This window comes from Megascapheus bottae, chromosome 7, assembly GCF_031878675.1.
Source record: "Megascapheus bottae isolate mThoBot1 chromosome 7, mThoBot2.hap1, whole genome shotgun sequence".
NCBI classification, from domain to species: Eukaryota; Metazoa; Chordata; class Mammalia; order Rodentia; family Geomyidae; genus Megascapheus; species Megascapheus bottae.
This window is the reverse complement of record NC_143515.1, coordinates 77,537,595-77,679,165: the sequence shown is the minus strand read 5'-3', so window position 1 is coordinate 77,679,165 and position 141,571 is coordinate 77,537,595. Positions and strand designations below refer to the sequence as shown.

General features: G+C 49.8%; 2 protein-coding genes across 2 annotated transcripts; one reads left to right on the top strand and one right to left on the bottom strand.

Moving 5' to 3' along the window:
• The first annotated feature begins 32,682 nt into the window (after positions 1–32,682).
• On the top strand, positions 32,683–89,723 carry Greb1 (growth regulating estrogen receptor binding 1). The gene is made up of 32 exons (XM_090336217.1): positions 32,683–32,839; positions 40,411–40,530; positions 41,232–41,408; positions 46,168–46,350; positions 47,381–47,518; positions 50,277–50,405; positions 53,706–53,819; positions 54,214–54,357; positions 56,008–56,190; positions 56,813–57,163; positions 58,599–58,727; positions 59,797–59,925; positions 60,867–61,064; positions 61,806–61,986; positions 63,033–63,228; positions 64,958–65,094; positions 67,085–67,424; positions 68,828–68,943; positions 69,285–69,484; positions 70,675–70,784; positions 72,045–72,569; positions 74,630–74,732; positions 76,655–76,813; positions 77,745–77,887; positions 79,547–79,708; positions 81,394–81,598; positions 82,339–82,513; positions 83,589–83,807; positions 84,111–84,246; positions 85,715–85,915; positions 87,126–87,264; positions 87,833–89,723. Exons 1-32 carry the CDS (start codon positions 32,683–32,685, stop codon positions 87,994–87,996), a joined length of 5,763 nt encoding a protein of 1,920 aa, XP_090192343.1. The 3' UTR covers positions 87,997–89,723.
• Positions 89,724–95,453: 5,730 nt separating this feature from the next.
• Positions 95,454–103,094, bottom strand: Ntsr2 (neurotensin receptor 2). Its single transcript, XM_090337591.1, is given in 5 exon segments — positions 95,454–95,826; positions 95,829–95,980; positions 97,066–97,156; positions 98,883–99,150; positions 102,537–103,094. Coding segments are annotated over 5 exon segments (1,119 nt in total). The 3' UTR covers positions 95,454–95,776.
• Between the last annotated feature and the right edge of the window lie 38,477 nt (positions 103,095–141,571).

Here is a 141,571-nt window from a genome sequence, read left to right as displayed (position 1 = left end):
AATTTATTTTATGTCAGTTCTGAGGTTTGAACTCAGGGCCTGGGTGCTGTCCTTGAGCTTTTTTTGTTCAAGGCTAGTGCTCTACCACTTGAGCTCCACTTTTTTGGTGGTGTATTAGAGGTAAGAGTCTCACAGAGATTCTTGTCCAAGCTAGCTTCAAACTCTCATCCCCAGATCTTAGCCTCTTGAGTAGCTAGGATTACAGGAGTGAGTCAGCTGGTCCTAGCCATTAATGTTCTATATTCTCTCTCTCTCCCTCTCTTTCTCCCTCTCTCTCTCCCTCCCCTCCATCCAGTCCTAGGCTTGAGCTCAGGGCCTGAGCACTGTCCTTGGGTTTTCTCAAGGCTAGAGCTCTACCACTTGAGCCACAGCACCACTTCTGGCTTTATCTGTGTATGTGGTACTGAGGAATGGAACCCAGGGCTTCATGCATGCTAGGCAAGCACTTACCACTAAGCCACACTATCAGTCTTGCGAACTTATGCTTGAGACTGGTACATTGGAGGAGCTCTGTGACCTTCGGTTCTGAAGAGCACTTGTGAGGAGAGAATGAGATTTAGGAGACATTTTATGCAGCTTCATTAGTTTTATATGTTTGACTTAAAAGTATCAGTTCAGATTTATAGACAAAGATAGTCAGGTCAAAGTGACCTTCCTACAGCAGCCAGCGCTGCGAGAGCGAAGGCACCCATGGTGGGGGCAGGGAGTGACAGGTCCTTGTACACTGCCTGTTGAGCATAGAGGACACTGACACAAGTCTCAGTTCCTGAGTCACCAGGGAAAACCTAAAGCAATACGCCCCACTGGATCTGATGGTTTTCCTTTGTGGAGTCACAAACCTGCAGTGGAAAGTTCCAGACAGCCCTCAGGGTCATCCAGTCTCCCAAGTTCTCCATTTTCCCTCTTTTTACTGGTTCTAGGGGTCCATTAGGGCCCTGGGGCTGATAGTGGCATTGGAGGGGGTGTCTCTTACCTGGCCTCTGGGTAGGAGGAGGGAGGCCTCTGTCACCCTGGTGAGGGAGGATGGTGGCCTCAGGGAGGAGGGGACATGGCACTTCAATTATCTCTGTGCAGTGCTCAAGGTCTAGCCACACGCTGGACTCTGTACTTTGGGTGCCAGCAGGGTGCTGGGGTCATGGAGACCTCTTCAATTCCTCTCTAACGTCACTCCTTTCACAAAGTCTCCTCTGACCTCTTTAGATGATAGAATTTGCTTCCTTTCCTGAGCTTCGGTACCTGGTAGGGAGTTTATTCTAGGACTCTCCAGGAACTGACATGAACAGGAACACCCCATTTCCTGATCATGTTGGGTCATTAACTGTTAAATCAAACAGAAAACCGAAAGAGCGAAGCACTGTTGGTGCACACCTGTGATCCTAGCTACTCAGGAGGCTGAGATCTGAGGAGTGTGGTTCGAAGTCAGCCAGGTAGGAAAGTTTCAGAGACTTATTGCCAGAAGCAGAGCTGTGGTACTACTCAAGGGGTAGAGTGCTAGCTTTAAGTCTGTCTGATCAGGAGACTGGATCAGGGGCATGGAGTTGGATCTGCTTAATTAAAAGGAAATAGAAGGTGTTCCTGAAGTCCAGGGATGGGATGGATCTGATTTCCACTGAGGACCTCAAGTCTGCAGATGCTGTGGTAGCTTGCTTGTGTAATTCTCGTTTGATTCTTGGAACAATACTTTGGACAGTTCTTGCCAAGTGAGCCATTTTTGTATAAGGGAAAAGAGATGAAAAGTTAGTTTGCCAAGTTAATTTCTGCATTGTTGCATGTGGAATTCACCAACCAGGAGACATGAATTCCAAAGCCAGCCTCTTTCCTGCGCTGGCCCACCACAGAGAGCCACCGTCTTAGCACATCCTGTTTCTGTCGTTACTTGTAGGTGAGGTGGCCTCCAGTGTTGGAGCTTGATTGCTTGGTTTGGGGGTGGGGTGGACAGGAACAGGACACAGGGCGACTCCTTAGGAGGAAAGATCTGGAATGCATCTTCAGAGATGTCACTGGGCTGGCAGGAAGGCCTTGGGAAAGCACATGCTGGCTAGGGTCTGTGAGATCCTGTGCTGCTTCCTTTGTGACAGCCCGAGCCACCTCTCTGCTCTAAGTCCTTTGCTCCCTCCTCCTTGTTAATGCCATGCATCAGGTATTGATTCGGCAGTGGTGTTTTCCCCTAATAGACTGTTTTCCCTCATGAGACTGCCTCTGAAATTGTCTAGCCTTAGCCCCCATGCTTAGCACATAGTAAGTACACAGTTATTTGTGCCTATCTGTCCTTCTGTTCATTGATCTATCCATGTGTTCATCTTTACATCTAGACATCTATTATTTATGCATACGTTCATATATGTGTGCACGTTCCCTCCATGCACTTATCCATCTATCCATGCATATGTGCCACTCCCATGCACATATCCATGCAATGCGTGTATCCACCCATCCATCCACTCAGTCCTCATTAGATGGTCTGTGGACAGTGGAGTGACCAGTGCTGAGGTAACAGATTGAATCTGGTACATTCCATGCTCTCAAGGGGCCATGAGAGGAAATGTTACAAGTAGACGGGAGAATGAATGAAGAGTCCAAGACTCTCCAAGAAGAGAACTGTTTTATCTTCCCCCCTCTCTTAGCTGGGATAGCAGTGAATGAGATAACCTCTTACCCCATCCCATTTCCACCCTGTCCCCTCCCAGAGATGTCCTGGCCCCATCTGATTCCTTGTCTGCTAGAAGCCCTGTGTGATGTGGGGACTTGGGTGTGGAGGGGAGGACAGGGGGCACTGACCTGCTGGCTCAAAGGTGGTCACATCCCTGTCCCCTCCTGTGTCTCTCGGGAGGAATGTGGCCTGGAAGAACTAACCAGATGTTTGTGGGCCAAGTGATTATACATCAGCCGTCTCTCTGGGGATTGGGGCCAACAGCACCTCTCTGAGGACGAAGGCTGAGTGCCCTGACTTTATGCTGATGTAGCCTGGGAGGGTTTTATGGAACCCTGGAGACAGAGCAAGTCTCACCTCCTCTGGGCTTTGTGAGAGAGAGGTCTTCGTGGAACTGGCATGGGAGGCCAGTTTAGCCATGCTGGATGGATGGCATAGTGCACAAGCTTTGCACAACCCAGGACCAGCTCATGGAAGCACAGTGGTTTTGTTTCCAGTGGAATCTGAGCATTGGAATTGAGACTGTGTAGCTGGCCTGTTTTCTGTGACAGAATGGGAACAGATTCTGTGTCTTCGCCTGATCTTTAGAGCTAGAGGTCACACTTTCTACTGGGAATCTTGTCTGAAATGAACTCAGTTGCTTCTCCCTATTCCAGTGTCACCTGAATGCTTTCACACTGGCCTCTAGAACGTGGGCATCTGTCCCTGCTGCTTGCTCCTCTTCTCTGTCTCTTCTCATGATGACTGTGCTGGGGCCTTGTAAGGCTGCCAAGATCCCTCCATGGGATACAAACTCCCCACATCCCCACGGTGCCTCCAACAGCCAAGTCATCTGGGGGGCTTCATCCCTTCCATGTGTCCTGTGAGGACCTTGGAGATAAATCACATTCTCTTACACACACACACACACACACACACACACACACACACACACACACACACACAATTTCCAGCTTTGTAGATGCCAAGAATCCAGCAGATGGGGACTTTATTCCTTTATCCCACCTTTAACCCTGCTGAGGTTAAGGGGTGAGGGCCCGTGGTCCTGCTAATGCTCCCTGCCCCCAGGGTGGACCTGGGGCTGTGCACAGGGGGAAGTCACCCCAATTTCCCCAGCCAGTGCTTGCACTGGTGGCGGCAGCCGTTCTTCCTGCAGGCTGAGGCAGGGGGCAGGGGTACAGGGAAGGCACAAGACTGGCAGGATTGCTTTGTGGAAGCACTTTTGCCCGGACTATTCTACCACCACCTGTTGGATCAAGGCCTGGCTGTATTTCTAGAAGTTGTGGGCAGGGGCCTCAGGGCCTGAGGGTGTTGCTGGGCCACACACAGCAACACAACACGCTGTGTTACAGCTTCCCCTAGCCGCTGGTGGTTTGTTGCATTGTAGCAGCACAACTTGTCTTTATGTGGTGTGGTGTTTGCCCATGTGTCTGTTCCTCCCCCCCTTCTCCCTCTCCTTCCCCCAATCCCTCTCTCCCTCCTTCTCTCTCTCTCTTTTTTTTCTCTCTCTTCTTTCTCCTCCCCCCTCCCGGTCTTAGTGCTTGAACTCAAGGCCTGGGCACTATTATTTTGTTTAAGGCTAGAGCTCTACCACTTGAGCCTCACTTCTAGGTTTTTTGGTAGTTTGAGAAGAGTCTCCCAGTCTTTCTGGCACCAGCTGGCTTTGAACCACAGATCTCATCTTCCTGATTATAAGTGTGAGCCACTGGCATGTGGCTTCCTCTCCCTCTCTCTCTCTCTCTCTCTCTCTCTCTCTCTCTCTCTCTCTCTCTCTCTCTCTCTCTCTTTTAAGTAAGGATGCCAGTCAGACCGATTTAGGAGCCTGCCGTCTACGCTGTGAGCTCATTCTGATCAATGGCTTTGCTTCCATGCAAGGTGGCATCCTGTGGTCCTGGGTGTTAGATGAATTTTGGGGAACATACTTCAACCATCATGATTCAAATGGTTTTCCAGACTGCCTGACTGTGACAGCAGAGGCCCTGGGGGTGACGCATGCAGACAGTTGGGGCGCCCTGTTCAGGTGGCTGGTGTGGTGTTCTCTTCCCAGGTGCTTGACATACCTCCAGATAGTTCGTCTATGATTGATTTTTTTTTTTTTGTCAGTCCTGGGCTTGGACTCAGGGCCTGAGCACTGTCCTTGGGTTCTTTTTCTCAAAGTTAGAGCTCTGCCACTTGAGTCAGCACCATTTTTGGCTTTTTTCTATATATATGATGCCGAGGAATCGAACCCGGGTCTTCCTGCATGTTAGGCAAGCACTCTACCACCAGGCCAAACTCCTGGCCTCTGTGATTGATTTTTACCTAACCAGAAGCTTGGTATCTGGGAAAAACTCTTGGGCACTTTTGTGACATGCCTGTTGTCTTCGATCCCTGGACTTGCCCTGCCTCCCTCCCTGCGCTGGCCTTAGGGCCTCCCCATGCTTTGCTGGCCTTTGGCAACCCAGTAGCCTGACGGAAGGGTGGTAACTGCATGGCTCATGGTGTTGATGGAGCTGCTTTCAGCTTGGCCTTCTGCGTCCTGTGCCCTCACAGTGACCAGTGGAGCTGAGCCCGCTGTCCAGGGCATGAAGTATTATCCCTCCTCGTCTCCCTGGCCCCTTGGCTATAGCCTCCTGTCTTCTCCTGTCATTCTGGGTCTGCCACCTTGAAGCCCGCTGGCCTTCACTCACCCTTGGCTTTCAGGACTGTCCCCCTGTCCCTTCCTGTGAGCTCAGGGCAAACCTGGGCGATAATGTGACTCCACAAACTGACCTTGGCCAGTCCATTACTTCTAGAACAATCCCCTCTATGACACTCTTTTCAGGGGACGAGGGAGCGAGGCGCAGATGCGTGTGAGTACCGGTGCATGCTCAGTGCACTGTGGACCGTGAGTCCTGATTCTTCGGCCATCCCCGCAGTGCTGCTCTGCCCTCCAGGTTCCCACAGCAACTGTCACTCATATTTGTTATCAAATCAAGGCAATGTGTGTCTGTGGGATGGCCAAGAACCCTTCAGTATGAATTAGCATATTGATTAGCTCATTCTTTAAAAAGTCTATTCGTTGTCCTAAGAAATTTTCATATGAACAGAAAGTTATGGCATGAGTTATGAGTTTGTTCAATGAGTGAGTAACTTTTTCCAAAACCTTGTCATTATATTTTCAGTTATATTTTTTCTCCCACTTGCTTCTCATTTTGGAAATACCCAAAAGGTCATGGCTGTCTGTAAATCTTACAAATAAGATGTCATAGCATTTGGAAACTGCTATTTTAAGAGAAAATTCCTTGACATTTGTACTTTGTGAATTGTTTCCATGGATGTTGGTAGGGCAGGTATGCTGAAATTTGATATCAATCAAACCTTTGATTATACTGTCTTTTTTTTTTAACCTATATGTCCAGCCTTGGCTTCTTTTCTTTTTTTTTTTTTTTTTGGCCCCCTTCTCTTTCTGGCCCCGCTCGCTCCGGCCACCACTGGGTTGGGCTCTGCTTGCTTGCTTTCGGTCTCTGTCGCTGTTGCAGTCTCGTCTCTGGCACTTCCGGTTTGGTCGAGTCTCGTCTCTGCCACTTCCGGCTTGGTTGTGTATGTGGGATACCGAGGAATCGAACCCGGGTCCTTGTGCATGCTAGGCAAGCACTTTAACCGCTAGGCCAAACTCCCGGGCCCTTCTTTTCTTTTCTTTTCTTTTCTTCTTTTTTCTGCCAGTGGGGCTTGAACTCAGGGCCTGAGCACTGTTCTTGGGCTTTTCCTCAAGGCAAGCACTCTACCACTTGAGCCACAGCACTGCTTCCAGCTTTTCTATGTATGTGGTACTGAGGAATCGAACCTGAGTCTTCGTGCATGCTAGGCAAACACTCTTTCACTAGGCCAAATTCTTGGCCAGCCTCAGTTTCTTTATCTTTAGAAAGTATAGTAGCCAGTTTATGCCCTTGCTTATTGAAGGCTGCAGTTAAGTACTTGGTATTTTATAGTTGCTGAATGCAAGGTGACTTCATGTAGCTGTGGCCGTCATCTAGGGATATCTTGTTTCAGGTCTGCCTCACTCCAGTCCAGACTTTGGAGCTTCTTGTTTTGAATATGCAAATATAATTTATTTATTTCTCTTCTTCTTCCTTTTTTTGCTGTAGGTCCTGGGGCTTGAATTCAGGGTCTGGGCACTATCCTTGAGCTTTTGTGTGCAAAGCTTGCCCTCATTTGAGTCACATTTCTACTTCCAGCTTTTTGGTAGTTAATTGGAGATAAGAGTCTCACGAGCCAGGCACAGTGGCTTATACCTGTAATCCTAGCTACTCAGGAGGCTGAGATCTGAGGATTGTGGTTCAAAGCCAGCCCGGGCATAAAAGTCTGTGAGACTCTTATCTCCAGTTAACCACCAGAAAGCCAGGAATGGCACTGTAGCTCAAAGCCTTGAGAAGAACATAGTTATGCTTCATTAAAGATGACTTTAGCTGGCCTGGTCATGTGACTTTCTCTTTTTGTTCCCAGTAGAAGCACACACTGCTCTTCTCTTTGGAGCTTCTTACTGCTTATTTATTAATTTATTTATAATAATTATGCCAGTCCTGAGGCTGATCTCAGAGCCTGGGTGCTGGCCCTTAACTTTTCACTCAAGACTAACACTCTAAGACTTAAAACATACCTCTTCTTCTGGCTTTTTCAGGTGTTAATTAGAGATAAAAAGTCTCCTGGATGATCCTGCCCATCTGATTTTAAGCAGTGATACTGAAATCTTAGCCCTGTGTGTAGCTAAGATTACAAACAGGAAACACCAGTGTCCTAATTTGTGTCTAACTTTAATATTCAAATTTTTTCAAAATGCTATAATTCCTAAATGGAGGAACCTACACTGAAATCCAAAAAGCTATTGTTCTTACTTAGTCTCCAAGAAAAGTGAATTTCATTCTTTGCTCAAATATAAAAGTATCTGCCCTTCATACTTCTCTATGTTATACTTGTGTTAAGTGTTTTTCCTATATATACTTTTATTATAATATACTAGAGACCTCTTTCTTTCTTTTTATTTTTTATTTTTTTTGCCAGTCCTGACCTCAGGGCCTTGAACTCAGGGCCTGGGCACTGTCCTTGGGCTTTCTCAAGTTAGTATCCTACAACTTGAGCCACAGCACCACTTTCGGCTTTTTTCTACGTAGTACCGAAGAATCGAACCCCGGTCTTTGTGCATGCTAGGCAAGTACTCTACACTAGGCCAAAACTTCTGGCCTGAGACTTATTTCTAAAATAAAGGATAGGTAATGAGCCAAAATAGTTTAATCAATTCACATCCTCTTAAAACATAAAATTTATGTGTTCTTTTGTAAGTAAGATAGTTTGTGTTATCTCTCTACTGGGATGTTAATCAATTGTGGAAACAACAACAAAAAGAATATGTGTGCTCTGGATTTTTTCCTCCTCCTCCTCCTCCTTCTCCTCCTCCTCTTCTTTTTTTTTTTTTTCTTTTGGTGCCAGTCCTGGGGTTTGATTTCAGGTCCCTGAGCTTTTTTGCTCAAGACTAGCACTCTACTATTTGAACCACAGCTCAACTTCTGGCGGTTTTGGTAAATTGGCAATAAGTGTCTCACGGACTTCCTATGTAGGCTAACTTTGAACTGTGATCATCAGAGCCCAGCCTCTCGAGTTAGGATTACAGATGTGAGTTACCAGTGCCCAGATATGTGCCCTTAATTTTTTTTCTTAGTCGTGGGGCTTGAACTCTGGGCCTGGGAGCCGTCCCTGAACTCTTCAGCTCAAGGCTAGCCGACTAGGACTTTAGTGCCTGGGCTGGCTTTGAACTGTGATCCTCAGCTCTCAGCCTCCTGAGTAGTTGTGAGCCACTGGGGCCTTCTTTTTGAAGAAGAAATTATTTGTGTCTTTTGAAGAGTTGGAAAGATTCTTTGCCATAAACTCATCTGCATCACAGCGTAATCAGAGCCAGGATTCTTTTTCAGCTTTAAGAACATCCATTTTATCATCTCGTTCAGTCATTCTCATGGTTAATGTGGATGTGTAAGTAAGTTTACTGGGACATTTGCTTAAAAACTGTGTAAAATGTCACCTTTGCCAGGCACCGATGACTCATGCCTCTCATCCTAACTATTCAGGAGGACCTGAGGATCATGGTTCCAAGCCAGCGTGGGGAAGGAAAGTCTGTGAGGCTCTTATTTCCAATTAATTACCAAAAAGCCAGAAATGGAGCTGTGGCTCAGCCTTGAGGGGAAAAAAAAAAAGCTCAGGGACATTACTCAGGCCCTAAGTCAGAGCCTTAGGACGAGCACAAACAAAACAAAACAAGTGATTTATGCTGTGGGTTGACATGTTTGTGAGTTGCCACCACACTGAAGGTGTGGCCTCGGAGGAATCTCTGTGTGTGGCACTGAAAGACTCAGCTTGGTCCTCCACTGCCTTAGGCAGGCCCCCTGCTGAGGTCATTTGTGGTGTTTTCTGATATAACACACTTTATGTCTGATTGTCTCTGCCCTTTATAGTCCCCATGTAACATTGCGTACAGTAAGTCTCTAAGTATGCTTGGAGAAAAGCCAGAGCAACCTCAGACGGCCTTGATGGCTTCCTTTGTTCCATCTGTGGGGCTCACAGTTGGGGGGCTCTGGATGCTGTACCCCATGCAGAATGACATCTGCTCTGGGGTGGGGGCCCAGCTTCTTGCTGACACATAGTGCATCTCTTTTTTCCCAGTAGAATTGTTGTATTGCATCATTAAGTATCACAACACCATCTAGGATGGTGTTTGTGAAGATGGGTTAACTTAGATCTTATTCACCAGCCTGTTGAACTGTTCCTTTGTCAGAAACACAGATACCGTCAGAATTTTTTCTGATATCCTTGTTTTTAAATGTTGTTGCTTGTTGAATCAAAGCAGCTGAATATCATTTCCTTCAAGGATTAATTCATCTTTCTTGAGGTGCTGAACAAGCAGCACCTGGCCTCATCTGACCTCTTCTGATGTATTTCTCACCCAAGAAGGTTTGGATTTCAGGTAGAGACCATTCTCCTACATAACAGTGTTGATGGGGAAGTGAAGCCCAGATGAGTGCCCTTGATTGTGTTCTGTTCACAACTGCAGATAGTGCCAACTGAGGCCAGTTACTTTCTCTGGCCCTAGAGCTTTCTCTCTCTCCCAATTATCTCATGTGAGGACCAAGCCTGGTATCTTGGAGGATCTGTTCCCTTAGACAATGTCATACTCACAGGCTGTAAATGTCCCCCCCCCGCCCCCCGCCCCGCAAAAAGCGGGTTAAAGGCCCTGGGATATTTTTGCACTTGCCTCTTGGTACCATGTCCTGTCTGCACATCCTCTTCTCCACAGAAGGTCAGCATGACCTTGTCTGGGGCGGATTTGGCCTTGGTCTGTTTTGGTCTTATCATTGCTTTTTGTGCTGTGCTTTCCAAAATTCATCAGTCATCTGCTCGTTCACTGCCAAATGCGTGCTGCCCTGGGCCACCGTGGCCTGCGCTTCTGCTCTGTCCGCCCCCACCTTTTTGCCAGAGGATGGCAAAGTGCCCAGCTAAAAACCCCCTCACCTTCCCAGAGCCCACCCACCCTCCCTCCCTCCCTCCCTCCTTCCCTCCCTTCCTTGCCCAGGCTGGCTTTGAACTTCGATCCTCAGCCCTCAGCCTCCTGAGTAGCCAGGATCACAAGCGTGGGCAACTGAGCCTGGCTCCTGAGGCCCTCTGGCATGAAGGTGGCCATGAGGTGATATTCAGGCCAGCGCGTTAACAGTCACCAGAGCCCATGAGATGGAGAAAAGCTTGCTTTTCCGCTCTGAAGACCCTGTTCCTTCAGGTCTAGAATTGGACTGCAGCCTCTGCCTCCCAGGGGCCGAAGGGTCCTGGTTTCTGGAAGTCACTTTTGGCTTCTGGCTAACCAGAAGGACTGGCCCTGTGGACTAAGCCACTGAGGGTGGACTCCTGGCTGGGTAGACGCTTCCTTTCCTGAACTTCCCCCAACACGATTCAGTTTACACCTGTTTCCTGTTGGTCACAGGTGTCCAGGGCCCACCCCCATTCTGGAGTGTGTCTCATTTCTTTTTTTTTTTTATATATGTTTTATTTTATTTATTTATTGCCAGTCCTGGGCTTAAGCTCAGGGCCTGAGCACTGTTCTTGGACTTTCTCAAGGCTAGAGCTCTACCACTTGAGCCTCAGTACCACTTCTGGCTTTTTTCTATGTATGTGGTACCAAGGAATCGAACCCGGGTCTTCATGCATGCTAGGCAAGCACTTTAACCACTAGGCCAAACTCCCGGCCCTGTGTCTCATTTCTTGATGACACGTTCTGTTGATTCCCTTGGGCCTTCTTTGGCTGAGACCAGGGGGCTGTGCTCAGACAGAATTCTGCATCTTCCGGGGCTGAGGTCAGCTGCCAGGCCCCCATGAGGGTTTCCACACCTGGACAGCCCATCCCCTGGGTTGTTTGATGGGATGGATTCCAGTGCTTGGGCATACCTTTCGGCCCTGTTTTACCCACTTCTCCAGACTTTCCTTATTCTGTACCCATCTTTCTTCTCACTCTCCTTCTGCTTCAACTCTCTTCTCTTTATTCTTGTTATTTTTTGGCATTACTGTACTTGAACTCAGGGCTCTGTTACTAACTAGGGTAATTGCTTTACTCTTTTTTGTTGTTGTTGGTGGTGGTGGTGGGGCTTGAACTGGACCTGGGCACTGTCCCTGAGCTCTTCAACTCACAGCTATTGCCCTATCCCTTGAGCCACAGTGCCACTTCTGGTTTTCTAGTAGTTAACTGGAGATAAGAGTCTCATGAACTTTAGTGCCTGAGCTGGCTTTGAACTGTGATCCTCAGATTTCATCCTCCTGAGTAGCTAGGATTGCAGGAGTGAGCCTGGCTAAATGCTTTACTCTTTGAGCTATACCTTTGGTTCAAAAACGATGCTCCCTCCTTTTTTTGTTTCTTTAAGGCAAAGTCTTTCTAGGTCACTTGGATTGGCCTCAAATCATGATCTTCCAGTGTGTGCCTCTGGAATGCTGGGATTTCGAGCATGCACTACAGTGCTGGGCTAGCATCCTTTCTTTCCCATGCTCTGATCTCTCCAATTAGTACTCTACTGTAAGACTTTCCACTGTGTGAATCACATGCCCTTCTGAGCTCAGCTTGGCCCTTTATTCAGGTGGTTCCATTCCCCTGTGGTAAGTGTTGGGTACCCTGCATGGAGGAGGATCAGATCTTGGCAAAGTTTTGTGGTAGATGTCTCCTCTGATGTGTTAGTTTAGGCTGGGTATGGTGGTGTATACATGTAATCTCAGCTATTTGGGAGTCAGAGGCCAAAGAGGAGGATAAGGAGTTGGAGACGAGCCCAAGCAAGATCCTATCTCAACACACGCACACACACATACACACACACACACACACAAGAAACAAAATAAAAATACAACAAAAAAGGGCTGTGTAAATAACAAATGCTGGAGGGCCCGTGGGGAAAAAGGAGCCCCATTATTACAGTGTTGGATGGTGGTTTTGAGGTTCCTTAAAAGCTAAACCTACAACTTCCCTACCACCCAGCCATACCAGTCTTGGTATCTACGTAGAACATCAAAGTCAGGATATGGTAGTCTCTACACATCCATGTTCATAATAGTCAAGTCATGCAAGGAGCCCAGATGCTCTACAAAGACGAGTGGATCAAAAAACCATGGTTCATATACACAATGGAATTTCACTGATCCGTTAGAAAGAGTGATACTGTGTGCATTTGTAGAGAACTCAATGGACCTGGAACAAATCATGTTAAGTAAGCTAGTGCATTTTTTCTCTTGTATGTGGAATTTAGATCTAAAATAGAATTGGACATGATAACCTAGGAGGGCTCAACCATTTACACACAAACTGAGTAAAGGGGGGATAGGTGTTGGGGAGGGATCCAGAGGCATAGCTTGCAGGATGACTAAGTACCATTTATCAAAATGAATACCAGGAAGTGGAGACATGTCTCTTTTGATGGGGGGGAAATGAAAAAGTGGCAACAGGAAGGGAGAGAGGAAAGGGGAGCAATGCAGCCATGTTTTCAATATCCACGATATAAAACATGAGCTGTGTAACTCGAGGGTAGGGATGGGAGGGAGCAGTGGGGGAGAATAAAGGAAGGGGGTGACCTTGCCCAAGAAACCTATACTCATAACCCTTTTCTACAACTACTTAATTTTTAAAGAAGGAGTGACTGCGAGTTTGCCTCAAGTGATGGAGTAGCTCTTGCCTAGAAAATGTGAAGGCCATGAATTCAGTATCTAGGAGTGAATTTCTTAAAAGAAAAGGAGCCAGCTTAGCTTGTTTTTATTAAGAAGATCCACCAGGGCTTGGTTTTATGAGGATTAATGATTAATATATCCCTAGGTGTTTTGTTTTGCTTTGTTTTTGGTCAGTACTGGTACTTGAACCTTGTCAGCTTTTCACTCAAGGCACTCTACCACTCGAGCAACAGCTTTTTGGTAGTTAATTGAAGATAACAATCTCAGGGACATTCTTGCCTAGACTTGCTTTGAACCTCTCCCCTCAGATCTTAGCCTCCTGACTAGTTAAAATTACAGGCATGAGCCACTGCTGTTCAGCTCCTTTTCTGAAGGCTTATTTCTCTTCTATATTGGCCATCAAGTTCTATAGAATATTAGAATCAGGTTTTTTTTTCAGGCTGTAGAATGAAATTCAAATCAGTTCAACCCGAACAAATCTCTCGGGAAAAGGGACCCTGAGGTCAGAGGGGACACATAGAGGAGACTGGGAAAGGTTTCTGAATTCATGTATTTGCTGCTGTGTGTGAAGAAGACTAAGGCCCAGCAGTCACAAACTAGAGGGATAGCGACATGGCTTTTCCAGGACATTTTTTCATTGCCTTCAAATTCACGTGCATGAAAGGTTGAAATTGGCAAAAATCTCTTCCCGATTTGTCCACAAAAGGCAAGAATTTGTAAAGGGCACAGAGCCTACTAAAAATAAACATGATTATTTGTTTGATTAAATATCTTATTCTTCGTTTTACATTTGTTTGTTTTTAGTGCTGGTACTGGGGCTTGAACTCAGAGCCTCTTGTTTAGCTTTCTTAGTCAGCAACTATACCTTTGAAAAATAAACTGTAATCGGCTACTGTTGAGCCATGAAAACTATTGACTCACAGGACTAAGGAGCATTATGAATGAACTTCAGCAGCAGAGTAGTATGCAAAATGGCCAGTTACAGAAACATTATGCAGTGAGAGTCTGCCCATACAAAGCTGAGAAATGGAAAACTGTGCAATATATGACTTAGATTTTAAACTGAAAATAAGTTAAATTAGCCATCAGCAGCAGGCTGTAACCCTAGTTACTCAGGAGGCTAAAATACAGAGAATTGAAATTTGAGGCTAGCCTGAGAGGGAAAGTCTCCAAGATTCCTTCTCCAGAGTAGTCAGTAAAAAAGCAGGATTGGAATTGTGACTCCACTGTCAGAGCCAAGCAAGCTCAAGGCTTGAGTTCAAACCCTCGTCACAGCGAGACGAGCTCCATTTCCAGCGCAACTAGAATAGAAGCTGAGTTTTAGCAAGGGGAATTGTCTGTAGAGAAGAGTTTGACGAAAAGGAAGATCTGTGCTAAACGATGTTAAATTTAGTTAAAAACTGTCAGTGATGTGGAAATTTTTGTACAACATATGAAGAAAAGCGAGGGAAGAGAAGGATGAACAGCTGGACTCTGGCTAGGTGGGCAGGTGCAGGTGTTCTGGAAGACGATAACAGTCTTGCTGCTAGTCTGCAGGTAGGGACGGGACACTTCTGTGATGGGCTGGTCTTTGTGACATAGGCACAAACATTTTTGGGTGTCCACTTCAGCTTAATATATACTGTGTGTGTGTGTGTGTGTGTGTGTGTGTGTGTGTGTGTGTGTGTGTGTGAGAGAGAGGGGGGGGGAGGGAGAGAATTGGGATTAGAAGGGCTTGTGTGCTGTCCCTTAGCTTTTACACTCAAAGCTGGTGCTCTGTGACTTAAGCTGAACCTCTAATTAGAAACATGAATGTCATAGACTGTCCTTCTGAGGGCAAGCTTCAGATGATCCTCAAGTCTCACCTCTCGACGAGCTAGGATGATAGGCTTACCTATGGAAGCTTTTTTGGGGGGGGGGATGGGAAACCCTGCATGCAATGCTTTCTTTCCATTTCAGCCTCTGGCTGAGGAGTTAGGTGGGTTGGGTTGGTGGGGTTTGGGAAGGATAGGCAGAGCCCCTGGCTGCTTTGGAACTCTCCAGCTGTGGTGGCATACCTGCAACTCTGGAGGGGTGCCCACTCTGTGCCTCTGGGGGAACATTTGCCTCTCCACAGACCCCTGCAGTGGGCCAGATAAGCTGTAAGTTGTGAGATTGGTGCTGCAGCCTGGACCACTGACTTCCCGGCTGGACAGTGGCCTAGGAGGGTGGTAACTCTAGCACCCTGGCCCTCCATTGCTCCTTAAGCATTCTGCTGGAAATGGACTTTGTTTTTGGTAGAATTTAATGATAGTCATTTCCCCCAAATTTATAAAATTAGAAAATAAGACAGAAGCCAAAAGAAAGGAGAAAGAAACACACTACAGATTAGGAAGAAGGAAAAATTACCCACAATTCTCTTTTCCAAAACATCTATTTTTTTTAAACGCATTCCCCCCGCCCCTGCTTTGTGTTAAATACCTTATAAGCTGGCCCTGGCCTAGTGGCACATAACTGCAATCCTAGCTACTCAGGAGGCTGAGATCTGAGGGTCACAATTTGAAGCCAGCCAGCTAGATCAGACACAGCTGTTGAGACTCTTACCTTCAATCAACCACGGAAAACCTGAAGTAGACGTGTGGGTTAGGTGGTAGAGTACCAACCTTGAGTGAAAATGCTAAGCAAGAAAGGGAAGCAACAAGGTCAAGTCCCAGTATTGCTGTACAAAATCCCAGCAGCAATCACATGACAATTCAATTGCTCACCAAAGGCCCCATCTCCATGCACTTTCTCTGCTTTCTGTTATGTCACACCTTCCATCTGCTGATTGAGATGCATAGAAACTCACCTTGCTAATGAGTTTCTGTCATCACAAGAGTCATGTGGAGAGTGTCCACATTTTTCCTGGAAAGTTTTCCCCTTTCTGAGTTTGTCGATAATGCTCTCATGGAACATTTTTATATAGTAGGGAAGGTGGCTTTTTAGGTGCTCTTATGAGTGTGTATGTATTGGGGAGGGGTGAGAGGTTGTCTCCCTCACAGCCCCCGCCACCCAAGTTAAATTAGAAAATCAGTGATGTCTAGGAAGAGCTGGGCTCATTCTTGCTTCTGAATGAAGGGCAGAGTTCATAATGTTTTTCCTTTGAGCAAAAGCCATCAAGGTTATTCTTTTTCTAGGCCCTTAGTGTTTGCGTTTTTTGGTTTATTTATTTATTTATTTTTAAAGATTGACCATAGACTGCAGTGTAAATCAAGTGAGGGCACGGTGACCCTGAGCCCCTGGAAACCTCCCTGGTTGCTGCAGCTGCTGGTGAGGCCCCGCTGGCTGCAGCCGGCCCTCTGCTCATCCCAGCCATGCAGCGGGGAGCGGCTGGCGGTGGGACACGTGTTGGGGTGTGTTTGGGTGCAGCTTTTCTCACCCAAGAGCGTGTGCATCTGCACTAGCAGGTTTGGTGTCTGTCACCAGAGTTCCAGGACGAGTGCTATTTAGGTCCTCCTTGGGTTGAGAAAACGGACTGGGAAATGAAGTAAGTCATCCACTGAAGAGAAATATTGGAGTGAATGCCTTAAGGAAGATAGGAATGAAGCTAATGGTAGGCAAAGACCAAGGAAGAGAGACTAATAGGAGCTGGAAGAGTCCTCAAAGTAAAGAGAGGTGGTGAGCCTTCCAATGGTCTATTTCCCCCTAAAAACCCAACAACTAAACAAAAAAAAAACTTGTTTATTTTTATGTCCAGTTTTTATTTTTGTGCCATCCAAAATTTTAAGTTGTTATCATAAAGGTGATTACAGAGTTAATTTTTTTGTGTATGTGTCAGATCTGGGCTGGAACTCAGGGCCTGGGTGTTTGTCCCTGAGTTTTTTTCCACTCAAGGATAGCACTCCACCACTTGAGCCACAGCTCCATGTCCTGCTTTTTGGTGGTTAGTTGGAGATAAACGTCCAGGAATACTCGGGTTCCATTCCTCAGCACCACATACATAGGAAAAGGGCAGAAGTGGTGCTGTGGCTCAAGTGCTAGAGTGCTAGCCCTAAGGAAAGCCCAAGGACAGTGTTCAGACCCTGAGTTCAAGCCCCAGGAATGGCAAAAAAAAAAAAAAAGTCTCATGGTTTTTCCTCCCCCAACTGGCTTTGAACTGCAATCTTCAGATGCTAGCTTCCTAGACAGCCAGAACTACCTACCCGTGTGAGCCATCAGCGCCACCCAAGCTACTCCAGAGATTAGAATCTGAGGGTCATGGTTTGAAGCCAGGCCCAGCAGAAAAGTCCATTAGACACTTATCTCCAATTAACCCCCCAAAAAGCCTGAAGTGGACCTGCAACACATGGTAGAGTGGTGGCCTTGAGCAGAAAATGATGGCACACAGGCCCTGAATTCAAGCCCCTCCCCCCCCACACAGGAAAAAAGGAAAGAAAGATGTCAGAATAAGTATAATGTCAGAATAGTATAACTTCAGCAGGAAGGGCACTGATGGCTGTTATGTTACGGTTCAGTGGAAGACAAAGGGAGCTCAGGCGTCTGTGGAAAGTTCTAATAGCCCTTGTGAGACTAGACATGCATGCATTTTGAAAAATTCGTTGGGCTGGGAATGTGGCTTAGTGGTAGAGTGCTTGCCTAGTATGCATGAAGCCCTGGGTTGCATTCCTTAGTACTGCATAAACAGAAAAAGCTGGAAATAGCACTATGGTGCAAGAGGTAGAGTGCCAGCCTTGAGCAAAAGAAGCTCAGGACGGTTGAGTTCAAGCCTCAGGACTGGCACAAAGAAAAGTATCTATCTGGCAAAACAAAGGGCTTTCAGTTCAGCAAGTCAGATTATGCGACAGTGCATCTTGAGCAATGCCACTCTTTCCACCCTTTCTTCCCCATCGTTCCCAGTCTCATCCCTACCCGAACGACGTGTTCCATTTTTACCTATACATATTGACTACGATGACTGTAGACTGTGCTGCCTGGACTGGCTTTGAACCACAGTCCTCTGATCTGAGCCTCCTGCGTAGCTAGGATTACAGGTGTGAGCCCCCGGTGCTGTTGAGCTAAAATCACTATGGATGCTGATATGGCAGGTGGGTGGCTGTCCCTCAACTGTCCTGGGTGTCTTCACGGGCCTGGTGACCCGCCTCACCTCCTAGGCCCCCTCCTCCACCTCTGAGAGCCGTCAGGTCAGTAAAGGGCTGGGTGGGCAGCAATCTGCAAGTCTCTTTAAAGTTGGTAGCTAGGACTTTTTCTGACATCTTTTGTTGGCAATCCTGATTTTTTTTTTAAAAATTTGTCTGATTTCTTGGTCTTTTTCTGGATATTCTTTTTGTGTTTCTTTCCTTCTTGAAGTGTCAGGGAGCCTTGGATTTTCCTATGTGTTTAGGAATGAGGCTGAGAAGATTCACTGAAGCTGTGACACCCCCTCCTCCCCTCCCCCTCCCCCACAGCTTGATGACTGGCAGGTGTTGCTTTTGTGGGGCTCAGGACAGAATAGCAGGTATTCTGGACCAGACTAGTTCCCAGGGGCTGATGTGACTGGTACAGAATCTGGACGTGCCTGAGGGTGGAGCTCACCCCTGGCCTGTGGTTCCCGGTGGAGATGGGGGGTGGTTGGGGGAGGTTGGGACAGGTGCTCTGCAGATGTTTTTGCAGAGTCCTCCTGTTTTCAGTCCTGTGGTGTGGCCAGGCAGCTCCCCTGGTCAGTAGCAGACAGTCTGGATTTTAATAATCTGAGAGAGGGCGAGGGCTCAGCCAGGTGTGGGGGGCACGTGTGTAACCCCAGTCCTGGGGAGGCTGGGGTAGGAAGATCCATGGGCACAGGCCACCCTGGGCAACTGTCTCTAAACAAAACCAAGGGGCTGGGAGTTTGGCCTAGTGGTAGAGTGCTTGCCACAAAAGCCTGGGTTTGATTCCTTGGTACCACATACGTAGAAAAAAGCTGGAAGTAGTTCTGCGACTCAAGTGGTAGAGCTCTAGCCTTGAGAAAGCCCAAGGACAGTGCTCAGGCCCTGAGTTCAAGCCAGGACTGGCAAAAACAAAAACAAACAAACAAAAGAAACAAACTAAGATGGTTGAGATGATTGAGAATTTTTTTTTTTTCATTCAACAGCATTTTGGAAATTTCTCTAAAGGATAACGAATTCTCCCCTCACCCATACTGGAGCTTGAACTTGGGGCATGCTGTTCTTGCTTAGCTTTCTTGATCACTGGTAGTGCTCTAACACTTGAGTCACATTTCCACTTTAGGGTTTTTGCTAGTTAATTGAAGATAGCAGTCTCACAGATCCGTCTGCCTACGCTCATTTTAAACCTTGATCCTCATATCTCAGCCTCCTGAGTAGCTAGGATTATAGCATGAGCCACTGTTGTCTGGCAGAAAACAAATTTTAAAACTGAAATGGGAGAAAATAAAACAAAAAGGAGAAAGACTTGATTTTTTATCACCATGAAGAAATTTTATAGTAGCCAGGCACCAGTGGCTCATACTTATAATCTTAGCTACTCAGGAGGCTAAGATCTGAGGATCAAGGTTCAAAGCCAGCCTGGGCAGAACAGTCCCCATGGGACTCATCTCCAATTAGCCACTCAAAACCCAGAAGTGGTGCTTTGGCTCAAGTGGTAGAGCACTAGCTTTGAGCACAAAGGAGCTGAAGGATAGCACCCAGGCCCTGAGTTCAAGCTCCACAACTGACTAAAAAAATTATATTCGTTCCATTCCCATATTTGTGTTACCTTCTCCCTTAAACCTGCAAGCTGGATTTTGCCTGGTCTGGGTGTCTTCAAAGAGGTCAAGAACAGGACTTGAACTTGGTATCTGATGTTATTGCTCATTGGCTGGCTCTCTGCCACCGAGCCATACCTCCAACCCCTGGCTGAGCTCTTTGCTCAGTGAGCCATTTTTCCTCTCTGGGAACAATAAGCACTTGCAGATGAACTCTTCCCTGCAATTAGTATTGATAGTTGCCAGGGGTGTTGCCAGGGGGGGCATGGAGGCACCTGAGAATGAAGGACGGAAATACTGGCACTGAGTTTGGAGTTGCACGGGAAAGGGGCCAGCACAGGGGGTGCCTGCGCAGTTGTGGGGGAGGGGCAGGGCTGTGGGCGGGGAGGGGGGACGGGGAGGGCTTAGGCCCCGTGCTCTTCCCACATCACAAAGCACCTCCAGTTCAAAGCCCCTGTGAGGCAGATCTGAGAAAGGCAAGGTTCTAGTTTGCTAATTTTCTCATGGTAATGGCAAGGTACTTTAGCTTAAAGGATTAGTGAAATGTAGCAAAGATGAAAGAAGCGTTAAAAAAACCAAAACTTCATGAACTCTTCTGTTTAGTGGCATTTTCTCTTTCTTGTTAATGCATTTTATTTATTTATTTACAGACCGAAAGCTTAATAATAATACCTGTTTCTATGACTGTCTCATGTGCACAAAACATTGTGTGTGTGTGTGTGTGTGTGTGTGTGTGTGTGTGTATACACGAGCTCTAAGCACCTGTGCGCGGAAGTCATTAACTCCTTATAGCAATCCTAAGAGAAACTTTTATCCTATTTTTTTCAGATTGGGTAAAGGGAGTTACATAATGCTTAACATCTCTCTCTCTCTCTCTGTCTGTCTCTGTCTCTGTCTCTCTCTCTCTCTGTCTCGCGCGCGTGCGCGCGTACACACATACACACACACACACACACACACACACACAGAAAAATTAGTGTATAGCTACGGCTGTAATAAATTTAAACTCTCCGGGTGGACGTCCGAGTGTATCCCTGTCGCTCACGTTCACGCCTGTGGGTACTGAGGAGGGTGGAGAGTCTTGCTGGGCTCTGAGTGACAGAAGGTGGCTGGCTCTGCACAGCCTGTCCCTCCTGACATGACTTGCCAGCTGGGTCCTAGGACTCCTGGAGCCTCTGTCGTGCAGAGCCACTAGGGGGCGTTCTTCTGTGCTCCATGGGAAGCCTTGGGATGGGCGGGTTGTCCCCAGCATTTTAGGGGAGGACCGAGAAGGAAAGCGTCTCCCACATGGGCTGTTCCTTCCTCTTCCTTCCTTGTAGAGTTTGGTGTTTTGGGACATGTCATCTAGAAACAGCTGGGAACTCGGAGAATAACCCAAGTCATGTCACTAAGGTGGATGACACCAAAGTCCCTGGGTCCTGCTCCAGTCACCCTAGGGGGGGGAAGCAAAGCCGATAGCAAGGAGACAGGAACGAAAATTAAATCCATCTGGTGCCATTGGATTTTTTTTTTCCCTATATGACAGGAGTCCTGGGTTTATAGGAAGGCGACCACCACTACAGGGATGCACAGAAAGTTCTAGAGAAGAGCTTCTGGCTTGTTTTTCCCTCAAAGACATTCACAGTAATAGAAATAAAATTTTTTAAATGAAAGAGTTTAAAATATGCCCCCTGAGATTCTCCAGGGAGTTCTGAGTTGGGGTGGGTGTAGGGGCTCAGGAGGTGGGGGGAGTGGCGGGGTCGTGGAGACAGGTCCTGTGCACAGTACCTGGAGTTCCCCGGAGGCTGGCTTCCTAACGGCTGCCCACCTCCCTGGCACAGCAGCGGTGCCCTTGGTTCCTGCACATGAATATGTGCTTTTATGCTCCAAGTACAGGAAGTTTCATGAAAGAGGATCTAGTGAGCTGCTGGGGTTGCATTGTCATGAACCTGCCGAGAGCAGGCTGACCCAGTGGCTTCAGTTCTAAGAAGATGTTAAAGTGTGCCATTTGCCAAATGACCCAGCCAGAGCCCGGGCACTCGGAGCTCAGCTTGAAACAGCGATTGCCCTTTTCCTTTTTCTTTTTGTGGGGAGTGGCTGGAGCTCTGGATGCAGAGACCTTTCTGTGGCCGCCCTGGCGGCTGCTCCCTCCAGGGTTGGGCCCAGGAGCTACGGTGTCAGGTTGACCTGGGCCCAGCAGAGCAGTGGGGTGTAGCCAGCACCCCACAGGACCTCCTCTGACTGCAGATCAAAGGTGCAGCTGGAGGAAGTGGGGGCTGCTGAGCACCCTTCCCCCAGTGGTGGATTTGTGGCTCCTTGATGTGAGCGGCGGCCTGTAAGGGATGGCGTGTTGGACTTTGGCAATGGACACGTGCTTTGAAAACGGGAGAGCTTTGGCATCTGGATGATAAGGAAGACTGCGTTGGCTGGATGAGCTGAGTAGCCACAAAACATTGCCTTTACTAAGGTATGGTGAGCAGGGACCAGGGGAGTCCTTGTAAGGAATCACGTCCTTCTCTCTCGAGTGTGAAGTGATATCTTAAGAGGTTGGCATGAGTGTGGCACCAGAAGTCCAAGAGCTGCAGGCTGCTTGGAGCCGGGATAGGCTAAGGAGACAGAAGGCGCTGTTTGCGCCCTGCCTGACTGCCCGGGAGACCAGTGGTTTGATTTCCTGTGCAGGCCCTTGCTCTTCTTCAGCTCTCCCTGGGGCTGGAGTCCAGAAAGCAAACTCTCTCTTGCTGTGTGGTTCTGTGGAGAGCACTCAGGCCTTCTCCAAAGAACCTCAGTGAGTCTGTGAACAGAACAGATGTCTGGGCAGAGACTGCAGGCTAGAGGCCTGCAAGGTTGGTTGCTCGCCCTCCTACCAGCCCCCAGACAGCACCTGTGGGGTTTATGAGTTCCTGTAGAACAAATCAGAGACATCTACATTGGAATGCCCCGTTTCCTGCCAGGAGGGCTGTCAAAGAGTTTATAGGAGACTGCCCCAGTTTAATGTGTTTAGTGACATATCATATATGTGGAAGGACACTGCTGGTGTGGTACCGGAGTCTGCTGGCGGTGACGGACGGTGAAAGCATGGCCCCCAGAGGCCATCGCTTCCCTCAGTTCTGCTGTCCAGAATTTGAGAGCCACTGGAAATAAGGTCGTCCTATTCTGTGCTGGCCGAAGAATTGTTCCTGGAAGAATTTGGCTGGCGGTTAGTCATTGGGAGATTACAAGAGGAGGAAGCTGCGGTCTGTGGTGGTGTTTTGGGGAGACTTTGGGCGAGCCCATGTCCCCAGGGCTGGTAAGGAGGGTACCTGTCCTGTGTACCCAAGGCTCTGGAAGGCTCAGGTGCATAGGGTTTCTGGGCAGAGGCCATGTTGCGGGAGCTCAGGTTGGAGGGCCTGAGGTAGTCCCAAGAAAGGACAGCGAGAAGGCCAGCGTGGACAGAGTTCAGAATGTAGCATCTTTCTTCCTCCTCGTGGGGCAAGGATGAGGGGGGCTGTGTATAAGCCGAGGGTAGGGGGGGCTTCCAGGGGGCCCACAATACCTGGCTTGTCTGAGTCAGCTCAGGTCTCCGTCCTGCTGTTCCTCTGATTTCTGTATTGCAGAAGGAAGTTCACCATGACCCAACATTTCTAAAGCCAGAAGCAGCTACGCTCCTTCACTTAAGCTCCTCCTCCTCTCCTACCTCCCTCTCCTCCCCTCTTTCCTCTGCCCCCTCTTTCTTCTTCTATTTTTCCTTCTCTTCCCTTTCTATTTCCCTCCTCCTCCTATTTGCCCCCTCCTCCCCGATCTCCTTCTGTTCCTTTCCTTTCTCTTCTTCCTTTTCCCTTCCTCTTCCTCCTCTTATCATCTCCTTTTCCCATTTTCTTCCTCTTTCTATCCTCTTTCCTTTCCTGTCTTCTTTCTTCTCCTCCCCTCTCCCTTCCTCTTTCTCTCCTTTCCTTTTTCTCCTCCCATCATTTTCCTCTTCCCACCCTCTTCTTTCCCTTCTTCTGACCCCTCCCCTCCCCTTCCTCCTCCCTTCCTGATCCTATTCCTCAACATTCTCGGCTTTCTTTGCCTCTCCTTTACTCTTCCTCTTCTCCTCCTCTTCCTCCTCTTGCTTTCTTCTTTTTCTTCCCACTCTTCTCATCTTCCTCCTTCCCCACTCCCCCATGATCCTCATACTGTCTGTGGATCTCCACTGTCTCTTTTGAACAATCTAAACAGCCTGCCCCAAATCCTTCCACAGAAGGAGTTTCACGGACCCCTGAAACCCCTGAGCTCCAGCTTCCTGAGCAGTGATGAGATGCTTCTAGGAAGGGCCTTGACCTTTGCCCATGGCCCATCAGGTCCAGTGGGAATGAAGTGTTTCCGCTGTGTGCCCATGAGGCTGGTGGAAGCCCTGGGCCTCAGGTCAGGCCAAACCATGGTCCTGGAAGGGGAAAGTTCCATGCTTCTCACAAGAGCAGGGTCAGGCAAGGCTGGAGCCTTTCCATCTAGGGCTGGGGACAGACCAGCCTTCTGAACTGGGCTGTGAGGCCCTCACGGCCAGCTGCATGGTCTTCAGGAGCGTAGGGAGGCCTGGTGGTGGGTGTCATCTCAGTCCTAGATTCAAGGGGAGCAGGCAGTAGACTTCCTTGCTGCTTCCTGCAGTGGATCTTCACAGGAGCTGAAGCCGTAGATGCACGAGGCCCCCTGGAGGATAAGCCAGGGCCAGGTGCAGGGAGAGGTGGGAGAGTTCCTTGAGTTTGGGGGAGGAGTGGAAGAAAGAAGAGGTCTTGATGGCGCTGAAGCAATAAGGACAATGCAGGTAAGGGAGTGGGAGCAGAGGACAGCAGGGTCGTGCAGGGGAGGATGGGATAGCATGACCTCGAGGACTCAGTAGAACACAGCGTGCCCACCTGGTGGGCCTGGTCAGTGAAGGCTCCTCCGAAAGCTTCCTTTACTGTCCTCACTGGACTTGTACAAAACCTTCCCTTCCAGCCATCCTCTCCTGAGCTATCAACCCATTTTAGAATACACATGATTGTGGCTCACAGTCATGGTAGCTGCTAAGGAGCTTGAGATCTGAACACTGAAGTTCGAAGCCAGCCTGCGCAGGAAAATCTACGAGACTCTTATCTCCAGTTAACCATCAGAAGACTGGAAGTGGTACAGTGGCTCTAGTGATAGAGTTCTACTTTCTCACTCTGGCATACTCTTTTTTTTTTTTTTGCCAGTCCTGGGCTTCAGCTCAGGGCCTGAGCACTGACCTTGGACTTTCTCAAGGCTAAAGCTCTACCACTTGAGCCTCAGCACCACTTCTGGCTTTTTTCTATGTATGGGGTACCGAGGAATCGAACCCGGGTCTTCGTGCATGCTAGGCAAGCACTTTAACTACTAGGCCAAACTCCCAGCCCACTCTGACATACTCTTATATTTATACCCCAGACACACATGCACAGTGCCCTCCCCCAAGTATACCCGTACCAACATGTGTGTGTGTGTGTGTGTGTGTGTGTGTGCATGTGCGCGCGCACGCGCACACACAGACACACAGGCACACACAGACACACACAATCACAATGCCCATCTTTACCCTGACTGCATGTGGGGGCTCCACGTGAGTTGGGGAGGGACCCAGAGGGTGACCCAGTGTGTGGACTTGTGTCAGTGCCTGTTTTCAGTCATGTGGTTTACCTGTCAGCTCTGTCCAGAGTCCAGATTTCCCACTGGTTTACTTCATCCTGGGGAAGCTTCTGGGCTCAGCAGAGCCGGCAGCGATAAGCCAGGAGAGGGAGGCATTCTTCAGCCCCCCTTTCCCCCTGAGCTGCATGTCTCCCCTGTCCCGGCTTTAGCTGTGGCCCTGGGTTGGTTTATTCTTTCCACACTTCACGCACTGAAGGACTGGACTTAGTTTTTCTTTTAAACTCTGGCACCAGGTCTCTGCTTCTCACCTAAATGTCTCTTGACAGCTCTTGTCCCCTGACCTCCTGAGTTTTCCTTCCTTTCCTGTGGCTTTAGAGGAAGCAGCGCTAATGTGGGGGTTCTGTCCGTCCTGTTATTGAACCCTCCTCTCCTGCATCTCCACCTCTGATTGTTCTGTACCATCCTCAGTTTCTGTTCTGTGCCTGTAATACTTAAACTTTTACTCTGCTCAGAGTTGTGACTGACAGGGAAGAGAACGGCTGGGGTCTGTGGTGCAGCTATGCCCAGTACATGGAGATAGCTGGCTGGGTCTGTCTGCCTCGTCTGGTAACATTTGCAGGTGTTTCTGGGGTTGGAGGGTTCACAGAGGCAAAGAGTGGGCTCTGGGGTTTGAGCTGACCAAGAGCTGTAGTTGAAGAGATTTGATGCTCAGATCAGTGCCTGTGAGGCATGTGGCCCACCAGTTGCCTCTCTAAAATGTCTTTTATTTTATTAAAATTTTTTTTTTATTGTTGGGGTAATGTATAGAGGGGTTACAGTTACATTCTCCAGGTTGTAGGTACATTACTTCTCATACATTGATACCCCTTCTCATGTTTTTGTCCCCATTTTCTCCCCCCACTCCCCCAATCATCTTGTTTTCCCCCCTTCCCTTTCCTATTTCAAATAAACATATATACAATATACCAGGTAACAAAGTCAGATACAGTAACAATATGAGATTAACCAAAGGGCAACAAAAGAGAAGAGAAATAACATAGTACATTAAGAACAACAATCACACAAACTAAAGCTCTTGTTTCTGTATCCTAGAGTTCCTTTCATTTAGTCTCATCTTATATGGTGTGCTTTTTGAGCAACTTTCTATGCTACACTCTTTTTTTTCCCATTCTTCCTTCCTTCCTTCCTTCCTTCCTTCCTTCCTTCCTTCCTTCCTTCCTTCCTTCCTTCCTTCTTTCCTTCCTTCCTTCCTTTCTCTTTCTCTCTTTTTCTTTCTTTCTCTCTCCATTTCTTTCTTTTTCTCTCTCCTTTCCTCCCTCTCCTTCCTCCCTCTCCTTCCTCCATTCCTTCCGTCCGTCCGTCCGTCCGTCCGTCCGTCCTGCCTGCCTGCCTGCCTATGCGTGCTGGTCCTGGGGCTTGGAACTTAGGGCCTGGGCACGGTTTCCGAGCTCTTTTTGCTCAAGGCTAACACTACCACTTGAACTACAGCTCCACTTCTGGCTGTTCTGGGGATTAGAGTTTTACAGACCTCTCTGTCCAGGCACTCTGTGGACTGCCGTCCTCTCATCTCAGCCTTCTCTGGGATTGCAGACATGGGCCATCTGCACCCAGCTTTGTGCCTCCTTCTTAAATGAGCTGGATTGAAAGGCCAGTCAGCCCAGCGTCCACCAGGCCTCTGCCTTGGCAGCATTCTTCCTGTTGACCAGGGCATCCCTGCCTGAGCAGTTGCCCTAACCTTTGTCACCAAAACGCCCTCATTCTGAAGCTGCAGATCTGTGTGTGGCCTATTTAAAAGGACATTTGTTGTTATTCCACCACCCTGTGTTCCATGCTGTAAGCCACTTAGTACTGCTCAGGGCGCCTCTGCAGTGTCTCTTCCCTTACAACTGCCCTGACCTCATCTCTACCCCATCTAAACATGCTTTGTATTATTTTATATTATTAAAACTATTACTACTTTGACAGTGCTGGGGTTTGCACTCAGAGTCTCAGGCTTGCTGGGTGGGCCTTCTACCACTTGAGCCACACCACTAGTCCTTTCCTGTTTTGCTTTAGTAGTTATTATTCTTGTTTAGTGCCAGTCTTGAGGCTTGAACTCAAAGCTTGGAGGCGGTCTCTGAGCTTTTTTGCTCCAAGCTAGCACCCTACCACTTGAACCACAGCTCTACTTCTATTTTTTGGTAGCTAATTGGAAACAAACGTCGCACATGCTTTCTTTTCCTGCCTGGACTGGCTTTGAACTATAATCCTCAGATCTCAGCCTCCTGAGTAGCTAGGATACAGGTGTGAGCCACTGGTGCCTGGCTTATTATTATTATTATTATTATTATTATTATTATTATTATTAGACAAATTGGGGGCCTGCCTGGTTTGTGATCTTCCTGCCTATGCTTCCCACATAAGCAGAGCACTGTACTTGGATTTTTTTCTCAAGGCTAGAACTCTACCACTTGAGTCTCAGCACCACTTCCGGCTTTTTCTAAGTATGTGGTACCAAGGAATTGAACCCGGGTCTTCGTGCAAGCTAGGCAAGCACTCTACCACTAGGCCAAACTCCCGGTCCAACAGCCTGGCTTTCTAAGAGTCTTTTCTGCAGCCTAAAAGACTGAGGCCCAAAGAGCCCTTTGCTTGGACTAGACATCTGTGTGTTAGGTAAGGGCTGTGGTCTGACACTGCCTCTGTTCTTCCTGTCAGGGCCTCAGAATCCATGGCTGGACCGTGCTCAGCCCTCGTGAAAGCGGGAGGGGGAATGGCCTTGGGAGCCCAGGAGGCAGACATTGGGTGCCCCTGACTGGGAATCCTGGAGGCTGACCACAGCCTTGAACTACCAAAGCAGAGGCTAGACCCAGATGAGTCAGCAGAGCCACCGCTGGGGGAGAAGTCAGCTCTGGGAGGCCTCGCATCTCCTCTTTAGGCTTTGGGTGGTTAGGAATTGCTTTGCCTTGGTGTTTGACCCTGACCTAGCTATCTTCTTAGCCTTTGTTCCCCACAAGTTAACAGTCACAGAGCCAGATGGCTTCCAGGCAGGTGTGGCTTTTGTTAGGAAAGATCAAGTGGAGGAGAGGACAAAGGAGAGAGACCTTAAAGGCCCTGTCTGTCTGCCAGGGCAGGCAGGGTTCTGCAGTGGCTTGTGGGAGGTTTACACATGAGTTGATTGACAGCGTTTAGAACCGCCTCCATTCTCCTTTGCCTGTGTACCTGCTGGGGTCTTATAGTTGGGGTGATTGTAATTGGTAGACTGTGGGTACAGTTTCTCTTCTACTCACATGAAGATGATGTTAGCTTAGGCTGGTAAGATGTGCTCCCCTTGTTTGGATGTCTGATTCATTTGTGCAGCTCCCCCATCCTTCCTTCCGTTTCTTTCCTTTGTATAAGAATTCCTTCAGGGCTGGACACCTGTGGTTTACCCCTGTAATCCTAGCTACTCAGCAGCCTAAATGCTGAGGAGCATTATTTAAAGCTAGCCCAAGCAGAAAAGTCAGTGAGATACTATCTCCAATTAATCACCAAAAAGCTGGAAGTAGAACTGTGGCTCCAGGGAGCCCTCACCAGCCTTGAGTAAAAAAAGCGAAGGGACAGTGCCTGAGCCCTGAGTTCAAGCCCCAGCACTGGCACAACAACAACCACAGAACAAATCAATAACAAAAAACTTCCCTCTGACTCAGTACCTCTACAAGAAACGTGATAGGCGACATACCGTCCAGCCCCGGGCTGCCACAGTGTGAGGTAGAGAAAAGGCCGGAACTTTGCACACCCTTCCCCACTTCTCCTGTCCACCATCAGGCACCTTTGGTGCCAGTTCTGGAGCTTGATCTCAGGGCCTGGATGCTATCCCCTAGCTTAGCTTTTCTTAAAGCTGGCATTTTACCACTTGAGCCATAACTCCATTTCTGGCGTTGTGCAGATGAATTGGAGTTTCCTGTCACCTGGCTTCAAACCATGACTCTCAGATCTTTGTGAGCCATGCGTCAGGTCAGGAGAACCTGCAGACAGCCTTAACCCGGTACACAGGGGCCTGAGTCTCCTGTGATGGAGCTGTTGGGCTGCTGTTGTTCCCTCTTCTGCCAGGAGCTGGTGTCTTTGTTGGGCTAATTCCTCAAGTACCCTCTCCAGCTCATTTCCTGGCCCCCAGCAGAGCTGGCCAAGGGGCCCCTCCATGGGCAGCAATTACTGCCCTAGGCTGGAAGTGGTTAATGGTTTTCTTTGACTTCCCGAAGAAGAGGGAAGCTGGGCTCCCTACAATAGAGAAAGCAAAGCCATGCTGCCACACTGCTCCTTCAGGAGGGCAGCTGTCCAAGGCACCAGGATGGAGACTGGAGACTGCCACCCATGGCACGAGGGAGACAAGTTGCTTGTCTATCTTGGAGTCAGGATGAGGCAGTGCTGTGAAAATGAAGCTGTTTCCCCACTGTGTGTGCAGTTGTCAATGAATGCAGGGGCCAGCTTGTGTCCCAGGGTGATGTCGTCAGATACTACACCTTCTCAGTACAGCCAGGCACTACACATTAGCAATATAGTGAGACATTATATGTTAGCAATATAGCCGGATACTGCATGTGTGCAATACAGCCAGACATCATACATGAACAATATAGACGCTACATGTATCACCACATGTTAATGATACAGCCGTATGCTACATGTTAACAATACAGTATTACCACTATGTGTTAATGTTACATTCAGACACTACACATAAGCCATATAGGAGATAGGACGTCAGATAGTCTGACCCATCTCTTTATAGCTAAAAAAGAGTTCTCATCTGCATAACACATCCCAAACACCTCACCAGCATCAGTGAAGAAGAAACCCTGAATAAGTTTAAAAGGCAGAGTTTAAAAATAGTCTTAATTACAATGCAACAAAATGTTTAGAAATTAAAACACGGAGTACATGAAGAGATCTTAAACTGTCTAGGAAAACACAAAGGAAAACGCTTTATACTAAACTTAGGTGCAGTAGCAAAAGAGCTGTCCAAGGAGGCTGTGGCCTTAAATGTCATTGTTGAAGAAGTAATAAGGAAAGGAAAGGTGGTGATAATGTAACCTTAAAAAAAAAGTGTGTTGGTACTGAGATTTGAACTCAGGACCTTATGCTCTCCTTGGCCATCTCTGCTTACAGTTAGCATTCTACCACTTGAGCCCCACCTCAACTTCCTGCTTTTTGCAGCTGTGTTGGAGATAAGAGTTTTCAAGATCTGGACCCAAACTGCAATTTTCAAACTGCAGTCTCCTGAGTTACTAAGATTATAAGCATGAGCTACCAGGGTCAAGCCCGTAAACATTTTCAAAGAGTTATAAAAAGTACAACAAATTAAGCCAAAGAGGAACAGAAAGTGGGATGTATAAAAAGGAGTTAAGGGCTGGCTTAGTGGTAGAGTGCTTGCCTAGCATGCATGAAGCCATGGGTTTGATTCTTCGGTGCCACATACACAGAAAAAGCCAGAAGTGATGCTGTGGCTCAAGTGGTAGAGTGCTAGCCTTGAGAAAGTCCAAGGATAATGCCCAGACCAAGTTCTAGCCCCAGGATTGGGGGGAAAAGGAGTTAAAATTAATGCTGTAGGCTCTCAGAGGAAACCATGGCTATTAGGTAATGCCCATTCAAATGCCCATTCTGAGGAGGCCCAGAAATAGAAATGGCACCATGCAGGTGATTAGAACAAATCGCTCAGTGAAATAGTATACAACCATTAAATGTTTATTTTATTTTATTTTATTTATTTTTGTTTGTTTTGCTAGTCCTAGTGCTTGAACTCAGGGCCTGAGCACTGTCTTTGGTCTTTCTTAAAGCTAGAGCTCTACCATTTGAGTCACAACACCACTTCTGGCTTTTTCTATGTTTGTGGCACTCTACCACTCGGACGTACTCCTGGCTCCATTAAATTGTTTTGAAAGCATTTCTGAGAGAGTCACATGATATACTTTACATCAAGTGGAAATGTTACATTACAATGTGGCTATAACTCTGTGAATTTAGTCTCCATTCCATCCCACCCCTACACTCTGAAGAGTGAGAATTGTAAAAATATATCAGATATCATAGTGGTATGGGGAGGGGGCTGCTCAGAGCCTCATTTGGGTTCAATCCTCAGCCAAATCAAAAGCTAACTCCTTGGGCAAAGCTACTTAAAAAAAAAAAAAAAAAACAACAAACCAACTGGGGCTGGGAGTTTGGCCTAGTGGTAGAGTACTCACCTAATATGCACCAAGCTCAGGTTCAATTCCTCGGTACCACATCTATAGAAAAAGCCAGAAGTGGCACTGTAGCTCGAGTCAGAGTGCTAGCCTTGAGCAAAAAGTGTCCAAGGACAGTGCCTAGGCCTTGAGTTCAAGCCCCAGGACTGGCAAATCAATCAATCAATCAATCAATCAATCAATCAAAAATCTTAGTAGCAATGCAATTTTGGTTTATGTTGCAGCCAGGTGAATCTTGGACTCTGTTACTCACTGTGTTGATTGTCGGTTGTAGAAGATCACATGGTTATGTTGATATGAAGGAGAATCTATGGTGATAGAAGTGACCAAGTTGCCCAACCTAAGGCTGGAGGGCTTGGGCGGTGACTGCTATGGGGTTTTGGGGGGGGTTAAGGCAGTGTCACATTGTGTGCACATTGCACGATACTGTGGATGCACTATGAACACTGAGTTGTAGACTTTGGTATGTGAATTGTATCTCAGTTAAGCCATGACAGAAAAAATACCAGTAGTGGAATCAGTAGCTATGGGCCCAGTGGTTCAAGCCTCTAATCTTAACTACTTAGGAGGCTGAGATATGATGGTGCGGGTTCAAAGGCACTCAAGGCAGAAATGTTGGTGAGACACTTATCTCTAGCAAAAACCTAGGAGTGGAGCTGTGGTTCAAGTGGTAGAGCACTAGCCTTGAACAGAAAAATAACAGCTCAGGTCCTGAGGTTCAAACCCCAGTCCTGACAGAGGGGGGGGGGGGAGAAAGAAGAAAAACGAGAGCAATCATTTGAGGGTGGGAAATATTGGTGGTTTTTCTTTTGTTATTGCAGCCTCTTCTGTGATCTCCAGATTTCCAGTGTTTTCTGTGTTGTTTAATGGGGTTTCTGTACACAAACCCCTAAGGAAAGGATGTTAATAATTGAGCTCTGGCCAGGGAAAGTCAGTGGCAGCCTTGCTGTGTGTGAGGAGAAGATGGCCACTCCAGTAACTCTCAGGTCTGGGGGACAGTCATCCTGATTGTCCCAGGAGGCTGAACTATCTGAGGGTGTCACTTAGTGAGGGAGGCGTGGAAATCAAACGTCACCTGACTGGGGGCTCTGGGAGGCTGGATCACATTTCTGGGAAAAGTGGGATGGCTAAGAGGCAATTCCTGGTGGAATATTCTCCAAGGTGTCAGCGCTGTGGGTGCTACTTCAGAGAGAGCTGTTACCTAAATCACTTCCTGCGCTGCGGAGCAGAAGGCGCCAGGAGAGCTGTCCTCTCTGCCCTGCGCCTGCTTCTTCTCGCCTTCCCAGAGCTGCTGGCTGGCTTACCTCCTGTGGCAGCTTTTCTCATCGGAACCGAAATGCCACTGAAATGCCACTGTAGATAGAAGACTCCATCCTTTTTTGTTGTTGTTGTTTTCTTTTTTTCTGAAGATGGGAAATTCATACGCTGGACAGCTAAAGACAACTCGGTTCGAGGAGGTTCTGCATAATTCCATCGAGGCCTCCCTCCGCTCTAATAACCTGGTGCCCCGGCCTGTCTTCTCCCAGCTCTACCTGGAGGCTGAGCAGAAACTGAACTCCCTGGAAGGTAGGAAATGAGGGCTTGATGATCTGTCTCTTTTCCTGCATGCAGGGTTGTGGTAGCCATAGAAGCTGGAATGCTGTTACCTTCCTCTTTGGCCCCGTGGAAGAGATGTGTGAGTCTGCTCGGAAAAGAACCATTAGGAATAGAGAGTTACTTGAAAGTTCTTACTTGTCTGAAAATAGAGTGTGTTTCAGCCATGAAGTTGTAAGGAAGGCAAGTATCCATTGGCTTCTGAGGAAAAAGGGATGTGGTTATGTTAGACTGTTTTGAAACAGTTACTGCTTTTATAGAAGGCTTGGCAGTTTTGCTTTTTGATGGGTATGAAATTTCAATCTACATTTGCTACGTAGTGTATATATGTGTATATATATATATTTTTTTCTTTTTGTCCTGTAATTCAGGGTCATATTTTTGCAAAATAGTTTAGATAGTTTCTCTTTGTGCTGACTGATGGCTCCTAGAATTCACTGGAAGCTTTAATACTATGAACAAACGTGTATGAATTTACTCTGTATCAGGAATAAGTAAAAGTGACTTTCAGGCCCAGAGATGACTTCATGATTTGCCTTGTTCAGGAAAAAAAATAAAAATGCTTAGATTTAAAAAAATAGCCATTTTGTAAGTTCTTTCTGTAAATTCATATGTTTGATTTAAAATTAGCTTTCATTTAGTGTGTGTGTGTGTGTGTGTGTGCGTGTGTGTGCTGATCCTGGTTTTTACACTCAGGGGTCTAGGCACTGTCTCTGAGCTTTTTCACTCAGGCTAGCACACTTGAGCCACAGCTCCACTTCTGATAACTGGAGATAAGTCTCAGGCTTCCTGCTCAGGCTGGTTTCGAACCGTGTTCTTTAGGACACAGTCTCCTGAGTAGCTAGGCTTACTGACATGAGCCATCAACTCCTGATTTTCACTTAGATTTGGACATGAAAGGGGCTATGGTTTAGAGCAGGTATTAACTGATTAAAAAATAAATCGCGGGGAGCTGGGAGTGTGGCCTAGTGGTAGAGTGCTTGCCTAGCATGCATGAAGACTTGGGTTCAATTTCTCACTACCACATACATAGAAAAAGCCAGAAGTGGTGCTGTGGCTCAAGTGGTAGAGCTCTAACCTTGAGAAAGCCCAAGGACAGTGCTCAGGTCCTGAGTTCAAGCCCTAGGAGTGGCACACACACATTGCATAGTGTTCTGGTGTGTGTGTGTGTGTGTGTGTGTGTGTGTGAAACAGAGAGAGAGAGAGAGAGAGAGAGGTGGGCATGGGGACATTGGGCTAGAGGAAAATGAGACCGGTTTCGCAGGAGGGAGCTGTCAGCTGGCATGGGCTGGACATGTGATGTCTCCTGCGAGGGAGGCCTTCCTGGGTCACCGTAGCTTGTCCTTAGTAAATTTACCTCACCGGTGGCACAGCTAAGGAACCTGAAAGAACTGGATCTGGGCCTCAGAGAAAGCAGATGGTGTGCCCAGCTGTGAAGTAGGAAACCTCGAGCATCTGTGGTGTTCCTGCAGGCGCTCCCGGGTCTACCTGCCTAGGGACTGTTCCTGAGACTTGGCTGGAGAACGTGTGCTAGGCCAGGCTTGCACAACATGACCATTCCACAGAGCACGTGGAAAAGCTCCATGGCTAATGGTCAACTCGTAACGGTGACTGGTTGAATTATTATAAACGCATGGGTCCTTAACATTGGCCAAACCTGTCACATCCCGAAGCATCCAAGGCAGCGGCTGGGGAAGGAGGAAGGCTGGTGGCTGCAGATTCTACTCACCAGCATGGCAGTCCTGGTGTGAGCAGGGGACATAGTGGGGAAATTGTCCCCGGGGTCCATGCCACTGGAGAGGAGAACGCCTAGGAGGAGTCCAAATCGACTCACACACAGCCCCGGCCCATTCCTGTAGGGAGGAGGGAGGCTGTGCTTTCTCAGGATGCCTGTGGCACTTTCCAGAAGGCATAGTTTCACTCCTGTCCTTTCTTTCTTCCCCCTCCCTCCCTCCTTCCCTTCTTCCACCAGTCTTGGGGCTTGAATTCAGGGCATTTTTGCTCAAGGCTAGCATTCTACCACATGTGCCATAGCTCCACTTCTGGCTTTCTTGCCCAGACTGATTTTGAACCTTGATCCTCAGATTTCAGCCTCTTTAGTAACCAGAATTACAGATATGAGCCACTGGTGCCCAGCTTGTGTGTGTGTGTGTGCGTGCGTGTGTGCGTGCGTGTGCGTGCCAACGATGGAACCCAGGGCTTCCCTCATGCTAGTCGAGTGCTCCATATCCCTGAGCTACCTCCCAGCCCCCAGACAGCACAAAGTCTCCCTGGATTCAAGCCTGAGCATCTAAGGTGCCTGCTTAGCCATGGCGGAGCTTGCTTGGCAATCTCTGTGCTTTTCCCATCTGCCCAGTGGATAGCGCAGAGCCATCCTTCCAGATTTCTATTTTCCCAGGGAGGGAGTGGTGTTGGCAGGAGCAAGGAGACCCTTCTGTCTGATAAATGTCACCATAACCCGAGCTCTCCATGTGAGCTTGAGCCTTCTGCGTGTGTACACTTGGGGCAGGCGGGCCTGCACAGGCTGAATCTTGTTTTGTCTGGCTGTTTCTTCATCAGGGTCTCTTATCTTATTGTTTGCTTTCCTTGGACCAGGCAGTTACCCATGCATACCAACAGGATGCCAGGCCAGGACATTGAATACCCCTGGGGTCCGTTACCATTTTCTGTATTTGTGGGGGTGATTAAGAACTTTATTGCTTTGTTCTTTGGATTAGGGCTCTTAACACTCCTTCCTTCTAGGGAAAAGCCCTTTAGACTGGATTGAAAGAAAGACCAAGAAAGCAGATAAGGCTCCAGCCTTACATAATACATAGGGAATACCTATGTATTAATTAAACCAGAGGGTTTATTAAGTAAACCCCACTTGTTCAGAACGCCATGTGGAGTTCTGATGGATTGGAGAGTCCCTACAGTCCCTGCTAGTGGGGCAGCAGGGCCCTTGGGTTCCTGTGTTTTATTATAAGCTCCTCTCCTCCCCCCATGGTTTTGTTTAAGGATACTTTTAAAGCTCTCATCCTGCCAGCGGACCTGGGTAAACACATCTGTTTAGTCTGCCCTGGTTGGAAGCAGCTCTTTATCTTGTGTCTGCCTAAGGCTTCCATCAAAGGTCCGGGAATGCCTTCTGGAGACCTTTGACCCTCAATTCTGCCTCTTTACCCTCTGAATTTTGAGGGGTGTGTGTGTGTGTGTTTCCTCTGACATGCTGAGGCTTAAGAGCCTCCCCTCTCCATTTCTTGTTGGTCTTTTTGGCTTACCAGAATCACACACTGCCAGTTTGTGTGACTGAAAGAACTTAGTTTATAGTTTCTGGGATCTTCCTTCTCCTTCCACGCACTGGTTCGGAGACAGTGGTGAGCCCCACACCCCGTCCTCCTTGTCCTCATGACACTGAGGGCCTGAGCTGCAGGCTGGCGCTGGGGTATGTGGGGTTGACCTCCCACCACACTGTGCCCATGTTGATAGCAGTGAAAGCCAGCAGGTGTTCTTTCTGTGTAATTTATTTTCACCCCTTGTGACTGTCCTTTGGGCCCTCAAGGACCAAGGCACCAGGAATTCTTTTTTTTTTTTTTTTTTTTTTTTTGCATATGTGTCGGTCCTGGGGCTTGAACTCAGGGCTTAGATGCTATTCCTTGGCATGTTTACTCAAGGCTGGTGCTTTATTACTTGAGCCATGTCTCCACTTAGAGGTTGTTGGTTAATTGGAGATTAGAGTCCACAGACTTCTGCTCTGGCTGGTTTCCAACTCTGAGCCTCACAGTTCCGCAGTTCCTCACAGAACCTCTTGAGTAGCTACAATTCCAGGCCTGAACCATTGGCACCTGGCACAAGGAATTCTTCCTGTCCTTCTTTCAGGGACTGACTCCGAAAGTCACATCCCCACGTGCCTTTTTGGGTTGATACTGAGCTTGAACTCAGGGTCTGGTGCTGTTCCTTAGTGTTTTCATTGATAGCTGGCACTTTATTGCTTGAATCACACCTCTACTTCCTACTTTTTTTTGCTATTTTTAAATTAAAGAATTTATTAACATTGAGTTTTATATCATATTTCAAATGCCATGTTTAACAAACAAGTATTCAAGAAGGGACTCTCTATATACAATCACTGGTGCATAGATTTTAGAACATAATTGAAATTAAGTTGAGGATTTGTATGTCATAGGTACATATTAATGTATGCAATAAAACATTGTGTCTATAGAGTATATAGCCCATCATAGGTTTTTATGTCTATGTAGTTATGTTTATATCTCTAAGACCATGTACATAGCCTTGGGTACCCAAACAATTGAGTCATCGCTCTTGTACTGTTTTGATATAATATCCACATATTAAGGATACCATGCGTCTTTTGTTCCTTTGGTCTTGTTCTATCTCACTCAATATGATTTACTCTAGCTTCATCCACTCCCCAGCTACTTCCTACTTTTTTCTGGTTAGTTGAAGGTAAAAGTCTCATGAACTTCCCTGCCTGGGCTGGCAGAAAAGTCCCCATAAGACTGTTACCTCCCAATGAACCACTGAAAAACCAGAAGTGGCGCTATGGTCAGTTTCCTGCCCCCCCTTAACATGGGGGCCACTATGAGGGAATGTCTTAGTGCCCTGCTCTGCTGGCTAGCATCTTGTACCTCTAGAACTTTCTGTGCAACTTCGAAGGCAGCCACGGACAACCACAAAGCCTGGTGACCGTAGAGTTTATCTGCTGACTACCTCAGTGTGAAGGTGCAGGATTCCACGCACACAGAAGCTAAGTGACTGTCCTGTGGCCTCGGACGCTGAGGCCATTCACGGTACAGAAAGTCGAGCTCCCCAATTCCGGGGGTAGCTTCAGACATGCAAGTGAAAAGAGATCGGAAGATGCCAGGCACCAGGGACTCACACTTGTAATCTCAGCGACTCAGTTCAAAGCCAGTTCAGGAAAGTCCATGAGACTCTTATCTCCAATTAACCACCAGGAAACAGGAAGTAGAACTGTGGCTCAAGTGGTAGACTGCTAGCCTTGAGCACGAAAGATCAAGGGTAGCGTCCAGGTCCTGAATTCAAGCCCAGAATGCCATCCCCTCCTAAAAAGAGCTAAATTTGCACAGTATTGAAAAACTCAGTTCAGTGGAATCCCTGCTTTCTCCAGGCACAGAGCAGGGCACAACTTCACCGAACACTACTTCTGCAGGAGGTGTTTTATGGGTACCAGGGGTGCAGGGATGAAGGAGGACAGAGCTGGCCACTGGACAGTTCTGGTCACTGCAGGGATGAGGCAGTTGGGTTCACACAGTGATTCTGGGCTCTCCTAATCAGTTTCACATTCCATTCCTCTTAAAGAACTGCTTTGAGCCAGGCTGCAGTGACTCACACCTGTTCTCCTAGCTACTCAGGAGGCTGAGATCTAAGGATCATGGTTAGAAGCCAACCTGGACAGAAAAGTCCCCATAAGACTCTTATTTCCAGGTAGCCACTGAAAAAGTGGCACTCTGGCTCAAAGTGGATCGCTAGCCTTGAGTAAAAAAGTTCAGGGACAGTGTCCGAGCTCAACAGCTGACTGAAAGGAAAAAAAAAATCTTGTGTTTCAAGAGTTTCCTAAAGCCATAGACGGCGCAGTCCTGTTCTAGATTGTCCTGCAATGGCTATTTTCCTACACACGTGTGTGACATTTTGATGTATTTGAATTTCTAGCAATGTACATAGAGTCTTCCCTTTGGAAAAAATAATCATGTATAGTTTAACAGCTCCTTTTAATCATTTTAGTTTATTTATTTTTGTGCCATTCTTGAATGCTGTCCCTGAGCTCTTTTGCTTAAGACCAGTGCTCTACCACTTGAGCCACAGTACCACTTCTGGCTTTCTGCTGGTTAATTAGAGATTAGAATTAAACAGAGTTTCTCGTCCAGACTGGCTTCACACTGTGATCCTTCGATCTCTACCTTCTAAGTAGCTAGAGTTACAGACTGGTACTTGGCCTTTAGACCATTTTAATACTTTCTTTTTCTTTTCTTTTTTTTTGCCAATCCTGGGCTTGAGCTCAGGGCCTGAGCACTGTCCTTGGACTTTCTGAAGGCTAGCACTCTACCACGTGAGCCTCAGCACCACTTCTGGCTTTTTGCTATGTATGTGGGGTACGGAGGAATCGAACCCGGGTGTTTGTGCATGCTAGGCAAGCACGCTACCACTAGGCCAAACTCCCGGCCCCCCATTTTAATAGTTTCTAATACTCATATTTGGTATTCTAAAACAAGCACTGAAATGGTTCCTAGCTCTGTAGGAAGCTGAGATCTGGAGGATTGTAGTTCACAGCCAGCCTAAGCAGTCAAGTCTGCGAGACTCCATCCTGAAATAACCAGTGGGAAAAAAAAATCCAGGCTAGAGGCATGGCAGAACACCAGCTGAGCAAGCAAGCCACCCAAGCACGAGGCCTTCAGTTCAAATCTCAGTACCACCAGGAGAAGGAGAGCAGTGGAGTTTAGTGGACAGAAGTAGCCTGGGCATCAGGCACCGTGCAGAATTTCCAGGCTCTGTGCCGGCTTTGCTGCTACACCAGAGGCAGATCATTGAATCTCTCAGAGCCTCAGTTTCTTTTCTTACAGTGGGTCTGGAATTATACTGTGGGCCCTACCACAAAAATATTTTTTTATTTTTTGTGTCGGTAGTGACGCTTGAACTCAGGGTCTAAGTTCTATTCCTTAGTGTTTTCACACATAGCTGGCACTCTTGTTACTTGAACCACACGCTTTCTACTTGTTGCTGTCTAGTTTGTAGCATGAATAGCTGTGGTAGATGAAAGAGAAGTAAACTTGAAGTTGAAGTCAAGAGCCCAGACTCTGCATTTCGTCTGTTACAACATGACCTTGGGCCAGTTATCGAATGCCAGGTGCCCCATTTTGTGGTAGGTGTGTGTGTATGCTCCTATGTGTGTGCACCCATGTGTATGTGCATGCATGCGTATCCTGGGGCTTCCGCTCAGGGCCTGGGTGCAGTCCCTCAGCATTTTTTCTCAGGGCTAGCACTGTACTACTTGAGCCACACCTCTATTTCTGACTTTTTTTTTTTTTTTTGTGCCTGTCCTGGGGTTTGAACTCAGGACCTGGGTGCTGTCTCTGAACTTTTTGTTGTTGTTGTTTTATTTTGTTTTTTAAGAGTAATGCTTTACTAGTTGAGCCACAGCTCCACTTCCCGCTTTTTTTGGTAGTTTGTTGGAAATAGGACTCTTACGGACTTTTCTGCTCAGGCTAGCTTTGAACTATAATCCTCATATCTCACTCAGCCTCTTGGATAGCTGGGATTACAGGCGCTTGTTACTGGAATCCAGCTCCTGGAGTGAGAACTGATGAGTTACTAGGTAGCTAAGACTGGCTGAGCACTTGCTAAAAGGCGAGTGCTATCTAGAGGAGTGGCGCAGTGGGGGAGCCCCGACCTAGAAGGCACATGGCCTGGGGATTGGTCCGTAGGTTCAGTGCCTGCGTTGCACAGAATCTGGCAGTGGGTGGCGGGCACTCTGTGGGCCTGGCTGGCAGCTGTCTGACATGACCATCCCTTTCCCTTCCCACATCCAGGTGGCAGCCGAGTGGACCATGAGGAAGAAGAGGAAGAGGGGGAAGGAGGGCTGGAGACCAGCAGCCCCCCAAATTCCTACCAGCTTCCCCCTCCACCTGAAGGCTGCTGCACCACAGATGGTAAGGCTGCAGCTGGGCCTGCGCTTAGGTGCCACAGGGGTTCTCTGCCTGATCTTAAACCCCCACCCGCAGGGTAGCAGGGCGCCGAGCCAGCCCCTAGCCCCTCTGCCACTCAGGACAGCCTCAGCTGAGTATCCCAGCTCCCTGGAGCAGTGCAGGGGGCCTCTTGTTACAGACTTGCTTAGTGATTCACTGTGGAGGAGTCTTCGGGCTGGAGATTCGCCCAGGAAGATCGAGCTTGTCTCCCTTCTTCCCTTCTTTTCTTGTTAGATCAGGGAAATCGAAAAGCTGTGCGATACCAAAGGTCTGTCTGGCAAGGAAGCCTGTCCCTGCTCTTGTCCTCACACATCCTGGCCTCAGGCCCCTCCCCGAGGAAGCCCAGCAGCTGGCTCTTCCCCTCCCCATGCCGTCCCCGTGTGCGTCCCCCCATGCTTCCCCACCGTGTGCCTGACCAGGACGTTTGCTTGCTCTCCGTGTCTGTGCATTTGCCTTGTCTACACTGCTAACACAGTCCATGTCGTATTCAGTGGTGACACATACTGGAAGTGACTGGTGCTAGAAATAACCACAATTACAGCTCTGTCTCAAATCCCTGACCTAGAGGGGAAGGCTGTTCCTGTCCAACCCTGGAAGAGCCCATTCTCCTCTGATGTCCGTGCTTCTGTTCTGGGCACTCTCTGAGTCTTGTCCATCTCGCCTAGGGTTCTGCCAAGCCGGGAAGGACCTGCGCCTTGTTTCCATTTCCAGTGAGCCTATCGACGTCCCCGCCGGCTTCCTCCTTGTCGGGGCCAAGGCCCCCAGCCTGCCTGACCATCTCTTGGTGTGTGCCGTCGATAAGAGGTTCTTGCCGGATGACAATGGCCACAACGCCTTGCTCGGTGAGTTCTCCTTTGCCCTCTAGGGGTTCCCTGCACACATGTGGCAGGACAGCGGAGGCCTGGGACAGTGGTGGTGACCACAGAGGCACCAGTGCCACCTGGTATGTCATGTCAATGTGTTTACCTTTTTACTGGACAGATGGGCTAGAATGAAAAAGCCTTTTTTGTTGTTGCTGTTGCCAGTTGTGGGGCTTGAACTCTGGGCCTGGGCGCTGTCCTTGAGCTCTTCAGTGCAAGGCTACTGCCCTACCCCTTGAGCCACAGTGCCGCTTCTGGTTTTCTAGTGGTTAATTGGACATAAAAGTCTCACAGTCTTTACTCCTTTAGTGCCTGGGCTGACTTTGAACCAAGATCCTCAGAGCTCAGCCTCCTGAATAGCTAGGATTACAGGCGTGAGCCATCGCACCTGCTAATGAAAGCCTTTTTATTGTTTACTCTATTGTTATTATAGAGGTGACATACAGAGGGATTATAATGACATGAGTCAAGTAATGAATATACTTCCTTTCTTCTGGTCCTTCTCTCTCTCCCAGTCCCTCCCGTCCACCCAGGAGTTGTATAGTTCACCTCAGTGGGCTTTACTGCTGCACCCTCCCCGCCCCCCAAGCTCTGTTCCCTCCTTTCTACCTTCTGAAGACATACACATGAATACGCCACACATAAAGACAAAAACAAAAAGAGACATCTCTTGTTTCCATATCTTGGAGCTCACTCACTTATACATACATATATGATATATAATTTTATATAAATATAAAGAGGCACATAGATATTGCTTATCTATGGGATCTATTTTAAAATATGAAAAACTGCCTTTTTATAGAAGGGCTGTCGCTTAGCCTGAAGTTTTTCCTAACTGGTTCTCTTCCTAATTAATAGTTCCCGTGGGTGAAGAAAGGGCCACTGGCTGGCTAGTGGGGTGTGTGTGTCTGCCCATAGGATGTTTGTATCCCAAGTGACTGCCCTGCCCTCTCACTCTCCTCCCTTCTTGTCTGTGGCTCACCTCTGTAGCTGGACTTCATTGTTCCACTTCTACAGATGGGCTTGACTAATAATGAACTTGAACAAGGGCATTCCAGAAGAAGACAGAGCCAGAAAGCAAGCTCATGTCCTCCAGGCTCTATGTTCTACCTTTTGTTTTTGGTCCCAGTTCCGGGGCTTGAACTCAAGGCCTGGGAGCTGTTCCTGAGCTTTTGTACTCAGGGCTTGTGCTCTACCACTTGAGTCACGACTCCCATTTTCAGCCTTCTTGGTGGTTAATTATGGACTTTCCTACCCAAGCTGGCTTTGAACCATGATCCTCAGGTCTCAGTCACTTAAGTAGCTAGGTTGACAGGCATGAGCCACTGGTGCCCAGCTCAAGTTCTCCCCTTGAATCACCATTCTGCTTGGGCTGTGCGACCTCAAGGCCAGGATGGGGGCTGACCTTTCCCGTGGGGCCACAGACCTTCTAGCCTTGGGACTGCGAGTCACTACTCAAGCCTGGCTACTGCTTGCTCAGATGACATGATTGGGTTCTTCCTGTGTGTCAGGATCCACTCCACATCCTCCTCTGATGTCTGACAATGCAAAGGAGATTCCAGAGATCTGAGTTCTAGTCCCATGTCTGCCGCAAGTCTGCCTGTGGACTTCCGGCATTGGAGTGCACCAGGCAGGGGGAGGAGATGTCTCAGTGCAGCCCGGCCTTTGGCATTCTCTTCCTGTGTGGTGTCCCAGCCTCTCAGCTGGCCTGGTGTCCTCTTTGGAGTGGCAGTGAAAGGATCTGGCAGTGGACACTCGTCACTGTAGAAGCAAGTTATGGGAGCCACTTTTGGGTTAGAATACCACGTCTTGCTTACAGGTCAGGTGTGTTAGCATTTGATCCTGAGAGCTGGGTGGGTAAGCTCATTTTATGGAGCCTCTTCTGAGCACATGTTAGGTCTTAGCAAAGGATGGACAGAGGAGAGGAAGAAGAGAAATGCTGTGTGCAAGTTCCAGAGTGAGGCAGGTAACTGCTCACAGAGGAGCAATGTAGCCCGGAGACACTGCCCCGAGGCAGGTCTGTGTACTTACAGTACCGCTTCAAATTTTTTTTTAAGTTTTTTGTTTACTTTTGTGTTTGTGTGCTGGTCCCGAGGCTTGAACTGTGGACCTGGGTGCTGTCCCTGAGCTTCTCTTTGCTCAAGGCTAGTGCTCTGCCACTTGAGCCACAGCTCCATTTCCAGGTTTTTTGGTAGGTGAATAGATATGAGTCTCATAGATTTTTCTGCTGGCTTTGAACCTGTAGCTAGGATTACTGATATGAGCTACCGATACCTGGATTTTTTTTCTTACGTATATAACTTTAATAATATTAATTGTATTAAATCATACAACTTCTACATACTAAAGGGATGATGTTGTGATACATATATTAAATATTTCAATATACCTTCATATAATATATGCATATTATAGTATGTACACACAAAGTCTTATGTATGTACACGTGTGTCTTATGTGTGTATACTGTATAGGCACATATATAGTATGTACATATAAATTATTTGTACATTTATATGTGTACACATGTACATATATGTACAAATATATATTTATATTTGTACGTTTATATATGTATATACACATATATACATATGTGTGGTACCTGGATTTTTAAAAGTCATTTTTAATGCCAGTACTGGGGCTTGAACTCAGGGTCTGGCATTCTTACTTGGCTTTTCCATTCAAGACTGGTACTCTACCACCCAAGAGACAGCTCCATCTCTGGCTATTTGCTTTTTTTTTTTTTTTTTTTGCCAGTCCTGGGCTTTAGCTCAGGGCCTGAGCACTGCCCTTGGACTTTCTCAAGGTTAGAGCTCTACCACTTGAGCCTCAGCACCACTTCTGGGTTTTTTCTATGTATGTGGTACCGAGGAATTGAACCCGGGTCTTCGTGCATGCTAGGCAAGCACTTTAACCACTAGGCCAAACTCCCGGCCCCTGGCTATTTGCTATTTAACTGAAGATAAGTCTATGGACTTTTCTGTCCAAGCTGGCTTTGAACTGTGATTCTCAGCCTCCTGAATAGCTAAGATTTACAGGTGTGAGCCACAGGTACCTGAAAATTTACTGTCTGCAGGAAGCCAACAGAATCATTGGATCTTGAACTGGGCTTGCTTAGCGGTGCTGGTGGTAAGTGTTCCCGCAGTGTTTGATCTATGTGGCGGGGGATTTGTCTGAATTCCACCAGTTTGACAGGGAATTGCCAGGGCAGTAAATCAGGTAAACCTAGGAGGCTCCAGCGCTTTTCTCGCTAGCCCCTAAAGGGGGTGAAGCACCCGCCTGCCCCTCCCTAGGCAGGCCAGTACCCAGGAAGTAGGAGATTTGTTAATTGCTCGTGAAAAGCCATCCAGAATGGGTAACAAGGGCTGGCTGGTAATAACCGGTGCTTTCTCCTTTGAAAATAACTTTATGCCCTCCTCCTGTAGACTTAGCTCTGTTTAAGTTTCCTGCAATTAGTCTCCCCATCCCTCCCCCTGCATGGCTACACAGGACCAGGTGGTCCCTGAGCCCCTGCAGTGGCCGGATTCCATGCTTTTTAGTGATCTATAAAACCCAGGCTGTAGAATGTTGGGGAGGAAGCAATGCCTTCAGGGGTCGTGTTTTACTGGCTCTGAATGCACTGATGGGTTTTGTCTGAGGAAGTGGAAAGGTTATGAGCCAAGCGTGTGGGTTCAGGATTTGGTTTTGTTTTAGCTGTGTGTGTGTGTGTGTGTCTGTGTGTGTGTGTATGTGTGTGTGTGTAGTTCTGCTTTAATAGTAATTCATTGAAATGATCTGTAATTTTAGAAAAGAGAACACATCTTGCTTCTTGCAGTGATGCAGTGAGATCTGCTGGCAGGTAGAGAAGCTGCAGGCATCACACTTTTTTTCTTCATTAACGGCCACTGCAGAGAGTGCTGTGTGTCCTTCAAGGTGTACAAATGTCCTTTAATGTACACACACACACACACACACACACACAGCACAGCACAGCACACTGACTAGTTCACAGAAGGGTGTGTAGACGCCACCACATGCCAGGTGGCCGGCCCAGAGCTGGTGAGTCAGCTCGTGGTAAGCCCAGTCCAGCCTGGCAGAAGGACACTGAGCCAAACCAGCTCTATCCTGGAGTCAGTGACTCTAAGATGACCTTCAGGACCCTCACCCAGGGGATCTGAGCAGCCGAGCTGGAGGCAGGAGGATGATTGTGAGGATGCAGGGGCAGGGAAGGGCTCTGCCATTCTAGACTGGCCCATCAGGTTAAGACAGATGAGCCAAGAAGATTCAATCCTGGGGAAGGGCCAGGCAAGCATGGAAGATTTGACTTGCTCAGTGGCATATTTCAAAGCCCATATATTGGCTGGGAGTGCAGAGATGCATGCTGGGCATTAACATTTTTTTTTGGTTTTTATATGCTTCAGATATTTATAATTATTAATTTACTTTATTGTTATTATAGAGGTGATATTTCCTTATTTTAGCTAGTGTGAATAGTGTATCAATAAACATGGTTGTCATATCCTGGTTCATGATGTTCTGGGTAGATGCCTAGGAGTGGTACGGCTGGGTGGTAGAGAAGGTCTATGTGTAGTTTTGTGAGGAATCTCCAGACTGCTGCCAGAGTGGTTGTACTAGGTGACAGTCCTACCACCTGTATAGTAGGATTCCCCAATCCCCGCCAGCATTCCCACCATGTTGGGTGTTTTATTTGAGGAGGAGGAGGCCATGAAGGCTCACATTTTGCTTTGTCCTCTAGGCTTTTCTGGAAACTGTGTTGGCTGTGGAAAGAAAGGCTTCTGCTACTTTACCGAATTCTCCAACCACATCAACCTGAAATTGACCACCCAGCCCAAGAAGCAGAAGCACCTCAAGTATTACCTGGTTCGCAATGCCCAAGGGGCTCTCACCAAAGGCCCTCTGATTTGCTGGAAAGGCTCAGGTGGGTAGTTGGGCTCTGGAGGGGGAGGATGGCTGCAGGAAATGCCCTCCCTCAGTGGGCCACCATGCCAGGTGGTGAGAGGCTAGGAAGGGACCCCTGTTCTAGTGACAGAGCACAGCCAGAAGGCAGGCTCACGTGACTGAGATTGCCCACTGTTGATGCTAGCGATGGACGGGATGTTTAAAAGTTGACAGAAGGCCACATGGTGTAGTGATTCTTTGTAGCAAGTCTTTGGAGTGGTAGTTTTTTCCTGGGGGTGGTATTTGGTCATCATGGCTGCAGTGTGCTCCCAGAATCGAGGTGTCAGAACTGAGGACGTCAGCACACATCCTGCAGGGCTGGGGACGCCCCAGAGGAGAGCGCACAGGTCCCGAATGTGCCTGATCCAACCTGCAGCTCCGAACCCCTTTAATGGTGACCAGGAAAACCTGATTTGCACTGGTGGTCCCTGAGGAAATAACTTGCTTACTGATGGAGGGAGGGACTGCTTGTATTTGTACCTTTGGGTCCTGTTATCCTTCTCTTTGGACTTTCAAGGCATCAGTCAGATGGCTTATTTGCATAATCTGGCATGTATGCATGTGTGTTCTCTCTGTACATGAGTATTGATTGTGTATGTACTCTAAATTAGTTTTCATTCATCTGTTCATTCATGTACCTGAATTGGGTCTTGAACTCAGCGCCTTGTGCTCTCACTTGGCTTTTTCGTTCAAGGTTGACACTCTACCTCTTGAGCCATTAGGTTCATTTCTAACATTTTCTATCTGGCTGGCATCAGTGATCCATTGCTCTCTGCTTCCTGAGTAGCTAGGATTACAGATGTGAGCTGCCTGTGTCCAGCTCATAATCTTTCTTGTTCCTATACCTGTATGTGGTTGTTCACAATTCTGCCAGTGGCCCAGGGCTACTGTGAAGCTTTGAAACCCCTGCCCTGGGTGTCTTTTATAGATGTCCATGTGTTCTGTCTTCCTGAAGAACAAATTCTAGTCTGGAAACTCACTGTTTTCCTTTGTGCTCCTTGTCCTCTTAGAGTTTAGAAGCCGGCAGACCTCGGCCAGCACCTGCTCCAGCTCCTCCTTCCCGCCGCTGGAGAGCACAGGGCCTGTGGCTGCCCTGCCCAGCGAGCCTGGGGCCACCTCCAGCCTCCCTGTGGGAGCTCAGCAGTCAGGTGAGGTAACACAGAGGTGCCCCAGGCTGAAGCCACAGACCCGGCCTTACTCCAGCTGGTCTGGCTGACATTATCTGTCCCTACACTAGATGTCATTGTGAACTTGACACTGGGGATTTGTGTGGTTTCTTTGGAAGGCTTTCCTATCCTCTGTCTGAAGGGTAATTCGACCCTTCAGCAGTGGATATGGTCCTTAGGGCCCCACTGTCAGACCCAGGCTTTGCAGCCTAGGTTTTGCAGAGCTCAGTAGGTAGTAGGTAGAAGTGAATGTTTGAACTGAATCTCTAGAAGGGTAGAAAAGACTTAACTTGAAGCACTGGGTTTCTTCTCTCCCCCTATCACACACAATACCTCACTGCATCATAACAAGACTGCAGTGCTGAAACTGAGGCTCAAAGAGCTGAGCACTTGCCCTGGCCCTCACAGATGGGGAGTGGTGGGAACAGGAGTCAGTGGCACAGGATTTCTGTGTCATATGCTTACCATGCAGAATAAGCTGCCAAACAGGGGGGTTGTGATCCAGAGACACCAGCCTTCTGGAAGACTCTGGAAGATGGATGATCATTTTTCTATCTCCCACCCTGTTGCTATGGAGAGCCTGCCTGGCCTGTCCCTCACATAGTGGGGCTTACATGTGGTCCCTCACATGGTGGTGGGGTGCTTGGTCCTCTGCCCTGCATGCCTACATGCTCCAGACACCTCTGCCATGGTAGACTGAGGAGTGCCAGGCTTCTGCCATCTGAGTGCCTCAGCTGAAGTCCAACACTGCCACCTCTGCTGGGGGATTTGAGGCTCTCACTCTTTTTTATATTCTTGGTGTTATTTGCGAGTGGTAGGCAGGTAGGCAGGCAGGCACCCCATTGCTGGAGCCACGCCTCCAGCCTCTTTTTGCGTTGTGCCTGGGCCGTGATCCCCTCCTTTTGCTTCCCTGTGTTGCTGGAGATGGCAGGTGGGCATCACTGGAGCACTCAGCCCCATGCTGCCCCGAAAGCCGGGGTGCCAGGTGGGCGCCACTGTGCCCAGCCATTGGTTGAGTTGGATTGTGTGTTAACTTTTACTCCTGGGCTGTGTGTGAACCACGATCCCTCAATCTCTGCCTCCTAAGTAGTTAGGATTTCGGGCTTGAGCCACCACACTTGGCAAGTAAGTATGACCCCCAGTCCTCATCTAGAATGTTGGGGAAAGCCCTGTCTGCCCAGGTTGCTGGGTGATGTAAGAACTGTGTAAGATGTGACTGTTAGCAGATGCTTGCGCAGCCTGCCCCTTGTCTGGCCCTGCACGGGGCCCTGGCTCTCTGTCTTCCTGGTGTCTGGCCCAGAGCTTCTGAGTCACTGTCATCCCCAGCCCTGTTTTATGAGGCATCGCAAGGATCCTGCAGCATGTCCGTGGTGGGCCTGGAATTCAGACACGGCCCACCAGCTACACACCCTGCCCCATCTCCCTTTTCCCTCCACCCCTCCGCTGCACCCACAGGAAAGAGTTGGTGTGACTCTAGACTCAAGCCTTCCAGGCCATCCTAACTGATTGACTTGAGCAATTTATTATTATTTTTCCTTCCTAGGGATTTGAACTCAGGACCATGTGCTTTCTAGCAAGACACTGCACTGTTTGAGCTCTGTCTTCAGCTCCCATTTTGCTTTACTTTTCAGATAAGGCCCCCCCCCCTTTTTTTTCTTTGCAGGATTCAGAGGCTGTCTTCAAACTATTTCCTCCTAGTGACAGCCTCCCCTGCAGCTTTGAGGACAAGCATATACCACCACTGTCGGACTTACTGGTAGAGGTGGAGTCTGATGTTTTCTTTTGTCAGGGCTGGCCTCCAACCCAGATCCTCCTCCTCTCTGCCTCCTAAGTAGCTGAGATAACAGATAGGAACCACTACATCCAGCTTGGACAACTTCCACAATTAGGCAGCCTCGGGGGACCCGCGCCTGTGTCACCCTGAGAGTTGTACTGAGGAGACAGGCCCTATAAGCAGCCTAGTCTCAGGAATAAAACCTGATGGCTTCCTTGGCTGTAGTTTGACACAAATGTGATCTCTAGAGGGAGAAAGGGGAGGTAGAAGTAATTGGAGAGTCTTGGCCACTCGTATTTCCTGTCCTTTTCTCAGGCTGTGCCTACTGAGCTATGGGCAGAGGCATGTGTGCGTGTGTTCATGTTCACATGTGCTTGTGTATGGGCAGGAATCTCTGTGGCAGTGCATATGTGCTTGTGCCCAGATGTGTGTATGCATATGTGCATGTGTATGAGCAGACAGACATGTCTGTGCATATTTGCATGGGTATGTCAGTAGGGCAGGGTGACAGATCAGCATTCCTGACTTGAGCCAGTGTCTGAGTTAGGTAGCTTGCAGTGGCTCATGCCTGAAATCCAAGCTACTCAAGAGGCTGAAATCTGAGGATTGAAGTTCAACACTAGCCTGGGCAGAAAAGTCCAGGAGTCTTTTACTTCCAATTAACCACCAAGAAAAGCTAGAGGTGGAGCTGTGGCTCACGTGGTAGAGTATCAGTACTGAGCTAAAAGCTAAGGAACAGTGTCCAGGCTCTGAGTTCAAGCCTTAATGCCAGCACAAAGACAGCTTTGGGGGGGAGGGGGCGAGGGAGGGAAAGAAGGAAGGAAGAAAGGAAGGAAGGAAGGAAGGACTGATCCTGACTTGGCAGGACTATAAAGGTAATTGTGAAAACAGAAAGATTTCCTTCTACCTGACTCAGAGCAACCAGTACATTGACTCTCTCTCCACCTTGCTGCTTTTTGCCTGCAGGACCAGCCTGTGACCAAGCCTTGGTGACCACAGCTACAGCACCGGCTGTCTTCAATGGCAAAGGCTCCCCCAAGCACCAGCAGCAGGCAAAGAACAGCCTGTTATCCCTGCCTCGGCCCTCAGCCTTAGGTAGTGCTGTCTGGCCTGGCCTGGTCTGGCTTGGCGGTTGGACCTAGGTGGGAGGGAGGGAGGGGCCACTGGGCTGGGGCAGCTTGGCCTTCAATGCAGCTGGGGCATCATGGCAGGAGCCTCCTGGAGTCCACAAATCACTACCTGGATTTTTTCTGGCTCTACCCAGGATTCCCGTGTGGAGGGACAGCCGGTGAGGGCTGGCTCAGGAGGGCTGGGAAATGTGGAGAAGTAGAGGGGTTTGTGGTATGAGAAAGAACACAGATGTCAGGAGAGATAGAATTAAAGCAAAGTTGGGCCTCTTGCTAGCCAGAAACCTTAGCCTAGCCTCCTGTGCTGTTTCGTGCATGGGAGCTGAGAAGCCATGCTGGGTGAGTAGGAGGGCCAGGGAAGGGCTTTTGGAGTCCTCGCTCACTGGTTCCAGCGCTTGCTGTCAGCTTCAGCCATCGTGCAGGCTGCACTGTTCAGTGAGCTGGTGCTTACGTCATTGTAGCTGGGGAAGTGTCCAGTAGAGGTCTGCAGCAGGAAAGGGAAGAGCAAGAAGGGACGGGGACTCCTGCAGTCCTGGGATTTCAAAGAAGAAAGAAAAAGAAACTACATAGCTAGACACTAATGGGGTAGAGGCTTCTGGCAGCAGGGTGGCAAGGCGGGGCCGGGAGCCAACTCTGCGTGGCCCAGGAAAGCCTCTGAGCAGGGAACAAGCATGTTAGCTGGACAGAACCCTGGACTCCTCCATGCTGGTGGGGTCTCCATTGTGGACCCTCTGTCACTGCCAGCTAGGTCTCTTTGTCCTGTGGCTGTTTCTTTGGGGGCTGAATTCAGGGCAGCCATGACACTGATTTACTTAGTCTCCGAGCGCAGAAGGCCCATGGGGTCAGTGGTGCTCACCTTGTGCTGAGGTCTGTGGGCACCCAGCCTTCACCCCACCCAGCAGGGCACGGGGCCCTCCCTCAGCCTGGGCCCATGGTGTTTGACTTGGAACAGTTGGCCTGTAGAACCCCCTTCTGGGCTGGGCCTTGCAGAGCCCTAGTCTGTGGCACATAGTGGGACTGGAGCTGTACGCATGCTTTTATCCAGAATGGGCAGGAATCAGTCTCCAGCAGCAGTGAGGCCAACTTTGGTTCTTTTTCCATCTGCAGTTCCAGACTGAGCTAGGGAAGGGAGCACAGGTGAGTCAGTAGTGCCCCTAGGTGGTGAGATTCCGGGGGTGCACTCTGGAACACATCTATTCCCTCTTCTAGCTCTTCAGAAATGAATCTTGTAGCCAGATGCCAGTGTCTTATACCTGAGATCCTACCTACTCAAGAGGCTGAGATCTGAGAATCATGTTTCAAAGTCAGCCTGGACAAGAAAGTCCACAAAATGCTTTTACCTCCATTTAACCACAAAAAAGCCTGAAGTGGAGCGGTGGCTCAAAGTAGTAGAGTATTATTCTTGAGTAAAAAACAAAAAAACAAAACCCCAAAACTGAGGGCTGGGCTGGGAGTGTAGCTTAGTGGAGGAGTGCTTGCCTAGCAGGCACTATGCCCTGGGTTCCATTCCTGGGTACCACAAACCCAGGAAAAGCCAGAAGTGGTGCTGTGGCTCAAGTGGTAGAGTGCTAGTCTTGAGCAAAAAGGACAGAGCCCAGGCCTTGAGTTAAGCCCCAGGACTGGCAAAACAAAATTCCCCCAAACAAAAAAAATCAAGGGACAGTGCCCAGGCCTTGAGTTCAAGCTTCAGGACCAGCATAAAAACCAGCCAAACCAGAAATACCTATTGCATGACAGAGAATATCTGTACTTCCAAATGCTTGTGAGGCAGAGGCAGGAGAGTCTGAATCTAGAATCAAAGTTAATGAGACTCTGTCACAATCTCAACAACAAAATACCAGACAAAAGGGCTGGGGGGCATGGCTCAGATAGAGCTCCTGCCTAAAATGTGTGAGGTACTGAGATTAATAAGTAAGAAAAAAAAATTGGGGGCAGGGGGAACAAGCCTAGTGCCAGTGGCTCACTCCTGTAATCCTAGCTACTCAGGAGACTGGGATGTGAGGATTGTGGTTTAAAGCCAGATGGAACAGCAAAGTCTGTGAGACTCTTAATCACAGAAAAAGCTGGGGGTGGCGCTGAGGCTCCTTGAGCAAAAGGAGCTCAGGGACGATGCCCAGATTAGAAAAGAAAAAACAATTAAAAAATAAAACAACTCCTGCCACACATCAACAGAGCCCCTTCAAACCACTTATGCACATGTATGTCCGTATCTAGATAAACGACAGTGATGACGCTGACAGTGGTGGGTATCTGCCCTGTCTGGAGCCTGAATGACATGTGCATAAGTATATTACCACATTCTTTTTTTTTTTTTTTTTTTTTTTTTTTTGCCAGTCCTGGGCTTGAGCTCAGGGCCTGAGCACTGTCCTTGGACTTTCTCAAGGCTAGAGCTCTACCACTTGAGCCTCAGCACCACTTCCGGCTTTTTTCTATGTGGTAACGAGGAATCGAACCCGGGTCTTCATGCATGCTAGGCAAGCACTTTAACCACTAGGCCAAACTCCCAGCCCCTTCCACATTCTTTTTACTCCTGTTGGAACCACCTGCCAAGTAGCGTTTTGGGTTTTTGTTTTTTTTTTTTTTTTTTTTGCCAGTCTCCGGTCTTGAACTCAGGGCCTAAGCACTGTCCTTGGTCTTTCTTAGGGCCTGAGCACAGTCCTTGGGCTTTCTTAAGGCTATCACTCTACTCCTTGAGCCACAGCACCATTTCCGGCTTTTTCTGCGTATGTGGTACTGAGGAATTGAACCCAGGGCTTCATGCATGCTAGGGCAAGCACTCTCCCACTAGGCCACACTCCTGTCCTGGTGGTACTGGGTTTTGAATTCAGGGAATTCCACCTGTGAGACAAGTGTTCTACCAGTTGAACCAAGCCTCTGTCCCCTTTCAACTTTACAGCTAGGATCTCTTGCATTTGGCCAGGCTGGCCTCCCACCACAATCTTCCTATCTCTATCTCCGAAGTAGCTGGGATTATAGGTGTGTGCTACTACTCGGTGTTCTGAGTAGGTTTTATCATTATATTCGAAAGACTTAGTGAGTCTCAGGCTGAGAGAGAGAAATGTCAGATACCAGCACATATTTGGAGGGACGCATTTATAAAGATTGGTAAGATGTTTCCTTTCTTCCTAGATATTTCACTAGATACTTCAACATCCATTTCAAGAGTACAATCGCAAACAATGCCAAATAAGTTTTCTCTAGATTGAGAGAAATTTTATTGAAGCTCATTTCCACTAGCAGCCTAATTATTCCCTGAATTTTTGTCTAGGTATCTTGTCAAACTCTGGGCCACCCAAAAAGCGTCACAAAGGGTGGTCTCCGGAATCACCCTCGGCGCCAGATGGTCCTTGCCCTCCGGGTGGAGGGCACAAAACTAAGTCTGGTAAGTGACTGCGGCCTTACCAGAATCCTCAGCTTGGGCACCAGTGGCAGAGCTGCTGCTGTTGCACACACAGAGTGGAATGCTGACGGAGCAGGTGTGCAAAGACTGACAGCAAAGCTCATGATAAGTTGCTTCCAAGGCCCAGGGTCTTATGGAATGGGAGTTCTTTGATCCTTACAAGATGGGAAGAGAACACCTTTGTCCTTCCAGGGGTGTCCCAGAGGAGGAAGCTGTGTCCTAGGTGGGGACACTGCTTTTAGGGGGTCACTGGTGGTCATGGAGGGCAGTGGATCCGGGCTGGAGGTCAGTTGGTAGCAGTTTGGTAGCTGGCTGGACAGAGAGCCAGTGGGATGTTGTGTGTACCATTTTCCTAACACTCTTGGCATGTTTCTAGAAAGTGCTCCCATGCCCTGCGTTGCCCAGCCTGGTGTGATGGGACCAGCTTCCATGACCTTCCCAGTGGTGGCCCCTGGAGAGCCTGTGTCTGTCCCAGACAATTTGCTGAAAATATGCAAGGCCAAGCCTGTGATATTTAAAGGCAAGTGGTGTGGTGCGGGCAGCCCGAAAGATGCCCCCCAAAAACAAAACAATCAGTCTCTGCTTCTGACACAAATCTAAAATCCTCCCAAAGCCATGGCAGCTGCTGGCACGGTCCTTGCTCAAATGCCTGGAATCACAGAGTCAGCCACGTGGCCACAGAGCCATGTGGCCAAAGCAAGCCAGCTTGCAGTCCCCTTATGCACATCGCTCTGTGTGCATTCCCTGGGCCTTTGCTCACTTTCTCAGTGTACTTAGCTTGGCCACAAGCCACACTAAAGGAGCACCCAGTGGACAAAGAAGTCCTTACCCTGAGGGAAGTCACCCTAGGCTGGTGAAATGGCCTGCTGTTACTCAGAGCCACAAGTCTGTATTTTGTTGTTGTTGTTGTTGTTGTTGTTGTTCGTGGGACTTGAATTCTGGGCCTGGACACTGAGCTCTTCAGCTCAAGGCTACTGCCCTACCCTTGAGCCAAGCCCTACTTCTCGTTTTTTCTTGAGATGAATTGGAGATAAGAGTCTCAGGTCCTTTTGCGCCCAGGCTGGCTTTGAATCTTGATCCTCAGATCTCAGCCTCCTGAGTAGCTAGGATTGCAGGCGTGAGCCACCTCGTCTGGCTATGTGAGACTTTTATCTCTAATTAACCACCAGAAAACCAGAAGTGGTGCTGTGGCTCAAATGGTAGAGCAGTATTAGCTGAAGAGCTCAGGGACATCACCTTTATAACAACATCACCTTTATAATATGTATCACCTTTGTAATAACAATAAAAGTATTTTTTAAGTGACATGTGGTAGCTCATACCTGTAATCCTAGCTACTCAGGAGGCTGAGATCTGAGGATCATGGTTTAACCACCAGAAAACCAGAAGTGGCACTGTGGTAGAGCATAAGCCTTGAGCTGAAGAACTCAGGAACAGTGCCCAGGCAGCGCCCCACCACCCACAAAAAAAAAAAATTAAAAAGAAGTGCAGATGTGGCCTTTGAGCTGGACTGGAGGCAGGGTCAGGATTGGGGTGCATTCCCAGGGCTGGGCTGAACTCATTGCATGGCTGCTAGGCCGTGTGAGCACAGGACCGTGCAGAGCTTGGAGATGGAGGGGCCTGTCCCCGCTCGCGCAGCCGGGAGCTGTGCAGGCCTGCGCTGCGTTCTTGTCGTCTCGAGAAGAGGTCTCCTCATTGTGTTTCCTCCACGCTGTGGCTTTGGCCACTGCCCCAGTTTGTGTCATGGCCATCTTGTAATATGCCAGGTGCTCCAACTCTAGCCTCCTTGTTACCCTTTCCTCTGGCTTCCGTGGCAAACTGCTGTGAGCCCCAAGTACGACACTTGTGGCTCCTTTTTAGGAGGCCTCTCGTGAGCCACCCGCTGTGGCCTCCAGTCCAGGGACCTAGCCGAGCTGGGACTTCATGGGTGACCCAGAGCTGGGCAGACTCCAGTTAGAAACCCAAGGCTCATAGGGCAGCCTCACCACAAATACCCCAGCTCTGCTGCTAATGAAAGTTTGCAGCGGTGTCCCAATCTGAGGTACCCCAGAAACGGGGTCCTCGAGACACCTCTCTCGTGCAGCTCATCTGTCCCCCCTGGATTAGGAGACCTGGGGCCACAGTGGCACCTCAGGCTGACTGCCAAGCCCCTGCGTTTCTCCCTCTGCAGGCCACGGGACCTTCCCGTACCTCTGCGGGAACCTGAACGACGTGGTGGTGAGCCCGCTGCTGCACGCGTGCTACCAGAACTCGCAGTCTGTCTCCAGGGCCTATGAGCAGTATGGCGCCTCCGTCCAGCCCATCTCCGAGGAGATGCAGCTGCTGCTCACCGTCTACTACCTCGTCCAGCTGGGTGAGCAGGGGCCACAGGCGGGCTGCACCCCACCTGCTGATCTGAGGCTCAGGGAAGCAGCAGGGGAGGTGGAGGACAGGCGGGATGGGTCTACATGGAGTGGATCTAGACTTTCCTGGGAAGATCTGTGCAAGAGACCTGGAGGAGCCTTGTGGGGTGCTGGGGGTCGGGTGGGGAGGGGGGGTAAGGGAGGGGGAGCAGGGAGCATGTCCAGAGAAGTGAATGTTTTGGATATATGGGTGTAGGCAGGATGTAAAGCTTAGTTCAACAAGGCCTGGTGCCAGGGTGCATCGAGGAGGTGGGGGGAGGTTGACTCAGGAGCTAGTGAAGCAAAATGTTTGTGGGGCTGGTCACCTGTCCCTGAAGCTGGAGTGTCGTGGAGGGACACTGGTGGTGACAGGATGATGCAGTTGTGGCTGTGTATGCCGTGCCTGTACTGGGACCTGAACTCAGGGTCTGGTGTGCTTGCTCAGCTTTTTTGCTCTTGTTGGGGCTTCTAGTTGTAGATTGTGTTAGCCTAGTTGCACACACAACACACACACACACACACACACACACACACACACACACACACACTCGCACACACTCACACTCTGAAGCCCCGTGTGTTCTTATCCTGCAGCGGCTGACCAGGTGCCGCTGATGGAGGACCTGGAGCAGATCTTCCTGCGTTCCTGGCGGGAGTCGCACCTGACGGAGATCCGCCAGTATCAGCAGGCGCCCCCGCCGCCCTACTCTGCAGGCCCCGGCCTTGTGGCCCCCGTCACCTCGGCGCAGCTGCCCTGGCTGGCCGGCCTGGCCGCCAGCTCCTGCAATGACAGCGTGCATGTCATTGAGTGTGCGTCCTCCCTGGCAGAGGGCCTGGCCGAGATGTTCCGGCTGCTCATCGAGGGCAAACTCGCCAAGACCAACTATGTGGTCATCATCTGTGCCTGCCGAAACGCCGCCATCGACTCCTGCATCGCTGTCACGGGTGGGTGGGTGGGTAAGCCCTGGCCCCCTCTTGGCTGACAGGAAACCAGAAGCGGGGCTTTGTAGGAAGGCTTCCTGCCTGAGTGCAGGGCGCAATGCCCTGATTGTGCTGTGGGACAATAAATGAACCTGCTAAATCAACACACACACACAGACATACACAGACCCACACACACACAGACATACACAGACCCACATACACATAGACACACAGACACACACACACACATAGACACAGACACACATAGACACACAGACACACATACACAGACACACACACAGACACACACATATAGATACAGGCACACACACACACACACACACACACACACACACACACACACACACACACACCTTTGAAAACCTGCTATGTATAGCCACTGGGGCTGGGCTGGGCTAAGGACTGTCCGTGTCATGAGGGTTCATATCTGGGGAAGTGTACATGCTTTTTTGGACTGGTGTGTGTGGGGGGGTGGGGCTTGAACTCAGGACCTTACACTCTTGCTTGGGTTGTTTGCTCAAGGCTGGAGCTTTCCCAATTAAGTCATACCTCCACTGCTGGGCTCTTAGTAGTTTCATTGGAGATAAGAGTCTCAGGGACTTTCCTGTGTAGGCTGGCTTTGAACCATGATCCTCAGACTCAGCTTCCTGACTGGCTAGGAATTGCAGGTGTGAATCACCAGCACCCAACTGTTTTGGACTTATAAGTGTTCATGAGTGTGGTACATTTTTACATTTTTGTACATTTTAGTTTTTTTTTTTTGCTGGTCCTGGGGCTTGAACCCCAGGACCTGAGCACTGTCCTTGGGCTTTTTCAAGGCCAGGGCTCTACTACTTGAGCCACAGCAACACTTCTGCCTTGTTCTGTGTATGTGGTACCGAGGAATCGAACCCCGGTCTTCAGGCATGCTAGGCAAGCACTCTACCACTAGGCCACACTCCCGGCCCCTGTACTTCTTTTTTTTCTCATACTTTTTATTTATCTAAAAAATGCACCCTGCTCCTCTGCCATGCCTCGTGTGTTCGCCTGCATTCTTTGGTATGAAATTGCTTCGGATGAATTTTCCCCTGAATCTGAGTGGTTCTTTCCATGTGTCTGGCATAGTTCATGTGTGGTACCTCACACCAGGCCATTGAGGCCAGCGCTGCCATTAGCGGCTCAGGCAAAGGAGGGGTGGACGTGGAGGGCTGGGAGACGTTCCGGTCTGCAGGGCATGGGGAGGAGAGAGGAGTGTCTCTGTGATCTCACCTTAGTCACTCTCGTCCTCCCATCTGCTCTACCGGGACCGGGCAACGTAAGAAGTTGTCTCATTCAACCTGCAGCAACTCCTGCTGTTTGCCAGGATTGGTGCACGCTTGGGTATGGGCAGAGAAGCCTCGTTTGACCTCAGGGTGGAGGATGAGGCTCGGGACAGCTAGCTCTGCTTGCTTTCCAGGCAAATACCAAGCCCGGATCCTCTCGGAGAGCCTGCTCAGCCCTGCGGAGTACCAGAGGGAGGTCCATTATGAACTGGTTACCGGTCAAGTGGACTCCCTGGGGACCTTTTTCAGCACCTTCTGTCCAGGTAGCTTTGGCCGAGTGGTGCATGCGTGCATTGAAAAGGCAGGAATAAATGTGGAGCAGAGGTGGCTCCGGCTCCATCTCAGTGGACGAGTGTGACCTGCTCAAGTCCAGTCTGTGGTGTCTGCTTCTCATGGACATGCTGGCAGGTCCACCTCTTGCCTGATGACTTCTGGCTGCTGACACTTCCTGCTTGGGCAATGCAGCTCTCCAGGGGTGGAGTGGGGATGCTTGTGACTCCCTTCCCCTCCCCTCCCCTCCCTTCCTCTTCCCTTCCCTTTCCTAGAACTTGAACTCAGAGCCCAGGCTCTTAGCATATTTATTCAAGGCAAGCACTCTACCACTTGAGCCACAGTTGCACTTAAAACTTTTTGGTGGTTAGATTTCCTTCCTTCCTTCCTTCCTTCCTTCCTTTCTTTCTTTCTTTCTTTCTTTCTTTCTTTCTTTCTTTCTTTCTTTCTTTCTTTTCTTTCTTTCTTTTGTCAGGCATGGGGCTTTAACTCTGGAACTGGACGTTGTTCCTGAGCTTTTCAGCTCTAGGCTCCCGCCCTACCCCTTGAGCCACAGCACCACTCTTGGTTTTCTAGTGGTTGATTGGACTTAAGAGTCTCATGGACTTTAGTGCCTGGGCTGGCTTTGAATCACAATCCTCAGATCTCAGCCTCTTGAGTAGCTAGAATTGCAGGCATAAGCCACTGCACCTCAGACTTTTTTAATCAGGTTGGCTTTGAACTATGATCCTCAGATCTCAGCCTTCTGAACAGCTGGGATTACAGGTGTGAGCCACCAGCACCTGGCTGTTTTCTGTATTTAGTGCCTTTTCCTCTCTCTCTGTCTCAGACAGACTTGGAATTCTTCCTCTCTGTCCTTGATTGCTCCTCTTACTCTGCGCTGGCATAGGGCATGTTGTGGCATGAGTCACCTTGTGAACCTGTCTGGGTCTTGGTCTACATGTCAGCCTCTGTATCCTATCACTGAGGCCCAGGCTCGGTGCTGCCTGCTGAGTCCATCGTCACGGTACTGAATGTCACTCCACTGGAAACCCATTTCTATTTGTTCTCTGTTTTGGGCAGAGGGTGACATTGATATTTTGCTGGACAAATTTCATCAGGAAAACCAAGGCCGTAGTTCTTCCTCGCTCAGTGTCTCCTCTGTGGCTAAAGCAGCAGCCCTGGATGTCAGCGGGGCACCCATGTGCACAAGTGAGTGACATGAAAGGCACAGGTGGGCATGAGAAGATGGAGTGAAAGGTAGAGTAAGAATGGTGGGCATAGGCGGGAACAGGGGAAGGAGATAGGAAATGGCACTGATAGGGATGGAAAGGGAGACGTGGATATAGATGTGCCCAGGAGACCCCAAAGAGGAAGCCTTGGCCTCGACTCGGGGTGCAGGGGGGGTCATTGGTGTACATTCAACTGGAAGCCAAAGCAAAGCCAGAAGTACAGGTAGAAGACACAGTGTCACCTTACCATTTAGGTAGACCTGAAAGTTAACTTGAATGTAGTTGGAAAGAGAACCATCTCAAGCCATCTTCCTGATTTGTATGAGAGAGTGCATCTTTAGTACCTTTGAATATGTTGTGGGAATTTCATAGTCACATGAATTTCTGAGGAGCTGTGATGGTTACATTCTCCTCTGGGGAACTTGTAACCCTCTTCTGAAGACCAGGGTCAGGTCCGTCTCCATAGACAGACAGGCACGGTTTCCTCTGTGCTTCTCAACTTAATAATTAATTAATTAATGTCCCTGTGGGGCTTACACAGGGTCTGGGCACTGTCCATTAGCATTTTGAGCCACAGCTCCACTTTCAGCTTTTTGCTGGAAAGAGTTTCTTAGGTTTTTCTTCCCTGGGCTGGCTTTACCCACGGTCCTGAGATCACAGCCTTCTGAGTCCTGGGTTTACAGGCAGGAGCCCCTGGCCCCTGGCTTCTGCAGTAGTGTTCAGTGGAGATGCATTAGAGGTGACCCCATGGGGAGATGCTGAGGGAAGGCCCCTCATGGGCGTATTCTGCTTTCTTGCATCTGCACTGCTTTGTGTGGGGGGTTGGGCTCCCTCCCCACCCCCTGGACTGGAGGGGGTGGGCAGAAGCTGCCTCTGCCTCCCTCACCTCTGCTCCCTCACCTGGCCCACCTCCGGCTCCAGGTTACCACCTGGAGCCCCGTGGTGTCGGGCCCTTCCAGCTAGCTGTGGCCCAGAAGCTCCTGTCTCACGTGTGCTCCATTGCGGACTCCAGCACCCAAAATCTGGATTTGGGATCCTTCGAGAAGGTGGACTTTCTCATTTGCATCCCGCCATCAGAAGTGACCTACCAGCAGACGGTCTTGCACGTCTGGCACTCAGGTCAGGGCCCGCTGGGGAGAAGAGTCCAGATTCACTTCAATGCGTGTGCGAATGTGGATACCATTCTTGGCTAGATGGAGCAGGTGTTACCACCCCCATTCTGCAGATCGCGGAAGAGAGATGCTCAGAGGCCATGTTTTATCTCAACATCGTTTGGTAAATGACAAGCAGGTGCGCGTCACCTGTGCCACTGCTCACAGGCCGCCTGTTTTGCCGATGTATTGGATGGTGGTGTAACTATCCAGATGGCCTTTGGCAGAATCAAGACTCTCCAGTCCTGGTAAAACCAAGTCTGGAACTTTTGCTGTGTCCCTTCCAGTTGAGTGTCCTGGGCAACAGTAGCTGCTTTCTATCTCACCCATCTGTGTTCCTGTCCTTTCAAGGTTGTAATTAAATATAAAATGCACAGGGCAATGTCTCAACTCCCAGGAGTCCCTCTGCTGGCCTCTGGGGCCTGTTGTGCACATTGAGAGGCCACTTTGCTGGGTGCAGTCTTGTTTTACCCTGCTCTGGAGCAGCTTCATGGGACCCCTGGCTTTGTGAGCCCCACCGGGGGTGGGGGGGCTGGTGTGTGCACTCTTGTGGGTAGGAGGCAGGCCTCTCTGTAGGAGCCTCCTGCTTGCCACATCTCTGCAGCTCGGACCTGGCTCTGCACTGGTCCTGAGGGAGACGGTGCCCAGCGTCCATGAAGAACGCACCCGGGGTGATGCCAGAGTTACTGATGTGTCCTCCTGCTTGCAGGGGTTTTGCTGGAGCTCGGCTTGGAGAAGGAGCCCATGACCAAGCAGAGAGTGGAGCAGTATGTTCTGAAGCTGGATGCAGAAGCCCAGACAAAATTTAAGGCCTTTGTGCAAAACTCCTTCCAGAACCCTCACACACTCTTCGTTCTGATCCACGACCATGCCCACTGGGATCTCGTGAGGTTAGACTGACAGGTCCATGGTCAACCTTCCAAGTGTGGATGCCACTTGGGGCTGAGGGCATGAAGCAGATGTGGGCTGGGGCCGGGCACTGGCAGTGTTTTCCAGGCACTTAGGGTTCACCTGCTGCAACCTCAGAAATTTTCTGATAGAGGGCACTGGAGAAAGGGGCACTGTGTTCAGAGTCAGGGCTGAGTGGGGTGGGGGTGTTAGTGGCAAGGTCCGGGGTCTGAGCGTCCGAGGTGCTGAGGCTGTTCATTTAAAATCAATCAAATAAAATAAATGGACAAGTTTCACATGGGTCCCACAGGATTCCACGGGTTCTGATCTCCAGGGAACCAGGCTTAGGCTATATGGATAGACATGAGGGCCAAAGGAGGACTGGGCCAGGTCACAGAGCTCAGCTTTGATTTCCATGGATGCATAGACAGTTCGAGCTGGCCAGGCTTGGAGGATAATAATTTATAACCCAGAGATTTGAACAGTCTTAAACTGTAGCAAATTATGACAGTCTTAAAGTGATAGAGAAAGCTAGCTTGGAGGTAAGTTTCTCAGAGTGGTTTCCAGCCACTAGGAAGCACTGACTTTTTCCCCATCTTCTGGATTTATAGAGTGCCATTGTCCCACTGAGGACACCGAGTGGGGCCTGTATTACAGATCGTGGACCAAAGAGCCTCCTGTCGCCTCTAACTTTAGGATGTTTCCTAGCTCGTATGTCCTGTCAGTGGGACGTGAAGAGTCTCCTTCCTTCTCCCCTGCTCCTCCGTCATGAAGGAGACAGGCCCACAATCAGCCTGGATCAGATTCGAGTAGACTGTGTAACCAGCAGGAAATCCTTTATAGCCACCGGTACTCATAAATACTCATATTGAGTAGATAGACCCCTGATAGGTCCCGAAAGGTCTATCATTTCCTTTTTATTTTCTTAGTCACAGGCAAAGCCACAGGCTTCAACTGCAGACATAGTTGGGGGACAGTTACATATTTATGGAACTCGAAAACAGTATTGATAATTTGACTTACTCTTCCTTCTCCTTTTCCCCCTCAGCAGTGCTGTTCATAACCTCTATTCTCAAAGTGACCCGACCGTGGGCTTGGTGGACAGATTGCTCAACTGCAGGGAAGTGAAGGAGGCCCCCAACATCGTGACTCTCCACGTGACTTCCTTCCCATACGCCCTGCAGACCCAGCACACGCTCATAAGCCCCTACAATGAGATCCACTGGCCCGTCTCCTACAGTAATGTGAGTGCGTCCAGAATGCTGCACTTTGCGTGTAGTTAAGTTGCGTTTAGCACAAGTCTTGAGCCCTGGGGTTGGGGAGGAGAGGATCTTTGATTTGACTCAAGGTTAGGTTTAAATTCTTGCTTTAATTTTTCTTGGTGCCACTACTGGGGCTTGAACTCACAGCTTTCACCTAGCTCTTAATCAAGGCTAGCACTCTGTCACTTGAACCACAGCTCTACTTCTACCTTTTTGGTGGTTACTTGGGAGATGAGAGTCTCATAAACTTTCCTGCCCAGGCTGGTTTTGAACTGAGATCCTCCGATCTCAACATCCTGAGTAGCTAGGATTACAGGTGTGAGTCACTGGTGCCCAGCTGTTCCTGGATTTTTTGTCATGTTTCTATGGACAGCCAGTTTCACAGTCTCCCTTTTCAGACTGAATATGTACTGGGAGTTTGGTTTTTAGTTTATTACCTGCCATTTTCTCCTCAAAATAAAGGACTAGAGCAAGTCTGGTTAGCTGAATTTTAGCTAACTGCACAAAGAATGAATAACTTGGAATTCTTGAGAGCATCTGAGGCTTTCTAAGAATATGGATGTGTGGCTTCAGTGCCAGGACTCACTCAGTGATGGTGGCATCGCTGGTGGATCATCGCTGTCCGCAGAGTTCACTGTCTTTGTGAATTCCAGGGAAAGGATGTGCTGGGAGGATTTCTGACACACAGACAGGCAGAGAGAATGGGGAGGGGATGGGATGATTGCCCAAGACCATGGTAGAGCTGGGATGTAACCCAAGCACTGGCTGCTTGACACAGTTGCTTAACTGCTCTGCTGTTTGAGAGTCAAGTTCACCATCTTTGTATTTTGAACAATGTCCTCCAGCTTTAACATGTTTGGAATTTTATGTTAGTGTAAGATGGGTTAGAAAAATTGTTTTTCTTGCTGAATTTAATAGCATTTGAATGCAAGACAGTTTATGTGCTTATTCCTAGAACCAGTTTAAAAATATGGGAAGAAGAGGATTAAAAATTGTGTGTGTGTGTGTGTGTGTGTGTGTGTGTGTGTGTGTGTTGGTCCTAGACACAAGCTCAAAGCCTTGTCTTCTCACTTAGCTTTTGCACTCAGGCTAGTGCTCTACCACTTAACCACACTTTCCTCCCTTCTTTATGCTGGTTAATTGGAGAGAAACATCTCTTAGACTTTTCTGCCTTGGCTGGCTTTGAACTGTATTCTTTAGATTTGAGGCTTCCCAGTAGCTAGAATTACATTTCCTTTTTCTAGTCATGAGGCTTGAACTCCAGAGCCTAGGCACTGTCCCTGAGCTCTTTTGCTCAAGTCTAGCTCTCTGCCACTTGAGCTATGGCACCACTTCTGGTTTTCTGGTTACTAGTTAGAGATGCAAATCTCACAGATTTTCCTGCCCAGGCTGGCTCTGACCCGTGATCCTCAGACTTCAGCTTCCTGAGTAGCTAGGACTACAGGTGAGAGCCACCAGTGCCAGGTTTAGGATTATATTTTTAATCGGAAAAGATAAGGCGGATCTCTCTAGTGAAGTCCCTGGGGCCAAATGAATGGCAAGCTGGTTGGCGGGGCTGCACCATCCTTAAAGTCCAGCTGGTCTTTGCTCTGTGTCTGCAGAACGAAGTTGGCAGAAGACAACCCAGGGAACTTCGGGTTCACCCACAGTGACCATGCTGGCACCCGAGCCCGGACTTCCTACGCATGGCCTGTGCTCTTGTGTGTTTCAGGGTATGGACTTATATCATGAGAATAAGAAGTACTTTGGACTGTCTGAGTTCATCGAGTCCACCCTGTCAGGACACAGCCTTCCCTTGCTCAGATATGACAGCTCCTTCGAGGCCATGGTGACAGCCCTCGGGAAAAGGTACGGATCTGGCTATGGAGTTATGCCATGTGCTCAGGGCTTGGGCCAGGAGAGCAGAGGTGTGTGCTACCTGCCTGGGCTTTCAGGAAGGCGTCACTCCCTCCCCCCCTCCCTGGGTGACTCAGTCTCCCCATTAAAGATGAAAATGGGCAGAAGCACACTGGGATGTTTCTGGAGCTGAGTGTTTGTGGATCCATAGAGGACAGAGGGGAGCCGCCATGGCTTCAAAGGAAACAGATTGATGGGCTTCATGGCTGCAGGCACCTGGTGAGTTGTGAGCACTCACTACTCATTGATTCTGCCCTCCTTTCCCTGTCTCAGGACAGCTGCTGCTGCTGCTGCTGCTGCTGCTGTTCTCATTTTGAAAAGGAAGAGACAGATTCAGAGAGACTCTTCCATGTCTCTTTTAACCCCATCACAACATATCTCATTTTCCATAGGAAATAAACTGAGGCTAAGAGGCACCGAAAAACTGCTCACATCACACTGTGTGCTTTGTGCCCAGCTATGGTATATAGGTGTTCTCTACAGAACAGAACGAGAGACCTGCCACAGATACCAGGCCTCTCACCTGCACGGGGCTGAAAACTGACGTGTGTTTCTCCACCTGTGTTTCAAGGTGTCCCCCACAGGCTGGATGTTAACAGCTGTTGAGTCAGAAGGGGTTGAGTGCTTCAAGATCTTTAAGAAACAGAGTTAATAATAGCAAAACGTCTCTGTGAGCTCTTCAGCTCAAGGCTACTGTCCTACCCTTGAGCCATGGCACCACTTCTGGTTTTCTAGTGGTTAATTGGAGATAAGCCTCACAGGGTCTTTTTTAGTGCCTGGGCAGGCTTTGAACCTTGATCCTCAGATCTCAGCCTCCTGATAGCTAGGATTACAGGCATGAGCCACCTTACCTGGCAAGTCTTTGCTCTTAAACACTGCTAGTGGAACTGCATTTAATCTAGTCCTGTCTCTGCTCTCTGCTGAGGCTAAGCCCTCTGAAGCAGTGTCTGCAGAGCCCCAGGTACAGTATACTAACCATGAGAGACCAGTGTGTGATTCCTTCCTGCCCTACAGCAACCAAAGATTTCTTCCCTTGCCTGTGGGTAGTTTCCTCACCTGTATGCAGTGCTTGACCAAGACTCCTGGAGGATTTGGAGAGGGGGTGGGTCCCTTGCTGATTTCTTTTTGTGCACACAGCCTGGGGTTTTGGGGGCTTTCAAACTTGGGGAACTTGCTGAGTTTTGCCTAACCTCCTCATTCCTGATCATATCCTGAAGACTCTTTCCAAGCAGAAGTGGCGGGGTGGGCGAAGGGAACCCCTCACCTCATTTGTGTCATGTTGCGGGATATTCCCTGTGTTGAGTACACTCGCTTCCTAAATCTGCCTCAAGTGCGAGGACCAATCTGGTCCCTTAATCTCAGAAGGAAGCAGCAGAAGTCTAGTCTGTTTTCTTTCTCCTGCTCCAACAGTGTAGGTGGTGGTGCCATCGGCCCCCGCCTTGGCCTCGGTGTGGGGACCCATGAGCTATGACTGTCTTGATCTGTAATCCATCTGCTGGATTAGATCATGTTTAGTTCTGTTTCTGGGAACACTCTGTCATTGACCCGAACGCTCCCCGAGTCTGGGGAGCACGGTAGCCACCTTTGCGTGTGATTCTGTGTCTCTTGGGAACTGGGGTAAGTTCATGTTGCACCTGATATTTGACTTCACAGGCATGCATTTCATGCATTCCTCTGTCACTGAAAACATACGTCAGGCAGCTAAAAATGCTAACTGAGGCAACAACAAGCTGAGGCTTTTGTCCCCGGGCTGGAAGGAATGAAGGGATTGCCCCCTGGCTCTCCCAGGCTGTGGCTGGGGTGTCGGCAGCAGCTTCCTTCCACAGGCAGCGCTCCTTGTCTGTGATGTGGTGTTGCAGGCAAGGCCGAGGCGCCCGGGCCCCGCTGGCAGCCATGGGCCCTGGGCCTGGGGTCACGGGCCGTGTCTCTGTGTTCCCTGCAGGTTCCCCCGCCTGCACAGCGCGGTGATCAGGACCTTTGTTCTCGTGCAGCACTACGCGGCTGCCATGATGGCGCTGAGTGGCCTCCCGCAGATGAAGAACCACACGTCGGTGGAGACGCTGGAGATCACGCAGAACCTCCTCAACTCCCCGAAGCAGTGCCCCTGCGGCCACGGGCTCATGGTGTTACTCCGGGTGCCCTGCTCGCCCCTGGCGGCCGTGGCCTACGAGCGGCTGGCCCACGTGCGGGCGCGGCTGGCCCTGGAGGAGCACTTCGAGATCGTCCTGGGCAGCCCCAGCTCCGGCATCACCGTGGGCAAGCACTTCGTGAAGCAGCTCAAGGTGGGCGCAGGCCCGGGGCTGCCCGGGGACAGCCACGACAGGGCGTCCCGGAGGGGGCTCCGGGTGACCTCGTGCTGGGGTCCCCCCTCCACGTCCTCTCCTGCGTCCCTGCCTTTCACCCCTTGCCCTCATGGCACCCCCGATGTGCTCTTCTGTTTCTGGGGGTGCATATGGTTTAGTTGATCTCGTCACCCACAGCACTGGGCTCTGTCTTCAGGCAAGAAGATGGAAAGAGTGAACCGGTGGGAAACAGAAAGGATGTAGCGGGAGGGGCAGAAACAAATGAGGATTCTGTTTCTCCCAGAGGATGGGCTGTTCAACCGCTCTGGAAAGCAGTGTGGAGGTTCCTCAGAAGACTAGTGGTACAGTGCTTGCCTAGCAATGCATGAAGACCCGGGTTCAATTCCTCGGTACCACATACATAAGAAAAAAGCCAGAAGTGGTGCTGAGGCTCAAGTGGCAGACCACTAGTCTTGAGGAAAGCCCAAGGACAGTGCTCTTGCCGTGAGTTTAAGCCCTAGGACTGGCAAAAAAAAAAGATTAAACATAGAGCTCTCCTGTGACCCAGCAATCCCACTTCTGGGCATCTACTCAAATATCTCGAAACAAAGCCATACTAAACCAACCAGCACAACTATGTAACTATGTTCATTGCAGCATTATTACGATAGCTAAGATATGGAACCAACCCAGATGCCCCTCAGTAGATGAGTGGAGCATGAGGATGTGCTACAGTTACACCATGGAATTCTATGTTGCCATCAGAAAGAATGACACTGCCCCATTTGTAAGGAAATGCAAAGACTTGGAAAAGTGCTTCCTTTTTTTTTAAAAAAAAGTTACAACTTTATTATTATTAGGGTGTCTACAGAATGGTTACCATTTCCCAAGTCATGTGATGAGTACCTTTTTTGGGGGGGGGGAACAGGGTCACCCCCTTCCGTTACTTTACCAAATTTCCCCTTCTCATCCTTACCCACAGATTTACATTCCATACTGAATACCATGAGACTGATTTGCCCTTTCCTTCTGCTCTTTCCTGATCTCTCTTTTTGCCCCTCCCCAAAAGAAAAACAAAAAACAAAACAAAAAAGAAACAACCCTCAATGAAACACCATCAGCAGCAGCAGTAACAAAACCCACGTTTCCATTTCCTGGGATTTGTTTCACTAAATACCATGTTAGACACTGTGAGCAGTGCCTTTGGTTCCTCCCCAAGGCTCTTCTATATTCTGACTGTGTGTGCATGTCCACCTTCCACACACGAGAGAAAACATCCCCGCCTCCATTTTCCCAGGGACTTTCCAGAGCCTTAAGCCGGGGGACAGTGTGGTGCCCTGGGCTGGGGCCATACTCCTTCAGGTGTAGAGGCTCCCAGCTTTCTCACCATTTCCTGTCTGCAGATGTGGCAGAAAATCGAGGATGCTGAGTGGAGGCCTCAGACCTACCTGGAGTTGGAAGGCCTGCCATGTATTCTCATCTTCAGTGGGATGGACCCGCATGGGGAGTCCCTGCCCAGGTAAGCTGCTACCCGCCTCGCTTAGCCTGGAGCCCAGGCTGCACCACCACTGCCCAGCTCTAGGTGGCACCATCCTGGTGGTCCTCCAGCATTGGCAAGGCAGTGTGTCTGGGATGGCTTCCAGCTTCTCTCAGGGCGCCACTAACCCGGGAGGGGGTTATTGCCAGGCTCTGTGGGTGAAGGCCCTGTAGCTGCAGTAGTGGTTTGGGGCCACCTGAGCTACACTGAGCATTTGTCCAGAGAGTGAATGTCCTGATAGCTGTGTTCCTGAAGTAGTCACGGCCATCGTTCTCGTGTGCTCCGGGGGAAAGCCCATGCAAACGCCCTGTGTACCTTCCCAGGTCGCTGCGATACTGCGACCTGCGCCTGATCAATTCCTCGTGCCTGGTGAGGACAGCCTTGGAGCAGGAGCTGGGCCTGGCTGCCTACTTCGTGAGCAGTGAGATGCCGCTGGAGAAGGGCACCAGGAATGAGGCCCTGGAGAGTGACGGGGAGAAACTGAGCAGCACTGACAACGAGGATGAGGAGCTGGGAGTGGAAGGTGAGGGTGGCCCAGAGGTACTGGGGCTCTTGCCACACGTCCTACAGGGCCTCGGGTCCTGGAGGCTGCCTGCACCTGTGTAGGAGGAGCATCTGTGGAAGTCTGATGTTTTTTAAACCTCCCTCTTTTTTTTTGGTGGAAGATGGAAATCCCAAAAGGTTCTTCTAGACTTCCTGAAAACGTAAGAAGAAAAATACTTTCTGCTGACCACTGGTGGCAGATTATACCTGCAGTCCCAGTCACTCAGGAGGCTGGAATCTGAAGATCACAGTTCAAAGCCAGCCTAGGTAGTAAAGTCCATGAGATTTAGTTCAAGCCTCAGTATCAGCACACAAAAGAACTGTACTTTCGGGGCCGGGAGTTTGGCCTACTTGATAGAGTGTTCGCCTAGCATGCATGAAGACTCAGGTTCAATTCCTTGGTACCACATACATAGAAAAGCCAGGAGTGGTGCTGTGGCTCATGTGGTAGAGCTCTAGCCTTGAGAAAAGACCAAGGACAGTGCTCAGGCCCTGAGCTCAAGCCCAGGACTGGCAAAAAAAAAAAAAAAAAAAAGTATACTTTCCTAAGGTTCAAGATACACTTTATAGTGTATCTTGAACAGCATGATTACACTTGTTCACTCTCCTCCCTCTCTCCCTCCCTCCCCTCCCTTTCTGTGCCCCCCCACACCTCTCAATCCTCTATAAATTGGGGATTTCAGGGCTGGGCCCCGGCTTCCCTGCACACCATGTGTTAACGTTTTTCTTTTGGAGGTACTTGGGCTTGCACTTCTAAGCAGATGTTCTGCCACTTGGGCCCCACAACCAATCCATTTTTCCTTCATCATTCCTCACACAAGGGTCTTGCGTTCATACCCAGGCCACCTTGGACTGTGATCCTCCTACTGATGATTCCTGTGTAGCAGTTTTCTGTGTTGGTTGAGCTGTGATCCTCCAGAGCTCTGCCTCGTGGGGAGCTGCCATTGCCGGTCCTGCTTTGGAATGTGCTAGTGACCCTAATAACCAAGCTCAAGTGTGGTGTGACCACACTTCCTGCGACCACTCCACTGCACTGTGAGGTCCGTGTGGCCTGCACAGGGAAGGAGTGTCTAAGCGCAGGGCAGGCGGGGAGGCGTGACGGTGCTTTCCCCGGGAGGAAGAACCTCAGGCGCAGGACGCGGGTGCATTTTCAGTGTGTTTTTGAAGCAGGCTCTCCCACGGAGAAGAGGAGCCCTGCGCGGAGGGAGCGGTCCCGATCCCACGACTCTGCATCCTCCTCCCTCTCCTCCAGAGCCTCAGGTGAGTCTCGGCCAGGGAAGGTCAGAAGGTCAGGCTGCTGGAGATTTCAGGGCAGGACAGGAGGATGCACGGCGACCTTGCACATCCTGTGCTTCCAACCGGGCCTGGGAAGAGACAACCTTGAAAGATGTGCTCTTGAGGAGCCTGTGGGGGACCTGGGCTCTGGGATTTTGAAGGCTTCCGGGGTCCAGGGTCCAGCCGGCCTGGTTGCTAGGAGAGGATCAGAGTGCAGAGTCCTGGTTGTGTGGGGCACGTGTGTGCGTGTGCACGGTATACACACCTTTTGTCTCGGGCTGTCCCTGCCTGTGGAGGAACCGGCAGAGATGGTTCACAGGGAAGGTGGCATAGGAGATGTCTTGGGAGAGGCAACAAGTGCTCACAGCCCCTGTACTCTGATGCCACAGAGACAAGGGAGGCCGCGGGAGGGTGCTGGGCTCCGCCCCGAGTTCTCTGGGTGGGAAATGGCTTGCCTGTCTTCCTCGAAAGGCAGTTTTTGGAAACTGGGACGTTCATGTAATCTGAATCTGCACATTGAGAGAGAAATTCTGTATGGACTCTGGCTTGGAGAGTTTTTTTTCCTTCACTCCAATTTATTTTTATTTTTTTTTGAGACATGTCATATACTTCAGCCTGGCCTCAGAGCTGCTGTGTAGGCTAGGCTGGCCTTGAACTGAAGGTTCTCCTGCCTCAGCCTTCTAAAGTGATGGGATTACAGCATGTACAACCATACCAAGCTTCAGTCTAATTTTCAGCTTACTCCGAGCCTGGTAACACCCCTGTACAGCTGCCTGCAATATGTATTGTAGGCCATATTCCTTTTCTATTTGGTAGCACTGGGGATTGAACTCAGGGTCTTGTGCTAAAGAAGCAAACCTTTATTTGAGCCATGCCTCCAGTCCAGTCTAATTTCCTCATCTTATTACATCTAAAGGAGAGTAGTACATGGGAGATGCCAAACAAACTTTCACTCTTCTGGAAGTGAGAAAGTCTCCAGAACAGTTTTCTGAAATCCAACAGCTTGGCTTGGTGCATTGTCACTGGATGTCCCTGGACGTTACTGGTTGTCACTTGATGTCCCTGGACATTTCCATACATCCCTGGATGTCCTTGGATGTCTCTGCATGTCACTGGATAGCCCTGGAAGTCCTTAGATGTCACTGGATACCTTTGAGTGTCACTAGATGTCCTTAGATGTCACTGGATGTGCTTGGGTGTTTCTTAGATGAATGTCCCTGAGCAGGCGTGTCTCTTCCCCAGGCTCAGTGCTCGGTGGCGGTGAGTCCCTAGCTCAGCCCCCCGGGCCTCCTCCCGGCGCAGGGGAGCAGGACACGTCCCCTGCGCCATGCAGCTCTGTGGAGGACAGCAGGCTCTGTGAGAGGCCAGAGCTGACAGCCCCTCCCAGCCATCGGAGCCTGCAGGTGGCCGTCACCCCGCCCTCCGGCTCATCTCCCGCTGGCCAGCCACCCGCTGCCGGGCCCCTCCTGCCCCAAACCCCACCCTGCGCCATGGCCAAGGCCAGCCGCCAGCCTCCCGTGGTCTTCCTGCCCAAGCTGGTGTACGACATGATCCTGGCCACCGATAGCAGCGGGCTGCCCAAGGCCGCCTCCCTCCTGCCCGCCCCGTCCGTCATGTGGACCAGCTCCTTCCGGCCGCTGCTGAGCAAGACAATGACCTCCACCGAACAGTCCCTCTACTACCGCCAGTGGACCGTGCCCAGGCCCAGCCACATGGACTACGGCAACCGGGCCGAGGGCCGCCCCGACGGCTTCCACCCCCGCAGGCTGCTGCTCAGCGGGCCCCCGCAGGTAGGTTCTGTGCCTCTGTCTCCGGGGTGCTGCAGGACACCGAGATCGCCCTTGGACTTGTAGCCAGTGGGACAGCTCTCGACTGACAGTATCTGGTCATCCACTGTCTGGAATCTTCTGGGATGGCCTGGAGTGGTTGAATGGCTACTCTCCCAGCTAGGTTACTGCATCATCTGAGTATTCTTCTAGTGATGGGGAGATACCTGTATATCTTCAGAATAAGAGTCTCCCTTCCCTACTGGTCACTGTTGGTCCTTGGCCACTGTGGGCAGCATCCACACCCCGGTGTGTATCGGAAGATTTGGGGGGTATGGTGGAGGAGCCCTCCCTCTGCACCATGTCTCTCCAAAGAGAATGGCCAGAGAAGACGGATGTGGAGGAAGATGGTGGATTTGGAACCCAGTAGAGCCTAGAGCCAGATTTGGGGCTGGGCTTTATGTATTTATTTTTTTGTCAGTCATGGGGCTTGAAATCAGGGCCTGGGGGCCATAAGCTCTTTTGCTCAAGGCTAGAACTCTGTAACTTTGAGCCATAGCACCACTTCCAGTTTTTGAGTGGTTCATTGGAAATAAGAGTCTCATGGGGACTTTTCTGCCTGGTTGGCTTTGAACTGGGAATCCTCAGGTCTCGGCCTCCTGAGTAGCTAGGATTACAGGCATGAGCCACCAGTACCTGGCCTGGAGCCGAACTTTCTGAGGCCATGTTCCGTTCAAAGGTTATTGGCCTTGAGAGAAGCCTGAGGATAGATGCAAGTCCCTGAGGGGCCTGCTTCACATGTGGACAGCCAGAAGTGAATGCCTGTGAATCTTTCCCTAGTCACTGGCACGCTTTGACCTGTCCTCACTGGAATCCAGGAATCCACCTGCCCCTTCTCCAGAAATCTGCCCTCAAATGCGAACCCACAAAGCATGTGCGTTTCATGAAAACAAAGTCCTCTAGCCAAGTCTTTAGTTGAATAAATCTGGGGACAACTCTATCTTAGAATTCAGCCACAGAAATTTTAAGAGAGATCTCTTTGTTTTACCATTGAAAATTTTCCAAGGTACTGACATTAAAATAAATGTACAGAATAGTGTGAACATGCCTTAAAAAATATTGGAGAGGGGTCGGGAGCACAGCCTACTGGTAGAATGCTTATCTAGCATGCATGAAGCCCTGGATTTGATTCCTCGGTACCACATGTAAAGGAAAAGCCAGAAACGGTGCTGTGGCTCAAGTGGTAGAGTGCTAGCCTTGAGAAAGCCAAAGCCCAGGACTGGGAAAAAAAAACATAGAGGGGCTGGCTATTATTGGATCATTGCCTTGAAAAGGGCCTGAGGTTTGTAATATTCCACTTAAAAAATCAATCCCTTATTTTATTTTATTTTTGCCAGTCCTGGGCTTGGGCTCAGGGCCTGAGCACTGTCCTTGGACTTTCTCAAGGCTAGAGCTCTACCACTTGAGCCTCAGCACCATTTCCGGATTTTTTCTACGTATGTGGTACCGAGGAATCGAACCCGGGTCTTCGTGCATGCTAGGCAAGCACTTTGACCACTAGGCCAAACTCCCAGCCCGAAAGTGAGACTCTTATCTCCAATTAATCACTAGAAAATGGGAAGTGGGGCTGTGGCTCAAGGGGTGGGGCGGTAGCCTTGAGTTGAAGAGCTCAGGGACAGCGCCCATGCCCAGAGTTCAGGCCCCATGACCCGCAGAATAACAAAAAACAAAACCAGAAACCCTCCAGTCCTGTCAGTCCATCAATAAGCAAAGTCAGGAAGTTCGGGAGCACACAAGCTTCTTCCTGCTTCTGATAAAGTCTCCTTAATACACGTGTTGGTGGTACTATGGAGAGACACCCTGGGGGTGATGGAAGGTGGGCGTCTCTCCCACGCCTGGTGTCAGTGTGTCTGCTGTCTGCATGGCTTCAGGCTGTGTTTCCCTCGAGGTATATCCACACGGCCCTTGTTCCCTTGACATGAGTTTCCCAGGCGACAGAGATGGGGGGCAGCCAGCTGTTCCGGCGGCTGGCTGGCATGCGGACAGGCCTCTTGCCCGTGGGCTCTAACCCCATGTCTTCACAGATCGGGAAGACGGGCGCCTACCTGCAGTTTCTCAGCATCCTGTCCCGGATGCTCATCCGGCTGACCGAAGTGGATGTGTACGACGAAGAAGAGATCAATGTCGGTGAGGTGTCCACTTGGCGAGGCTTGGGCTTGGTGGGTGTCCAGTCACCTCCATTGGTGGCCTTGGTGACTTGAACTGCGTCTCACGGAGCTCTAAGGGACACATGAGTAATAGCAAGGCAGGGAACGATGGCTGAGCACCTGCCACGTGTCGTACACCGTGCCCCGTGCTTCACACAAACTTCCAGGTCTGGTCTTCTGTGTAGTGTCGTGAGCGTGACTTGTTCCATTTTCCCGCTGAGTAACGAGCTCAGGAGCTGGGCTGGGGAGTGGCAGGTGGGTATCGAGGTGACCTTGTCCGTGGCCTCTAGGACGCAGCTCCCCATCGTGGAGGGGTCCCCAGGCAGTGGAGCCCCCCCATGCCCAGCCATCTCTGAGGCCAATCCAAAGAATCCTGTGTTCCTGAGTGGACCTGCCCGCAGAGGCAGGCCTCGCCCTGTGCCTCTGTAAAACACCTCTCTGCTTCCTGTTTGCTTCCTGCCCCTGCCTGGAGGGCTGGGGCCTTGGGCTGGCAGATGACTACCACTCGTGTGGGAAGACTGCTCTGTGTGTGTGGCAGCGTCTCAGCAGCTCACAGTGAGCTCTTGCATCTGCTTGGGGCTTGACTTAGAGAAGCGTGGCTGGCCAGCTGCCGTCTGTCCCCCCTGCTGTCTCACTTCTCCCAGAGGCTGGCCCCTGGCCTCCTGAGCCCGTGCACTGCCTGTCGGGCAGAGGCCTCTTGGAGCTCAGGGCTTCTGTGGGTCCCCACAGTTGGGGAAGATCAACGGGACTGTCACGTTTCTGTCATCTTGCTTTCTTAGAGCTGCCAAATATAAAAGACAGAAATTGAACCCATTTCCTCAGACTTCTAAGCCTATCAAAGTCTCCACTGACTCAGTTTTCTCTTGCAAAATGGCAATAATTCCTGATTTCTGAGCAACTATACTATATCAAATTCTTTGTTCTGCTTCCTGCTCGTGAACTTGCACACGAGCCATCACAGGACGTATGTATGTATCATGTACACACATCAACATCTGTGAATATACCTATATAATATACATATAAGCATTCACATATTAATACATTAGTATTATCTAATTAATATATGTCTCTATTAATATAATTCATGTTAATATAATGCATGAATATACATTATTTAGTATCTTTAAGTAGTTGTACAAAGGAATCTCAGTTCAACATGTCAGCTTATGAATGCAATGTGTCTTGCTCAATGCCACCCTTTCATCATTCTCCCCATTTCTTCAAACCCCACTTATCCCTTCAACTGTCCTATTCCATTTCTGCATGTGTACATTGAATATTATGACAGCATTCTCCCACCCGTCCTCTCTTCATCTGCCTCCGTCCACATGACCCCCTTTCCCCCTCCAAGTCCTAGCTTCCTGGCGTTTATTTGGACCATAAGTTCATTGTTGTTCAAAGGAGTTACACCACTGGAATTCTCCCCTGCATATGCACACTTCAGTTAATGCGCGATCCGTGTGATACAGCGTGCACTGTCGGCATGGTGCAGTTGGAGCTGTACCAAGTGGCCTGTTCTCCTTTTCTAGCCAGCAAGCTCTGGCTGTAATCCTGGTGGGAGATGGTAGAAATGTGGTTTGGGCCACGTTTGGTGGCATCCAAAGAGGAAGCCAGTGCAGAGGCCCAGGTCCACAGGTCCTCAGGGACAGGCGATGATGCACACGAAGGGCAGGGGACAGACATCCTGCAGGGCGCAGCACAGGACCCTGCACTGGACGCACACAGCTCTTCATGCAAATGTTTGCCTTCTTAGGACCATGCAGAAGCCCATGTGGGCTAGAAGCCCTTGAGATAGGATGCGCTACCCACCCACCATGCATCATCCTCACCACAGTTCAGAAAACTCATTCTCACCTCCTATGCGCCTCTCTCCTACCTGTGTGTGTGCTAATCTTGTAGGCCTCCAAGAAGAATCGGATTGGCGCTACCTCCAGTTCACAGACCCATGGCCGGACCTGGAGCTGTTCCAGAAAATGCCTTTCGACTACGTCATTCATGACCCAAAGTACGAGGACGCCAGTCTGATTTGTTCGCACCATCAGAGCATCAAGAGTGAAGGTCAGCCGTGCTTGCACAGTGCCCGGGCGCAGCCCTTTCCGTGCAGATAGAGTTCTGCCGTGCCGTGCCGTGCCACATTGTTAGTGAAGAAGGCTGGTGGTAAAAGTGACCTGCAGGGTCTGCCTCAAAACTAAGATGGAAGCTGGACGCCGGTGGCTCATGCCTATAATCCTACCGATTCCAGAGGCTGAGGTCAAGGGTTAGAGCACTAGCCTTAATCAGAGAAGCTCAGAGTTAGCACCAAGACCCTCCGTTCAAACCCAGGACTGGCACCAATGCCTTCTACTTCTACCCTGTCCCCCCAAAAAACAAAAACAACTTATCTTATTATTGCCACATTATTGGAAAAATAATACGGAGGCAGAGTGACAGCATTATGGTACTTGCATACTTAGTTACGATCAGTTTCACTTATGGCGTAATAGACCCTTAATATGCTTCTGAAACATTTCATAAGCCGTGGTGTGAGCTGAGCCTTCCTTCGTTTCCCCCACTGAGACACTGTGTCTCCTTTCACCAGCCGAGTCACACAGGTGAGAGAGAGTCCTCACGGACCACGTGAGGTTCCGTCAGTGGTGCTTAGTTTTTGCACTTCACTCTGTTTGCCTGGTTTCCTATTGCTTTTGTGGGACGGGGGAGGGGGGATGAGGCACATGCACCAGCACTGAGGTTGAACTCGGGGCCTGGGCACTGACTCTTAGCATTTTCACTCAGGCTAGCATGCTACCCCTTGAGCCACAGCTCCGCTTGTGGCTTTTTTGGGAGTTCATTAGAGGTAAGAGTCTGGTAGACTTTCCCGCCTGGCTGGCTTTGAATTTCGACCTTCATTACTCAGCCTCCTGAGTCGTGGGTCCCTCTGGGTTTGAATAGGCAGGGCTGGAACCTTTGTGTGGACTCCTGATGCTCCTTGACACCAAGTGATTTTGTGCAGACAGAGGGATGGCTCGGAAGCCCGAGGACCTTTATGTGCGACGTCAGACAGCCCGGATGAGGTTGTCCAAGTACGCGGCCTACAACACCTACCATCATTGTGAGCAGTGCCACCAGTACATGGGCTTCCATCCCCACTACCAGGTAGGCCGCCGCGCCAGGCCTGCTTTCATTCCAGCAGGGGGCCTTGGAGTCAGGGGGGCCCTGGCTTTCTGTCCCATGGTATCCCCAGTTCTTAGGACCGCTTGGAGCAGTGATTCCCCCAGGTTCTCTGTGACAGGGGCAGGGGTTGGTCATCATTGTCTTTGTCCTGGCAATTCCAGAAGTTAGCTTGGTGTCATGGACACTCCCCGAGGGCTTAGTACGAACCAGGCCCTGGGTGTGTAGACCTGAAGGCACACCACCCCCCTCTTTGGGGCTCAACGCCTCAAGAAAGCTGCATACCTGAACAAGATTCCAGGGCAGCATGAGGCAGACAGGGAGGGTGGAGTGGTGTGGGCATAGAGCTGATGAAGGTATGGGCATGGCTTGTCCTTCTCGGGGATCTAGCAGACGTCGGGCAGTGCACCTGCGTGCCTCTCATATACCAGTCCTTCCTGCCCGTTCTGTAGGAGATCGAATATTTGGCCTGATGCACATCCATAGAGATGGCTCCTAGCCCAGGGCCCCTGTCTCTGGCTCCAGCCACACCCATGTGCTCTATCCAGGGCCTATTGGCTAGAAGGCTGCCCTGTCAAGTTTAGTACTTCATCCTCACCTCAGAATTTAATGAATATCGAGGTTGGGCATCTCCATTCAGAAACCCATCATCTGTTCTGTGTTCCCAAACCTGAACTCCTTTTGCCGCCAAGGGGTGCAGATAAACTCTGTGCAACCTTCACTGTTGAGGTGGGGTGCAGAAGAGGGTTTAGCAGGAGAGACCATCTCCTTCTGCAGCCCTAAGGTGGCCAGTGCAGCCACCAGAGCTGTCAGATGAGAGCTGAGGTCATGTGGAACCTCCAAGAGACTGCCTAAGCCTGCCCGAGCCAGGGCAAAGCCAGACAGGAAGTCGTACCAGAGCTGCAGTGCGCAGATGCAGGGCATCTGGAAAGATGAGGCTGAATGACAAACCTCAGGATCATTAGTGCCTGCCACAAATGTGCTAGCTTGTGTGGCTATTATTGCTGCTGTTGTGGCTAGGGGCCATTCCTGAGGCTTGAATTCAGAGCCTATCCCTGAGCATTTTTGTTCAAGACTAATACTTTACCACTTGAGTCCCAGCTCTACTTCCAGGGTTTTTTTTGTTTGCTTGGGGTTTTTTTTTGGTGATTAAAGATAAGACTGTCGTAGACTTTCCTGCCCTGGCCCTGCCTGGCTTTTAACCATGATCCTTAGATCTCAGCCTCCTGAGAAGCTAGTATAATAGATGTGGGCCCTTGGCCCCTGGCTATTACTGCCTTACTAAGAGATGGTTTCACAGAATACCTACGATGGGAAAATGCGCTTATTGCTATTAACAGATGAACTCTGTGGCATGCAGAACAAGTCCCTAGGTCAAACCCATAGTCTAGAGGGCTGGAAGCCAGACGTTGTGATAGGTCTGGATGGAGCCTGATTGGGGCTCCAGCTGCAGGCGTATCCCCTGAGTGTACTCCCCGGGTGGCAGGAGCTGGCTGTCGGGGATTCCTGCGTGGCCCTCAGGGTGGCTGCTCTGTGGGGCAGAGAGGGCCCTGGCCCTGGTATTGTTGTGGCCAGGAAGGGCCTGGGTTCTGGGAGATAAGCCGGACTCTGATGGCAAGCTCTGTCCTTTCCCTCACACCCCAGCTCTATGAGTCCACCCTGCACGCCTTTGCCTTCTCTTACTCCATGCTAGGAGAGGAAATCCAGCTCCACTTCATCATCCCCAAGTCCAAGGAACACCATTTTGTCTTCAGCCAACCCGGAGGCCAGCTGGAGAGCATGCGCCTGCCCCTTGTGACCGACAAGGTATGGCCTGGGCTTCGTGGGGTGACTTGGGGTGGCCATAGGGGGAAGTCCAGGCCATGGGGGGTGGGGGGGTCTGAGCTGCGTGGATGCCTGGCAAGTCCAGAAATAATCCGGCGACCTGGCATGCTCTACCACTCACCAGCCATCAGTGGGACTCCCCACTTTATATCTGGGCTCGATGCCTCGTCTGTGAAGTTGGGGGTACTTCTTGAACAAGCTTGTGAGAATTGTTTGGCATAAGCAGCCTGAGACTCTGGCCCAGTACCCAGAAAGTATTCATAGTAATTAAGATGTTCATCCTGCTTTTCTTTTGCTTTATTTTTTTATTTTGTGCCAGTACTGGGACTTGAACTCAGGGCCATACACTCAGGCTCCTTAGCCTTTTTGCTCAAGGGTGGTGCTCTACTGCTTGAGTCCCACTTCTGCTTCAGCTCTTTCGGTGGCTAATGGGAAATAATCTCACAGACTTCCCTGCCGGCCTGACTTCAGACCACGATCGTCAGCTCTCAGCCTCCTATCATTCTTCTTTTCTGTTATGCTGTGGTAGGCCCCTTTGCACAGGCCGAGGTAGAAAGAATAGGAGCCCATCATCACCCAGCTTCCACATTTACTCCTGGCTAGGTGTGTTTTCTGTCTTTGCCTTTCTTCTTCCTGTATCTTTGGAGGCAAATCCCCGACATTCTACCACTCACTTGCAAGTACTTCAGGGCATCTCTTAGCAGATCCATTTCCTCTCGCTTATGAAGAGACTGTCCTCAATGACCCTGACCCCAGGGTGCCATTCCTCCTCTGGAGATGCTCCTTACAGGGCCCCTGGCACAGCACGTCCAGCATGACAGCCCACTGACTACTTTCTACCCAGCCCCAAGGAACAAACAGACCCCACAAAGGACCCTGAGCCTCTCCCTCCCCAATTCCAGCCATCTCGTTGCCAAGCTCCCAAGAGGCCTTGGTGATAAGATGTGTTACAGCCCTGGGTCAGGCTGTCACAGCCACGTTTGTGGATTTGTCAGAAGAAGCATTTATCCATGACAGCCTCTCAGTCATCAGCCGTGAGTTGTGTGCACACGTGTGCAGCATGTACTTTGAGAGATTCAGCGGGAGAAGCCCCAACCAACCCTAACTTATTCAGGAAAGAGTGAAAGAAAACATAGTTATTGACCTAAAAGACCCCCCAACCTGAGGTTATGATAGACGATCTAAAATGTCCTGTGAGAAACGCTTAAAATAGCCAATAAAATCTGCTCAGAGCAGAATAGCATCTGACATGGTGGATGGGTTCTAGTTTTTGTTTGAACCAGCTGTAGTGAGCTTGTTCTTCCAGGGGCCTGAGCTTGGGTGAGGGGCTCTGGCTGCCTCTCTGGGCTTAGCTGTGCTCACTCTTGTGTCTGAGCTGGCTGTGAGCAGGCTGGCATCCAGCTGGGGGCTGTGGGTCTCAAGGAGCCTGGCTGGGCCTGGCATCTCTGCTCCGTGGGGCCTCTCATGTCAGGCTATCCTGGGCTCAGTCACAGACAACTTCTGAGAGAGTGGCGTGTGCAAGCTGGGGTCTGAACTGGCACCGTATCGTGCCAGATTTTATTGGTAAAATAGAGTTGCATGTCTTCCTGGGATTCAAGGGGTGTGGGAGGAAGGGAAGAGTTGTGACCGCCTTTGCACACGCTCCACCTAGTACTTCTCCTTTGCAGAGTCACGAATACATAAAAAGTCCAACATTCACTCCGACCACGGGCCGCCACGAACACGGGCTCTTTAATCTGTACCATGCAATGGATGGGGCCAGCCATTTGCACGTGCTGGTGGTCAAGGAGTATGAAATGGCCATTTATAAGAAATACTGGCCCAACCACATCATGCTGGTGCTCCCGAGCATCTTCAACAGTGCTGGAGTTGGTAGGTGTCCCTCCACCCCCGCTGGTTTATTATCTGCGCTGGCACTCAAACCCAGGACCCCACACTAGCCAGGTAGGTACACTACCAGTTGACCCACTCAGGCAGCCCCTTCAGTGTTGGTTATTATTTGAAATAAGGTCTGGCCTGGTCTGGACTTTGATTCCTTGATGTGTACCTCCCAAGTCGCTAGGATTGCAGACTTGAATCACCATGCTTGGCCTTTTGACATACGCTGTTTGCTTAAATTCCTGTGACTAGGGGCTAGGAGTTTGGTAGAATGCTTTCCTAGCACGCATGAAGACCCAGATCCGAATCCTCAGTACCACATATGCAGAAGAAGCCAGAAGTGGTGCTGTGGTGCAAGTGGTGGAGCTCTATCCTTGAGAAAGCCCAAGGGCAGTGCTCAGACCCTAAGACTAGAAAAAAAAAAGGGGGTAAAATTCTTGTGATTAGAGAATATTTGAAAGATGAAAAAGTTAAACAGCTGACATATGTCCTTTTTGCTTTTTGGAATTCTAAAGGCATTCATTTGACTAGCCTCTGGCCAGCTCTTGATGTCTGGTTACTGATTTGATTCATCTTCTCAAGTCTTGGGAAGCACAGATGCGTGGACAAGCTGGCGAGAGGCCTTTTCCTCGTCGGTGGGCAGTGGAGGACATGGTGCTGGCTGGGCACGGGAGAGGTCATTCCCAGTGGTGAGAATACAGAGCAGACCTGAGTTGGACCATGTCCCATTCCAGGGGCTGCACATTTCCTGATCAAGGAGCTGTCCTACCATAACCTGGAGCTGGAGCGGAACCGGCAGGAGGAGCTTGGAATTAAGCCTCAGGACATCTGGCCATTCATCGTGATTTCTGACGACTCCTGTGTCATGTGGAACGCGGTGGACGTGGACTGTGCTGGGGAGCGGGGCAGGTGAGGGGGACATGGGCTATGACAGGGAGCAGGGGAGGGGAGGAGAACACAGTGGACATGGGCTATGACGGGGAATGGGGCTGGGGAGGGGGAGGGGGTGGACATGGGCTGTGTGTGGAGGAGGCAGGGGAGAGGCACGAGGCACGGGGTAGATGTGGAGCAGGTCAGGGGAGGGGCCCGGGGGTACAGCCCCCCGTCCACATGCAGAGGTCTCAGCATGGGTCCTCGTGTCACCCTTGATGAAAGCTATCACATGGCTGTGGCTGGAGTGGACCCACATTCCAAACTCAAGATTTCTCCACATCCTTACAGCCTGTTACCAAGGTATAGGAGAGACACACCGATGTTCATACATGGCTTAAATATACACATATACATATAGTGAATAACATACCATAAATACAGATGTGTATAGTATGTGCATCTACAGTAAATACATATGGATAGAGTAAGTATTACATATATGTAAATATATGAAAGGAAGCCAGTGCTGGTGGCTCATGCTTGTTGTCCCAGCTACATGAGAAGCTGACATCAACAGGATATAGTTCAAGGTAGCAATGGCAAGAGTTCTCAGCAGAGAAAAGCTGGGTGTGCTGGTTCCTATTTGTTATCCCACAGCTGTCCAGGAAAGGAGAATACTTAGGATATGTAGGCAGAAGTTCTTACACACTGAGCATGCCTATTTCATCAACCCCATACCAAGGAACAGACATGACACCCCCAGAGATGCCCCTCTTGGTTCCCCCGGGCTCCCCATCAGCCTGGCTTTGCTAGGCTTTGCAGGGACTTCAGGTGGGTGACTAGATCATTTTGGGGTCTGATTGAGTTCCTCACCTTTGAGGGTGCTCATACCGGGCTGCCTTTCTTGTGAGGCTTCACTGAGTTATGACCTGAGTTCAGGACTTGGGTGAGAGCATATGACACAGAAGGAAATGACCATGGAGGTGTAATGCGTGGTGGGCGTCCACCCCTGGGGTGGGTGGTGGCTGTGGTCGACGCCAGCCAGGCGGCGGCCACACTGCCCGCATCGACGTGAATCAGCCCGGGACCCTGCTCTCTCCTGTCCTAGCAGGGACTTCTCCTGGTCGGAGAGGAGTGTGTCTCTGAAGTACATCTTGCAGCACATCGAGGCGTCCCCCAACATCACGCACTACGCCCTGATCGGCCTGCGGAAGTGGGCCAGCAAGACGAGGCAGAGCGAGGTGCGGGAACCTTTCTCTCGCTGCCACGTGCACGACTTCATCATCCTGAACGTGGACCTGACCCAGAACGTGCAGTACAACCAGAACCGGTGAGCGCAGGCCCGGTGGGGAGGGGGCTGCCGCTCCCCGGGGGCTCTTTTGAGCTTTGCAGCATCGCCAGGCACCGTCTCCCTGAGCCTGACCCTCAGCTGGAACAAGTGCCCACAGCTGCCCTGGGCATGGCTGGCTCCTCTTCTCCCGATCTCCCTGGTGTTCCCCTAGAATGAGGCCTGGAGCCAGGAGCAAAGCCCTCCCACCTTTGTAGCCCCCGTGACCCAGCCTCTCAGGGTGGCCGGGGCCCGTGGGCTGTGCTGGTGTCCCGGGCTCCTCCACGGGCTCCTCTGCTCGCCCAGGTTCACGTGTGACGACGTGGACTTCAACCTGCGGGTGCACAGCGCCGGCCTGCTGCTCTGCCGCTTCAACCGCTTCAGCGTGATGAAGAAGCAGATCGCCGTGGGCGGCCAGCGCTCCTTCCACATCACCTCCAAGGTGAGCACGGCGCGCCCGCATCCCCCCCCCCCCGCCCTGGGCGGACGTAGGAGCCACGGCAGGTGCCCCGAGGCCTCGCTGGGTACCCGGGATGAATTCTGCAAGCTGTGCAGAGGCTCTTCTCACTGGCTTTCACCACCATTCAACACATTGCTGCTTGACTCATGCCCTTCACCGAGCGCTTTCTCCATGGCTCTTCTCCATGCCAGCCAGGAGAGACCAACTCAAGACTGTTCTACCAGGCAGCACAGGCAGCTTAAGGTGAAATTGAAGCAAGTCGGGAGAATTTTGTTATCTCTGCCTCAGGTCCTAGTTTATCCCCTTCAGCCTGCCTTGAATCTTGTCAGCTCCAATACCAGCTTTGCCTTGCCTCTGTCCTTACTAGGCTCTGCCAACTCTTTGCTGAGCTGGACCAGGCCTAGATTCAGACATTGGCTCCACCTACCCACAGGCTACCCTTATTGCTTTTTTTTTTTTTTTTTTTTTTGCCAGTCCTGGGGCTTGCACTCAGGGCCTGAGCACTGTCCTTGCGGCTTTCTCAAGGCTAGAACTCTACCACTTGAGCCATAGCACCGCTTCTGGTTTTCTGGTGGTTAATTACAAAGAGTCTCATGGACTTTCCTGCCCAGGCTGGATTCCAGGAGTGAGCCATCTGCTCCCAGCTGGTGTTATTGTTATTAAAAACAATGATGTATACAGGGCATGGTGGCTCACGCCTGTAATCTTAGCTACTCAGAAGGCTGAGATCTGAGGATCACTGTTCAAAGCCAGCTTGGGCACTAAAGTGCCCAAGTCAGTGAGGCTTTTATCTCCAATTAACCACTAGAAAACTGGAAGCGGTGCTGTGGCTCAGGGGGTAGGGTGATAGCCTTGAGCTGAAGAGCTCGGGGACAGTGCCCAGGTGCAGAGTTCAAGCCCCATGACTCACACAAAAAAAGACTATGTACAGAGGGATACAGTTATACAAGTCAGATAAACAGTACATTTCTTTTTGGACAATGTCACTGCTTCTGATTAATATACCTTTAAAACTCAAATTTTCTTTTATGTTCCTTTGTGTCATTCTTAAACTTTAAGGTTTTTGTTTTTGTTTTTTGCCAGTCCTGGGCCTGGAACTCGGGGTCTGAGCATTGTCCTTGGGCATTCTCAGTACTGGGATTTGAATTAGGGTCTTGTGCCTTTGCTTAGCTTTTCCACTCAAGGCTCGAACTCTACCTCTCAAGCCATGCTTCCACCTCCAGCATTTTTTGCTGGTTAATTGGAAATCAGAGTCACTTGGACTTGCCCGGCCTGGCTGGCTTGAAGCGGTGATTCTTGGATCTCCGTTTTCTGAGTAGCTGGGATTACAGGCCCGAGCCACCGACTCGCGCGTCGTGCTTGTGATCTGAGTTCGTGTTACCATGGAGCATCTCGACCCTCCCCATGCTGGGGCTTCCCATGGCTGATGCCTGTCCGATTCTCCCTGCAGGTATGTGACAGCTCCGCGGCCGTCGTGCCAGCCCAGTACATCTGTGCCCCCGACAGCAAGCACACATTCCTGGCAGCCCCTGCCCAGCTCCTGCTCGAGAAATTCCTCCAGTACCACAGTCCCCGCTTCTTCCCACTGTCCCTGAAGAACCACAGCCACCCGGTGCTGTCCGTGGACTGTTACCTCAACCTGGGATCGCAGGTAGCTTCCGCTAGGGACCTGTGGGATGGAGGGACTGACCCGTAGAGGACGGGGGTGGGCTGGCATCCGGGGTGGAGCTCAGGGATTGGCTGGACCCCGCACCCCAGGCACACCAGGCACGGGTACAATATTGGCAGACCACTGAGCCACATCCTCCAGAGCTCTTTAAACCACCTCTACAGTATCTATGCCTGAGCCCATGCAGGTAAGGCGTTGCTTAGGGAAATAGCCTGTACATGTCCACTATAGACTGAGCTTTTCACAATTTTGTCTATACACGTCTATACTTAGGCCTATGTACACACACTCATACATACACACACGCACACCTGTACGTATTTGTGCCGGCACTGGAGCTTGCACATGAGACCATGAGATACTGTTTGGCTTTTCCCCTCACACCTGGAGCTCTGTCATTTGAATCATGCCCTCATTCTTGGCTAATTATTGGGAGATAAGAGTCTTTCAGGTTTGTCTACCTTGGCTGACTTTGATCCTCAGGTCCTAAGTGTGTAGCTAGGATTATAGGCATGAGCCACTAGTTCCAGAATTTTCCCAAGTACTTTTGCTTGGTGCTTGGCTGGGTCCATGGATGCGAAGGGAACCTGTGAGTACAGAGGCTTGCCCACGTTCAACCCTCGGTCTAGGTTTTTTATCCTTGCCTGGTAATGAGCAAGAATGAAGCAGAGAGAGCTGGATTAGATGGCTAGTTAGAAGGTGGCAGCTTTCACACCCCACTCTGAGACCATGACATTTTTTTTTTTTTTTGCCAGTCCTGGGCTTGGGCTCAGGGCCTGAGCACTGTCCTTGGACTTTCTCAAGGCTAGAGCTCTACCACTTGAGCCTCAGCACCACTTCCGGCTTTTTTCTATGTATGTGGTACCGAGGAATCGAACCTGGGTCTTCATGCATGCTAGGCAAGCACTTTAACCACTAGGCCAAACTCCCGGCCCCGACCATGACATTTTTGAATCTCAGGTCAACCCATGAGTTTAATAATTCTGGCTCAGCCTCTTAGACCTCCTCCTAGAACCTTGGATATAGGTTTGGAAATCACATGACTATGTGAGGTCTCCACTCCCACTCCCCCAACCCTAACCCTGTGCCAGTTCTTGAACTTGACCAAGAAGCTGGCATTTGTTGGGTGTGAACCCCTTGCTGCTGGGCACTGCATGGCGGTGATGCCTGTCGTGGGTCTGTTCTTTGGCAGATTTCTGTTTGCTACGTGAGCTCCAGGCCCCACTCTCTCAACACCAGCTGCTCGGAGCTGAAGTTCAGCGGGCTCCTGCTCTACCTCTGCGACTCTTTCGTAGGAGCTAGCTTCTTAAAAAAGTTTCATTTTCTTAAAGGTAATGCTGTGCTTCTTGACTTGACAGGCTGACATATTTGATGGCTTGATCCCTCTTTGCTAGTAGGTAAACCGAGGCTCAGGAAAGGAAAGTGCCAGAAAGCTGTGATTGGCTCCCTGGGGTTCTTCCCCTTGTTCTTGTTGAGCAAAGACTGGTACTAGTACTGGGGCTTGAACTCAGGGTCTGGGCACTGTCCCTAAGCTTTTTGGTTCAAAGCTAGTGCTCTACTACCGGTGCCACAGATCAAAGTTAATTGGAAGTTAATTGGAGCTAAAGAGTCTGGGGGACTTTTCTTCCTAGGCTGACTTTGAACTGTGGTCCTCAGATCTCAGCCTTCTGAGGAGCTAAGATACAGGTGTGAGCCACGGGTGCCCTGTTCTGCAGCTTTCCTTTGACCGCCGTGCTGCCTCTCCCCAAGGCTGCCCTGACTGGTTCCCGCTGCCTCTCTTGCTGTGATGGCTAATCACGCAGGGAGGATGGAGAGCCGTGGACCATGAGGCCCTGTCTGCGCAGCCTCCCACACCCTTCTCTTTGCCATCGACTAACCCCTCTGCCGTCGCCCTCGCAGGTGCCACCCTGTGTGTGATCTGCCAGGACCGGAACTCGCTCCGTCAAACAGTTGTGCGCCTGGAGCTGGAGGATGAATGGCAGTTTCGGCTGCGGGATGAGTTCCAGACAGCCAACGCAAAGGAGGACCGGCCGCTCTTTTTCCTCACTGGACGGCACATCTGAGATTCAGGAGTTAGAGAGAAAGAAAGAAAACAGAGAGAGAGACCAGCAGAGCTCCTAGGAAAGTGGGGTGCTCAGATCCCTCCTACTGCTGAGGCCAAAGGAAGCCTTAGACCTCGGGGTGTTTGAACTGGAATAGTCCCAGGTCGTCTGCTCTGCAGCCGCAGTGAGGATGGAACTAAAAACCTAAGACTCCACTCTGGGCCAGACCAGTTGTCCGAGGCTGTTGTACAATCCCACTTCATGAAGAATGAGGTTTCCCCCTCCAGGCCTGCCATTCTTATGCTTCCATGGACACACTTGACTTTTTGATCTAAAGAATCTTGGGTTATCTCATTGGGGTGCCAATATTCAGGCAGCAGATATGATTTCAGTATAGATTTCCCTGTAGCCTTCTACAAAGCAATATTCCAAAGGAACATTTTCACCATGGAGGCTGGGAAAGAAGCAAAAAGGGAGCATTCTGATAAGAATTATTTACTGGTCTACAAGCTTGCTCCTTTTAGAAGCTAGCCCAAAGGCATCAGACTCACTGAGCAAACTCACTGAGGTGAAATGAGTTGTTTTACTTCAAAGAAAGATTTTATTAAAAATAATGTAGGGCAAATACCCTACTTCTTAGAAAGGGCCAAATTGCAAAGTAGCTTTCTTGAAAACTAAAAGGGCTTTAAGGAGGAAAGATGGTAGAGTTTGTTCTAAAATTTGCCTTACAAAGGCAAGAGGATTAAATTGTTTACTTGATTAAAAACAAAAGCAACCAAAGTGATATATAAAATAGTTAAGAATTAGACATATGATTATAATTTATTGAAGCTCAGTTTTTTTTCCAGTTCCTTAACTAGTTTTCTCTTATTTGTGCTTGTTTCCTCTGGGAAGAATCTCACCTGTCCAGATTGAAGCAAGCTGGTATGTGCCATGAATTCATATATTCACAACCAGCTAGGCCAGGATGCTGTTTAAAGCATCATCTTAGAGCGCCACCTGTAGGCCAGATGCTAGAACGTGATTCATCTCGAATCCTTTGCACAGCCTTGTGTGTATGTGCACTGCACAGCTCCGTTTCAAAGATGCAAGGGTTGGGATGCTTAAGAGTGTAGCTCGCCAAGGTCATACTGCTGGAAAGAACTAGAAGCACAATTCAAACCCCTGGCTTCTGGATTCCACAGTCCAGGTCTCCACCTTACACTACTTTTGAAATGGCCCAGAGCAAAAGGGAAGAGTTTAAAGACACTGAAAAAATGCTGATCCAGATTGTGTTCTATGTCCGTCTGAGACTTTTCTATGCACTGTGATTGGTAACAATCCAAGAAGGAACTGTTTTACAAGATGATGCCAAAGAATTTAATGTCAATCTTCCCCTTCATGAGAAAAGTCTGCAAATATAAAATATTTAGATCAATGTTTATAAAATAATAACTTTGTATATGCCCTTCCTATTTTGGATTAAAACTGACCCTCTTTAGTTAAATTTGTCTTGTGTGAGTATCAGCTCTTGTGTCATTCCTCCATTTTGTTAGTTAATTTAAACTTGGGGAGAAAAAAATCTCCAAATAATCTTGCCTATTCAAGTCTTATAAATAAAGCCCATATGCACTTCTTGTTTGTTTGGGGGTGTTTACTGTGGTATTTGGAGAGGAATTCATATGGCAATGATCTTGGGGGACTCTCTGCTTAAAGAAAAGAAGACTCAAAATATAGTGGGGTATATTAATGCAAAGAGAATTTTTTTTTTTTTTTGACAGTCATGGGCTTGAGCTCAGGGCCTGAGCACTGTCTTTGGACTTTCTCAAGGCTAGAGCTCTACCACTTGAGCCACAGCACCACTTCCGGCTTTTTTCTATGTATGTGGTACCGAGGAATCGAACCCGGGTCTTCATGCATGCTAGGCAAGCACTTTAACCACTAGGCCAAACTCCTGGCCCGCAAAGAGAAATTTCTGAAAGAGAAAAGGAAGACAGTGGGATCTCCAGAAGATGAAGATGGAGGGAACCAGAGCTCCAAACGGCCAGAGCTCCCTGCTACCAAGGCAGAATGATCTGGAGCACTTGGTCTTCAATATAGCTGCTGAGGTGGGCGGGGCCTGGAGGTTTTATTAGGTGATGGACAGGGAAAACAGCTGCGCAGTCTGAGGGCTATGAACTTAGAAGAGGGACCCTGGGACGTTTCCATAACTTGACTATGGTGAATGTGCAGTAATAAACATTGTTTGGCAGGAAACAGCCTAGATGTTCTTCACTGGAGAATGGATCCAGAGAACATGCTGTCTACATATATGTATACGTGTGCATATATTCACATCTATGTGCATATATACATGGGAATTTTGCTTATCCATTAGGAAGAATGATTATATCATTTGCAGAGAAATGGATGGATCTGGAAAAAATGTTAAGTGAAGCAAATCAGGCCGAAAGAGACAAAAGATATGTTTCTTCACATATGTGGAAGTTAGGTCTAGTTTGTAAATATATCTATAAATATATAAAGGGGCCTATGCATATATAAGTGTATATATATATGTATATATAAACACATGCAAAGGTATCTATTAAAACTCTGGCCTACACCGGGGAGAATTCCAAGGGTGTGAGTTCTTTGAACTACTAACTTACAGTCTAATAAAATATATGCCTGAAAGCTGGAACTTGGGTGTTAGGGGAAGAGATCCAGGGGAGGGATTAGGCAAACGGAGAGAGGAAGCATGGGAAAACGCAGTCATAATATTCAATGAACATATGTGAAAATGGATCTAGGAAAATTAAGGGAATGGGTGGGGTTGAGAGAGACCGGGGGCATGAGGGAAGGGGTGACATTGATCAAGATGCACTCTACTCATAAGCCGACACATTGACTTGAAAACCCTTTGTACATTACTTAAGGATACTTTTTAAGTTTTTTGTAATTAATAGAGGGGTTATAGTCATATTCGCCAGATAGAAGGAGCATTACTTCACACACATTGATACCCCTTCTCGTGTTTTTGTCCCCATTTCCCTCCCCCCACCCCCTCCCCTTATCTTGTTTCCCCCCTTCCCTTTCCTATTTCAAATAAATAAACATATATACAATACACCAGATTACAAGGTAAGATACTTTAACAATATGAGTATAACCAAGGGACAACAAAAGAGATGAGAAATAACATAGTACATTAAGAACAACACTCACTCAGTATATAACTTGTTTCCATATCCTGGAGGTCCTTTCATTTAGCCTCATCCTATATGGCCTTATGTATCTAAGTTTTGAGCTGTTGCAATCTTCTGCTAGGACAGGCTTAAGGATAATTTTTAAAGGGGGTAGGGAGTCCTTGAGATGGAAGGGCCAGAGCTTAGGACAGAGCCACCCTTCCTCTATTAATGAGCCTCTATGAGAAGAACCAGTGGACAGTTTTTAACTACGTTAAGCCACTGCAGTTTCAAGGCTCACTTGTTACTTCAGCACAGCTTAACCTAAGTTGACTAGCATGATACCACTCTTGAAAGCTCTGGGAGCCCACAAAATAGAGATGCCACTACAGTTGAGTATTATTCCTCCCTCGTATCATAAATCCAAGAGGCAAAATCAGTTTCTTACCAGTTAAAAGTCAAGGACACTAAAATGTAAAAGAAGTACAGTATAAAGCAAAGTTGAGTTAAAACTCTGAAGAAGGCATTCTTTAAGTCCAGCCTGTCTTTCTGACTTGATTTGTTTTCTCAGCTAAGGATATTCTAGATGCTTGGTAGAGTTGGGCTTTCTGAGTGGCTGCAGACTGGATACTCTCAGAAGCATGACTCTTCCCAGGTCATCTGAGGTAAGTGAGTATGCAGAGAATTTTTTGATGTTCCCTACCTTTGGAGGGTGGGGTAGGCTTGAACTCAGGGTCTGGGCTCTGTTCTTGAGGTTGTTTACTCAAGGTTAGTGCTCTACTAGAGCAATTCCACCTGTGGCGCTTTTTGGGGGTAGTTAATTGGAATAAGAGTCTCATGGATTTTCCTGCCTGGGTTGGCTTCAAGCTATGATCCTCAGATCTCAGCCTCCTGAGTAGCTAGGATTACAGGAATGAGCCAGCGGTGCCTGGCTGAGGTAGAACTTTAACTGTGCAATTGCTTGGTACTATGGAACCTGCCTTCTTTCTGGGGAAGGAGGCGTCTACCTTTACACTTATTTCTGATGGAGGATGACCCTTATTAGTCTGGAAGAAGGCTGGCCCTCTCATTCCCGAGTGCAAGAGGCCCTTGGTTTTTCTCTCCATCAAATCAATCTCCTGTATTTCCTGCGGTTTCCCAATGTCTTTTCCCAAAGGCTGTGCTGTTCCAACCTGCTTTAAGCAGATCTCGCTGGTGCCTGCCACCTGGAGCGCTGGGATAAGGATGTGCTAGGCTCATGTTTTTCTGGCAATCAGAGGAGTTCCCTAAGAACAACCCCCCACCCCCACGTGCCGCTGCCGCCCACGCTTCCAGCGATTTAAGTAGTGTCACAATAAAAATACTGCAAAAAAGCAACTTTTGTTATTAAATAAAACCGATGGGCTGTGTCAGAGGAGGGGCAGAAAGCAGTAGACCAGGGCTCATGCGTCCATTCCAGCTTCCCAGAGCAAGTCACTGAGCACCATCAGAGAACCACACAGGCTTCTGAGCTCCAGTGGGGTGCCAGTCACATCCTCCGCCACTAAATGTCTCTGGTTTTATTTCATGAACACAAGGACACTAAAGCAGCTCTCACTGGGTTCATCCTTCAGAGGAAGAAGCCAGGACTCAGAGAGGTTGAGTGACTTGTCTAAGATCATGCAGCTTAGTAACTGTGTAACACCTACTCATGTCTACAGGTAGAATAAACTTCCACAAACATTACAGCTGCTTCTTATCATAAGCAGTTTATTTCCATGGAATGTCATATCAGGAAAGTCTTTTTCTTTTTACCACTTGAGCCACAGCCCCTCTCCTGACTTTTGGGGTAATTCACTGCAGATAAGACTCTCAAAGACTTTGAAGCCATCCCAGGCTGACTTCAAACTGTGGTCCTCAGATCTCAGCCTCCTGAGTATCTTGGATTACTGGTGTGAGCTACCAGTACCTGGCAAGGGAAGGCATTTAAAGGAGTCTAGGCTGCTTGTTGGAGTTGCTGGCTGTGAGTACACACTAAATAGTCTATATAGTCAGGAGGATTCTGCACAGCCCAACATTGGCATTTAGAAAGATCTTTTAAAATAAGAAATTTGCTCCATGTTTCCTAAATCTGGCTTCAGATTCTACAGACAGCTTTCTCACTTACTTGCTTGGGCCAACTTCTAAACTCAGAGGGGATTAGCAATTGAATGAACAAAGCAGTTGGAAAGTTCAGTGCGGGTTTTTAAAGCCTTTGGCATGCAGAGCAGAAGCCGGAATTGTGTGATTGCATTTGCCATTCGCCAAGCGCACCGACCCAGTTTCCTCCTTTCTTTCTGAAACTTGTGGACACCTTCAGGCCTCTCTCTCACCCCACAAAACGGTGTCTCCAGGAAAAGTAATGCAGACTCTCTCAGAAGAGAGTTTAGGGTTGAGTTGAACCCCCAAAGGAGATTATTCTTCACTCCTGCACCCCAGGATGTGAGTTCATTTAGAAATAGAGTTGTTGCTAGACAAAGTAATTTTTTGCCAGTCCTGAGGTTTGAACTCAGGGCCCGAGCCCTGTCCTTGGGTTTCTCAAGGGTAGCACTCTGCCACTTGAGCCACAGCACCATTTCTGGCTTTTTCTATGTATATGTGTGGTACCCAGGAATTGAACCTGGGTCTTCAAGCATGCGAGGCAAGCACTCTACCACTAGGCCAAACTCCCAGCCCTAGACAAAGCCATCTTGAAATGAAGGTTGTTAGCTAAGATACTGCAATGACTCCTAAAAACAGGAGAAACACACATCCAGCCTGCCCTAGGATGATGGAGCAGAGACAGGAGTGAGGGACTAGCGCCGCTTACCCTGGGGAAAGCTGGAAGAGGAAGGAAGGATCCTCAGGCTTTAGAGCCTCTGGAGTTGTGGGAGTTGTTTTACGCTGTGCAGCGTGTGTGGCGTCGTTGAAGCAACCACAAGAACCTGGCCGCCGTGGGCAGCCCCTGCTCTGTCAGAGCCTGGCCAGAGCTTCCTAGAATGGAAGTGTGTGATGATGGTGTCAGGGTGCTGAGACAGAGATGATGCGGTGGACGCTTCCACTGCCCTTGATCTTGTCCAGTCCAGCCACCTACCACATGAATACGCAGACAGCTGAGCGACGTCAATCACAGAATAATACCTGCCATTTAGGAGCCTACAGTAGCCCTTTAAAGTAACAGCATCTAAGCCAGGCACCAGTGGCTCAGGCCTGTAATACTAGCTCGTCAGGAGGCTGAGATCTGAGGACTGCAGTTCAAAGCCAGCCCAGTTAGGAAGCCCATGAGACTTTTATCTCCAATAAACTACCAAAATAAAAGTGGCACCTAATTTTTTTCAGGACATATATACCAAAAATCTAACTATATGGTGGCACCAGAGGGTTTTTCCCGTGCTTCTTTTAAAAAATGATTCAGATTTACTTACAGTTTTTTTTTTTTTTGGTCAATCCTGGGGCTTGAATTCAGGGCCTAGGAGCTATTCTTGGGCTTTCTTTCTGTGTATGTGGTACTGGGGAATCAAATCCAGGGCTTAGTGATGCTAGGCAAGCACTCTACCACTAGGCTACGCTCCTGCCCCTCCCCTCCTTTAAGGAGCTTCTGGGTACCAGTGGCTAGCACCTGTAATTCTAGCTACTCAGGAGGCTTATGTTTTGAAGCCAACCCAGGCAGGAAAGTCCATAAGACTCATCTCCTACCGGCCACCCAAAGGTCAGAAGTAGAGCTATGGCTCAAGTGTGGCAGCCTTGAGCAAAAAGGCTAAGGGACAGTAGCCAGGCCCTGAGTTATATCCCTAATACTGACAGAAAAAAAAAGAAGAAGAAAAGAGATTCTGTGCACTTTTTGGCTTTGGCATTTTCTTTCTTTTTCTTTTTTTTACCAGTCCTGGGCTTGAGCTCAGGGCCTGAGCACTGTCCTTGGACTTTCTCAAGGCTAGAGCTCTACCACTTGAGCCTCAGCACCACTTCCGGCTTTTTTCTATATATGGTACCGAGGAATCGAACCCGGGTCTTCATGCATGCTAGGCAAGCACTTTAACCACTAGGCCAAACTCCTGGCCCTGGCTTTGGCATTTTCTAACCCGTCATCCCTCCCTCCTTGTCTCCGTATCTCCTGGGGTCCCAGCAACCACTGGCCTGCATTGCTCTAATTTTGACAGTTGCTCTACAGAAAGCTCTTGTGGGTGCTAGGTATTATACTAAGTAGACCTCCTGCCCACATATTCATGCTGTTGTTTAATTCTTAACATCTAAATCCTATGAACATAAAACTCCAAAAGAGTGTGGAAGGCCTGCAGAGGAGCAGGGAAACAGTGGCAGCAAAAACACCAGAACAACATTGCAGCAGAGCTGCACCAGTGAAGGTTTTATTGTGTACTGACTCTGCTCCAGGCACAGCTCTAATCACTTTGACCTTAAGCACCACTAAGGTCTGCGTTCTATTATGCTGAGAAACTGAGGCTGGAACGAGCTATGTGGTTCCCCTGCAGGGTTGGCTATTAAGTGGCTGCCCTGGGTTGCTGCTAGTCCAGCTGGCTGCTAGGCATGGGTTAGTGACAGCTGTGGAACAGCCAGTCCTCCTGTATGCTCACTCATTCTTGTATTTCATCTAGATCAGGGCTTTTGGGGGGGAAGGTGGGAGGTGGGGGGAGGGGGGAGGGGGCTCCCTACCACCTGATGCTTCAGCCACTAGGGTGAGACTCTGGGGCTTGCAGGGGTAGTGGTGTCATGGGTGGTGTTTGCCACACAGAGACCTGAGGTCTTCCAGGAAGAGCTTCCTAAAGGAGGGGGACATGGCGTTGTACAGGAGGGGGGTCACTGCCGGGCTGACATAGAAGAGGGCGCTGCTCACCATGTAGAAGTAGTGATAGAAGTCATGGAGTGTGCTGGAAGAGAAACCGGGAGGCCTGGTTAGAGGACAGAGGCCTCCCTCAGTGCCCGCCCCTCCTGCTGAAGAGCCAGGCTCCTTCCTCAGGGAAGGAAGCCTGGGGGAACTGAGCAAATGCTCCTTGCTTATGCTTTGCCACACAGCAGTGACAACCAGCACTCTCCCTCCTGCCACTGACATGCTGCTGGGTCAAAGAGAAGTCATTTCCTAAGAAGTCGAAGTCCTGTGGCTTATGCCTAGAATCCCAGCTACTTGGGAAGTAGAGGGAGGAGAATCATCATCCAAGGCTGGCCTGGGCAAAAGTGAGACCCTATCTGAAAAACCGAGCCAAGCACCAAGGGCTGGGAGTGTGGATCAACTGGTAGGGTGCTTGCCTAGTGAGTGCAGGCCCTGAGTTCAAACCCCAGTCTCTTTCTGTTTCTGTCTCTCTGTCTCTCTCTCTCATACACACACACACAGAGGAAAAGTCTTTCTGAGAAGCTCTGCCCCTTGTTGAGAGTTGCTCTGCAGCAGTGGTAAAGGGAGCATGCACGCACATGTGTGTGCATGGATGTGGAAGAGGTACCAGCTGAGAAGGCACTGGTGATGTCCTCAGAGGCCCGTGGGGCCTCTCCTCTGTCACACGCTTGGCCCCCACTTACAATCCCAAACTGAAGATAATGAATATTCTCGCCTCTGTTTTAGAAGTGGGTGTACGTTCTGGTTTCTGTCTAGGGGACTTTTGATTCACTCGCAGAGCTACATCACATGACTTTCTTCCTCTCTGCTGACGTCATGGGCCTTGCCTCGTTCCCTGGCCGTGGAGGCTTCTCTCCATCTGGAAGTCAGGACGCTGTAGCCCTGCCCAACCGCCTTTCCAGAAGGCTTTTCAGTCGTATGACCTTACCATGTCAGGGCGCTTTCTGAGCACCCCCCGTCCCCCACTTTCCATTGGGAGGTTCGCAGAGTGCAGAGTACACAGGACTAGCTGAACCACAGCCAGAGCTCCAGAGCACCTGGAGACCAAGGACACTTGTGCAGAGCAGCGGGCAGGCACCGCCCCATAGGCCCCTGCCTGTGACCAGGACTCCTCAGTACACTTACTCACTCCATCCAGCATCAGAGATGTAGCAGTACATGAGCCTGCAGGCGTGGTACGGCAGCCAGCAGACGACGTACACAGCCACGATGGCTCCTGGGAGACAACGGGAGAGAAAGGGCGTGAGGACAGGGCAGACGGGTCCCTCCCTCCCTCTCCACGCGAGCAGGGTGCTCACATGGCAGCAGCATTTCCCTGGGACGGGTTCCTGGAGCCAAAGGAGGAGGGGCGGGAGCTTTGATCGCTCATAGATCCCTCTCTGAGCTTGTTCTTTGTATCTGTGTATGTATTTATTCATTTGCTTGTTTTGGTACAGGTCCTAGGGCTTGAACTGGGCCTGGGCCCTGTCCTAAGATTTTTTTTTTTTTTGTCCAGCGCTCTACCACTTGAGCCACAGCTCCATTTCCCTGAACTTGTTGGAGAATCTTTCACTATTCAGTCTTCTAGGGGAAAGTCCATTTCAACCAGGTCCTGGATACAATGTGTCTCCAGAATCTTCTGCCAGCTACTCACAATTCAGGGAGCACTACTGACACCTGGCTGTCTTAACTTCCCATCCGGCAGGGTGTAAATGTCTGTCCTTTGCATGGCTTCTCCTGCTCTGCGTCTTCTGGTGGATTGAAGGCACCACCCTCTGCCCAGCACTCAATGTACAAAGCAGTCTTCTTAATTCTCTGTTCTCTCCCTGGTCCCACGTGTTAAAAGTTTCTCCTCTCCATTCCTTCCTCATCCACGCTGCCACTGCTCCATGAGCCAGGGTCACCAAGCTATGACGGTTGCCCCCTCCCCTGCCTCAACACACCATTCAATTCTCAAGGCCAGTGTGGCCCCTGAAGCAACATCCATCCCGCTGATGTTCCATGGAAGAATGCAGGATCTCAGGCCCATCTAGATCTACTGAATCAGACTCTGTGTGTTGAGATCCTCCAAACATTAAAGCCTGGGAATGTTATTTGGCCCATCCTTCAAAGAGGATGGATCAGCTGTCACTCCAGGACACTGGTTCTCGCAATGAAGCTGGACAGCGTCCTGTGCTGGCTTGTGTCCTTGTCTGTCACTTAGATCTTACCTCTCCATCCATACTTGGGTTCTGACATGCTGGACAGCACAGCTTTCTCTAAGCCAATATTCCTACCAGCTAGGGGCATAGCAGGTGCATGGAGAGACCCAACTTTCTGTGCCTTTTGTAGATTCTCTTACAAGGCTAAATTATTCCAGCTCCTTACAAAAACAAGCAAGCAAAAAGATTTGTGATGTAGGAAGGGAAGGGAAAGTTGAAGAGAAGCTGGCTTCAGGACCCAGGTTTGGGCGGCAGACCTTCCCTGTAGCTGCTCCTGGTTTTCCACACCTCAGCTTCCTAGATGGGGCCAGGTCTATGTGTATGCTGCTCCCTGAAGTGATTGGGCCTTGAAGGGGCAGAATAATTCCACCACCTTGATGATCATGAGGCCTAAACTCAGGGCCTGCATGCTGTACCTGAGCTTTTTGTTTGTTTGTTTTTCGCTCAAGGCTAGTGCTCTAGACTTTGAGCCACAGCTCTACTTCTGATAGTAGAGCTAATTAGAGAGAGGAGTCTCGTGGATTTTGCTGCCTGGGCTGGCCTTGAAACAGGATCCTCAGATCTCTGCCTCCTGGGTAGGTAGGATTACAGGGGTGAGCCACTGCTCTCAGAATTCCCCGCTTGCAGTAACACTCTCACTGTCTTTGCTGGCAGTGTTGGTGTTGGGCATAGTGAAGAGGAGGCCTCAAGAGGGCTTGTAACTTGCTAATGTTTCCTGGCGGGGGGGGCAAGGGGAGGCAGCGGAGTGACAGAGGACTTAACTGAGAACCCGGATGCTGTGCTGGAGACGGTGGATCTGGCTGGCATCCTTGTGTCTCACCAGGCCGGCCTGGCCCCGCAGGGCCTCCTTCCACACCATGAAGCTCAGGAGACTCTCCTCGCTCAGAAGCTCCAGGCGGCTGGGGATGGAGCTGCTGGGAGCCGAAGGCGATGGCACCTGAGTGTAGAGGGCCATCAGGTGGCTCACGGTGACCCCATTCAGGAAAGCCGTTAGTGCCAGAGGCAGCACAAAGGACACCAGCGCGTTCACCTGTGGAGGGGATTCCCAGGGTCATGGTCAGTCGTTAGGCTGCTACACGGGCCCAGAATCTGCATCAGCAGATGTGAGAGACCAATAGCACCAGAAGATGAGTCTGCGGAGGCCCTCAGAAGATACGGAGAGGACAAGACAAGTTAACAGCATCATCCAGTACCGGGTTTTCTCCATGGAGATGAGCAGGAAAGACAGAGGGAAAGAAATGATGATATGTGGGAAAACCTACATTCAAGAACAGTTTCCTGGGCAGGGGGCGGTGGCTCACGCCTGTCATCCTAGCTACTCAGGAGGCTGAGATCTGAGGACCAAGGTTCAAAGCCAGCCCAGGCACAAAAGGACCTGAGACTCTTATCTCCAATTAACCTCAAGAAAACAGGAAGTGGGGCTTCACTCAAGGGTAGGGTGGTAGCCTTGAGCTGAAGAGCTCAGGGGTAGCACCCAGGCCAGGTTCAAGCCTCTTGACCCACCAAAAAAAAAAAAAAAAAAAAAAAAGCTCAGTTTCTTGAAATGGAGGGATCAGAGCTGCTGGATCTGAAGAAAGGCTGCCTGAGTGCCTAGAACCGTGGCTAGACAAATCCATACCAAGCCTCCCTCCTAGGATGTTTAGTATTCTGACAATCTTCAAGGAAAGACCTGGAGGCTTTTTAGAAAGGAACTAGAATGGTATTGATTCCTTAAGCGAGGGGTTGAAGCTAGAAAATAATGTGTAATGCTATATATATTTTGTGGGAAAAATTTTATACCCAGCCATAGTAGGCCAAGATAAAGACCAAACAATTTCTGACCTGCAAATTCCGTATGTGTGTGTGTTGCCACAGACTGAACCCAAGGCCTCCTATGTGCTATGCAATCCTCTGCTACTGATGTACACTTCAGGCTTTGATATTTCTTAATTTAGGCAAAACAACTTTAGTAAAGAATGTCCTATGTTTTAAAATGTTCAATTTAACACTTCTAAAATATGGTCAGGTGCTCCTGGTTCATGCCTGCAATCCCGGCACTTCAGGAGGTTGTGATCTGAAGGTTGTGTTTGAAGCCAGCCTGGACAGTGAAATTTTCCTCCAACTAACCAGCAACAAACTCTCATCTCCAGTTAGCTAGTGGAGGTGTGGCTTGAGTCAAAGAGCTAAGCAAGTGCATGAAGCCTTGAGTTCAAGCCTTAATACCAGCACCCCACAAAAGGATTACAAAACATATGTGATTTGGCAGAGTGCTAATAGTCCATACCCATAATCCTAGCTACTCAGGAGGCTGAGATCTGAGGATCACAGTTCGAAGCCAGCCTGGGCATAAATGTCTACAAAAGTCTTATCTTGGGGCCGGGAGTTTGGCCTAGCAAGCAGCTTCAATTCCTTGGTACCATATACATAGAAAAGTGGTGCCTGGCTCAAGTGGCAGAGCTCCAGCCTTGAGAAAGTCCAAGGACACTGCTCAGGCCCTGAGTTCAAGGCCCATGACTGGCAAAAAAAAAAAAAAAGTCTTATCTCCAGATAACCACCCTGAAGCCAGCCATGAAGCTGTGGTTCAAGTGGCAGAATGCTAACACTGAGCAAGAAAAATTCAGGTACATGAGTGCTGGGCCATGAGTTCAACCCCCAGGAATGGCCCACATGTGTGACATACACACACACACACACACACACACACACACACACACACACACACACACACACGACATGTACAGCTTTGGTTAAAAAGTAAATCTGGGGAAAGTTAATGTGATGGAAAAAAGTTAAATGGAAAGCATTCACCTTTCCTGTCTGACAGCCCTTGCTGTCAACACTGCTAGATCATCTTCCCTCTCCTTCCCCTTGAATAATTGTACCTTGCAGTTTTGGAGAAGAGAACCTGACACCAGGTCAGTTCTGATGCCGAGACACCTGGTGGGCACAGATGTTGTGAGACCTTAAAACCTTCCACTCAAGATAAGATTGCTCTCCCGTCCCGCCTCCATCTCATCCCACTTCCATCTGCCCTGCCTGACTTCACTGCTTCTGACTTGTATGTAATAGCACCCTAAGTTGTAAGAGAGGTACATTTCCCCTCCCGCCAGAGGCAGCCATCCGGGTTGATTAGGTCCCTGGCTGGGAAGAAAAGCTGGAGCTAACCTGGGCTGGGGAGGGGGGGCAAGCAGAGGGAAGTGGAGGAAAGAGGGCTGTCTGTGGGGGTGACTTTACTGTTCTCTGAGCAGGGTCCCATAAATAAGTGACTTTCTGAGGAGGTTCTATGCCACGTTCTTGCTGGGCAGACAAACCTGAGTGTGCAGACACCTTTTTCTGAGTCAGGGGAAATAGACTGTCTCCTGGAACCCGATTTTGATCAGAGGCCCCAGGGCTGCCCCAATACCCTTGCCCTAAACCCTTTTTTCCCTCTCTCTTAGTTGTGTGTTTATATTCCTTGCCAAGTTCAGCGTCTTGATTCGAACCCTCCTTCCACTCCCTACCTCCACCATGGCTGCATTCTTTAGTTTCAGAAATGGGGTCTACAGTGTTAAACATCCAGTGCTTTTGAAAACAAATCAATTGCAAACAACAGATCAAACTAAAAAAAAAAAAAGTGGGGGGGTTTCCATCAGGCGTTGGGGTCTCCCTCTTGGATTAAGCCAGGATGGAGAGGCTCCAGTGAACCTGCTTGAGATGTGAGCTCTGGCTTGTGAAAAGCAAGTGTGAGCTTTCTGAGATCAGGCCTGGGAATGTTACAAGACTGGGGCCAGACAGGCGGCCGGGGTCTGTTACAGCACACCTGCCTGGAGGTGAGGCTGGAGGAGGGAGCTGCTCTGCGAGTCACCAGCCAGGAGTGGCCTGGGGGAGTGGGGGCTGGTCAAGCTACAGCCGGGTGGGTAGCCTGCTTTCTCCCAGGAGCCCCAGCCAATCGGTACACAGACCCAGGAACATCTGAGCGCTGGTCGTGTAGTAGGGAGAGGAGGAACACAGACTCGGGGTTCATTCTGAACTCAGAGCTGGGCTTTTCTGCATGCTCCCTCTCGCCTAACTCCTTTCTTAACACCTTTGCAAGCCAGGCCCTAGGGGCTCACGCCTGCAGTCCCAGCTACTCAGGAGGCTGAGATCCAAAGATTGCAGTTCCAAGGCCTCTCAGGAAAGTCCTGGAGACGCACATTTCCAATCACCCAGTAATGTACCAGAAGTCGAGCTGTGGCTCCAATGGGACAGCGCCAGCCTTGAGCACCAAAGCTCGGAGACAGACCTGAGTTCGAGCCGGGGGCCAGCACAAACCACCGACCGATTCACCAAGTCTTTAAGAAGAGGCCTAATGAGCCCCAGTTTTCTGGAGGGGGGCGGGCACCGAGGCTGGAGGGGGGGTGTCTGCACCCGAGGTCTGGGAAGGCCGGGCCTCCCCACCGCTCCCCCCCCCCCACTTACCTGGACGTATACCTGGAACGAGGCGCGGCTCACCAGCACGGCGCAGACGCGCGAGGCGGGCTCGGGCTCGGGCCTCTGGCCCACGAAGGCCGCCATGGGCAGGGAGAGGCCGAGCGAGGCGGCCCAGACCAGGGACAGCAGGCGGCGGGAGCGGCGCGGCGTGAGCAGGCGGCGGGCGCGCAGGGGCTGGCACACGGCTAGGCAGCGCTCGGCGCTCAGGCCGGCCAGGCCCAGCACCGAGGCCGAGGCGCCCAGCTCGCGCACCAGGTGGTAGCCGCGGCAGCCCAGGTCGCCCAGCACCCAGGGGTCGTGGGCCCACACGAAGTGGAAGAGCTCCACGGGCACGCCGACCAGCAGCAGCAGCAGCGCCGCCAGCGCCAGGCTCAGCACGTGGAGACGCAGGCGCCCGGCGCGCCCGGCCCGCGCCTTCAGCACCACGCGCGCGGACAGCGCATTGCCCGCCGCGCCCAGCGCCAGCACCAGCGCGTAGAGGCAGCTGAACAGCACCTGCGCCCAGGGCCGCGGGGCCGCGCCCAGCCGTGGGCTGCCGGCCTCCATCCCGCTCCCGTGGCCCGCCTCACCCCCCTCTCTGCCCGGAGCCCGGGCGAGCTGCCCGGTGCCACCTCCTCCTCCTCCTCCTCTGCGCTGGGCACCTCCAGGACGGGGAGGACCAGATCCGAGCCTGCCAACGACTGTCACGAGGCTCCGTGTGGCTTACCGTGGGAAAGGGGGCTCTTGTTGTTGTTTTTCTTCCTTTAGTCCGTCGTGGGGTTTGAACTCCGGGCCTGGGCGCTTTTCCTTTGCTCTACCACTTTGAGCCATCGTGCCACTCCCGGTTTTCTGGTGGCTGCCAGGTAAGAATCTCATGGACTTTCCTGCCTGGCTTGGCAGATGTTCAGATTTCAGCCTCTTGAGTGGCGCTGGTTGTCATTGGTTGAGCTTGACACCACTGCCTGTTAGCTATAGTGTGTGTGTGGGGGGGTGTATGCACGCGCACTCACACCTGGGCACTGTCTCTTCATCCCCGCCCCCCACCCCTTGAGTCCCAGCTCCACTTAGGGCTTTGCGCTGGTTAATTGGAGATGAGTCCTCTGGATTTTCCTGCCCCGGCTGGCTTTGAACTGCAGTCTTCCGATCTCTGATGACCGGTGAGACACCAGTGCCTGGTTTGGACAAATATTTTGGTTCCCTTTAACTTCTTTCAAACTACGTTTGCCACTTTAAAATATTGCCTCCACTGTGGAGTTTCTGTGCAGCTTAACTAAAGAAATGTGGCATGCGATCTCGTGGTGTGCAGCACACACGGGCCTGGATGGAGCGTGTGCCTTGGGCTGTGGGCTGTTTCTGTGCGCAATCTGGAGACAGGAGGAAGACTCTGCCAGGGGCCAGGACTTTGCCATATGTAGAGTATGGTGACCTGGCTGTGCCATGCTGCTCCTAGCCCTGGGGACATGTTTGTGACTGACAGGCACTCATACGCTCCCTGTCCTGGGAAATGTATGCCAGGCAGAAGGAGAGAAGTGTGTTTAGCCTGTCTTACAACCTTTCCTTGTGCACCACCACAAGTTTGGAACTGGAAGGCCCTCTAGAGGCCATATCCTTCTCCCTGGGGATACCTGGTGTTTATTGGCGACCAAAGTGCACGTAGACCCCAGGACTCCTGACTTTCGTCTTCTGCAAACTTGTTTTGGCCATTGGACAATTAATCTTTGTCTGCAGATACAGCCAAGGTTCACACTGAAACAGATCATCAAACTTACTTTTACCTCTGCCCCTGTGCTGAAAAGGCTGAGTAAGTACAAGGAAATACCTCAGAGACTTTATTGAGTCTCAGAAACTATAGGACTCACCAGTTGAGTGGCTGGATATATTCTGGGTATGTGGCCACGGCACCAGGCCCTTGGCTTTTGGACTCTGCTCTGGGATTCATTTTACTATTGTCATCTTGAAATTGTTTGGAATTTTGAACCAGGGCCTCTGCTACTTAATTTGGTTCTGAGCGCTGTCACTTCTTAAACAGGTTCTTTAAATTACCAACCAGAGCATCCCACAATGAAAGCAAGCTGTGGAGAAGGTCAGACCAGCATCTGCAGGACCTGATTCATTTTGCAATTTAAGAAACCAAAGCAACAGGGAAGACTTTGCCAGCATTTGTGAGTTCTAATGGCTTACTATGCTTTTTTAAGTGCTATTTTAAAGATTTTAGTCTATGTGTGTGTGTGAGAGAGAATGTGTGAGAGTGAGTACAGGGGGTTTCAACTCAGAAGCTCGAGCTCTCACTTGACTTTTTTCTCCCCCAGAAGGCTAACACTTTGCCACTTGTACCACATACCCACTTTTGGCTTTTTGCTGGGCTGTTGGAAATAAGAATCTCTCAGACTTGTTTGTCTGGGCTGCTTTTGAACTGTGATTCTCAGATCTCAGCCTCCTGAGTACATGGGATTATAAACGTGAACTGCTGTGCCCAGCAAGATTTCATTTTATAAGAAGGATTTTCTCCAGTTGATTATTTGTGATCTCAAGGAAATCACGATCCTGAGGCAGGAGAAAGGATGTCCACGGAGAACAAGAGAGGCCACATAACTCTTTCTCTTGGGATGTGAGGTAGGAGAATTTTGTGTTTGTTTTCAATGGGTTGATGAATTGCTATAGGTTTTACTATTCGTGATGTGAAATGTGAGGCAAGGAAATCGCCGTCACCAGGTGCCTCCCTGCTTGGCCCCTGCCACGACAAAGCTCAGCTGTGCGCTATCAATGGCTCCACCAAGGTGGGGGTGGGGACTCCAGAACACTCACAGCAGCAGGTCTCCTGTTCGGTACATAACGTCCTGGGTTGGGGAGTGACTTGGGAATTAATACTAAGCAATAAATGGCTATTGTCTCCTCCCCTTTTTAATAGGGACAATGGAAGGTATTGTTTTTACTTTTGTTCTTGTGCTGTCAAGCCAAAGTCATATGTGCTATTTACTCTGCTGTCCTCAAGGCTTATACAAGTGGCTTTTCTTCCTTCCAGGTTTCTACACTTCTCTAAAAGCATTTTTATTGTGTTTTAGTACTTGTACAAAAGAGTTGCCCTTTTTTTTTTTTTTTGGCCAGTCTTGGGCTTAGGCTCAGCGCCTGACGATAGCTTTAGGAACTGGTGAGGGCCAGTGGGGCCCTCAAGAAGGAGATTAGTGCTCTTGTAAAAAGGGACCTCAGAGGGCTCAGGTTCTCCTTCTGCCCAGAAGACACAATGAGAAGAGTTTTCACCCGCACCCAGCTTGCTGGCATCCTGCTTGCAGACTTCAGCTTCCAGAACCGTGAGAAAGAAACAACTCTTCTAAAGCTCCCTACCTTATGTTATTTTGTTACACCAGCCAGAACTAAGACTCTAGAGTTTACCTATACTCACATCTAGTCTGGCCAGTTTCAATGCTAGTAAAAAGAATCTGAGAGGTAATAGCCAGACTCTCCCATGATTTTGCTGTAAGTTCACAATCATCTTTCTGTGCCTCTTTCCCCCATCTTATAAAATGATGCATGGAATCAGTGATCATCTGTGCAGTGACATCTTTTCACCAGTTTTGCTCAGATCTTCCTAGTCTCCCTGTGTTGACAAAAGCACAGAAGCCACACCATCAAGGCAGATGAAACTACAGGAGTGTCAACTTTCCTTAGGCCTGAGGACTAAGCATGGTCCCCAGAATGCTTCTCCTTTTCCTCCCACCTCACCGCCAGGTCCTGCCTCACCTGCCTTTCCACTTGCCCAAACCTCAACATCCTAAACTTCCTAACTTACTAAATTCAAAATCACATTTTTTTTTTGCCAGTCCCGGGTCTTGAACTCAGGGCCTGGGCGCTGTCCTTGGGATTTCTCAAGGCTTGTGGTCTGCCACTTGAGCCACAGTACCACTTCTGGCTTTTTCTATGTATGTAGTATGGAGTAATTGAACCTGGGTCTTCATGCATGCTAAGCAAGCACTCTACCACGAGGCCAAACTCCCAGTCCCCCAAATCATATTTTGACTGGCAAGAACAGCACTCAGATATAGCAAGAATGTCAAAGTTCTTAGATTAGTAGGTTTTAAAAAACTATGATTAGGCTGGGAGTTTAGCTTAGTGGTAAGAATGCTTGGCTAATATAATGAGTGATTGTTGTCAACGTACTATGTTATCTCTCATCTCTTTTGCTATCCCTTGATTATCTGATATTGTTACAGTATCTTACTTTGTTATCTGATATATTGGATATATTTGTATTTGGTTATTTGAAACTGGATAGGGAAGGGGGGAAAACAAGATGAGGGGTGGGGGTGGAGGGGAGGGAAATGGGGACCAAGACATGAGAAAGGGTATCCATGTATGTGAAGTAATGTACCTTCTATCTGGTGACTATAATGTAACCCTTCTATTAATTACAATAAAAATATATGAAAAAAAGACAAAAAAAAGAGTGCTTGGCTAGCTGGCACAAAGCCCTAGGTTCAATTCCTCAGTACCACATACTAAGAAAAAGCCAGAAGTGGCACTGTGGCTCACGTGGCAGAGCACTAGCCTTGATCAAAAGGTGTTCAAGGACATTGCCCAGGCCCTGAGATCCATCCCCAGGACTGACAAAAAACAAAAGAAACGCCACCCGTGATTACTATTGTACGAGTTGGAGAAAAGAGCCCTCGATGTGTTTCTTCAGGCAGAAGAGAGTTATTAGGAGAACCAAATCACCAGCCTGCACCAGATGGAGGTGTGTGGATCAGGAGCTATGTCAGAGGAGATTACATAGGGGAGCGTGAGGAGGTGTAACTGGAGTAAATGAAGAAGTGACCTCAGGATGAGGGAGTGACCTCAGAGCCTGGGGGACCTCCTGTTGCCCATGGCTCTGCTAGTCACAGGTGTGGGGTACAGTGCTGGGTGAGGACTGCTAGGGAGGACCATGGAAAACAAAGCGGGAGGGAGGGGTCTATCTGGGCAGATCTAATAGTACACACTAGAGACTTGCAGGGCAAATTAAACAGAGATGTGACATGCTAAGAAAGAGGCAAAATAATACCAGAGACCAAAAACGACTGTAACAGAGGTGAAAAATGTGATTTTCCTGATGAGATTAATTTCCAAATTTAAAATCTAAGGGCAAGAAGACTAGAGTGGGGACCTTAAAGAATTTAGAACCATATTCTTGGATATAAGAATATATGTTCTCATGCATAATAAGGATGCCAGAAGAAAGAAAGAAAAGTCTGAGGCAATAGTGACTGTGAATTTCCCTAAATCCATAGCAGATATAAAGTTATAAATTCAGAAAGCACCAAGGAGGATAAATGCTCAAAACAACACCAAAACTACCATAATGTTCCAACTGCAGAAAATCAAAGAAAATCAAATTTAAAAAAAAAGTCCGGGGCTGGGAGTTTGGCCTAGTGGTTAAAGTGCTTGCCTAGCATGCATGAAGACCCGGGTTCGATTCCTCGGTACCACATACATAGAAAAAAGCCAGAAGTGGTGCTGAGGCTCAAGTGGTAGAGCTCTAGCCTTGAGAAAGTCCAAGGACAGTGCTCAGGCCCTGAGCTCAAGCCCAGGACTGGCAAAAAAAAAAAAAAAGAAAAAAAAAAAGTCCGGAAAGAAGCTGGAAGAGACAAAAAGAGTGAAGACGTTTGATCTCTTTCTTTTTTTTTTTTTTTTTTTTTTGTGGGTCATAGGACTTGAACTAGCTTCTTTTTTCTTTTTTTTTTTTGTGTGTCATTGTGGGACTTGAATTCTGGGCCTTGAACTCTGGGCCTGGGTGTTGTACCTTAGCTCTTCAGCTCAAAGCCACCAAACTACCCTTTGAGCCTCAGGGCCACTTCCTGTTTTCTGGTGGCTAATCAGAGATAAGAGTCTCACAGACTTTTTAGTGCCCTGTCTGACTTTGAACCTTGATCCTCAGATCTCAGCCTCCTGAATAGCTAGGATTACAGGCGTGAGCTACTGTACCAAGTAAGACATTTGACTTTTATTGAGGAAGAAACTTCAGCTCAGCTAACCAGGATGTGCAAATGAATTATTTTTTACAATTAAATACTTTCCCATGGTCTCAACCAATTAAGTCAACCATCTAATTGAAACCAGTGAAGTATTTCCCCAAGCCATCTTAGGAAAGCTATTGGTTTGACTTCTCTTGAAACCAGGAGAAGCAAAAAGAGAATAGAGTGAAATAATTAATGGTAAGTGAAAATGCCAACCTAGGATTTTGTGCCTTGTTTGTCAAGAGTGAAGGAGAAATGAAGGCTTTCTCAGAGTAACAAAACTTCAGAGGGTGGGGAAGGATTTCTTGCCAGTAGACTTTGAAATTCAGTGCTCCCTGGTTCATGAATCCCTGTTGGCTAAAAAACGCACGCTTTCTTTTTTCCTTGCTTCAGTTTACTTTGTAAGAATGCAAGAAATGCCTAGGGCCTGGAGCGTGTCGGAAAGGGGCCTGTGCAGGTGCTGCCAGCTATGGGAAAGGCTGCTCTGGGTGGATGGGATCTCAGCTCACAGCCCACCAGCCTTCTTCAGCATACTCTGCAGGCCCTGGGTAAGGGAGGACTATGTCCGAGTCCCGCCCCTCCCCATCTCTTGGCACACCATCAAAACCAGTGCCATCTCCCAGCTGCCGAGCCTAGCAGTGAGTCTTGTGTCATCTACCCTGTACATTCCTGCACATGCGCCATCTGGGGTGGAGTGCCCCGGCCTGGGCTTGGAGCTCTGGGGATCATGGTTGCCACGCAGCGTGCCCACATCCTGCACAAGTCTGGGGCATGGCTCCTTGAGGCTGCGGTGATTTCAGCCCCGCTGTGGCCGCCTGCCACTGTGTGCAGTGTGTACCCTGCAAGGGCTGGACTGGGCCAGCCTGACCCCTCGCAATCTTATCTCTGCTCCTGCCTGAGGTTCTTAAAATACTTTGACAGGGTGAATTAAAAATAGTAAGAATGGAGACGTGCAGTGTGGCTCAGTGGTGGAGTGATCTCAAGGCCCTGAGTTCTAACACAGTAAACAACCATTCCCCCCCCTCCAAAATTTTTTTTGAGCCTGGTGCCAGTAATTTATGCCTGTACCTTAGCTACTCAGTAGACTGAAATTCAGATGATCCTAGAATAAAGTCAACCTCAGCAGAAAAGCCTGGTAGACTATGTCTCCAAGATAGCCATCTAAAAACTGGATGGGAGGCATGGTTCAAATGGTAGAACACCAGTCAAGCCGTGGTACTGGAAAATAAATAAATAGCACATAAACACATGAATAGGCAAAAACAGTAAGGATGGATAGCAGTGATCTTGCTCAGCAAAGGGTTGAGGTGTGCTGACAATTTCTCCTTTGCAAGTAAAGTCTATGTGGAATATTCAGACTGCCACTGTTTCTCCTAGACATGAGGTAGGAGACCAGCTCTGAGGCTGTGTCTTCTGTTCCCTCTTGGGGTAAGAGCTGGGGCTTAGCGCTGAGTGGCAGAGTTGTGACTCACCGACCAAGACTGGCAGAGGCCTGGGGCGGAGTCTTGACTCATCCTTACCAGATACAGAGCCTGGCAAAGCCATGGATCCTGAGCCAGCAAAGTGAGGGTGCTGGAACCCTGCATATGACATAGTGCAAGCTGGGAGCTCTTCTTAGTTTCCCCATTTGGTTCTCAGCCCCTTGGATGGGGCTTCTCTGGAGGGAGCCTGAAGGAAGGAGGGAGCAGGGAGGAAGAAAACTTGGACCAAGGTGCAGAAGCCACTGGGCCTTGAAGGATGTGCATGGGGCGGTCACTTGGGGAGCTGGCTCATCACTTGGCCAGCGTCTGCTGTCCTCTACTGACCCCTGCTCTTTCTTCTGGCCTCACCTTACCACAGCACACTCACTGTCTTGAAATCTCCCCCGTCTCCATTTTCTGGCCCTGCTATGCAGATGCCTCCTGTCTACTCTGCCTCCTCTAGAATCCACAAGAACAATTATCCTTCCTTGCACTCTGTTGCAAGCCACCTAAGCCCCCACAACCCGAGGCTTGTGAGAGGCCTAGAGTTAGCTTGAAGGAAGTTCCCTGGCTGCTTGGCTACTTCCTGCTTCATGGCCCAAGGTCAACTCTTGGAGCTTCTTCTCCCCCCTTTTTCTTTTTCTTTTTTGCCAGTCATGGGCTTGAGCTCAGGGCCTGAGCACTGTCCTTGGGCTTTCTCAAGGTTAGAGCTCTACCACTTGAGCCTCTGGCTTTTTTCTATGTATGTGGTACCGAGGAATTGAACCAGGGTCTTCGTGCATGCTAGGCAAGCACTCTACCACTAGGCCAAACTCCCGGCGTTCCTTCCTTTTTCTTTTGTGTGAGTACCAGGTTTTGAACTCAGGGTCTGAGTGCTGTCCCTTAGTTTTTTCACCCAAGGCTGATGTTCTACCACTTGAGCCATAGCTCTATTTCCAGCTTTTTACTAATTAACTGGAGACAAAAGTTGCATGGACTTTCCTTCCCAGGCTGGTTTTGAACCATGATCCAGTAGCAAGCAGGGGCCAGGCTTACCCTTCTGTTTTCTGGGTGTGACCTTAGAAGGGTGAACTCATCCAGGCTTCTTCAGTGCCCCAGAGGTCCTGATATGTGCAAATCATTCCCAGGCAGACAGCCATGGAGGGACAGGTGGGGCGGCCCAGCAGATGCACTGGGGTGGTGTGGGGAGCCAAGCAGACAATCCACTGCTGGTTTTGAACCCCACCTTCCGGACCCGGATCAGGCCAAGCGCACAGGGAGCCAGGCCTCTCTGAGGATCTGGAAGGAGCCCCACTGTTTCCGGTGGGTGTGGGAGGCATTCCTGGTAATGACAGCGGGCTGGTCTTAGGGAAACCAGGGACCTGGATTTGGCAGCGTTTTGGAGGGATCTGCGCATGTGCAAGCTTGCCATCAATGAGTTTAAATGTATGCATACGCAGGAAGCCTCACGTAGGGTTTGTGGGGCCACGATCAGGCTAAGGACTCATCCAGATGGACCCTGCAGCCTCGGTTTGGTTAGAAGTGGGATGGAGGCTTTCTGCCCCTGGAGAGAGGTCCTGACTGCAGACTGACCCCTAGTTACCTCAAGAGGAGGGGCTGTGGGAAGCACTAGGGAGGAGGCTGACCCTGACTCCCGTGTCTCCTGGGGTGGGTGGAAAGGGGGTTGAACGTCCCCTGTAGTAGCTAACTGGCCTCCACACCAGGGCAGGAAGTAGATGGTTTGATGTGGAGGCAGCCTTCCTTCTGGCATTCAGCTGTGGGTGTTCCCACTCGCCCCCCCCTCACCCCACCAGCATACTTCTGGGGACAACACTTGGGCCGGAATCCTGGGTCTGCCTTAGGCTGTGCAGCCTTGGGAAGTTTTTCGGTCTCTGATGAGGTTTCCTCCTGGCTGAAGCAGGCCATGGTAAACTTCAAGTGCCCTGGCTGCTGGGTGAGCCAGGCCATGGTAAACTTCAAGTGCCCTGGCTGCTGGGTGAGCCAGGCCGAGGCCCCTTCTCCAGATCATGAAGTGGGCAGAAACTGGCACCTGCTGGAATCCTTGCAACCTGGGTGGAGAGGGTGAGCCAGGCCCCAGGTGGGAGAGGATTTGCAATTCAACACTGCTCTTTGCGGAACCTTGTGACTTGGCTGGGACTCCAGGTCTGGTGTACAGGGACACACGGCCTGCCTGCTTTGGGCTCTGGTGTCGCCTGGCCCTGCCTCCCAGTTCCAGAGCTGTGTCACTGCCGAGAGCCGGGGGACATTTCTCTCCTGATGCTGCGTGAAGAGTGGCCGCACCCCACAGCCTGGCCATGGCAAAGCAAAGCCACACCTGCCCGAACTGGGAAGCTGCGCAAGCCAAGAGCTCCCCGGACTCAGCATGGTCATGGGTAAGGACTGGTGCTGACCATCAGGGCTCAGCTGTCCCTCTGCCGGGTGGTGCTGTGCCACCACAGGCTGGGAGGAGGGTAGAGAGATGGCAAAGTGTGAGACCCTATCCCAGGGGTGCTCCCCCCCTTCCCCATCACCACTTACCCCCGAGCTCTGCTCTCTGCCTGGACAGCTGATCTAGCAGAGGGAGGCCCAGTGGGGCCAGGGCTCTGCATCCTTCTGGCTGTTGGAATCTGGACATAGGCTCTGCAGCAGGGAAGCTCCCCCCCCCCCCCGCAGGAGGCCCTACTGGGGAGGGGGAGGAGCTCAGGCTGGAATGCCGGGAGAGGAGCTGGAGGAAGGAAGGGGCCCCGAATGCCCTCACCCACTTGCTTCACACCTGGACAGGTGTCTGATGGATGGATGGAGGGAGGGAGGGAGGGAAGGGAGGGAGGAAGGGAATGGACAAACTGATGCTTGGAGAGGAGTTTCTTCCAGCTCCTCACTGACCACCTTCTTAATTTTGAAGTTTAAGGCCACCCACACTCTGATTACCCAAAGCTCTGTGGTAGTTTGTTGGGGTAGTTCAGATGGCTTTGGTGTTTGCTGTGTGGGGAGTAACGTTCTAGAATGGCACCCTCACGTGTACCACAGGGACTAACATGCCCCATGGCCTTGCCAACATGATGCCGGCAGGTGGTCAGTACCCATTGCTCTTCTGTCTGACAGCTGAGGAGACTGTCCATAGCTATAATAGGGGTAGTTATTTGCAAGGTCCTCTGGGGGCAAAGCCAGCCTCGTTCTGTCCTCCAGGGCAAAACCACAGACTCTGTGGCCTAAGGAAGCTCTGGCTTACTATCTGCTTTCATCATTATAAAAGCATGTGCAGGACAGACACTAGTGGCTTGTCCCTGTAATCCCAGCTACTCAGAAGGCTGAGATCTTAGATCACAGTTCAAAGCCAGCCTGGAAAGTCTGTGGAACACTTATCTTCATTAACTGGGGGAAAAAAAAGCCAGAGGTGGAGCTGTGATTCAAGTTGGGGGGACACCAGTCTTGAGCCAAAAGCTAAGGGAAGGTTGGGGCCTAGTGGTAAAGTGCTCATCTAGCATGCACGAAGACCCAGGTTCAATTCCTCGGTACCACATACATAGAAAAGCTGCAAGTGGTGCTGTGGCTCAAGTAATAGAGCACTAGCCTTGAGGAAAGCTCAAGTACAGTGCCCAGGCCCTGAGTTCAAGTCGCAGGACTGGCAAAAAAAAAAAAAAAAAAAGAAAGCCAAGGGTCAGTGCCCAGGTCTTGAGTTCAAGTCTGTGCTAACACAAAACCAAACCAAACAAAAACCTCTGCTCAGGGTGTTAGACAAAGCTTGGGTAGGAAGGTATAGATAATATGGTAAAATGAATGTGAACACCCCTCCCCCCCGCCCAGGAAGCCTGGGAGCTGGGGCAACCCAGATCATGTTTCATTCTTTGAAGGCCCTTATAAATAAATGGCAGCAAAGCAGAACTCCACATTTTATTCCTTTTATTCCATCACCCCCACCACCTTATGCCCATCCTGTCAGCAGGTGTCCATTAACCTAGAAGCTCTAAATAAACTCTAGGCAGAAAGCTTCTGGTCTAGATTCTGCCTCTGCCCTCCCCTCCCTGGGGCTCTGTGGCTGCAGGGGTGGTGTGGATTGTGAAGTCCTGTCACAATCTTCCTGGCTCAATCTTCCTGCTCAATCTTCCTGGCTCCCTGCATGGATGTTGGGCCTGGAGGCAGAGCTGAGGCTTGGGTGGACATTTGGAAGAATTTGGCACGGGACACAGAAGTGGGGTTGCGGTGATTGCAGAGACATCAAAGCTTTCCTCTGCTGTGGGGGGCCTGAGGCTGGGACTTGTCCCTGCAGGAGGAGAAAGTCCCAGATCCATAGGAACTGCAACTACGTAGAGGAGTTGTGACTCAATCTGAAAACCAGGACCGAAGCCAAGGAGGGCTGGCTACTGAGCAGGGAATCTTGGGGGATGCTATCCGGGCTCCATGAAGCAGGGCGGGGGTGTGTGTGTGGCTACAGCTGCTTTGGCCAGGGCCCCAGTTATGGCTGGCTTCTGGGAAGGGTTAAAAGTGGCTCCCCTCGCACGGGTCTCTGAGAGGGCAGCTGGCAGCAGCGTGAACCTTTCCAGGCACCTACTGAGTTGGCACCACCCACCTGTGGTGCTGGCTCCAGCCATTCCGAGACTCGATCTGGCTTTTGGACCACAGGCCTTCCTGGGCTCTGAGGGGTATGCAGAGTCAGGGGAGTGAGGAGGTAGGGAGGGCCGGCTGCAGCAGAGGTCAGGCAGTGTGAGGGAGTCAGCAGTAGCCTGCCTGCCTGCCTGCCTGCCTGCCTGCCAGCCTCAAGCTCCAGGATCAAAAGTGGTGGCCTGCACCCCTGGTAAGCACAGAAAGACATTGCTGCGAGGCCACTGCCTGCGCTGGAGTGTGGGGAAGGAGTAGAATTTCAGTAAACACAGCACACACCACTGTATCTTTTGCAGTGTCAGGCGAGCCTGAGTGGAGGCTCAGCCTGAGAGGACAGGGTGTTCACCCACTCCATGGGGACGTGTGCAGTGACATTCGTCTTGGCCAGACACCTGGTCTATGATAGGCACAGTAGTCACAGGCCAAATATAAGCCCCAGCCCCAGAGTGAAGGTCGAGGTGCCATCACAGCCACCCCCGCTGCAGCACTCACAGGGGTGAGGGGGTGAGAAGGGATGCCAGACTTCACTTTCTCACCTGTACAATGAAGCCATGAATCCTGGCACTCAACCCCAACAAGGTGGCTGGTGTCACAGGTGGCGCCACGAGGATAATGGAGACAGAAATCAAATCCATTCCTTAGATGTCTGAGCAGGGGACATGCACAGAGCTGGCTCTCTTTGTCACCTATCCTGAGTGTAGTCTCATCCATATACTGGCATTCAAGACTTTCTCAAACACCAGCCTTACCCAATCACCTAGTTTCCTGTCTGTCTGTCTACCGTGTTCAATGTCTGTCTTTCCTCAGAGGCACTGAGCTGATTGCATTAGTGGGGAACTAAGGGAGATCTGACTGTTCAGGAAATCAGACCTGCTCTATCACCCCAGTCCCTGTAGTTCAGCTGCTGGAATTCAGTCTAGATTTCAGTGTAGTTTGCTACCTGGATTTTTTTCTCAGATTCCATTGACCAGAGACCTGGGTAGTGGCAAGATCTTCTTGAACTCTTCTCTTGGGACCTCAGGGACTCATCCCCTTGGTGGACACCAGACATGGAAAAACAAACTGGGAAAGGGTCCACTTCTGCCCAGAGCCTGAATGGCTGAGACCACCTGAAGTGGTTGCCCACCTGGTTCTCGGAAGGCTCTCAAGAGACTGGCAATACAGAGCAGCCAAGAGCAGCTCCACCTGGCAGGAGGCAACTCAGGGAGCTGATGTGGAAGCCAAGAGCTATTGCTGCTGCTTCTCTATCAGCTTCAGGGCCCATCTTTACCTGTGTCCAGGTGAGTGGGAAGCCTCAGGCAGGAAACCTGTCCACCAGCCAGCAGTACAACCCAGGGGTAGGAGGATGAGCCTTCTCACCAGGTACCAGAAGTTAGGGTGAAGGTGGAAACTCCATCGCAGGCACAGTGGGTCACCCTTGTGTGACAGGTGGGTCTGGCAGGCTACCGAGTACATTGCACGTCTTGCATGGACACCGATCTTCAACACGTACTTTTCAATCCACCTCAACCCTGCCTAGCTTTCCAGGACCAGTTCACAGTGGTGGATGCTGGGCTTGCTTCTTCGCTTTCCCAAATTTTCTTTGCTTTCTACTTATTATGTTTCTGATGAAAAATGATTTTATGTCCTTTGGTGGCGCTGAGGTCCAGGGGACAAAGCCCCTGGGCACTGTTTTCAAGTGACCCTGCCGGTCCACCAGCTCAGACTGTGCCATGAGGGGTGCTGAGCTGCACCTCCTCTTTCCCACTAGCAGCAGGTATTTAAGGTGCGTGTCCTGTTGCACATAGGGAAGCAACACGAGTGGGTCAAACACTAGGCTGTGGAACCCACAAATCTGGATGGAATCCTAACTTGGCTGCTTCAAAATGGAGCTTCTGCCTTTTACCCAGCTGCTTTTAACTTTCAGAGCCCTGAGTTCTTTAGCGTTAGCCCTGGGGCTGAGATAGCCCAGCATGGGGGTGCATGCCTAATAACCCAGGATTCAGAGGACTGAACCTGGAGGTGAGTTCAGCCAGCTTGGGCAATATAATGAGATCTTGTCTCAAAAGCAGAACAAAACAAATAAAGAATTAGGGCTCTGAGACCTGCCTTATTATCTTACACGATGAAGATAAATGAGATGAGGTTGGCAAAGAATTTTACTGTAATTATTTTTTTCAGGAAAATGTTGGTTTAGGTGCTTAGAACATTTTGTTTTCTCATGCAAAATTGATCCCGATGTGTTGAACTCATAAACTGGCACATTGAATGAAAACTTCGCTCAATGACTGAATTTATACTTTGCGGACAGCGTAAATTAATCAGAAATGCTGTGTAAAGTGGGAAGGTTGGTAGCTTTCGGGCAGGTGTTTCACTGGCTGTTTTCAGTGGTCGCCCTGCATTTTTATCCTGCTGCCTGAGTTAGACCATGACATCATCCAGAGCGGAGAATGATGCTGATGTGGCCGGTAGGGGGCGACAACTGACTGGCCTGTTTTGACTCTGTGGGCAGCTGGAGGAGCTGTTTGTTGAGGTGGGCAGGTGGGGGATGGAGGGCAATGTGTGCCTGGAAGTGAGGCAGGTGAAGTAGAGGGTGGTGCAAAGTTGCAGTGCTCTGTGAGAGTCCTGGCCTCCGTGGCAGGGAGGTCACAGGAGGACAAGGAGGTCACAGGAGGACAGGGCCCTGATGCCATTTGGAGGTGCACACGGAGGGTTCAGTCTCCAGGGCTCTCCCTGGCAGGGCAGGAGAATGCACTGGTAGGCAGCCTGTGGCAAACCCACAAGCAACACAGAATGGTTTGGACCATGTCTGGCTTTCTAGTGGTTTATTGGAGATGTCTCAGAGACTTTCCTGATTAGGCTGGCTTCAAGCTAGTGCTCTACCACTTAAGCTACAGCACCACTTCCAGCCTTTTCTGAGTAGTATATTGGAGATGAGAGTCTTAAGGATTGTCCTGCCCCAAGCTAGCTTGGCGCTGTGATCCTCACATTTCAACCTCCTGAATAACTCTGATTACAGGCGTGAGCCACTGGTACTTGGCTTCTGTTAGCGTTTAACAGAGTGTGAGGAGTGATCGAGGCAAGAAATACATACTTGGTCTTAAAATTTGGAGTTTGAGAACCCCAGCTGTAGGGCAGCAGCTACAGATGGGCAAATTGAGTCCCCCAGGAGTTCTGGATTCATTTTCTAGGCTTACCTGGAAAAGAGCTAGGACTGCCTTTCCTGGCCTCCTATCAGAGAAGTGCATTTTGCATTTAGATTTGGAATGCATGAGGTCCTGCTTTCTAAGTGTTTGCCTCTTTCCTTCACTTTTCTCCTGGGCCCTCCGTCTATCCAACTGCATTTCTTCTTTCATGGTTCGCCAATATCATCAGAGTTGAACCAGCTAGTGCGAGATGGACATGGTCAGTAGTGCTGTAAGGCCCCGTCCATGCACCCATGCTCTGTCTGTGACAGCTCCGGGAGCCTCAGCTGGGAGTGGGTCATCCTCATCATGTACCACTCTCTGGAGCCTGCTGCCTTGCCTTTGTCTACAGTGGTCTTCCGGTTAGCCTGGTCAGCTCTGCTCTCCGTGCATGTGCTAGGCCTTCCTCACCCCATCCTTGGTAGATGGGAGGTCACCGGCAGAGCCCTGGCTGCCCCTTGAGTGAGTGCTGTCCCTCATGGAGTGGTTAGCTGGCACATCTCTGCTGGAAGGTCAGGAGATGTAGTTTGCTGTGTGTGCCGCCTTTGTGGGTGCTTTCCTGGTTAAAAGGCAGGAGAATGGGTGAGTGTCGCGAGTGGAGCATGGACCCGCTGGAAAGAGCTCACTGGCCAGTGTCTGTCCTCCCCTGGGGCCATCTGCCGTCACCCAGAGTGAGGACCGTGACTGCATTCCTTCAGTGCCTGTGGTTGAGATGTGTGTCTGGGCAGCAAAACACCATCTTGTATCCAACAAAGACAGCCCTGTGGCTCTCAGGTCCTCTTTGCCCCCATGGCGGGAGGCCGAGGTGGAGGTGGGGGCAGAGGGATTTTTTTGCTGCTCAGTGGAAAGATTATCCTGAGTCTAGATTTCAGGAGTGTTTCTCTGTTTGTTCCCACCATTCTAAATCCTATTCTATTTCCTGGCTTTTGATCTGTTTTTCAACAATTCTATCACATTTCCCTCATTTCTTAAGCTGCTCAAAACCTTTTTCTTTGGATTTGATAAAGGATAGCAGCAAATAGGAACCAAACATATGGAATAAAATTACTTAATAAAAAGGAATTAGTGGCCAGGTACTGGTGGCTCACATCTATTCAGGAGCCTGAGATCTAAGGATTGTGGTTTGAAACCTGCCTGGGCAAAAATAGTCTGCAATATTCTTATCTCTAATAAACTATCAAAAAAAAACCAAAACAAAAATACCCGAGTGGTGCTTGCTTTGAGCAACAATGTTCTGGGGCTGTGCCCAGGCCTGGAGTTCAAGCCTCAGGACTGGCATAAAAATGAATATATACATAATAAATATTGACAAACAAGCAAGGACAGTATTGGGCATCACGGGTAGTCAATAGCTGTGGCTCAGAGAGGGGCAAGAGCATATCCTTGCCAGGAGGAAGAGAGCAAGACGCTTCAGAGGAGAGAACAGAATTCTCTAGGAGAGAATCCAGGGGTTGGAGTAGGCTGGAGCTCTGGGACCTGGCTCACAGGGTCACGGTGGCTTTGGGCAGGTCTGTTGTGTGTCTGAAACGCTGGCACCATTGCAACAGGGTGGTCTAGAGACTGCATGAGCCCCCGTGGGCACCATTGCAAGCACCCACATACACAGTTAAGGGCAGCCATCTCTCTGACCATCCCAAGGAAAGCAGCATCTGAGGCTGGCTCTGTCAGGTGCGTAGCTCTTGGTGAACACTCTTTTTTGAGGGTGCCAGTACTGGAGCTATTTTCTTTCTGCACATGTGTGTTGAAACAGCTTCCCATGCCAAGGAGGAGGCTTCTTGCTTAGAGGTGGCGGGGAAGATTCATTCTTGTGTTCCTTACCAGTCCCCAGGCCCTGCTTGGGTCTCATTTTCTCTGCCAAAGTGCAGTCCCAGATAGAAAGGATCTTGGAGGCCTGAGTCCTGGCTGTCCTAGCTCTGAGTTCCTTCTAGAGGGCGCTGTCTGCCAACACCATAGCCAGGGCTGCCTGGGGCTGGAATCCACCACTGCTTTCCACCCTCAACGGGGGGCTTGTTGACAAATGGAAAAGGGAAAGCTCCTACCTAAAACGTTTCCAACCAACAAGAAAAGATTTTTGGCGTCAATCTTTAGTGAATTCTCTTCAAGGATAAGGTGATTTGAATTTTAAAGCAGGTGAAAATCAAGGAGAAAGGAACTTGGCTAGTTGGTGCCTTTACCTGATTTAACCTAGGCCCAGGCTGAGTTTATTAATAGCCATTTGATGGACACTTCACAGTTATCAGTGAAGCAACTTGAGATCAAGTTTCTAGTTTTTAATCCAACTAGAAATGCCCAGCGGGGAAGAGGTCACGGCTAGAAAGAACTTACTCGTCTCAGATGCTGAACTCTGGGTCTGAGCAGACAGCTTGTGAAACTGTACTTTGCAAGTGTGTGACTTAGTCCCAATTTTTCTTTTCAATTTTACTTCTTCATTATCATAAGGTACTTTTAAAAAGGGTCAATTTCTGGGGACAATGACCTTGATCAAGGTCACCCCCCAGATCATGTTCCCCATCCCTCCCAACCCCACCTCCATTTTCACCTACAGACACTGACTGTGATGACTGCGCTTACTCACCCTCTCCCCTCCCCCTGACAAAACATGAAGCTAGACACCTTTGGAATTCTCCTGTGGGTAAACCATACTTTAGTCAACTTGTTTATATACATACACATGCATGTCCCTGTGTATGCTTTCATATATGTTTAGAATTTAGATCTGTCCCATTATTTATTTCTGTGAGCCTGGCTTACTCCACCTAATATGATTTCTTCTAGATTTATCCATTTCACTGAAAAATAGCACAGTAATATCCTTACTGATAGATGAATAAAATTCCATTGTGTGTATATATATATGTGTTCATACACATATATATGTTCATACATATAGAACATATATTTACACACAATATATATCAGATTTTCTTCAGCCATTGTAGGACTTGACTATGGTGAACAGTGCAGTAAGAAACATGACAGTGTCTTTACTCATTTTGATTTGTCTTCTTTTAGATAACTGCCCAAGAGTAGTCTGACTGGATTAAAGGATATGAAGTCCTATGTTTAATTTAGTTTTGGGTAATCTCTAAACTGCCTTCTACAGTGGCTATAGTAGTTTATATTTCCACCAACAGTATAATAGAGTCTTTTTATTATAAAAAAAATTGTGTGTTAGGGGCTGGGAGTGTGGCCTAATGGTAAGAGTGCCTGCCTAGCATGCAGGAAGACCGGGGTTTGATTCCTCAGTACCACATATACGGAAAAAAAAAGCTTGAAGTGGTGCTGTGACTCAAGTGGCAGAGCTCTAGCCCCGAGAAAGCCCAAAGACAGTGCTGGGGGTGGGGGGGCACTTGGGGCCTGAACATTGTCCCTAAGTTAGTGCTCTACCATGTTGAATCACAGTGCCATTTCCAGTTTTTTTGGTAGTTAATTGTAAATAAGAGTCTTAACAAACTTTCCTTCCTGGGCTAGCTTTGAACTAAGATCCTCATATTGTAACCTCCTGAGTAGCTAAAATTACAGACGTAAGCCATTGACGCTTGATGCTTTCAATTTTTTGGTAGTTCAAAGTTATTTCCAAGTGATAAATGTCCAAGTTTATTTTAGTTGAGGTGCACTGAGTACTATCTAGACCATGAAATGGCTTTATATGCCATTTCCATAAGAACTGTAAGTGCATGTGGGCGCTTAACTTTGGTTTACCCATAGAGAATCTCAGAAGTTGCTTAACATAATTTAAGTTTGATATCCAGGTTGTTTTGGGACAGAGTCTTGAGCTCTGACCCTGCTGCCTCTGTGCCCCAAGTAGTTGGGATTATATGGTACAGGTTTTATAATGTCTCTCCTTACTGGGATCCATTTCCTAATCTATGGTTTCATGCATCCTACTTATTCATAGTTAAAATTCATTGTCAAGTTGTCTACAAGAAGATGGGTCAATCCAGAGTCCAAATATGAATTTAGCATGTTGTCCTTCACATGACTTCCTAAGTGTTAGCAGTTTCGCTAAAGAGTTTCCTTTGAGCGAGTTATAAAATTTATTGATTCTTTCCCCTCCTTGAGATATTTTAATGGAAAAACAATCATTGTATTGATGGGATTCCTAGAGACTGAGGAAGGAGGAAGGGAAGAGGGGGAGACAATGGGTACAAAGTTAGAGTTACCTAGAAGAAGGAAGCTCTGATATTTTACTACATATTGGGGTGAACTCTAGTTAACAGCAATGTATTATACATCTCAAAATAGCTGGAACCAAGGTCCTAGCCACTCCTCTGCTCCTTACATCAAGGCTGATTGAGAGAAACAGCCTCAATAGACTGTTTCTCTTTCCCCTGTCTGCCTGCGCCTGCCCCTTTCTCTCTCTCTCTCTCTCTCTTTCTCGATCTCTCTCTCCCTCTCTCTCTCTCCCTCTCTCTCTCTCTCTCTCTCTCTCTCTCTCTCTCTCTCTCTCTCTCTCTCTCTCTCTCACACACACACACACACACACACACACACACACACACACACACACACACACACACACACACAGAGCCTTCTCCTTGCCTCTGCTAGCCTGGCATAGAGTCTCAGAGGCTTCCTTCAGTGGATGGGGGTGGGGTGGGGAGGGCTGGGAATTTATAATATAGGGCCATTCTTGAGTTGATTCTGACTGTGGAAAAAAAAGGACAAGTTTACAATTTGTGGTATAGAATTGTGGGGTGCAAGCCGGGAGTTTGGCCTAGTGGTAAAGTGCTTGCCTAGCATGCACGAATGCCGGGGTTCGATTCCTTGGTACCACATGCATAGAAAAAGCTGGAACTGGTGCTGAGGCTCAAGTGGTAGAGCTCCAGCCTTGAGAAAGTCCAAGGACAGCGCTCAGGCCCTGAGTTCAAACCCAGGATTGGCAAAACGAAAAAGAATTGTGGGGTGCCCAGCAAACAGTGCACAGAGATAAGTAGCCCTATAAACACCTCAGCCCCCTCCACTCCCAGCCCCTGCAGCTCATCTCTGCTTCCATGGGAGGCACCCAGGACACTGGAATTGCCTGGCGTGGGCCAGAGGAGAAACACAGGACAAAACTCACCAAAATCATGTGTCTGTGGGTGACTCCCTTTCATAAAGGACTCAAACACCATGACAGTGCGTAACACAAAGCTGCCATTTAAATTCTACCCTGTATACTGAGCTCATCAACTGCAACTATTGCTATCTGTGCACTACAGAGATAAGAAACTTCTGGGGCCAGGAGTTTGGCCTAGTGGTAAAGTGCTTGCCTAGCATGCACGAAGACCCGGGTTCGATTCCTTGGTACCACATACATAGAAAAAAGCCGGAAGTGGTGCTGAGGCTCAAGTGGTAGAGCTCTAGCCTTGAGAAAGTCCAAGGACAGTGCTCAGGCCCTGAGCTCAAGCCCAGGACTGGCAAAAAAAAAAAAAAGAAACTTCTGGTATTACACTGAGATCTCAAACACACATTACAACCTAGGAACTTGAAGGCGCTGCAAGCAGCTAATGCAGAGGCTTTTTCTGGTCTGTTCATCAGAAGTCCCAGTAGGTGGCGCTAGAGAGTCAGGCACCTGGAGGAAAGGCGGGGCCTGGGTCCTCAGGCCTTGGAGGGTCCAGGTAAGCTGGTCACAGGTAGGGCATCAAAATGACCTGAGCAAAGTCTTTTTTTTCCTTTCCTCTTCCCAGAGTAGTTTTTGCTCTTTTTTTGAAGACTGAATCCCAGATTGAATCCCTGTGGGAGCAACATTTCCAGCGTTAAGCTGTGTCGGGGTTGAACAAGTTGTCAATGTGATTGTGATGTGCCACCAGACCGACACATAGATGAACTTCTAGAATGATCAGTGTAATCCTGGCATTCTGCTAACCTAGCTAGTCTGCCACTTGAACCACAGCTCCAGAGAGTCTCGTGGACTTCCCTCCCCACCTGGCTTCAAACCTTGATCTTCAGAGCTCAGCCTCCTGAGTAGCTAGGATAATAGGCATGAGCCACCCAGAGCCCCGTGGGAAACGTGGGATTTTGAAAGAGAAGAATGGACTTGGAGGAAATTAGGGCAACTTGCTGGAGGGAAACAAATCCTGGAATAGTGGTAGCAGGGGAGTTGGAGTGGTGAGGAGACCTTGTAATAGGCAAACAAACCAATGGGAGAAGAATGAGTTTCACTGCGATGGGAAAATCATAATAGATTACAAAATATTCTATTCTGGGTGCAGAAATAGGAATTGGCTTTAGCTAGGCAATGATAATTCATCCACACAGGGAGAGATGAGTAGCCAGCGATGACGGGCTTGAAGAAAATCTACTATGGAAGTTCAAGGAGGAGAGAGGTTCCAGTTTTCTCTCTAAAGGACAGAGCGAAGATGGGGAAGAGGGTGGTGGCGTTTTGAGAAGAGAAGACAAGATGGTTCTTTAGGAGCCTGGGGAGTGAAGACATTTGTGGTCAGCATCGAGAGGCCCTTCAGTCTGGTGGTTATGGGTTTGAAATGCCACCAGCCTGACATGCTGTTTTCCTTGGCCATGTATGTTCAGCTCTACAGAGGCAGGTGAGGAGACAAGCTGGGCTCAACCGGTTCTCTTGGCAAGTCAGAACCTGGAGGGGTTGCAGGTATATGCAAATGAGAGATGCCAGTTCTTTCTCTCCCCTTTTTTTCCTTTTTCAAAACTTGTTATTATAAAAGGTACAGAGAGGGGTTATGGTGACATCGTCCGGCAAAGGATCCGCCCCTTTCCTTGCTCTCTTCCAGCTTTTCGTCTCATCCCCACCCCTAGTTTTAATTTTCAATGAAGAGAAGAAGAATGATGGGACATCAGTGGGGTTCAGGGTGATGGGAATTGGAGGGAACCTTGAAGCGTCAAAGGCTCCTGGCACTTTTTACAGTCTTAGATCAGCTCATATCTGGTGTTTGAGCTGGTGTCTTGAGACTCGAAGGGGATCTCATGGGTAAAACTACTCTAAGTCTAGGTAGACATTGTCTGCGTTTCCATGGAGCTGAGATATGCCCTGAAACCTCCCCCAAACCTAGGGTTATTCTGCTTTTTGTGTGGATCAGAGATCACCGGCATGCTCAGAACACCTGCCCAGCTGACATGGATTAGTGACACGAGTGGGTGACAGGGAGGGGTAACATGGATGGTGACATGGGTAGGTGACATGAGTGCGTGACCCTCTGTCCTTACCTTCTTCTGTTCTATCCTCCTCCATGACTCCTCCTCATCTCCTTACCCCACAATTACCTGGCTAGTACCCAGTGGTTTCCGTGTGTCATTTCACTGAATATTGAGGAAGTGGCTACGCTTTCTACTTAGCTGCTGAGGATTGGAAGCACGTGTTTCATAGGCGTACCCACAGGCTCACCAAGAGTTTTAAAGACAGCATTTTTTCTTTTTTGGCTTTGATTCCAATTAAGTGTCAAGTATCTTTCAGTTGGTGGCAAAAGGGACTCAGGGTTGAGGTGCTTTAGAAAGAAGTGGTTCCAAGTTTCGCATAGCCTTGGGCAGAGGCTGTCAGAGCTCTGGGCGCCATGTGCCTGCTCAGTCTCTCTGCTACTCTGATTCTCTCAAGGTCAGTAGATGCCATCCTGGGGTACTTGCTCTTCTGTGTTGCCAGCCTCTGGCCCTGCCCCAGGAAGCCCTTTAGTTTCATGCGTCTGGTGAGAAGAGGAAACACTGGGGGGGGGGGGGGGGGGGTCACCTTGTGCCTGGAGGCAGCTTGCGCTGGTTTCTTCATTATCTTTAAGTGGACCTTCAGCTTGGCTCTAGTGGCTTTCACTTGGAATCCTAGCTAGTTAGCTGAGATCCGGAGGATTCTAGCTTGACGTCGGTGGAGCAGCGGAACGGGAAGAAAAGTCTGTTAGACAATATCTCCAACAAAAGTCAGCAAAACCTGGATGGGAGGTGAGGTTCAAGTAGTAGAATGCCAGTCAAGCAACTGTGAAGCCCTGAGTTCAAACTGGTGTAGGTAGGAGGAGAAGAAGCAGGAGGAGAAAAAGGGCCGTTCACAGCCAGCCCGGGAAACCAGAGGTTGGAAAGAATTGTATGCTCCAGGTACCTCTGTAGTCTGCCCTATTTGGGTCCAGAGCAGCCCCCCCCCCCGGCCCCCCTCCCCCATCTCCCTCTCCCCTTCTTTCCCTCCCTTCCCTCCCTCCCTCTCTCTTCCCCCTCTCCTTCCCTTTCTCTTTCCCTTTCCCCCACCCCCACCCCCTTTCTCCCTTTCTTGTCAGTCGTGGGGCTTGAACCCAGGGCCAGGCACTGCTACTGAGATGTTTTGCTCAAGGCTAGCGTCCTATCACTTTGAGCCACAGCTCCATTTCCAGTTTTTAGGTGGCTAATTAGAGATGAGGGTTTTTTTTTTTTTAGCCTGTCCTGAGCTTGAGCTCAGGGCCTGAGCACTGTCCTTGGGCTTTCTCAAGGCCAGAGCTCTGCCCCTTGAACCATAACACCACTTTTGCCTTTTTTCTCTGTACGTGGTACCAAGGAATCGAACCCCGATCTTCATTCATACTAGGCAAGCACTCTACCACTAGGGCACGCTCCTGGCCCCGAGATAAGAGTTTTATAGTCTTTTCTGCTCTGGATGGCTTCGAACTTCAATCCTCAGATCTCATCCTTCTGATAGCTATGCTCACAGGCTTGAGCCCCCAGCTCCCAGCTCCTGAGCTCTTTCAGCCCTCTAGGCTGGAGCATGACCCTGGAGGCTAGTCTCCTGCTTCCTGCCTGAGGCAGACAGCTGAAGGCTGCCTCAGTCTGCCCCTGCCATCTTAGCTTGTCTCCCTCCTCAGCACGGGACATTCCATGTCTGCTGAGACTTGGTGACCTGTCAATCATTTTCTTGCCTGCCAGTGGAACAGGAAGAGCACACGTGCTCACCAGCACGAGTTGTGGTAGAGGAGCTTCACAGTGTGTGGAAGCCTGAGTCACACACACTCAGCCTTTATTCTGGGCATCTGGGGGCACTGGTGGGGCACACACTGGCTGCTTTCCTAGCCTCTCACCCCCAGCTCACCAGGGCTGGGAACAACCTGATCCATCGTGCCCCTGCACTTTGGGTGCCTTCCCCAACTCGAGTTGCTGTGATCGCGTGGGTTGTCACTCTGTGTCCTGTGGACTACGTCATCATATTCCCCAGTCACACCCCCCCGCCCCCGCCCAGCCCTAGTTTGCTGGGGTCAAGGGTTGGGTTAGGCAGCTCGGCTCCCAAGTCCATGTCCTGTCCTCAGCCTGACTGCACAGACTCCTGCTGGCCTTGGCCCTGGCCCAGCTGACCGCAGGCGACCCGCTGCCTGCCAACACCACTGGGGTGATCTCAGGGGACCAGATGCTTTCGCAGGAGGGACTGGACGTCCCCAGCCAGGGGCTTTTTCAAAGTTCTTTATTTACAACCTGTCCCTGTAATCAGGGCTGCTGCTACGGCCCCACACTGCCCGCCTCTTCTTAGAAATGCTGGAGTAACTAACAAGAACTGAAATACCTCCCTGGAAAACAGCATGTTCTCCACGCCTGGGTTGTTTTTGTGTGGGTCCTGTGGCTTGAATCAGGGCCTAGGTGCTGTTTCTGAGCTTCTGTGTGCAAGGCTAGCCCTCTACCACTTCAACCACAGCTCCACTTCTGGCTTTTCCTGGTTAGAGACAAGAATCTCATGAACTTTCATCCCTGGCTGGCTTCCACCCATGATCCTCAGATCTCAGCCTCCTGAGTTGCTAGGATCATATCTGTGAGCTGCCAGCACCCAGCATTAAGCTGGGGTTTTAGACAAGTCAAGGCTTTGGCATTTGCGAGCAGCCTTGGCATGAAACTTGGGAGTATGAGGTATGTGTCAGCTGCCACTTTAGGCGGTGTGTCAGGTGCTGGTGGCTGTAACCCAGTCTCTCTCCCAAGTTTGTTTTCCTGCTGCAAGTCTAGAAAATGTCCTTAGAGCTGGGCGCAGTGGCTCACGCCTGTAATCCCAGCTACTCAGGAGGCTGAGATCTGAGGCTCAAGCTTCAACCAGCCTGGGCACAAAAGGACCTGAGACTCTTATTTCCAGTTAACCTCTAGAAAATGGGAAGTGGGGCTTGGTCCAAGGGTAGGGCGGTAGCCTTGAGCTGAAGAGCTCAGGGATGGTGCCCTGGCTGAGTTCAAACCCCATGACCCACAAAGAAAGAAAGAAGGAAAGAAAGAAAGAAAATGTCCTCAGATACTTCGGGGCCTCATTTGTCTTCATGATGTCATGTAATCTGAATCTCTTTGTTAAAACAAATCCATACTGACCTTTCCAGGAAGCCCTTTCTTGAGGAAGACAAGTTCATTATGGGCAGTTGAAAAGAATAAGGAATATTACACATTAATTTCAGCACTGCTGGATACAAATTGATGAGGTTTTACTTAGTGGGTCAAGTGGTGTTCAGCCCTTTCTAGAAACTTCTGTGGGTTGCCCACACGTACAACTGGATCAGAACTGTGTTTTTAGGGTGCAAAAGTGTTTGTGGGGGATGGGATGGAGAAAAAAGAGAGCCCAGGAAAGAAGAAGGCAGATTTTGCATCCTTTCTGATGCTAGCTAACGCTTCTTTTTTTTTCTTTTTTAAACATTAACAGACATTAACTCTAAAGGAAGGATTTCATTTTGACGTTTCCAAGCGTGCCCATAATGGATTCTAATCAATCTCCCAGTCACTCTCCCTGCCCCCCTCCCACCCCCAATCCAGTTTCAACCAGGTTTGTTGTTCTGTTGTCATACTCACTGACAATCTCTTTTGACAATGTCCAGCCTCTGCCTCCCGCTAGCGCCCCCACAACGCAGTCTGCTCCTCTCTCCCCTTTCCTGCAAGCCCCAGCTAGAACCTCTTTCCTCCTCCTCCAGGGCGCCACCTCACCCTGCTGAGAAACCACAAATAAGATCTCAGGTGCCTGCTGGCCACGCGAGGCATGGCCACCCTGTGTGCCTAGCTCTGAAGAGCTGCAGGCAGGAGGACAGCAATGCCCTTGGGTAGCTTCTGGTGACACGAACTGGGGTGATGGAGGTGACCCCTCCACCTGCAGGAGCTGGCCTGGATGGGTGTTAGGTTCAAAAGGAGGAAAAGAGCCAGACACTGATGGCTCATGCCTGCAATCCTCGCTACTCAGGAGGCTGAGATCTGAGGATTGTGGTTTGAAGGCAGCCTGGGCAGAAAAGTCTATGAGACTCTTATCTCCAATTAGCCACCAAAAGGCTGGACGTGGAGCTGTGGCTCAAGGGGTGGAACACTAACCTTCAGCAAGAAAGCTCTAGAATGGCACCTAGGCCCAGAGTTCAAGCCCGAGGACTGGTACACCCACACGCACGCACGCACGCACGCACGCACGCACGCATGCATGCGATAAGGACATTTGGGGATTTGGACCTTACTGATGGCACCAAGTAGAGGAGGCCAGCAAGGCAAAGGGAAGTGATGCCTTGTCACCCTGAGAAAAATCACTCAACGTGTCTGAAATTGGGTTTCTCTAATTAAAACAACACAACGTGCTGCATGCTCGGGGCTCATGCTTGCACTAGCTCCTCAGGAGGCTCAGGTCTGAGGATTGCAGTTCAAAGCCAGCACTGGTAGGAAAGTCCATGCGACTCTTTATCTCTAATTAACCACCAGACAAGCAGAAGTGGTGCTGTGGTTCAAAGTGGTAGAGCACCAGCCTTGAGCAAAAGAGCTTTGGACAGGGCCTTGAGTTCAAGCCCCATGACCAACCAAACCAAATGGAACAAAACAAAACACATGATGGTTGGGTTGGGGATTTAGGTCAGTGAACGAGCACTTACCTAGCAAGTGCAAGGTTCTGAGTGTGATTCTTGGCTTTGAAAATATACCAAGACAAGATGGTTGCCACGCCTGGTGGGGCCTTCCCACAATCCTAGCACTTGGGACAGTGAGGCAGGTGAATTCCAAGTTGGAGGCTATTTGAGCTACATAGTGAGACCACATTAAAAACAAAACAACAGACCCACACATGCTGTGTGCAGAGAACTGGATGGATCACATTGCAGTGTGCAGAGCGGCATCTGGAGATACACACCGGTCATCACTGCTGGAGGATGAGAACACTGTGTGTCTGGCCATCTGTCTGTGTGATAGCATACAGGCTGTACCAGTGACCTCTAATGGCCACCCACAGGTGACTCTGAGCTGGCAGCACTGTCACATTCACCTACAGTTTAGGAGCCAACTCTGCACTGGGCACAACTGGTTCATGACTGTAACCGAAGCTACCAAGAAAGCTGAGACCTAGAGGACTGAGAGTCCAAATCAGCCTGGGCAGAAAAAGCCACAAAATTATGTCTCCAATTAGCCAGCAAAAAGCTGGTCTGAAGGTGTGGTTCAAGTGGTAGAGCACCACCAGGCTGGGAGCAAGAGGAACAGGGATCCTGGTTGGATCAATGCTGGGCGATGGGTCTATGAGCCGCCATCTCACCTTTCCTAGGGCCATTCCAGCCTCCCAGATGCAACCATGTCCTGTAGCTAACGGTCATCATCCTGGACTGAGCATCTCAGTGGGGCTTCTACCTCATCCTCACCTCCTCTTTCTGATCATTGGTATCTGCCTTCTCTCTCTCTCTCTGTGCCCCCATCCAGCTTGCCTCCCACTCCGTGTGCCCTGAGTATCCTTGCTTATACTATTAAGGCAGTCTCATTGCCCTGCCACTTGGGGTTCAACTCTTCCTTGCCATGCCTTTCTCGTTTGTCTGACTCTCTTAGGGTGTCTTCCTTCCCCACTCTACTCTAGGAATTAAAACTTTTTTTTATTGTTACTGTAAAGGTGATGTTCAGAGGGGTTACAGTTACATAGGTCAGCTAAAGGCTACATTTCTCTTTGAACAGTGTCACCCCTACTCTTAGGAATTTTCATTGGCCCAAACTCCAAAGGTTCATCATGTCAAGTCTAGCCACTTGCCCAAGGGACATGGTGAAGGGCAGTGAAAGATTTCTGAGCAGGGATATATGTGCCACGGGACGCAATACTTACATATGTCATCCATTGTCTTTGGGGATACAGTTTAAAAAACAAAACAAAACAAAAAAAACCCCAAAACACCCAGAGGCAATAGGAGAGAGGTGTGTGCCGTCCTCACTATTTTCTTTCTCTTCTTGGCCTTGAGATTGTCCAGAATACCTGGCATACACAGGGATTGGAGTGGAAGTGAGTTACAACCTCATCCTGTTACCAGTAAAGTAGGATGTTTGTTTAGTAGGAACTCAGAACTATTTTGTATTTTGTGCTGGTATTGGGGCTTGAACCTAGGCTCTCAGACTTGCTTGGATGGCAGTCTTACAACTTGAGCCATGCCTCCAGCTCAGCTTTTTATTGCTTGAACCACCCCCCTCTGGATCTCAGGCTCCTGAGTTGTTAGGATGTCAGGTGTGAGCCGTGGTGCTTGGCTCTTTATGTTTTTACCACAATGTGGTAAGAGTGTATCATCAAGCCCATTTCCCTGTTGATGAGACATCTGAAGCCTGGTAAAGTGAAATGACTCAGTCAAAGTCACACAGAGAGCGTGTGACTGGATTGGAGGTCAGCCAGTCAGATTCTAGGACCTGTGTTTCAGACGACAGGCGCGGCTGGTACCACTTGTCCTATTTGGGCCAGTGGGCACCTTTCAGTCCGTGCACTTCCAGTTTGTGCAGTGCCCAGGCCCAGCCTCTTCCCAACTCTTCAGTATCACTCTCCAGTAGCTGACAATAGTCCCTGTCCTTTCTTGTCAGAGTCTGCCGCCCAGTCCTATGGTGCCCGATGCCAAGTGTTCTATGGGTACAGAGTTAGCTATCATTAGGCCTGGCAAGGCATGCCAAGTGTGAGTGATTGTCATGAAGAAGAAAGTTTGTGAAGTTTCAGAAATTGGAGGCATGAGTGGGTGCCCAGGGGACACTGGGCGGATCAGAAGGCAGAGGGCCTGGAGGGAAGGAAGGGGTCCCAGGGAGCGAAGGGCTGGGCAGGGCTGGCGGCTGGGGGATGGGTTAGAGGGTAGACTCTGTAGACACCTGGTCATGGGTGGGGAGGGCAGGTGGGGGTGGGAGGGGGTGTGGCCTGGACTGGCCACCAGAGAGGTGGTCGTGAGGCCTGGGCTCTGAATTGGTTGGTTTGCTTGTGCAAGGCCTCTCTGGGGACCAAGGAATGCACCAAAGTGCAGAAAATAAGAAGACACGAAGAAGACATTAAGTAAGTGATGCTTGAGAAAGACAAACCTTGACTTCCTTGGCTTCCTTCGTGAGGAAGGAGAACACATGCCCAGAAAGGAGCTCAGGCAGGCCCGGGGGACTGGTGCAGGCCATGGGGAGAGGGACAAATCCCCGGCCTTGACCTCCTCCTCCTCTGTCCTTATATTTCTCTCTCCTCCTCTTCCCTCTTTCTCCTCTCCCTTCTCATCTCTGCCTCTGTCTCTATCTCTTCTTATCTTTCTCTTCAGGTTTCTCTCTCTCCTACTGATCTCTTCTTGTCTGTCAATTTCCATGTCTCTGCCTCTGCCTCTGCATCTCTCCCTCGATCTCTCTGTCTCTATCTGTCTCCCTCTCCCCCCTCTCTCTCCTTCTCTCTCTTCTCCTCCATCTCTCCTTACCTTTGTCTCTGTCTCTCTCCTGTTCTTTCCTCCATCTCTCCTTATCTCTGTCTCTTTCTCCTCTGTCTCTTCCCATCTGTCCTTGTCTGCCTCTGTTTCTCTGTTGGCCTCTGTCTCTCCCCCCTCCCTCCTCTGTCTGTCTGTCTGTCTGTTTCTGTGTCTCTTTCCTCATCCCTGTCAGTCTGCCTCTCATCACTAGCAGGAGCCTCTGCTGCTGCCCTCCTGGTTCCTCCCTGTTGCCTGTGGAGCAGGTTTGCTGTACTGACTGCTGACCAGGAGCACTCTCGGGGAAGACTTCCTGGGTGGAGCAGCTCACAGCCACCTTTGCTGGCCAGGTGCTGCTTTCAGGCATGGAGGCCGGGCTTTGGAGAGCCTGGTGGAGTACCCCAACAATCTTGTGGTCTAAGCTTGCACATGGATTCATGTTCCTGCTTTGGAACAAATGCTTCAAAAGTGCTGAAACAGCGGCTGTGGCTCCCAAGTGTGGTGAGGGCTTGGCCGTGTGACTCTTTGACACCTTTTGGTGCTGGCTGGGCTAACTCAGTGGTACCTGTTTGCTAAAAGGCTTGCCTGGAGGGACCAGCTGGCCAGCACCTGTGCCTGGAGTCGGGGTGGCAGGCTGGCCTGGCCACCCAAAGCGCGACAGGACCCACACCCGGGCTCCCGGTGCCTCAGAGTCACCGCCTTACAGGGACGCAGAGCCCCAGAAAGTGTGAGGCGAGCGGTTGAGGAGGACACTGTGATCAGGAGAGAGAGGGGGGGGGCAGCTTTTGTCCCGTGTGGTGCTGGCTCAGAGACTTGCAAAATATCTGAGGCCCTCTTTAATGTGCACACACACATGTCCATACATGTGCACATGTGTGCATGCACACGTACTCACATAGAGCTAGGACAGCCCGTGGGGTCCTGAGCCTTCCCTTCTCAGCACCATTTTGAGGTCCAGCTGGGCCAGAGGCAGTGACAGTCTGCAGACCCTCTCACCCCAGCACCCCATGCTGCTTGTCCAGGCGCTGCTTGTGCAGCGTCTTGGGGCTCCTCCTGCATGGGTCCCTGCTGTGCAAGATGGCTGTAAGGTACAGGTCGCATGCTGGACCACATACTTCCTGCCAGTCCAGCCCTCTTCATGCTCTGGGAGGCACAGAGGCCAAGACTCAGGGCCAAGCTGCTGGGTTGCTCCAAGGCCCCACAGGCAGGTTCCTCTGCCCTCTGTGGGTCTGTGCTGGAAGTTCTCTAAGCCTGGGCTCACACTGAAGTCAGGCAAACCCCAGTCACCTCCCAGCTCCCCTCTCCTCCTCTCACGTCCTGTTGAGGGCTAGTTCTGGAGTCTAATCCAGGGGGCTAATCTGTTTAGAATTAGAGACATCTGGAAGAGTTAAAATGACTCGGGATTTGCCTGGCTACCACTTGGACAAGTCGGGACTCTAGAGCAGGTAGCTGACTGCAGGACTAACGCTGCATTGCCCCCATGCTTCTTCACGTACGTCCTGGTCAGCTGCACTCATTTCCCGAGTCCCCGGCTGGATGGCGGAGGAACTTTCCTAGGAAAGTACCTCGTGTGGATGTGACAGAGGCCACAAGCCCATCCATTCTTTTGGGGGTAAAATGGAGACACAGCTTGTTCAGTGATGCTGGGGCTTTCTCTGTCCTCCCTCCCCTGGGAAAGCTACCTGGGGTGTTCTATCTATGGGAAAACATGGCGCTGTATTGGAAAATTGTTCAAGTCGATGCTCCATTTGAGGATTGGGAGCAGCCTGAGCTTCAGGTGTGCTGTTCTGGAAGCATCTCTCTCTCAAGCTGCTGACTTCCTTCTTGTTGTGTGTGGGGATATACTCTGCTGTCTCAATTTGACAGCAGAACACTCTGGGGCTCAGCAGGCCTGAATTTGATTGGACCCAGGTCCTGTGCAACCTCCAGGCAGTCATAGCAAGGAGGAATAGAGGCGCTCACACCTGTAATCTTAGCTACTCAGGAAGCTGAGATCGGAGGATGCTGGGTTAAAGGCAGCCCGGGCAGGAAAGTCCATGAGAGCCTTTATTTCCAATTAAGAACCAAAAAGCAAGGCAGAAGTAGAGCTAGCTATGGCTCAAGAGGTCAAGCACGAGCCTGCAAGCACAAAAGAAAAAAGCTTGGAGACAGTGCCCAGGCCCTGAGTTCAAACCACAGGACTGGTACCATGGTCCCCCATCCCTCCCTAAAAAAAAAAGAAAAAGGCAGCAGTCTGTTCTCATGCGGCTGCACTGAGATTCAAGTTCAGCCTCACCAGAAGTGTTAGTCACGTTCACATCGGTTCTTCATTCCGCTTGCGAGCATCCCTGAGGGAGATCGTTCCACACATGCTCATCAGAAGAGTGGAGTCCAGTGGTCAGATGACAGCTCAGTGGACCTTCTCCTACACAAGATGCCCTGGCTGGGTCCAGCCTTATGGGTTGTCGCAAGGGCTTCTTACACCATAGCCACTGGCAAAGTGAGGGAGCAAGCAATGGCACAACACAACGGGAAAGACAGCCAGGAAGTGCCAACTCATTTATCTGTATTCATTTTCTATCTTCTATCAAGGTGTCTTATCTGTGGTCCTCTATCTATCTATCTATCTATCTATCTATCTATGTATCATCTGTCATTTATTACCTATTGCCTGTCAGTCTACTGTTGATTTATCTAGTTATCTATTTACCTATCTATCGATTTACTATTCATATCTACTAATCATCTGTTATCATTGTTTATATCCTCTGTGTCTTATCATGTATGAATTATGCTTTATCTGTCCTGTCTCATTTATCAATCATCTATATCATCTGTCTACTTATCTACCACCTATCACCTATCATGTCTCTTCTGCTTATAACTAGATAAAAGAGAACAAAACACAACAAGGTTTCTAGCTCAGTTACCTTGGGCTGTTGTAACAAAAATATCACAGACGACTTGGCTCTTGAAGGAAAACATTTATTTCTCATAGTTCTAGAGGCTGGAAGTCCAAGCTAGGGTGGCAGCATGTCTGAGTTCTGGCAGTAACCCTGTGGGGCTGCAGGCAGTGTATGCTGGTGCAGTGAGAGAAGAGCACACTAATCCTTTTCCTGTGGATCCCAGACTAGACTACACTCCTCCGTACCTGGCACTTTGCTCATTGGCTGGTGCTCTTTCAACTGAGCCACGCTCGAGTAGCACCTCATCTTCAAGACCTAATCACTTCCACAAGGCCCTGACTCCATATCCCCTGGTCCAGGCAGAGGCCAAGCCTTCAGCACAGGAGCCTAGAGGGCAGAGCACACTCGGGCCTTCAGACTAAAGAGGAAGAGAACACAGAAGGAGGCAAACAAAGTTGTGTCAGAGGGTCCTTCTCACAAGGAGGACAGAGATGTGGCCAGAGCAATGGAGGAGACCAAGCAAGGATGCAACCCAAAGCTCAAGTAGAGTACAGCTGCCACTAGATCCCGCCTGTGCCTTCCTCTTCAGGGTCTCCATCTAGCAGTGTCTCTGTCTCCCTGCTCGCCCCAGCAGTATGTGAAACAGCTATGGCCCTGCCATCTTCTTAAAGAGGAGAAGATGAAGACTTAAGCTCTGTTCCTTGTCCACACAGCTCCTCATGTGATCTAGGATTGGAACCCAAGTTCATTTCTGGCTCTTGCTATACCAAACTGCTTGCCCAGAGCCCAATGGCTGAACTTCAGGGGTGTATGTGTGTGAGAGAGACAAAAGGTAACCAATAATTTTGGGGTAGAATGAGACTTTTCTTCTTAGGTTTGAAAGAAGTTCTCATAGAAACACACTGTTTCTCCATTTTTGGTGTTCTGGTGTCCAGTCTTGGAAACCAAGCCAAGTTTGGTCATGACTTGTGGGGGAGGCAGGCATTCTTCCCTTGTAGTAAAAGAGTATTTTTGGTCTTGGGTTGAAAAGTCCATTTGAGTGAGGACCAACTCCACCCACAGGGAGGTGAACCCTGGCAGTTTTCCTGGCTCACCTCATGAGTGGGAAATCTAGCCAACTGTTGTGGACGGCCCACTCTGTGCGTGTGTGGGACCCAGTGAGTGACCCCTGGACAATTTGAGTTGGACGCTCATGGACATTGGAAGTTGCATGTTTTCTCAAAGTGGCCAGAATGCTCCGCAGAAACTGATGGAGGAAGTGGTTAGCAAACATGCCATTCACTTGAAACTACGTCATCATTGCCCGCCATGTCAAGCAATATTTCCATAAAAGAACCCATCGTGTTCTCACACTGGCCCAGCACGAATCTAGGAAGATCAAGACAGGTGTGATTTCAGGAGACATCACCATGCCTCCCCAGATTCATCTGTCTTGTTTTTCTAACTTAGTTAATCATGCTATTAACCAACTAGTCACCCAGGTGAGAGCCAGGCAATACTTCCCGGGGTCATTCAGAGTTCTCCTTCCTCCAGTCCACAGTGTGTGTGTGTGTGTGTATGTGCGCCTGCCCAGATGACCTTCAAGTGACATTCAAGCTGGCCTCTCTGCCTCCAGTGTGTCCTCTACTCAGGAGTCAGCATGAGTCTTGGCAGGCACATTTGGGCATCTTCCAGGCACTGTGGTTCTCTGCTGTATGGAGCTGTTGACCTGGATCACTTTCTGATTTTCCCAGATTTTCTGTAGCCTAGAAATGGGGGAGCTCTTGGTCCCTTCTTGACTTGTCTATCTTCTTAGTGGGTCCCTAAAACAATCTTGCTTGAAGAGGGCATTCTTCAAGCTGTAAAAGGCCTAGAGCAAACCTAGGCTGAGCTCTCTGGAAGCCTCCTGTCCCAGAGCCCTTCCGAGAGTTGGCATGAGCTGCAGCTTTCTGTAATCCTGTGGCTTCTGTCTGCAGCTGCAGCCTCTTTGCTTGGAGTGGATCTGTGCCCCATGTGGCACAGCCTTACCCTGTGTCTGCCTGTGCCCCTTCTCTCCCCCACCCCCAGGTTCTCACTCTATCATGGCAGGCAGCTGAGGCAGTGCCTCCTAAGCAAGGCCCAGAGCTTTCCCATGCTCCTGCAGGCAGAGGACACCTCCTTCTCAGTCCTCCTGGACGTCCCCTGGATATTTCGTGATTATAGAGCTGACCATCTGCGAGTCTCTAGTGGCAGGTGACATGTGGAGGAGATTCCTGTCACTCATCTCTGTTCCCTGTGTTTAACAAAGGCTTCCAGAGCCAATCACTATAAAATAATGCAAAACACCACCATTAGCCGTTAAGTTGATCAACAAGCATGGGCTGGAGAAACTAGATGGGTCAGAGAGATAGCAAGTTGGTGGCTGAGGTACTGCCGGGTTTATCTCCGTTGCTTTAGTGGAACACAAAGCACAGAGGTCTGATTATCATTAACGTACAACGTAAGGCTCAGGATGAGCAGCAGTGGCCTTAGGAAGGGACCTGTTGTGGTGGCAGCTGTGGGTAGTGTTAACAGGGTCCTGGGAAGGACTGGCATGGATCTTCCTGTCTAAGATGCTATTCCACACTGGGTCCTAACAGCTGGCTTTGCCCTTCCTGCAGCTCCAGGCTAGGTAGGTACGGGTTCCCTGTAACCTCATTTTACAGATGAAAGAGCAGGTTCAGGGCAGGCAGCAATTGAGTGCAGGTCCCCTGATGAGTCCCTGTGTGGATGGCATCCTGTGGCTTCGCCAGTGGGATGGGAGGAGGAGGGGACAGAGGAAGAGGAAGCAGTGTGTCCACTGAGGCTCCACACCTGGACATTTGTGAAGGAAAGTCCCCAAATCTTACTTTCCCCCCAATCCATACAGCAGATGAGCCATGTGACAATGTGAATCCAGTGGTTTGTAGTATACCCACAAGACCACGTAACCATCACAGCTGTCCGCCTCCCGACGGAGACGCAAACGCTACGCCGCAGGAGGAAGAAGAGGCAGTCCTGTGAGGATTTGGTTTCGCTCACATTGCTGATGACCTTCTGACATTTCTGTCTTGCAGATTCCAATCATGAGAGATCCCGGGTGGATTCGAAATGTATGGCCTTCAAACATTAACGTGAGTGTGTTTCCTCTACAATACTCTTGCCACTGTGTCTTTTGCACTTGGAGTTGAAATCCTCCTTGACCCAGCATGGAGTCCTGTGAGGGACTGAGGAAGCAAATGCTTCCTGGACTCTGTGTAGCTCAAAGCTCTTCTGCTGTCTCCATCCCATCCATCCTAATCCAGGCACATGGGTGATTTCTGTCATCTTCCCTCTGATGAATAAATAAGCATTCCAGGGCTCCCACAAGCCCATAGGGAAAGGTCTGTCTTGGCCTTGGGCCTTTCAGTTGTCCTGGCTGCACTTACGCCTTCTCCAGGTCCCGCTTCATCTCTGGTATCCACTGGTTCCTTTGTCCTTGTAGCTGACTGCAAGTCTTAGGCCCTACCCTTTTTGTTCCCGTCTGGGGCTCTATGTGGGGCTTCCTCGTTTGTCTGTGTTTGCATGCTCATGGAGGCGCCTGCGAGCTCCTGCACTCCTCTGACCTGCTCTCCAAGCCTCCCTGCTTTGAGAAATGGTCCCCCTACCCGAGCAACTCTTCTGTCAGAGCTCAGCTCCTGGGGCCCGGCACGACCTCAGGCTTCAGTGGCATCCATGTGCGTAGGCCCTGAGGTGGGCAGCTCCGTGTCCCAGGCAGGCAATGGCAGGCTCGACAGGGTTAGGGTGCTACTGCGATGCACCATCGGGGAAAATTCAACAAGGCTTAAGGACTTATCTGAGTCTCGTGGTCTGTCCCAAGGAAATGCAGGTGGCAGGCAGTCTCTGCCCTGGAGAGCACAGAGAGGGATCAGGCAGCCTAGGACTGACGAAGGGCTTGTAGAGAAGGCCTGAGGCCTAGTCCAGTGGGAACAAGAGAAACGATCCAGAGGCCTTGGTGAGATGAGAAGCTGCCTGCAACGCCAGCCTGGGCACTCGGTGAGTGCCAGGAGTTCTATTTCCAAGGGAAACTTCCAGTAGGCAGTTAGTGGCAGTTGAGCCAGGAGTAAAGAGCCCCCTCTGGGAGGCAAGGGGGCAGGAAGTCCTGGTAAGTGGCCCCTCCACAGGTTATCGTGGAGGTGGCCCAAGCCAGCTTCCGGTGGCTAAGTCCCCATCTGGAGCACTACCAGGTGCTCCAGGGTACAGGAGAGGCAGATGAGAAAAGGTGGCCCTGGGCCTCTGCTGCCTCATCCTTCCCGGAGCCCAGCTGTTAGCAGGACAGGCAGCGGTGGGCTGGACATTGGAAGCAGACATCCTACGTCAGGAGCGCGAGAGAGGACAGAGCATCTTGGGCATGCCTGGTGGCGGATGGAGTCCAAATCCTGGTCTCACTGTGTGTGTGTGTGTGTGTGTGTGTGTGTGTGTGTGTGTGTGTGAGTGTGCAGACCGAGTGAGTTCTGTGTGCCATGTGCATCTATTCCTCCATCAGCAGGACGTGAAGGTGCTGGTGGCTCATGCCTGTAATCCTAGCTACTCAGGAAGCCGGGATCTAAGGATAGTAGTTCAATGCTAGCCTGAGTAGTAAAGTCTATAGATTAGCACCTGTTAAGCACCATAAAGTCTTAACGTGGTGCTGTGGTTCAAATGGAAGAGTTCCAGCCTTGGGCAAAAAAACCTCAGAGACAGAGCCCAAGCCCTGAATTCAAGCCTCAGTATTTGCTGACACACAGAAAAGAAATGCAGGCAGCACTTGCTAGGCATCGTAGGAGAGGTAGGGTCAGTATCCAAGCTGGCTCTGAGGGGAGAAGGGAAGGCAAGCAATTGCAGAGTGAGGCCCAGGAAAGGCAAGCCTGCCACTCTAGAGCCCCGGCGCCTGGCTGAGTGAGGAGCTGAAAAGCAATGGGGAGGCTAGGGGAAGAGGAGGGACCGGCAGAAGATGCAAGTAGAGAGGAGGAGGAAGAATAGAAGAAGAAAGTGGAGAGAGAGGAGGAAGGGGAAGGAGGGTAGAGGAGGAGCAGACGGTAGAGGAGAAGGAAAGGGGAGGGAAAAAAAGAGGAAGAGGAGAAGGAAAGAAGAAGAAAGCAGGGGAGAGGGGGAGGAGGAAGGGTAGAGGAAAGAGTGGAAGAGGAGTCGGAGGAGGAGACGGAAGGGAAGAGAAGGAAAAAGGAAGAAAGCCGGGTGCTGGTAGCTCATGCCTGTAATCCCACCAACTCAGGATGCTGAGCTATGAGGATCAAGATTTGGAGCCAGCCCAAGGGAGGCAAGGTCGTGAGACTCTTATGTCCAATGAACTACCAGAAAACCGGAAGTGGCACTGTGGCTCAAAGTGATGGAACACCAGCTTTGAGCGGAAAAGCTCAGGAACAGTGCCCAGGCCCTGTAAATCCCAGCACTTGGGAGACTGAGGCAGGTGGCTCAGAAGTTCCAGGCCAGCCCTGGACACACAGTAAGAGCCTGTTTAAAAAAAAAAAAAGGCAAAAAAAAGGTAGGGGAAGTCCCCCTTCTGGCTCCTTCCCTCCTTCTCTCTCCCCCTTCTCCCCTGACCCTGTTCCTTGTCCTGCTCTCTCAGAGGCTGTTTCTAGGTCATCTTGCCAGACATCAGGGACACAGTGAGTTCTGTATGGTGGCTGGTTTCTCATGCCATGGAGGGGAGAGGCTGGTGGTGGTACTGGCTGGCTGAGTGCCCTGTGGCAGAAGCAGATAGCATCCAGAAGCTGGCAGCTTTCCCCTCTAGCCTCCTTCCTCTTTGGTCTGAAAGACTGTTTCAGGAAGAAAAGGAGACTTAGCTGTCTGAAGAATTTACTTAGAGTTGGCAGAAATCCCCAGAGATACACCACTAGCAGCAAACAGACCTCCGGTCTCCCTTCCTCCCCTGGGACACACCCAGCTCCCTGATGGCCGAGGCTGGGACTTGTCACCCAGTGCAGACTCTGGATTCCCAGAGTCCAGCTTCCCCTGGAAGCTTTTTAGTTTGCTTGCCTTTTTTGGGGGTGGGGGTAGGGCAAGAAGTGCAACTTTGACTAGATTTCTCAGAAATTTTTTACCCAAGTGATTCATGTGTCTGGTTCTCTAGTTTGTCCCAATCCTTGGCTTTCTGTGAAGCTGCAAGACCTCTGTCAGAAGTCCTTTCCCTTCTGCTTTGGCCAAAATCCTTTCCCGGGCTGTCCAAGGAGGTCTTCTGTAGACCTAGACCCACTGTTGTAAGATTTTTTTCTTTTTCTTAATTTACTCTAAAAATAAGTAAAAGAGACTGTTGACAGCGGCTCGTGACTGTCATCCTGGCTATTGGGGAGGCTGAGCACCGGAGGCTCGAGGTCTGAGGCCAGCCAAGACAGAAAAATCCTAGAAATTGCATTTGCGCAGAGAGAAAGCTAGATGCTGTGGCAAACATTGGTTATCCAAGAAATAACAGGTAATCTAAAATTGGGTGGATCAG

Coding starts and splice junctions, on each gene's coding strand:
- Greb1 (XM_090336217.1), top strand. CDS start 32,683: ATGGGAAATTCATACGCTGGACAGCTAAAGACAACTCGGTTCGAGGAG. Junction 40,531..41,231: donor AGGCTGCTGCACCACAGATG/GTAAGGCTGCAG, acceptor CATCTCGCCTAG/GGTTCTGCCAAGCCGGGAAG. Junction 70,785..72,044: donor GTGAGTCTCGGCCAGGGAAG/GTCAGAAGGTCA, acceptor GGTGGCGGTGAG/TCCCTAGCTCAGCCCCCCGG.